This window comes from Ambystoma mexicanum, chromosome 8 (genome assembly GCF_040938575.1).
Source record: "Ambystoma mexicanum isolate Mex_15411 chromosome 8, UKY_AmexF1_1, whole genome shotgun sequence".
Taxonomy (NCBI): Eukaryota; Metazoa; Chordata; class Amphibia; order Caudata; family Ambystomatidae; genus Ambystoma; species Ambystoma mexicanum.
In genome coordinates, this window is record NC_090929.1 from 261,600,905 (window position 1) to 261,745,083 (window position 144,179).

The following is a 144,179-nucleotide window of genomic DNA, read 5'->3' on the forward strand; positions in this document are numbered from 1 at the left end:
TAGCCCACTGCGGAACTCACCACCCTCTCAAACAATCTCCTATGCCACCCTCCCTTATAACCTACTCGACCCCACCAATAAACTGCCCAGTCCATATCCCTTCTCCTCTCTGAAAGCAGTGTGTCTCACCCTTGCTAGAATGGTAGCCTCATCTCCATCCCCCTCTGACCCTCTCTCACACCCCTACGGCACCAAAACCCACGAAATGCAGAAAACATGACTGGTCCTATACTTCAATTTTCTACTCCTCACCACCTCTTGTTCAGCCCATCCTCCCAGCCTCTCCCTCCCCTACCCACATGCACTCACATTTCCCTTCCCCCACTTTCCACTACCTTTCTCTTGACTTCTCCCCCTGCGCACCCAAACCCTCAGTGCCCTCCAGACTCATTCCAATATCTACCCGCCTAAATCCCCACAGACCAACTAATCAATTCAGCACCCTCCCAACCCCCTTTACCCACCCCTCGTCTCTCTCATATCCAACTCCGTCCACCTACTCTTCACAACCCCCATCGATGTAACCCTCTCACCCATCACTCAAAGTCCACAGACACCAAGCCCCTCCCATATCCCACCTCAACCTGCCTCGACCACCCTGAATGTTCCTACCACTCCCACCACCCTACCTGGCACCCGCATTCCTCACACTCCCACTCCGATGAGCACCACAAAAACCATATCACACAAAGTCACTTGCATCCTTTTTAATGCCCGCTCTGTAGCAAAAAACAGACACAGCATCTTTGACCTCCTATCCTCTGACAAGCCCGACCTCATTTTTATTACTGAAACCTGGTATTCCTACGACTATGCCCATGTAGCACATGAAGCCTTCCCCCATAGCTACTTGCTCATCTCCCAGAACAGACCCTCCAGAGGTGGCAGAGTGACAGTCCTCTTCAATCCTCATTTCTCCATCTCACTCGTCGAATCCCAGATATGCATTCCCTCATGTGAATACCTTAAAGTCAAACTCTTGCTACCACCAACTTTCTTCCACAGCTTCCTACTCATCTACAGACCCCCTGGATATGACAGACACTTTGTCAACAACCTCTGTGATTCAATAGCTACCATTCAAATAAATCATCCTTCTCTTACTCTCCTAGGAGACTTCAATATCTGGTTCAATATCCCCAACAACCCCATGACTCATCCGCTGGTTGACAGTCTTTATGCGCTCAACCTCTCCCATCATACGACTGGTCCAACCCACTTAGGTGGGCACACCCTTGATGCAATTTGCAGCTCCCATGACGTGGTTGATATATCCCGTCCCAAACCACTCATCTCGGCTACCACTATGCCTTCCCTTTCTTTATCTAGACTCCTGCCCTCCTCCCTACAGCTCTCCACTGCCCCCCGGGATCTCAAATGCTGGAACAAAGTCAAGATCCTTCCTGACCTAGCCAAAGCCCTGCTTCTTCATACCCTTGCAATGCCCCTGCCCCGATAGACCCTTAACCATCGACTCATTCGACTCATGGCTTAATGACTCACACATTCCTCTCACCCCCTTGCACCTGGTTCCACACACAATGGACAATTCCCTAAATTCATGCACCACCTGAGGAATGCCGAAAAACAAAATAACTCTCTTGATCGCAAATGGCGAGCAGCTAAAACCGATCTCAGCAGAACCATGTTCGCCCTGCACCACCATAACTACAAAGCTGAAATCAGAAAGGCCAAAAAAAGCCTATTACAATTAACAAATTCTCAACTGTGGCAACCGCAGCAAAAAACTCCACATGATCATATCAGAATTTGTCAAACCCACTTCCACCTCTACCAAATCCACCCCCACACAATCACTCTGCGACTCCCTCTCCCTACACTTCTACAACACCGCTCTTGACCAGACGACATCTCTTAACACCAAACTATCCTTCCTCCCCCCTCCTATCGCGCCCCCCTGATCCCATTGACCCATTGCCCTGAAAAAGCAAAGAAATATCGAGGCTGAGTACCACAAATGAAATACACCAATCACGGGCTGAAAAGATTCACATATCATTTGTTACTGTACAGTTTACAAAGCAAAACAGATAGCTATCTGGCTCCCAACACCTTGCAGTGTGTACCAGCCGACAAAGAAAGGTGAGAGAGAGCTGAACATCTAAACACTGGTGTATTTATACATTTCCTACAATATTGTCAAGCCTCTCTTCATGTTAATAAGTTGTGGTCTAGAGTTTGTGCCTAGTTCACATACAGGTTTTACAATATTATGCAAAGGATTAAGTTTGTATTTCCATGAAGACACAATAGTGATGTATGTTCTCGGATCCCGCAGTAAGCCTTGTTTCAAGTATCTTCACAATGTAGTTCAGCTAAAACATACGCTTGAGGTTTGTTCTTCATTGTCCCAATGTATATAAAAGGATGAGGCTTGTGAGCGCAGACAACACTCGAATGGCAGTTCATATGAAGCACAAGTTCTCTTTGCTCAGTTTAAACAGTCGGCTCTCGGACAACCTAAACATTAACAGAACTCAAAGGTCGGAAGGCTTGGCTGCAAGTCAAAAACATAGTCCACCATTTTAGAATTTAGAACTCGAGTGAAAATCAAAGTGGCAGATGATTCTTAAAATGGCGGCGAAGTTAACCCAAAAATCAGAACTTTGCAATGCCGTTTTTCGTGTCGCGCGAATAGGCTTAGGCCAATATAAATACTATGGAGGCACTATATAATTACTGTTTAACAAACCCTCCTTTCGGCCTAAACCAAGAGCTTTACTAAAAATGTTTGCTTTACTCGTAACTCCACGTTTCAATGTCCATACATCCCGAATCACATTCATCAGATATATCGATTGCCATCAAATCTTTGACAGTAATATCCTCCATTACAAAAACATTAGTCATCTTCTCTGGTGCGTGTATTTTTGGTCCTAATGTTCCTACAGCTTGCGCACAACATACTCCTAACATCAAACATATGGCAGGAAGACATTGTGGGAAACAACAACAGAACAACAGAATACCAAGGATTACCATTAAGGCTGAATAGAGTTTCCATCCCCAAGACTGCAAAAAGCCGCAGAACCAAGCACTAAGATCCCAGTTTTCCTCGGGAACATGTACTTCTGTACTTAGGACATGCAGATTTTGTATTGCCTTCAATATGGTAGGGGAGGAGTCAGGTAAGAAAACGCAACAAGCCGATCCCACCAATTTACATACTCCACCACGCTCAGCCAGGATGACGTCTAACACCATCCGGTTCAGTAGAGCCACTAATCTAATTGCTTTCTGTTCTAACGTCATGTTGTAGAGTATATCGGTGGTCCCGTTGATGGTTGTTACTCACCACTCCGAATAGGTCGAAGATGCGGAGAACACGACCTTGGAGATGTTGGTAGTATAGAATTCCGAATTCAACCTTCCATCCCAGCTCCCCTGAGTACAAGACTCAGGCTTCCTCAAAGAGGGGCTCTTTTCCACAATGTACCTCTCTGCTGTTTCAGTTAGAACAGACAGAGATGTCAATTGAATAAAAGAGCGGGGAGAACACACACCGCCAATACCAATGCTGCAAAAGAATACCAAGATATTAGACAGTGTTGATGTGTTGATGTTAAACAAGTGATTAGAACGGGTAAATATGAGAGGACAACTACCTATATGGATATTGGAGTGGAATTGCGTTTCCCCGGGATAATCTACAAAGAATAACACGAATGAGTGGAATAAATCTAAATCAGTATTGTTTCCCACTTTAGCTATAGAATTGATAACAACTGACCTGAGTAAAGGTAAATGGAGTAGGAGGAGTCCAGGATTGTAAGAGGAGTTAAGGATTCTGAAGACAACGACAGGAGAAAATAACAAACAGGGAAGTTAGTATAGGTAAGTAACCCCGAACGGCACGAGGGACGCACTAGGGTCGGGTTGGTGCAGTTCAGGAAAGCGTTCATATGCACTGAAGAGAAATCTCACAGGAAAGTCACTCAATGTCCCAGAATCCAACAGGAAACAATGTCCATGGAAGACAAGAGATATGTACCTGAGTACACGAGTATAGTTGAGTAGCTGTTGAGATGATCCGGATGTAAACAGCAAAATTGATGTGCAGAGCGGCAACCAGGGAAGAACCGCAAGACACAGAAGAAAGCCGTATCCAGCAACGTTCCGAGTCCAACAACCAGACGATCACAACAAGAACAAGGGAGGAGACGAGGCAGTCCAAAATTCAGGCAAAAGGTCAAAACCAGGAGTTCAGATAAGGATTCGTGTAGGGAGACACGAAGAGGAAACGGATGAAACCGCGTGTAGCTGGTAACGCTAATTAGCAGCAACGAGCCCCTTGGAAGACGGTGGTTTTATAGTCGTAAGAGGGGCGTGGCTTGCTGTACGTCTTCCACATACAAGGCGTGTCAGGTTACCTGGAGTGCGTCGACGTTTGTACAGACGCCATGGTAGCTTGTACCTGGACCACAGAGGAGCCTGTAAAGAAGTTGTACTCTGCAAGGATGCCGGCGGGGAAGTCTGAAGTGTAACAATGGTGCTCTCCAATACTCTTGCCAGTCTCCTAATATCCTTGGAATTCATGATCTGTCTTCAAAATGGCACACAGGATTTTGCTACATCACCCATGACTTGTGAAGGAGTATCACCATTCTCGTCCCGCCTTGGATGATCCCTAGAGACCTCAGAGGTGCTAGCTACAAATCACCCTGGTAGCAAAAAACCCAAATAACAAGTACCCTGCCAATCCCTAGGTAGCCAAGGATAAGCTTCATTGCCACAAACAAAATAAACAGGATCACCTACATACAAAGGTCTGTCCTCACTAGTCAAATTCACAATATTGGTACAACCCTCAAAAGTACCCATTGACTGAGAACCATTCCTTTGTATGCAGAAGGAAACAGAGTTGGGGCTGTGATTGATAGTGTCGGAAGGAGGCGTGGCATCCCGGTTGCCTGCGGGATCCATCTTGAAAGAAATGAGTGATTGAAAAGGTCTAAAAACTGTATCGGAAGGCCTAATAGAAGTAACATTAAGCTTGTTCCTATTTGCGAAAGGGAACATCCCAGGGGCATCAGGACTTGTTTTTCAAACTCATTCAAATTAGTCCCATCAAAGTTCCCTGAGATGCTGTCATTCCAACAACCAAAGTATAGATCCCTCTGAGAGGCATAGCATGCAGTAGTTAGAGGCAAAGGATGAATATACCAGCCCAACCCTTTTTTCCCATGTTGTGGCAGATGTGAACAGATCCAGCAATTAGTTCTGTTCAAAAATCACATGGGTCGCATTCATGATTAACAAAAGCGTATTGTTGTGATAACTCTGTCTGTGTTGGGAATCCCTAGAAGATAGAGTGTGCAGATGCCTAAAAGGAGAAGACATAGTAGAAACACTCTCAGTGGGTATCAAAGTTTCAAGTGGACACACCCCCTCAATGTTCCAAAACTCAAGAGCAATTACTACTATCAGACCAGTTAACATAATTATAAGTAAACAGTACGTCCTCACAGACCATGACTTTCTCTGTCCAATGTCTTTGTTAGCCACACAATCGATCGCTTGCTCCATACGAGTAGAGATAGCGACAGGCAATCTTCCTCAAAGCTCTTTCCAGAAAGTTTATGTGATAGACTCCTTTAGTGTGTTTGTTGGTGATCTCCTGACCACGTGACTTTTCTTGATTGAAGATAGCTTTTGCCGGTCCCAGCCACTTTCTTATCTTTCAGCGAGAGAGTGGCAAAGTACGAGCTCAACAGTCATTTTCTGTGGGCACAGCCGTGCCGTGCTGTAAGTCTAGTGCCGTGGACGCAGATCGTACCTTAAAACTCCAGGCACTGCGTGATCTGCGAACAGTGTTTTGTTGCTTCCTGATGGAAGTGGTGAAACAGAGGCAAAATTGCTCAAGGGTGCATAAAGATCCGAAGAAGAATTCAAAGACAAAGCAGCAGTCTCGCTAGGCCCCACAGGCTCTGGAAGAGTCTGTGAAATACCCTTGATGTTGTTCAAGACAGATTGATCACCAGAAGCAGAGCAAGTAGTTTCCTTCTTTTCTTCTCCATCGTGTGGCAAAGGAAAAGGTATCCTCTTCATGTGTGTGGCATGCATCCAATGTTTTCTGCCAGCTACTCGTACAGCAGTCTGTGTGGCTAACAGAACCTGAAAAGGTCCTCTCCAACGCGGTGCGAGACTGGATGCTCTCTCAAATGACTTCGTGAGCACCCATTCACTGGTTCGAATTCTGTAACCTGGCCCCTCGTATTTAACTGGGAGGGGTTCTCGCACCTGCCGATAAATCAAATACAAGTTTTGAGTTAACTGGTCACAGTTTTCAGCAAGAAGCAAATGCTCCACATCTTTCAACACTTTGGGTCTTGGTATGTTCCAAATGTTAGCTGGCCTCTGCATTGCTATCTCATATGGGGAGAGTCCAGTTCTAGTCTGTGGGGTTGTCCGCATGGACAGTAGAGCTATAGCTAAGTCATCTGGCCATTTCAAATTAATGCTGGCACAGAGCTTTGCAAGCTTATTCTTCAACATACCATTATGGCGTTCTACGAGTCCAGCACTCTGAGAGTGTCTAGCCGAATGGAACGGTATTACCCAAATTGCTCGAACACAATTGTTCGAATTACCGAATTGACCGAAAGTCAAGGGTCCGAATTGACCTTTGCACAATTGACCACATATATATATATATATATATATATATATATATATATATATATATATATATATATTGGTTTGGTTATATATATATATGTATATATATATATTTATATATATAATGGGGGGTTTCCCCCGCATATATGTAACAATTGACCTTCACAATTTGGTCAATTGTGCAAATGTCAATTGTAATTCGAACAATTGTAGTTCGAACAATACATATACATCCAATGGAACCATTTATTGATCTGTAATCATGTGCATACTTGCAAGATCACAGCAGTGATAACATGTGGACCATTATCTGACCAGATGACCCTCGGCAAACCAAACCTAGGAAAATATTCCTTAAGCATGGTTTTCGCCATTGTCATTGCTGTAGCATCTTTCACAGGGAAGGCTTCAACCCACTTGTTAAAGGCACAAATGACTACCAAGACATATTTGTAGATATAGCAGCGCTCCATCTCGGTAAAGTCGAAATGAAATACTTCAAAAGGCACAGAGGGCGGACAAAAATGACCCCTCAGTGTCGTCGTACCCTTCCCCACATTATGCTGTAGCAAACCATACAATTCTGGACAAAACGCTCAGCAGTTTTTGAAATGTTGACATTTACCCAGACAAGTTCTAGTAATTTACAGATTTTCCTAGCACATATGTGAGTGGGACCATGAGCCATTGTAACCATGGCAATGACATATGCATCAGGTAGCATCCATCTTCCTTTTGCAATGTCTACCCAACATCCTTCCTGGTCCAAACTTGCTAAACCCTCAGCCCAGTGTTTAAGTTCTTCTGGAGTGGTATCAGCTTGAATATTCTTTATTGAGTCAATGTTACGCTCACCTGGCTCCCACAGAGGCGTCGATCTGAACAGGACAGCTACGGTCTCCAACAATGTGACGCGTAGGGCCGAGATGACAGACTGGACTGGCCCACCTAACTTCGTCTGCTTGGCCCGTAGGAATATTCTTCTGCAAATGGATAAAGGTAATTAACCACCCATGGAGTTGAGCATAAATCCCCCCATCCCCGCTGTTCTCCCCACAGATCACCTTTGATGTCCCCTCTTATAGTCTCACCTGATGGTTTGAAAAGATGAGCTCTCCGTCCTGCATTGAGCGGAGGGGCGCATTGATAACCAGTTGCTTAACTGGCTCGAAGGAATTGGTGAGTTCCAGAACAATATTGACTCCGAGATTCCCGGCAAGACGCCGTTAGTATGAAGTTCGTAAGAGTTCAAATGCCTGACTTTCACTCTTGTCCAATTCCTTGAAAGTTGCAGCTTGACCCTAGTGAAGAGTTCCTCGTGGCAACCGGTAGTATTCTGATAAGGATTTGTATTTTCCAACACAGTTTGATAAAATAATGTCAATATGTAACCTGTTGCTTTCTCCCTTATTCAGGCGCTGAGAGAAAGTATGAAGTCTCGGGGAATAATACCTCTGGCGGTAAAATCAGGTAAGTCTATTGTGGTGAGGAGGGTTCCCCTTGTTAGTCCCTTTGTTTCACCTGGCTGTCCTTTTGTTTCCCCTTAGGGGCCGGGGTTCGGCGAAGATGCAGTGGAAGCTGCGCCGACCCGTGAAGAGGAATAGTACCCCCGGTGGTAAAATCAGGTAAGTCTATGGGGGGGTAATTAATATTCCTCTGTGTATTCCCTTGGCTCACCTTGCTGTTCTTGTCTTCTCCTTAGGTGCCGGAGTGTGGCGGGAACATGCAGGAGGATGTGGTGGAATGTGAAGATGCTGCGAAGGCCGGTGAGTTCAGCGTGGCGCTGCAGCAGGCGAGGCGACGCGCATCAATAACTTCTTACTTCCAGCTCAAAGGCGCGATGGATCGGGAATTCAGGTAAGGATCAAAGGTATTGCTCTTGTTCTAACCTTTTCTCCTTCTTTCTCGCTTTTTCTAGGAGCTCCAAACTGGACGGGGGCGTGGCAGAAGGCTGGATGCAGACTTGCAGGCACGGTGAGCGTTACGCTGCTGGATGCAGAATAACGCGAAGCGTGTGCTGCTCTTCAGGTGTGGTTTAAATAGCCTCCAAAGTAGTCCCATGTAAGTATTCCTCCCCAGCCCTGCCCGAGTAAAAAATAGTCCCTAAGTAAAGTAGTCCCTTCCAAGCCTCCTTTGGCTTGGTGCTCTTGCAGCATGGTCTGCATCAAGTAAGTTTGCAGCATGGTCTGCATCAGGTAAGTTTTAATCTATGAGCTTGAAGCCTATGGCGCCAGGACTGACTCTCCATATGAGTCTGGCACCATAGGCGCCAGGACTGGACCCAAATAGCCCCTAGCAGGGGTTGTTGGGCTTGCTTGGGATAACTTGATGCCTGCTTCCGGGGTTGCTGGACTTGGTCTAGGTCCCCGGGGGTAGGCATCATGACAGTCAATCCCTTCATCTACTGTACAGGTATTTATGGTTTCTTTTGTGACATACATTTCTGAATATAAATCAGTAGCAGTCTGTTTAGCTATCCTGTCAGCAAAAGCGTTTCCTCTCCCTACATCATCTACTACTTTTTGATGTGCGGCGCACTTCATGATTGCTAGTTGAGTAGGAAGCGGAAGTGCTGAGAGTAGCTGAACTATCAAGGTGCCATGTTGGATATTTGTTCCGGTGAGGTCAAGAAACCTCATTCTGCCCATAGTCTACCAAAGTTGTGAACCACCCCAAAGGCATACTGGCTATCGGTAAATATATTTACTCTAAGCCCTTAGGAAAGTTCAGAAGCTCTAGTCAGTGCAATAATCTCTGTGGCCTGCATGGAGTTATGCGAAATTCTCTTGGTTTCCACGATCGTGCGTATTGTAGTGATATCATAAGCAGCAGTGGATGTACCATCCGGAAGTTTGAAGCAGGAGCCATCGCAAAACAGCTCCTCTTATGCATCACTCAGAGGTGTATCATTTAAATCAATCCTGCCTTTAGTTTCTTGCTCTGTGGTATAAAGTCAGTCATGTGACACTTTGTCACTGCAAGCAATATCTTGCTGAAGAGGTATCAATTCAGCTGGATTCAATACGCAACACCTCTTAGTTTGGATATGCGGTGCAAATAGGATCAGTTTGTATCTTGTTAATCTTCGGAAGTAAGGTGTTGCGTTTGCATTCTGTTTAATAGAACGTCTACAGAGTGAGGTACCATCACGGTTAAAGTGTGGCCTAAAACCATACCCTCACTTTGTTTTACAGATGCAGCAGCGACAGCTCTCAAACATTTTGGCAAAGCGCATGCAATAGGATAAAGTGTGGAGGAAACATGCTGCATGGTCTATTCTTCCCCCCATGTTCCTGCGTTAACACAGCCAAAGCACATCCATCACGTTCATGCACATACAACTCAAAGGCCTTATCATAATTTGGTGTGCCCAAAACCGGTGCTGAACACAGTGCAGTCTTGAGCAGATCAAAAGCTTTCTGGTGTTCCAAGTTCCACGGCAGTGGCAAAGAAATGCCCTTTTTTGTCAATGCCAACATTGGTTTTATCACTAGTGAAAAGTTTGGGATCCACTGTCTACAGTAGGAAGCCATTCCTATCAAGGCTCTGACTTCCTTCTGTGTATTTGGGACAGACATGCTAGAAATGCTTTTTCTTCATTCAGGCGTCAATCTTCTTCCATCCTTTGACAGGAGATAGTCGACAAAACTGAAACTTTTTCAATGAAGCTTTATGCCTGTGCTTTGCTAGATGAATAACCAATAACACAGTGCCTTTCTTGCAAGTACTTTCTCAGTCTGCAGCTAAGAGAAGGTTGTCGATGTATTGCAACAATGTACAAGAAGAAGGCAACTCAAGTGTATCGAGCTGCTCTTTCAAAGCCCTACTATAAATGCCCAGAATCTCCGTGTACCCTTGTGGTGCACGGGTGAATGTAAACGGTCGTCCCCCTAGGGTGAACGTGAACAAATATATACTATCCACGTGTATGGGAATGCTAAAGAAGGCATTCTTAAGATCAACCACACTGAAATGAGTAGCGGAAGCTGGAATCATTGTTAGTATCATCGTTACATCAGGCACAATTGGAAATTGTGGAGCAACAATCTTATTGATAGCGCGCAAATCGATAAAGAAACGGAACAGAATCGCATGGGCTATAAAACCTGGCCCCTCGTATTTAACTGGGAGGGGTTCTCGCACCTGCCGATAAATCAAATACAAGTTTTGAGTTAACTGGTCACAGTTTTCAGCAAGAAGCAAATGCTCCACATCTTTCAACACTTTGGGTCTTGGTATGTTCCAAATGTTAGCTGGCCTCTGCATTGCTATCTCATATGGGGAGAGTCCAGTTCTAGTCTGTGGGGTTGTCCGCATGGACAGTAGAGCTATAGCTAAGTCATCTGGCCATTTCAAATTAATGCTGGCACAGAGCTTTGCAAGCTTATTCTTCAACATACCATTATGGCGTTCTACGAGTCCAGCACTCTGAGAGTGTCTAGCCGAATGGAACGGTATTACCCAAATTGTTCGAACACAATTGTTCGAATTACCGAATTGACCGAAAGTCAAGGGTCCGAATTGACCAAACTTCCTGCAATTTCTTCAATTACTCCATGATGTACAAAGTCGGAAACTATACACTTCAAAGCTTGCTCACCATCAACTGAAATCTTATATTGTGAAATGCGTGGCAACTTAACTCCTGGTTTCAAAATGTTTTAACAGGCTTAATTTGCAAAATGCCAACATCATTATTGTCAACCGCCCATAAACACGCTGGAACTGCACTAAATTCTGGCGGCAAAGGTCTAGTCAAAAACTGTGAGACGGAAGATTGCTCGGGTGAAATCTGCAAACGCACTCCAACCGAAGAACAATGAATTACCTCATTTAATTCCTTCAACAGATTCAACCCCAACAAATTCTCTCCACAGTTTGTTGTCAGAAGAAACAGACAGTGATCCGTTAATGGCCCCAGTGAAATTGGCACTGGCAGAGAAACCGGACTAACCACTGGCGTGCCAGAAAACCCTACAGAAACGTTATTCTGCCCTGACATTGCAATGTCTGGAACGCGCAAATGATCAATGTGACACTTCTGTGCTCCTTTGTCTATCAAAAATACATGCTTCCTATTCCCCACCATCCACCGCAACGTAGGGACCTTCTTATTAACGGGAATAGGCGTTGGTTCCAGCCCCTGCTTGGGGATTGTTAAGATGGATTTCTGAACTCTGTCCTGGAGGGGCCGAGGTTCAGAAGGCCAGCCTAGTTTCTTGGAACAGGGTAACCTCTGGACAAGCCAGACCAATCAAGGTAGCGATCGCGGCAGTCAAGACTAGGTCTCAAGAGGGGTGAGGGTGATTGAAAGCCCGCAATGAGCACACAAAGCAAGGGCACTTACAAATTACTCCAAGCACGTGTTATATTAAAAATATAGACACATTTATTACAAGGCCTTTGTAATATTGACCATAGCAAAGAATCACCATAAAACTCAAGTAAACCAACACATCACCATCAAATACAATATATATACAATTACCAACGAGTCGAAAGAGTTAGAATCACGAAATATGCAGACCACCTAGATGGGGAGGAAAACAGGCAGTGCAAGTAATCGTTTAGACCCAGTTCACCTTCAGTGGCCACCTAACTAGAAGGAAGTCCGAGCCCTACGAAGAGTGGAGCCTTGTGCTCAAAAGTACCTGCACACACTGGTGCCAATGGGCCAAGGGGAGTCTCTTCAAGGAAGTCAGGCAGTTCAGAGTGGTGAACAAAGAAGGGCAAACAGATCTCCGCTACTCAAGCGCGGCCTCCACTTGCGGGCAGAAGCAGAGCGCGAGTGCGAAAAAGGTGTGCTGTTTAACACAGCAAGGAAAAGCTACGGGCTACTGCAGGAGGGCGACCAGTTCCTAGCGTTGCTACTCACCGGTCCCCGATGCAGGCAGTCCCAGGCTTCTCCGCGTCAGTTTCAGTGCTGGCAGGTTCAGATACGAGCAGGGGACATCTCAGCATTGTGTAGATTCCGCGGCAGCAGAAGTTAGAGTTGAGGATGTCCCAAACGTAGTGAACCCACACAGATTGTTACCACAGCAGGGCAACAAAGCGGCTGTGTGTATTTCAGCCCAATGTACGCTTCTCACTTCAGACCTGGGAATGCCAAGTGTATGAATCGTGTGAGAGTGTACCGCAGCAACCTGACGGCGGTTACAGAGAAAGATTCCTGGGTAAGCTGGCCAGTCCACTGGATGGCCCAGAGACGCTTCCGAAGGCTTACGTGCAGGAGATGATGAAGATGCTGAGAATAGTTGTTCCCACTATTCCAAAGGGTCGAAGTACCAGTACAGGCCTTCTCGTTCGATCAGCGGCAGAATGGTTTCACCGAGCGACAGCAGTGCAGAGGAGCAGTCCTTCAGCGGGTCACCAGCGATTCCTCAGTTCAGCCTCTTAGTTGCAGGATACTTGGCTCCTGTATCCGTCGTTCGTGAGAACTCAGGAGATTGACATGGTAGTGGTGTTTCCAGCCTCCTCTTATCCAGAGTTCCCTTCGTGCCAAAACGGAGAGGACCCAATGGGAGATCTGCTCACAAAACACTCACACCATACGTGGACCTATCAGGGACCACGGTGGTCCCAGGCATTCAAGACACACTAGACTCTCTGGCACCCAGGATGTGTATTGGGACCAGACATCGCAGCCTACATCCTGGAGGCACACACAAGGACTGTAGAAGCCTGCGAAAGCACCTGTGTTTCGTGGGAAAGTACATGCCTAAATAAGGAAGGCCCCGGGTCGGCTCGACCTGGGGAAGTTGAAGGGGGCAAGACGGTCAGCGGGCAGGACAAAGAGCCTCGTGGTCTGGCCATTTTGGGAGCCAGGCCACCATTTTGGGCTAAGCGCGAGAAACGCGCTTAAACAGGCAAAAGGAGCTCAAAACACAAAGAAACGATCGCTGCCACCAGTCCCGTCCGTGATTCACTTGCACCGTTCGTTAACAATCCAAAGAGAGTGTCTAGGGCCTGTAGAGTGACTAGAGACCCAAGAGAGCAGTAACTTAGCTTACAGTGCCCTCTTGTGTCATGTTGCGCGAAAGCTGCAACATGATAAAAGAAATACGGAAAACAACGTTTCCCGGTACTGACTGTCTTAAGGGCATGTCAGTTTCCCCGTAAGAATGGAGCGAAACCCCAGAGGAGTGCGGTGGAAGGCTGAGCTTCTCTGGCAAAGTCTAGATCAGGGTGAAAACAACAGCAAAAAGTTTAGGGGTTGCCACATGGAAGGAAAATTACCCACAATAAAGAAATCTTTCCTAACGAAACAATATATCCTCAAAGACAAGATCTTCAGAAAGATAGGCAGTTGAAGGATTATCAAAAATATTTCTTCTATCTACGCTAGGTTGATGATTGTCTTGCAAGAATGAGTGAGAATTGTGAGCGTACTGGCTTCTACCATGACCCCCTACCCCAGGGCGGCCTCTGGATCATCTACCCATGACACCATAGGTGTTATTCAACCTTTGCTGAAGGATCGGGCATTGTACTCGCCAATGACCCTCTTGTCTGCAATAAGCACATTGGTTCGCATGTACAGGATGCAACGGTGCATTACTTTGCGGAACAAATTGACCTCGAAACTGTGTGCTCTCATCTCTAGGCCCTCTGATCATCTGTTGCAATAATACCTTGTTTTTTAGATCTCCCCTTTTCTTTTCAATCCTTTCTTTTTCATTATTGATTCTATTCTCGTAATACTGAGCCATATGCAATACTTCGGACAGTGATTTAGCTTGCCAAGCACTCTCGGAAGTCATCATTTGTGACTGGATATCAGGCACCAATCCACGCACAAACCTATCCACAAACAATCTTTTCCCTGATTCAGTGCTTAAATCCTGTCCGCTAAAATCTGAGAATACTTGTTCAAGCCGATTAAAGAATTTGGTAGCACCTTCAGATTTTCCTTGGGTACAAGCAGTGAGTTTGTCCCAAACAATCCTTCTCTCGGGAATCAAAGTTTTTAACTTTGTTACTATTCTATCTGGCAAAGTCAGTATCACTTGCGGTGGTCTTTCACCATCTTTCCTTTCTCCATCTAACCTAACCAAGGTAACCCACGTGTCACCTAACCCTGCTGGATCATCTACAGTCCTAATCTGTTTCCATAAATCAGCAGGTAGGATCATGGGAAACAACAAATCTATATCACCCAAAGTGAAAACTGAACGATGCAGGACAGATTATATTTCTTTGTAAAACCCTGTTGGATGTTTCCTAATGTCTGGAATCAACTGTCTAACAGTATTCACTTCCTGTCTGGAGAACGGGACATGAACAAATTGCGATGCATAGTGAGCTTCAATATCGACGGCTGCTGCACCTGTTGCAACATTAGCCGGAATCTCAACTTTAGGAACGAATGTCGGAGGAACCTTTCTCATAGGCAACCCTGAACGTTTAATAAGCAACAGAACCAAATCGAGCACTAAAGTGGTGAAAGCAGTATCAGATGCAAAAGCACTCTTATAAATATTCAATAATCCTGCGGAAAAACAAATATTTTTCTTTATACATTCATCCTGTAGGTGTTCTACCATTACCTGTAACACTTTCCTCTGCATTTCTGGAGTATACTGACTATATGTATCATATATTTCTATGGGAGATATCGACATAACTGAAATCCATCTAAGTGCATCCCTCGTGCAAATTTGCGTCTCTTCACTCGTTGACTTACAACGAGGAAGGAACCGTTTCTGCACGTAAAAAATGTCCAAACTATCACCAACTATTTCATCATTCTGTAACTGCTCTTACTCCCTTCTGAACTCAAAAACCCTCTCGACATGCTCATGTACTTTCTCCGCAGTATCCCTTGAATAGGCTAAAACATTCAAATCCCTAAACCCTTGTGGGACATCCGTGTCCATCAATCTATTCCACATTACGGCCAAGTGTATCCCCATCCCCTCAATAAAGACATTCTGATCGGGAATACTTTCTAGGTTAAGGAGTGTAGCTAAGACAGTAGATTTTTCACATTTCTCTATACATTGCTTAGCCCATGCATTCAAATCTCTCCTCTTCTCTTTGGAAACTATGTTCCAAGTCACAACTTTTGATTCAACACTCGCCCCTTCATCAGCTACAAGTGGAGCAGAACTGCTTGGGAAAGAGAGAGTAAACAGATCCTGTACAACAGGTAGTGGAGACACTAACGCTGGCAACAAAGACGGATTTACTTGAACAGTAACAGTTGATAAAAGTGAAGGTACAGGCGGAGGAATAACAACAGGAAGAGAAGCAATAAATGACGGTGGAGGAGCAATAGGAAGAACAGGAATTGCTACGGGAGGAGGAGTGACAGCGGGAAGAGGTAAGACACCAGGAAGAGGTATATACGGAGGTGGTGCAGTGGTACCAGGCCTACAATAATTTAAGAGTTTATCAATTGGTTCATCTGAGACATGAAAATCTTTAGACGGATATATTTTCTGCATACCAAGTTGAAAAGCCCTATCCATGTTTCTAACAGACTCTGACTGTTTTTGTTGATCATACAATAATGTGTTTTCTGAGTTTGACATATGACGACGTGCATGCTTCTCTTTACTCTTAAGTTGCTGCATAGCTTCTTTTTTCCAATTTTGTATTACATCAAATGCTGCAGGTCTAGCTTTTTTCTTTAACAATATGGATTCTAAATACTCTATTCGGGCAATCTCAAAACTACCATTGACTGGCCACTCAAGTTTGGAAGCAGGTCTAATTTGTCTGTGAATACCATACTACCAATGCCTTATTTACAGTACATAGTACATGTCGGCGATCCCTCCTGTGGTGGCGGTCGGCCAAATTCCAAAGATTGTCTATCTCTGCGGAATAATACCCTGAAACAGGCAGACAATTTCCCAGGCATGTCAGAAGTCTGGTGCTACCTGGCGTCGTGTGTGCTCATGAGTACAAAACTACAACCAAATATCAGGATACTTAGGAATAAGGGCACGACTCTCCTGATTCAAAGGACAAAGGAGGTCTGATTGGATTACAAAGGACAACGGACCCTCGTGGTTGGTGATTTTGGCACAACTGCCCACCTCGATATATGGATCCTCGTCAAGATGCCATCTTGGACCGTGTGCTCACCGTCCAGGGATCAGATTGTGTAGTACTGTTGAGGTGTCGAGTCTCATCCAAAAGGGGCCCCATTTTCTCACCGTCCGATCCCGGTCCGATAGACGCGTCTACTCTTCATCGAGGTGGCATCAATCTTGAGGGTCCATATTTGGGCACCATCTGAAAGAACAAAGAAATATCGAGTCTGAGTAACCAATCACGGGCTAAAAAGATTCACAGATCTTTTATTACTGTACAGTTTACAAAGCAAAACAGATAGCTATCTGGCTCCCAACACCTCGCTGTGTGTACCAGCCGACAAAGAGAGGTGAGAGAGAGCTGAACACTGGTGTATTTATACATTTCCTACAATATTGTCCAGCCTCTCTTCATGTTGATAATTCGTGGTCTAGATTTTGTGCCTAGTTCAAATACAGATTTTACAATATTATGCGAAGGATTACATAAATTGGTATTTCCATGAAGACACAATAGTGATGTATGTTCTTGGATCCTGCGGTAAGCCTTGTTTCAAGTATCTTCACAATGTAGTTCAGCTAAAATATACACTTGAGGTTTGTTCTTCATTGTCCCAATGTTTATACAAGGATGAGGCTTGTGAGTGCAAACACTCGAATGGCAGTTCATATGAAGCACAAGATCTCTTTGCTCAGTTTAAACAGTCGGCTCTCAGACAACCTAAACATTAACAGAACTCAAAGGTCGGAAGGCTTGGCTGCAAGTTGAAAACATAGTGCACCATTTTAGAACGTAGAACTTGAGTGAAAATCAACATGGCAGATGAATCTTAAAATGGCGGCAAAGTTAACCCAAAAATCAGAACTTTGCAACGTGGTTTTCCGTGTAGCGCGAATAGGCTTAGGCCAATATAAATACTAAGGAGGCACTATATAATTACTGTTTAACATCCCAATTTCCCTATGTTCGACTCCTTCAAACCCATCTCCAGAGACGGAGCAGTGAGGAGGTGAACATGCAAGAGCCATACTAAATGACTCCCTCACCTCTGGCATCTTCCCTGATGCCTTCAAAATAGCACATGTCAAGCCACTTCTAAAAAAGGCATCCCTTGACCCTCTTGACCCCAAGTATTACAGACCGATCTCCAACACCAGATTTTTTGCAAAACTCTTTGACCGGACTGCATACTCCCAGCTCAATTGCTTTGTAGAATCCAACTGTCTCCTCGGCCCCACACAATCAGGTTTCAGACCACGACATGGAACAGAAACCACTCTGATATCGGTCTGGGATGATCTCAAGGTCACTGCAGACTCTGAATTCTCCCTGATCTCCCTGCAGCTTTTGACACAGTTAACCACTCAATCCTTCTTGGCTGCCTTCACTTCCTAGGAATCCTTGGCACTGCTCCCAAATGGATTGACTCCTTCCTCATCAACATGAAACAAATAACCCTTCTCTGCCCTTTTGTCTCAACTGCTCGCTCGGTGAACACTGAAGTACCCCAAGGCGCATGCCTATCTGCTCTCCTGTTCAACCTCTATATGACCACTCTACCAGGAATAATCTGCATGTACAACATCTCCTGTTACAACTACGCTGATGATATCCACATTATTCTAAGAATTCCCAAGTCAGGCAACCCCCTTCCCGACCTTGAAGCCTGTCTCCGCGATATTGACCGATGGATGGCCATAAACCACCTTGTTTTGAACCCAGATGAAACTGAAATCATGGTGTGCGGCAATACAGTCCTTCTTCCACTTCCGCTCCCATGCCCCCCTTCTCTATGCCCTCCCCCACCCCTCCGATATAGTAAAAAACCTAGGCTGCACTATGGACTCAGGCCTAACCCTCTCCAGCCAGATCAACAATGGGCCTCATTCCGACTCAGGCGTTAAGGGGTTTACGGCGCCGTAAATGGCGCCGACCCTTAACGCCTAATTACAAGGTTCCCTTTGCGGGATGGCTGTTTAACGGCTGCTTTTTGCAGCCGTTAAAAGACATGACGCAAAGGGACCTTGGCGATAATTACGGCACCGTAATTTACGGTGCCGTGATTATCGCCTTTCCCCATTCCCATTATGCCCTATAGGGCAAAAATGGGAATGGGGAAGGGGCCATTGGTGAATGGGGAATTACCGCTCCACTCCCCTTGGAATGGGGCGGTAATTCCGCCATCCACCATGGCGGAATTGCAACCTTAGCGGCATGGACCATGGTGCTAATAGCACCATGGTCCTCCGCCAAGGTTGTAATGAGGGCCAATGTGTCAAAATGCTGTCACTACCACTTCAAACAACTCAGTCGCATCTTTCCCTCCCTCTCCTACCTGAACAGACTTTCTGCAGTTATTTCTAGTGTGATGTCGAGACTGGACTATGCAGACTCCCAATACCTAGGAGCTCCAATATACCAACTCAACAAACCACAAAGAGCCCAGAACAATGCTGCAAACTGCTCCTTGCACTGGGTTTAAGAGACCACATCTCAACAGCACTCCAAACCCTACACTTGCTCCCAGTCAGACGAATGGCCACCTTCAATAGCCTATGCATCACTCACCGAGAAGTGCACAAGACCGGCCCATTGTACCTACAAAAAAAGATAAAACCGTACTGCCCATCCCGCACCCTAAGACCAAGCACTGCACTCCTTCTATTGATTCCAACCTCTACGTATGTCAGGATCGGAGGATCTGCCTTCTCAATCTTGGCCCCAACTCTGTGGAACTCGCTCGCATCACATATTCAACACACCCATTACTATTTGTCATTCCTCAAAGCCCTAAAAACGTGTCTCTTTCTGTAATGTCGACTACCCGAAAGCGATTGAACCTTGGATCCCGATGACTAATGCTCAATGAGGTCCGAGCAATGATGCCAATGAATACGCTTATTAAGTCACTATTAAGCAAGCACACGCTTGAAATCTGGAATAGTGAACTACTTAGATCATAACTCCACCCAAACACCCACCTCTCATATCATCATGCTTACTCTCTACACCATCCCCAATTAAGAGTGCAGCTACACCCCTCAATCAATTTCGACCTCGCTGCTCAACCACATTAGCATTTGCCTTGCAAACAACGTTAATGTTTGGGACAATGTACAAATACATTAAGGAACCTTCTAGCCCAAATGAATGTACAGCACACAGACCCAACCTATGGATGGTACTCCCATTTCAAGTGAAAACAAAACATCAATGTAAAGTCCCTTATTTGTGTCACAATATGTAAAGCAAGTGACCCACCTCTGCCTCTGCCTCACAAACATAATCATCTAAAACATACAACACCACACACACACACACCGTGGATGGGATTTAAAAAGGATTGGAGCCAGCCTGCACACGGATATTGAAAGGGGCTATTTGAATGTATGAGCCCTTTAATGACATCATCTGGATTCACTTGCCACCCATAAGGCCGCTAAATCAAGATCACCTTTGGGTTGATTGTCAGCATTCACTTCTCACTCCACCAGGTTGTGTCCCTCCAATACTGCAGCTAGACAACCTCAACAGGGCTGCCTAGATTGGATATTCATGCCATCAATAGTACTTGGGGTGATTTCTGCATTTCCTACCCTGCTCCCCACACTCTACAGTGCAGATTTGGGCCTCAGCATTAACTGATGAAACTATGTTTCTCCTCTCCCTGCCCCCTCGCACTTGCAAGATCTGAATGACACTGGGCCTAGTTAGATCGCTGTTTTGTCCTCCACCTGTCTACCCTTCCTTGTCTTGTCACGCCTAGAAACACTTTTCTACAGGCCCGTTATAAATGACTTACCAAATCATATCATATGTTGCACACGCACACTGCATTCGATTGCCACCATTACAACAGATAATTCCTTTGTATTTGTAGTTTCTTTTATTAAAGGGGAGGGGGACATGTGATTTCTAACTGTACTGCACTGAGAAATTTGTTGTAAAGCAGTGCCTAAGGTGCAAAATATATAGGGCATTCATTGCAGGTTGTACAATATGCATCGCAGCTCACACTGACTCACATATACAATGACAGGCTGCAGGGATGTCAGCAGATGCTGACTCCTCCCACCACCATGTACATACCAACTCTGAGAAAGAAGACAGTTCCTCAAAGGACATTATGATGTGAGTGGAGGTAATGCACAAACCAGTGATATCACTGCCTCACAAGTTGTCATACAGACCACTCACTCACAATATCTCGATGGCACAAATAAATGGAAGCAAAAGACATTAAATAGGGGATAGCAAAGGGGCAATGCGCCTGTCTTAGAAGCAAGACCATGCAGAGCTTCAAATCCCTGATCCACGCTTAGAAACCAAACTCAGGAACGGTATTAGGTGTGTTATAAAAAAAACTATTAAATACAATTAAGTTAAATAATCATTAGATTGGCAATGTATTTAAAAAGCATCCAGAAAAACAAACATTTAAAGAATAGGGGCCTTCTCTTCTCTTAAGGGCACAATCCTAGTTGCTGAAACAAGTGTCCTTTGCCTGCTGATATCCTATTCAGTGCCTTGTCTGCAGGAAGTGAGGAGGGATACAGGAGCTTTATGAGCCCTTGTAAAATCCAAGATGATGATACTCCTCAGTGGATTTAACTCCACCCACTTCCATTATCTGCCTACTTCAATAAAATCCCACCAATTAATACCCTGGTGTACGACAGACATTGTCATAACAGTGCTGTCTTAGAAGTATCGGTTTGCAGGGGAGCCTCTGTGAAGAGTTCCTGGTCCCTGGAGAAAGGTGTCAGCCCTTCTGAGTGGCAGGAAAAAAAGGCTTCCTTAGCTGGACCCAAAATGGTTATTGTGGCTACACCCAGACAAGACTGCTATTGCACACCAGGCCATGTCATGTATGACTCACTGCTGCCCCAGAGGACAATAATATGACATCCCATGCTTATGGATATATATTTGTGTAATCACAGTGGCCACTGTGTCTTAAGCAGACATCACTAGTATTTAGATATTAATAAATGCTATAAGGCTGTGGGGTACACACTTTTTGAAGCTGAGGTGCAAATGGTTAAAAGAAAACACCTTGTCCTGTTGGAACTTAGAGTTTCAGCAGCTCTGTTCAGGAATGCACCTATGCCCATTAAACCTGCCTTGCTGCTACTACAGGGAACCTACATGGGATGCCGTGTGGCAGTCATAGCAAGGTGCATGTACACATTATTCTTTTTGGCATCAAGCATTATGAAAATAGGGTCTGATTACCAAACTATGCTTTCAGAAACAGAACAACTAGCATACTTCTTAAATAAAACATAAACAAGTTCGGGCTATTTCACCCCCAGAGACGACAATCGCCTGCAGGATTTAACCCATACATCTCAATAAAAAAAACAACAACACTCTAAGAACATTAAAGTACAATGGGCCATTGTTTCTGATGTGTGTATGTGAATCATCTTTACTTACATGGTTTAACAATAGCATCTGTTACTTTCTCATGTATTGCTTCTTCCTTTATGGCACCATTACTCCTAGATCCCCACTGAAGCACACATCCTAATGCTCCCATTGCTCATTATTCTCTGCCCACATGTCTGCAGCCATACATTTTCACTTTGTAGACACACCATCATTAGCTGGCGCATCAGAAGTTTTACCACTCTCTCCTAATTCCACTTGCATCTATCTTCCATAAGCACTGACATTGCAGACACTACCTTCATGGAAGCGGAACATTTAGAGGAAGTTGTATGCATTATTCCATCCTGGACTTCAATTGCTCTCGCTCCCTTCGTTTCATCATAGTTTGCTGGTGGTCTGAGCCCCTGCAGCCATTTATTTCTATTTCAAGTAAATTCACAATGATGTGTATTGTATACACTTCATAAACCACCATTGCCTAAGTCACGTGCAATATAAATGCCCCTCGCCTGTTCAAATGGAGCAACACCTGTTACAGAGTGTTCCTGCATATGAAAAAACCACACAGTCCATGCCCCTCCACCATGTCCGATTAATATGACTAATAGATGCAATCTTTGTTTGTTTATTTATTTATAAAGCAAAGGTTTGGTCTTTTCATAGCTGAAGAGGAAGTGCATTCCAGTATAAGGCGGCTTGGACCGGGAAGCTATTCCTCCCTGCTCTATTCAGGTTGAATCTGGTAATTGTCTACACCAAGATTGGGCAGCTCTCATGGGGCGCGATTAAGATTTTATGATTATTTTTTCTTGGAGGTATAGTGGGTGGCATTGTTCAGACATTTGTGGGTGATAGAAAATAGTTTGAATAGAATCCTATCTTTAACGGAGAGCCATTTAGTTGTTCTTCTAGCCGCAGAGATGTGTTCTCTCTTCGAAATGCTTAATGCGTATCTCAGCGCATTGTTTTGTAGGATTTGTAGTTTGTTGGTGGTCTGTTTAGTTGAGTTTCGACATGATTAAAGCTCTTGCTAGGGTGATACAGCTATCGGTGGATAGGTATGGTTTGCAGGCGTGGATCAGCTTGCATGTTTATGCAGTAGCAGAGGACGTGGCATTGACTTGCTTACCCATGTTCAGGATAGAGACTAAGTAGAAGCCTAAAGTTTTGGCCTCTTTAGCCACTATGATGGTAATACCATAAATGCTGTGTACTGCGCATCAGGTTTGTTGAGGTAGGCTGGGGCACCTAGGATTAGGATCTCTGTCTTGTCCTTATTCTTGTCCTTATTCTTGTCTTAATCCATGTCTGAATGACTCGGTAAGTTTTGTATAGGAAGGCTAGATCTAGGTCATAGTCGCCTGAAAGGGGAAGTCGTTCCTTGGTATCATCTGCATAGTTGGTGTAGATGATACCCAGATGGTCAGTTTGTCAAATAGAGATTTAGTGAATATATTGTACATGGTGGGGGGCACACAAAAGCCCTGAGCACTGCATGTAATCGGGGAGGGGTCAGTGGCTGAAGACTGAGAGAAGACCCTCATTAATCTCATTGACCTTTGAGAACATGGTGAACACTATACTCATGGCCAATGCCTTTTGAATAATAAACTGAGATTGTTATGGTGGATACCACACATCATAAATAAATCTTGCATCTGTTCAGAGCAGAAATGCACTGCAATATCAGTAGCAATGGATTCAGGCATCCCCACTTTCCTGAACATCAACTGTAAAAAGTGTGGCCACTCTGCCAGTTGTGGGGGTGTCCTTAAAATGCACTTCCGACTACTTACTAAACTAATTAATTACATCCATTGCATACTCCTTGTGGACTGGCAACCTCCTCATTGGACCAACAATGACCAGAACTACTTTGGGCCAGACACCAGTGGGCAGGTATTTCTGGACTTCCATACCTTATAACTGCACACTGTACATTTACCAGCTTTTTAACAGCACTGTCCATGGTGTTTCCCAGAATGTGCTCATTAAAATTTTCTTTGTGTTTGAGATGCCCATACGTCCTGCGTGTATAGCTTCTATCACAATTCACCTCCTCCTTGTGGATGGTGCTGTAACATCTCCTCTGAAACAAATTTTCTTTCGGTTCTATGTGATTTTTCCACTTTTTGAAGGTAGCACATACATTTCTTTTATTTATTTTGGTCGATTTTGTGTGCCCCTCAGAACGGAGAAATAGCACATGCCTGGGGAGTTTAAAAACACCAGCCTCCCAGGCAAACTGTTCTCCTATCACCTGCGCCCTCTGCCCCTCCTGGGCTGACAGGCTTTCTTATAACTTGTAGGGTTTCAGCCACCGAGCCTCCTTTGCTTCCTTGCCCACCTGCCCCCACACTGCCTCCATTCACCTGATGTATTCACATTGAATCCCCCACCAGACATGCAAACACACATTTACATTTAGCCCCTGCCCCTCATACTCCCCAATGAAAAACATTTTCTGTTTTTACACACACACATACACTCACCTGGAACTCCCGCAACTCCTCTTCTGGGTCCCGCCGTTTCTATCACTCATTTGTGTTGCAGGTGTTGACAGTCCAATTTAGAAAGGAGCGATCTTGGAGCAGTCTTCCCAAATCCGTAATTTGTTCAACTGATTTAAATGAGTTGGTTTATTCACTTACTGCCCTTCTTTCACCAACAATTAATTGTGAACCTGACAGAATAGATGTGATCCTTGATCGGTAAAGCTGATTTTGAGCAAATCACTGACAATGACCATCATACTTTTTGCAAATGTTATGTTTCTTGACACCTTGCATTCATGCTTCTTCTGTAAAGTTCGCCCAGCTACATGCACTGGCTATTCCATCATTGATATGGAATGCACTTGCACACTCACGTACATTCTCACAACTTGTAATCAAAATTTTCTGTTGTTAAATGCAGATGACAATGCTACAGCACATAACACTTCTCAATGACAATCCACAAATACATTTTCCATACTGAACTATACCTAAAAGTCATTTGTACCCAAGACATCTCATGCCCACGAATTGTCTCACTTACATCCAGACCACGAAGACAAGCACACACTTGAAGCACAGTCCCAAAAAGACAGAATTCATCCTACTCTGCCACACAGCTAAACCTGATACCAATCAAGGGTGGCTAAATAACTTGATGGCTTCACACCTCACCCGGCCATCAGGTGTACTCTAGATAGTGCTATCTCCTTCTAAAAACATATCACAAACAAACCATAGCAAAGCCAACAGTTTTGGATGTTGTGTGAGCATGGGATAGGCATTGGTCAATTGCTGAAATAATGGTACTCCCTGGCCTTAAAATGTCAACAATTGGAAAATGGTGGATTACCTGGTGATATGATTTCAGTAACTGGCAAATGCTTATCCAATACCTATACACAATCCAAAACTGTTTGCTTCAGCAATACTTGTTTTACTAGAACTTCAGTGCAAGCAACATCAATACATTAAGGGCGTGATTCACATCAGAATTTTATAATGGCACATTCCCATTTAAAAATGTTCTGTGAATCAGGCCCTCAGTGTCTGAAGGCAATCTTGGTTAAGATATGTATTGCACAAGTATCACATTCATGGCTCCAATTAAACCATGATCTCTTGCATACTACATAGAAACAAATTGAAATGGAAGGCCAATGTTTGATGTTATTGTTTGAGAAAGCTAGCACAAAGAGATCCCACAATAATGTTTTGGGGGAGGAGGGGCAGGTAGTGGGCATGAATGGCCATAGGGATATGCATGGCCATGGCCATTGTTAGGGATTTAGGCAGAGGGCTATTACATAATTTGGTGGTATTTTAGTATTGTGGTAAAAATAGAGGTAAATAGTGATAAAATAGTGGTAACATATAGTAATGTGGTGGCACAGCGTGTATATGGTGATGCCCTATATAACGTGCCAAAGCTCCCCTATGATCCTTGTGTTCTATTTAGGGTTAACACATATAGCGAACTTAGCACCTAAAGGAACGTTACAGTGCTAATTATTATTTCATTCCAGTCACTTATTTGCAAAACTGGACTACTGTCTTTGACATATCTGCTCAGCTGACAGCATGCATAGCTGAAACATCGCACATACAATTTGGCTATATATGAACCCACAGTGAACAAATGACACAACCCGGGAATCTTGAATAATGCATGAAGACACGCAGTAACTTTTAAAATGTGAATTTATGATTGAACTTACCGATTGAAAAACAGCAACATTGAATAGCGACACAAAAGAGACATGGGAACATAATTCAGCAAAATAAATAAACAGCAAGAGAGAAATTTTCCTGTGAACTAATTTCCCTGACATAATGTAAGTTTCACCCACTTCGACCTTGGGCCGTACACATTTGCCAAGAGCTACGGTTAGCATGAAATACAATTTCCCCAAAAAACATTTAAAATGTGCTGAATACTTTTACATAAAAATAACATTTCCCTAGCTATCTCAGAACACATTCGCACACGTGTGCCTCAATTCACAAATATACTCACATCAAACAAATATGAGCAAGGTTCTTTTTTGTCCTGCCAGCATGCAGTAGTATCACGACTCCCGTGCTCAGGCACTGCAAATATAAGGCCACAACCTCCCTCCGAACCAACTTCTCAGTCAGCTGCCTGGGGAATCTTGCCTCACTGCACTGCACAGCTTTGCTATGCTGACGGCTGCACTTCTGGTCTCCTATGGACAGGAAACGACTGACCCACCTCTTCTGCCTCCTAAATTTATAGATTGACTGTGTCACTCAAACTAAATCCTGCCCTTCCTCCTGACGTCTCACATCACCCCAGCTGATTTTTCTAGAATCATGGCACTTGTTCTCTCCGAACACCATCTCCCAAGTATATTTGTATCCATTGCTTCCTGGAGCACAATAACTCCTTCTAAATGAAACCACAGCCCATGCATTTTGCTTGCATGTTTAAACTTCTACTGAAAAACAAACAGAATCTGTCATCCAGACCATTTTGCACTGCTTTGTTAAAGGGTACATTAATTACTGGGTAGTGTTATTTGCTGGGAAAGTGTTAGTTGATTAATTTATGTTAACATATGTACTCAGTGCAAACTGGACAGATTGCCCATTCACAATAAAATGGATCAATTTAGCCTGCATAATGGGCATTTTTATTTGCTGTATTTCATACACAGTGTCACTACAGCATTCAGTTTACTGCCTCCACTGACCTCCACTGAAAATGTCCTGTTCCATACTACAGCAGTTAATGGTATTGTAATTAACATGACCACACCCACACGTTTTACTTCCCTTCTCACATCATCTCACTCTTACATGTACTCCACTGCAAGAGGTGTGGCTTACAGGTAGTGTTTTAATCCCACCTAACAGCAAAAATGAAAGATCCCCAAACAACCTGGTACCAACTACATCATTCTTTTGCACCTGAGGACTTAGCAGAACCACAAACCTGCCCCTGGTAATCTTCCACATTGATGGGGGAAACACTGTCCTCACCAACATTCTAACAATGCACTTGGTCCCACGTAGGGCCCCTTGATATGCACTGGCATGGCTCATAACAGGAAACAAAACATTGAACAACATTCCTCCCATCCCAAGGGAGCTGGACTGGCTTCCCCTCACAGCTAGAATACGTTTTAAGACTGTCTGCATTACGTATGGTTTCCCTATACTGCTGACACACCTGTATACCTCGCTGAAATACTCTGTAGCTCAGGTGTCATGCCCCTACAGTTCCAGGCCTTCACTTGCTTGAGATGACAATACCATGTAAGGAGAAAGAAGGAAACATGCCTTATCTTGCTGTGCCCCTGCCTACTGGAAAACTCTCCTGGTGGCAATACAGACACCGCCAACACTCTTGCATTTTGTCTCAAGGCTTTACCCTTAAGTCTCTAGGCTCCTTGCATTCTTTTTTTATTTATTTCATTTTCTTCATGATTCTATGTAAAGAAAGGAACAGGAAACACAATGCATTTTTGGCACAAAAATGCTTACAAAACATGTTACCGTTAATTTACAGAGCAAAGGACTAGTGTCCTAAAAAATGGGTGAGAGGATGTGGATATAAGCCTAGATGATGCAGCAGAGGTAGAAACAGCAACCAGGGACAAGGGCAGTATTGCAGAATATAGGAACAGGAAAGTGGAAGAAGTTCTACATTTTATGATGAAGGAATAAGTGCCATGTGGTTCTCATAGAGAGTTTGGGGAAGAGGAGAACAGGGAGATGAAGTGGCATAGAATATTATGCAAGAGGTTCTTTAGAAAGAGGTACAGCTAGGAGGTTCTATTTAAATTCAGCTGGAATGGGAGTAGTGCAGAGAGGGAGAGAAAGAACATTCCAGAGTAAGGAAGCAAGAGAAAGGGAGTGGAAACAAGAGGAAGCACAAGGAGCATGAAAGGTGTCAATGAGGTGAGCCAAGGATGATTGTACGAAGAGATAGGGAGAGCAGGGAGTGAGGTGAGCTGATAGTTAGGGTGGAACAAGTCTGTGTATACATTTGAAGATGATAAGAATGAGTTTATACTTTGCCCCCTGTCTTATAGATAACCTGCCTGAATGACAAAAGGATGGGGAGATGGAGATGAAGTAGTGAAGGTTGAAGAGTGTATGGACAGCAAAGTTGAGGACTTTGTCGAGAGGTGAAAAAGCATAGTTGGGAAGGCCATAGAGTAGACTGGCACAGTAGTCAGATCGAGAGAGTACTAAAGAAGAGCTTACGTGCTTAGCGGTATTGATGGGAAGAAATTGTCCTTTTTTTCCTGATTTTTAGGACATTATGTCTAGTCGCAGTGGCAGATTTGAAGATGAAGAGCGAGAAGTTGGTCAAAAATGACTCCAAGTTTGAGAGCGGAAGTAGGGTAGGGAAGGTAGTCAGAGGAAAAAATTGAATGGAGGATCTCTCTTGACTTTGTTGAGAGGTAAAAAACATAGTTGGGAAGGCCATAGAGTAGACTAGCAAAGTAGTCAGATCAAGAGAGAAATAAAGAGGAGTTTAGGTGCTTAGTAGTATTGAAGGGAAGAAAATATTGTTGTATTTCTGATTTTGAGGACATCATGTCTGGTCGAGCGGGCAGATTTGAAGATGAAGAGCAAGACGTTGTGAAGTGGGTCAAATATAACTCCAAGTTTGAGAGCTGAAGCAGGGTAGGGAAGGTTGTCAGGGGAAACAATAGAAGAGAGGGAGAGGACACAAGAGCCTCTTTTGATGGGAAGTAGAGAACACCAGTCTTACTAGACTTGAGCATGAGCAAGTGAGATGCCATCCAGTATTTAATGGCAGATCCAGTATGTAATGGCAGAGAGACAGTTAGACATGTTTGACCATAGCTTATCAGATAAGGAGAGAAAGGAGAAGAACATCTGGGTGTCATCAGTAAAAAGTTTATAGGAAAAGCCATAGAAGGAGATCAAGGTGCCAAGAGCAGAGGCATAGAGAGTGAAGAGAAGTGAACCCCAAACTAACCCTTGGGGTACACCAACAGTAAGGGGGATGAGTGGGGAGGTAAAGCTGTTCCAGGACATCTGCAAGTGTGTCGAGACTAGAAATGAAGCAAACCAGGCAAGGACCTTGTCCTTGGGAAAGATGGTGTTGAGAGAAGGGCAGAATGGTTGGCAGTATCGAAGGCAGCAGAGAGGTGGAGAAGAATAAAAATAGATGAAGATGAACGGTTAGCGAGAGGAGCGGAAGAGATGTACTTGCTGACATTGAGGAGAGCTGTCTCAATAGTTCATAGGTTGGAAGACAGATTAAAGCAGATCCTAGAGGTTGTTTGTGTCATGGAACTCAATGAGACAGTTGAAAACTACACACTGTAGTGAGCTAGAAGAGAGACAGGATGAACGTTGCAGGCCAGGTAGGATCTAAGCTAGGTTTAAGGATAGGGATGACATTGGCCAACTTGTAGGATGTTGGAAAAATGGCACTGTCAAGATAGGAGGTGAAGAGGGAAGTATGTTATGGAACAACACTGGAGCTATGAGTTTCACTATGTGTGGGGAAAGAGGGTTGATGGGGGCACATGAAGGGTTAACACTGAGGAAAAGGTCAAGAATCTGATCAGGGTTAGTGGGGGCAAAGGAACACATTCTTGCCGGCGGGCAGGGTAGAGTTGGTGGAGAAACAGAATCAGGTGGGGATTAAGAAGGTAATTTGCTAAGGTATTTTGATTATGGAAAATTTCTGAAGCAAAGTATAGAGCGAGATTGTTAGCAAAAGGAGTAGAGGAGATGGAGGACAGTTAAAGAGCTGAGAGAATTGAGTTGAAATATTTTTGGAGGCGCCTAGGTTTCAGCGGATTATGACAAAATGGGAGAGAGATTGAAGTGACATTTGACAGAGTTGAGTGCAGAGGAGTAGTTTTGTACAGCAGTCAGGTAGAGTTGGAGGTTCAAGGAGTGTCTATATCTTTGTCAAGTGTGAAGGGTTTTCCTCATTGTTGTTTTCAGGGTGCAGATGGTAGGTGTAATACAATGCCATGGAGGAGATTGTGTAGGAGTGAATGTAGTAAGAATGAAGAGAGAGGAGAAAGGGGCATTTAGAGAAGTGTTAAAGTTACTGAAGGCTGTATCAGTGAATACAACAGTGTATTTTGCAATGGAGGAGAGAGATTGCTGTCTGTCAGAGAGGTAGATAGGGAATTTGGAGGAGGGAAACCTGTGCTCATCAATTGAAGTGGCAGATGGAGAGAGTAGGGTTGAAGTATGAATGGAGATTGAGGCAAAGACAATGTAATGAGTAGAAGGAAAAGGAGTGTTGAAGATGTAAAGTCAGATAGTTAAGAGGAGGTGAGAATATGGTCAAGGGACTTACCATTTGAATGGCTTTCAGAGATGGGACAAAAGTGAGCGAGTATTTAAGGAGAAGAGAGCAAGCAAAAGTCAATGGAGAGGAGAGAGAGGGAAATGTTAAAGTCGCCACTGACAATGATGAGATGGTGGGAAGGATGGAAGTCAATTAGTTGGTAGAGGTGGTCAATAAATTAACCAGTGGGGCAAGGTGGCCGATAGAGAGATATAATATATATATCATAGAGAACAGTGATTGGTCTATTCCAGTAGTGCAGGGATATTGGGTGAAGGTGTAGGATGGGTCAAATAGGGCAACACGGGTTTTAGATTCTGAGGGATAAATCCAGGTTTCTGTAAGGATAATGAGGTCAAGAGGTCAAGAGTGGGAGAATGGGAAAGAAGGAAGTCAAGGGTAAAATAATTTGTGTTACAGACAGAATATGCATTCCAAAGAGCAATATAAAGATAATGGGATGTAGAAGAATACTGATACTGAGTCTGTGAAGTTGAGAAGTGCTGAGAGTAGAATCAAGAAGAGGAATTGTGATGAAAGTTAGGGTTGGATGTTTTGTGAATGGACAGAGGAGTTGAGCAAGAAATGTGTGGCATTGACGACGAGATGATAAAGATGGAGAGACAGGGTGAAATGGTTTTGAGCAGAGGAGAATGCAGAGTAAAGTAGAAGAGAAAGTAAGAAATAGCAAAAGCAATGCATGATGAGGGCAGGGGTGAACAAAGATGTAATTGGTAATAGGACATAACAAATCAATAGCTCAGAGCGGAAGAGGCAGTGAGGCTGGAGGAAAGGCTGGAGGTTGGACCTTAGCTCCTTTCCCTTTGCTGGGTCGCCCTCAGCTGAGTCCTCCCGAAGTAAGGAGTCAAGTACTGGATGTGTTGAGGGTAATTCGATGGTGGGAACAGAAGGTGGGACCACCAGCCTTTGGCTACAGAGCTGGGCAGGCCTGGAGAGGGAGCCTTGACCCGGTCGTCGTGTTCATCACTTGATGGTGGTGCAGGTGGCTGAGGGTAGTGGCCTGAATGGAGGATGCCACGTTCATGCTAGCAGCAGGAGCCAATGGAGGAGCTACATTCCCACATTACTTCCCATCCGAATGGCCTGACCGACCCATGCCACATATTGAAACCACCCTCCTTGCCGCATATTATCCTCAATGAGATGTACTGTGCCCCATTACTTCCGATCGACGTTTGTGCTATAAAAAATGAATAAATGTAAATTCAAAGAACAAATACTCTTTCCAAACACATGTTTCAATTGATACACATACCTGTGTAACCTGACATCGGCCTGGTTAAATAATGTGACAATCTGTTCTGTGTGTTGTTAATGTACTTGACAGCTGTTTGTGAGCAGCTCTTAACTCAAACTCGCCCACTTAATCCCCGACCTCAGACAAAGTGGCAAAATTGCTCCACCGCCCACACACAGGCATGGCCTCCCTTTCTATGACTAAATAATTGCATCCGGCTTGTCGCAAAAACACTCTAAAAGAAGAGGCAATATTGTATTCCTGTCATAATGCCTCTCTGATAACACCACACCGAAGCATGTGACCATGCAGCGTTAACTGTGATAATACGTATAATTCTGGGTTCACATGATTACAGGTTGGGGCATTCAAAGCCTTTTGAATTTCTGGCAGATTTGTCTTATTCTTACACCCACTAACAGTTCTCTCTTCTTTAAATCAGCCAGGTATGGCGTCTCATAGCACTGGCAAACTTCATGATTTTTTAGTAATACTCACATAGCCCTGTCATTGTTTGCAACCTCACCTTTTTGATAAACGTGTGGCTTCTTCAGTAGCCCATAACTAATTATGATCAGGGTGCACTTCACTATCTGAGATGCTATTGGCCAGTTAATTAACCACATTCATGACAAATTTGCATTTTTCTCTCTTCATTGGCAATCCACTCTATTGCAACATGGAAAGGACTGCACAGAACACATTTATGCTCTTGACATTTTCTAGTATGTACAAACACATTATCCTGGGAGCACATCAAATATCTCTCACCCTAAAAAAGTGTATGCATGACTCACTGGAACAAAACATTCATCTGAAGATAGTCCCAATGGCAAGTGAAAAAACAATGATTTATAGTGTGATAAATGTGGTGTCATCCCTAGAGCCTTCAAGCAAGGGAAGCTGGTGATATGCATATCGTACATTTACTATTTTACTGAAATATTATGTAACGGATTACCATTTCTCACTATATTAGTGCTGAGACTGTGCAGGTCTACTCACATTCATAACTCACCTCATTTCCTAGAGTGCCAACCCAATGGGGTTGCCCCAAGTTGGATTCTTCTCCTCTTCAACAATACCATATTCACACATTTCCTTTAAAATACTATTTAAACGTGTATGTTTCAGAAGAGGTACACGTCTCACTTCAAGCATTCAACTGACCTTTTTATTTCATATTGTTGAATACATGGAAATCTGTTAACTATACCCATGCCAGGGATGATATATGAAATGTATCATGTAACCACGGAATCAAACATCACATGTAAAGCAGTTTTGTGCTGCCATCCAAGTAATGCTGGAGCCTTTAGAATGTACACCCTGCCAGATCATATACTGCAATTACGGGCATGATTCAAAGAGCGTTTTCCAATGGGGTTGCACCATAATAAAACAATTCTGTGGGCCTCATTACAACTCAGGCGTTAAGGGTTAACACCACCGTTAACCCTTAACGCCTGATTCTGATTTTAACGCCTGCTTTTAGCAGGCGTTAAAATCCATGGCGCTAACCTGCCATGGTGCTAATTACGCCGCCGTAATTTACGGCGGCGTAATTAGCGCCTTCCCCACTCCCATTATGCCCTATGGGGCAAAAATGGGAATGGGGAAGGGAAAATGGGAAATGGGGATTTACCGCCCCACTCACCTTGGAATGGGGCGGTAAATCTGCCATCCACCATGGTGTAAACTGAGTTTACACCATGGTGGTAAAGTTGGTGCACTTAGCACCAAGGTTGTAATGAGGCCCTGTGTCTCAGGCCCTAAGTGTCATAATAACACACACCCTCAGTGGTATTGCTGGTACACCAACCAATATTTACAGTATATCTGTGAGTTTTATCTTACCAAATTTATTTTTGAGGAGATCATGTAAATTCGCACTTCCACTATGCTATGTTGGGAGCAGTGATCGAAGTGAGCGGCAACAGTCGGGAGCGGTGTTCCACTACTTTGTTTCAGTTTATCATTCTTCTACTTTTTACTGCCATATTCACCATTCTATACAGAGGATGTGTCCATTCATGTCCCTGTGCAAGTGTAGCATTTTACTAGGAGCCTTAGTTACTAGCCCCTTAGCCTGTTGCAATGACCCAGTTGCAAGATCTTGTCACATGCTACACTATGCTTCCACTTACCCTTTACCCTGTTGACACCACAGTTCCACTATTTTTTTTGTTGGTAGACTTCTACCACTGGGTAGGAGGGATTGTGACAAAGGGCCCATCCTTGTTCTGAGGGTGAGGGATTTGGTGACTAAGTGGGCCAGGCTCATCCACCCACTAAATCAAGTCGGACCGGTGGGTGGGGCAGGGCAGATCTCGCTCTGTCAGAATGGCCTACCTAATATAATGGGCGCTTTTTAAGACCAAGTTCAATCAGTGCAGCAGCTGGGACACATGCAAGAAATGCTCACGGTTGACCTTTCTGTGAAGAGAGAATCAAGAGTGTGCATACCCCACCAACGTTTGCAAGTCCCTCACATAAACAAGCTTGTTTGTTTTCCTCAGGACCCACAAAGCAGAAAAGTCCACTAGGATCAGCAAGGAACTCGGCACAAATCCGGGACCAATATTTTTCCTGGCCCTGATTTTACCATGATATATGGATCCATGTAGGGAAGGGAGAAGCCTGGAGAGTTGGCTGATTATTTTATGTATTTATTTATTTATTTATTGTATAATGCGCTTAATACCAGCGAGTGGTTTCTAAGAGCAGGATCGGGATTCAAACCTATGCTGTTCCACGTTGCTTTGCTTCCAAGTCAAAGGCACTGCCCCTGCCCCATCCTTCATCGCCAGCATATTTAATATAAATATATCAATCCATGAATTACCCAACCCACCAAAAGGCAATGGAGGATGGGAGACTCCAGGCAGGTACCAGATCCTATAAAAGAGGTTATGTTTGGCAAAGTTGTGTAGGAATTGGAAGAGAGTGGAGGTGAAGAGAAGGAGTCAGCTGGAGCTATAAAAGAATCTGTTGTGGGGGTGTGTTGAAGAGGGGAGGGTTGGTGTCTGCAAGAGAGGAACAGGAGGTGATTTGAAGGAGAACAAAGAGGTGGGTTTGGTAGCAGGATGGTGTAGGCAAACAACAGCAGAATAAAGACATTGGGAAGAGGGAGACCTAAGAGTTTGGGCAGAGAACAACACATTCGAACACAATAGGATTTGGAGGGGGAATCATGTTGGAACACTCAGTGGAGTGGAAAAGAGGAGTACTACAAGAACAGGAGGTGCTGGTGACAGAACAGGACCCGGAAGCCAAGGAAGAGGTTTTGCGTGAACTGAGATACTCTGACAAGGGCATATTAAGGGGGAAAGATAAAAGAGATGATCACCCTCAGCAAGTGGGAGGAAAAAGGAAAGAAGTCACAATAGAGGCTGGAGAAGGTGGAGACAAAAGGGAAGGCCTGAACAGACAGATACAGGGCTGCAGGTACACGAGCCTTCGAGCAGACCACAAGAGTATGGAGGAGGTGCATGCATATGATGGAGCATTGTGGAGTTGACAAGAATTGTGGGTAAGGAATAAGGAAGCTGTGAAGACAAGGAGACAGGAGAGGAAGAACCTCTGAGGTGGTTCAGCACCATTGCAGGGTATTATTATTAATCCTTACTTAGCTTCATGAAAGAATCCAGATATAAACAATACTTTGAGAAACAACTCCCTGTGGGAATGATACAACTGCCTAGATCATATTTCCCAGTTGGTGTCTGATTGATAGCAGCATGGCGCTAATTGTTTGTTCCTGAGTGTAAACATATTCTTATAACGTCGCTACTCTGTTTTCCCCTTTCAATGTTCAACCTTCTTTTTTTCATATGTTTGAACTTGGCAAACTGGCCTCACACTGCACATAATGTGTCCCATGCTGGGAAACATTTTGGATGAGCCATGTGTGCCTATCTACCACAGTGGAAGCACTCCTCTTTTTGGACTTTTTAATTATTGACTTTCAAACATGAGATGAACCACTTTGCATGAACTGGTCCATTCCTTTTACACATGCAATTGTTTGATCGAGTTTTTGGGTTGCCATCATAGTTCATACATAAGCATTCCCTAATTGACAATGTAGATGCATCATCAATTGAAATCAGAAATGGTAAGACATTGCACTGAGCGTGTTTACATATTGTTCCATGACTTTTCACAATGCTGTTCTTTAGTGAACGTTTGTGCATTTCCATCTACACATTAGTTTAGGGGGCATACCGCATCACGGATCTAGCCACAGTTAATTCAATAGCATCGACGTCTTCTTTTGGTAGTGTATTGGTGGTTTCGCTCTGACCCCAAGAAATGCATTAGGATGGCAATCTTTTGGGAAGCAGGATAGTGTGAGGACTCAATAGCATCCCAATAAGTCATGAACTCCTTTTTCCAGGGATGTCATGGAAGGATTTTAACAGGTCAGGGTCAAATACTTAGGTCAAAATGTTGTATTATGATCTTTCTGTCAAACCAATATAGTAATCCCAGGTAAATAAATAATTTCTGTCTGCTGTGTCTCCATTGATTGGAAAATGCTCGAAGGATTGAAGTCAGCCATTTCATTTGGAACATCTTTACATGGAGCGGGAACTGAGGCCCAATGCTGTAATTGTCCAGCAAATTGGTAGGCTTTAAAGAGGAATGACGTAGATCACTGCCTGTGCGCATCAGAGCAATGGATTTTGGTCGGCTCTGTGCATTAGCACATTATGAATGAAGTATAGGCTCTTATTGTCTCTCACTTTGCAGATGTGCGCATGCTCTGTTACACAATGGTTCCAAAGCACTGTGTTGTGGACGGGTGTATTAAGATTTAGTAACATGCCCCACGAGGGCAATCGTTCCTGCTTGTTTGTCCCATGAGTTTAGTTTTTTTCCAATGCCACAATTCAACTGGCCTTTAGGTGCCCCACCGTTTTGCTTCAGGTGCACTCTCTGTGCAACCCCTACCCTACTTGTAGTTGCTGGAAGTGCACAATGTCAAAATGGTTGCCATGCCTTAAAAGCGATCACCCAAAGGCCGGCCGTCTAATGATCACAGTCAGTCATTGTTCCAGCATTGCTTAGCAATATTCAAGGGCAGAGCACAGACCAGCCACGGAAATGTGCTGCCCTGAGTAAGTGGGCAGGATGCTCGTTGTTCCCTGGATGGGCACCTTACTCATTGATTTTGCCCTAAGTGGGACCTGGTGTATCCCGACATGAAACACGATTAAGATGGGTTTTATTCCCACAAAAGCACCAAAAAAAGCATCCTGCCTCCACAGTATTTGGAGCATCTGTTGCTGGGACACCCAAGAACCCCACTCTAGAACGGTATGGAGGTTTACATAAATGCAAAAGGTACTGATGTGAGGAAGAACACTACACATCCCCTTGCACTTGCTATTTCACCTCAAAGACCTGCCTCTTTTACTCATGTTTTCTCTTCTGCTTGCAATTGATCCCATCCTCTTACAACCTCACAAGCTGTCTTCCCTCTACTCTGGTTTGGCATTAATGCCCACCTCCTTATGTGTATGAGCTTTCAACTGCACCAGCTCCTTATTTAATAGCAATGTTAACATCACAAAACATCACAACATTTCATTTCCCTAAATTCACCTAATTCCTTTTGCATCACTTGACCATAAAATGTCATCTGCTTGCCTCCACACATGGAATGAGTGGTAGATTTCAAGAAGGGGCCCAGTAACTTGATTCCATTGTCCCACATGGATTTCATGTTGAATTCTCGTGTTAAGCAAGGCATGAGAGCATTAGTTGCAAGCTTCAATCCAACTGTGTACCTTTTCCCAAGTGCTGAATGTTGCAAGGCCTTTCTGGCAAACCATACCCTCTAGTAGACATGGCTATCCATATCTGTGTCTTACTGTAGACCTTCACATTTTTGGCTGATGAAACATGTTTATGTTTTTTGTCAAGAACCTGGGGAAAATGACTTCACAATGCTGTGTTTATCATTCTGATAACAGCAAGAATGACGAGTATAAGGGGATTGAGAAGGTGTAAACAATGCCATTTTGACTGCTGTGAGGAAGCATATCAAGCTATGAGTTGTGACTGCGATTAGTGGGGCGCAACCAGATATTCTGGATCCCTTAATTCCTCTGGCTTGGTGGAGTGGGGACCCAAGGGTTTCCGTGACCCAGCCCCTAAAAGTGCTTAAGATGGCCATATTTGTATCAAGGCAAAAAAAAATCAGACTGTTTGTGTACTATATTTGATGGATCCCATGAAAGGGCAGGGTGCACTACAATTCTTTTTATGTTGTGCAGAAAGCATATCAAGTAAAAAGCCTGCTCCCTTTTCCCTCCAGTGAAAACATATTTTAGATAATACCAATGGGGGCTAAACACTTTTGTTCCATTCCATATTATCTAAGCAGCACGATTGGTGTTGCATTTATTGTTCTGCTTTTTTGCACAAGTGCATAGATCTGCTAATCTGGTCCCGGATGCCCCAGGAACCTCCTCATTTCCCCATGCAGCAGTCTATTTGTACAGAGTGTAGACGTAATTGGAAATCCGGGACTTAAACTCAGGAACAGATCTCATCTGTGCCAGCACCTTTCGTAGATGTTACTCTAAACACCAAGCTCTCTCCCTACATTGCACTCCAATCAGTGAGTCCTCTGTGCAATCTTTCTCCTTCCACCCCACAAACTACTCCCAGTAGGGGTCATTATATTTTGGCTCGGGAGCTGCTTGCAACAGTTACCGCGCTGACCGCTGCTTCTACAGCCCATGAAAAGGGCTGATGAAATGGAGGGATTATTGCAAATCTTCTCGCGTTCTGCCCAGGCCCCACGAGCCTTCACTAAATCCGCCTGCATTGCATCTCCTTTGTGATCTAGACGGAGGCGGAGAACCGACACTGTGTAAATCGCGGGTGATAGGAATGAGAACCGCAGACAGAACACAGCAGAACAAAGGGGAAAAACACTTCAGAGGCGCTGTGAAGATTGAGACCGCCCCGAACGTGCACCTCAGGGGCTCCGATGTACGGGACTGTGGGCGGGAAGGAAAATCAATGCAGATTAGCGTGGCCTCTGCACGCATGCGCAGGAAAAAGGCCTACCCGTTCACATCTACGTCCCGCGCTGCCAGGGATTTCTGAGCAATTGAGTCTGCCGGCGAGAAGAAGGGAAAAGAACGAGCAGACATTAGCCTCCGATAGCATTTCCTGCTGATCCTGACACTGGCCACTAGGCTGACAGATGGCGGACACTCCAATAATACCAGTGAGGAGGAGGATGCTCTGCCAATTCAGTCATGTGCTTCTCGAAGTAGTAGGCGCATGGCAAGTGCCCCTTGTTATGGTGCCCTTGTATGGCAGTGAAAGCTCTTAACAAGCATTTCGGGACATAGTAGGGTGTGATGTTGCTGTGTTGGCGTCGCAGCAGCCCCTAAGCATACAGCTGCGGTGGATTCAGGGGTGCTGCATTTTAATGGGGCAGATGAGCGGGGGAGAGCGTAACCTAATGGTGCAAGCTTTGATCATGAGGAGAAGCATCACAGGAAGTGACATGACAGGTAGAAGGTGCCTGCAGAAGTTGCACTACCCAATCCTTGATTTTTAATGGCACTCAGCTTTCCAAGAACGGTGATGTGTAGAAATGTTTAAATACAGCAAAACAACTTGCTCTGGGCCCCATCACATATTGCACATTTGTGGCAGGATCAAGACTGATTCGCATCATGTATTATATCATATATTCGCATTAATATTATTATTATTCATTATTATTATTATTTGGCTTGCCCCCCTTCCATAATGTGCCAGACTGCTAATAAATTATGGCATGGCATGGAGGGATATTTTTTCTCTGTGAAAGATAGTGAGCTAAAGACTCTGGGTAAGTCTCTCGTAACAGGACTAATGTCTGGCATAGACACTCCCAGGACCCCCCTTGTCAATTTGCATATTCAAGTAACTTTGGGTCTCACCCTAAGTCACTAGGGGAATCCAGACGTGGACCCTTTGCTCACTATTCTTAGAGAGGCACAGTTCCTCCCTACTGATGAGGTTCAACCAGACCGAAACACGTGTCTGGGGATGCTGCATTTCGGTGCTGGACTGCCCCAGGGCAGGACTAAGACTGATATGTTTGGGATATTTCTTCTCTGTGAAAGATAGTGAGCTAAAGACTATGGGTAAGTCTCTCGTAACCAGGACTAATGTCTGGCAGAGAGACTCCCAGGACTCCCCTTGTCAATTTGCTCGGAGAAATTGTATTTGTTATGATTAATTCAAACTATAAAAAAAACAACATGAATTCAAAGTCATGCACCCATCATTTTCATAGTGAAAGAGGTTGTCTAAATGGCAGACATTGGGCCATACAAAACCCGGCTGCATTACATTGCATTACTTTTATTCCACCTTACTTTTCGGATATACCTTCTCTTATTGTTCTCCTATCCTTAACTTGGTGAACGCAGAGAATATAATATGATTATAATCTTTTGATGCACCTCAGTTGGTATATGCACCTGCTGCAAGGAATTGGTGTACACGCTGCAGGTCACGGTTTTGTATCCTGGATGAGCCATAGTAGCATTTAATCCACATGTGGCTGATGAAATAAGTAACTCTGAATTGGCTCATGCCCAGACGTCTGGGGATGGCAGGGACACAGCAAAACATGCTTTATTACTTAAGCCCACTTACAGAGTGATAGCTTGATTTATCATCATCATTTAGTGCACCTAATACCTTTAGTAGCATTATTCACATAAACAAAACTATTTTATCATAAAAGTAAACACCTCTGGCTGAACTGCAATTCGTCTTTCCTGTGAAAGCAGTAGTATTCACCTTTGTTTGGTACAGCCCCACACATCCCACTTATGCATTGACCTTTCACAATGGGCCTCTTCTGGTATAGGTTTCACATGGAAGATGGGTAGTCCTGTTTAATCTGTTTCCAACACAGCACAGTAGCCAGACCTCGGAAAGTGCAGTGCCTTGGTAAAACTAACTAGAACTGCCAATGTACCCCGTATTTCTCATTTACTGGAGAAAATCCCAGACAAAACCTTATCCTCTTATCAGATCCGCTATGCTTTTTTTGCCTCCTCAGTGTCTTCATGACCAATTCATGGCCATTCTCTGATGATGGCAGACAATTGTGGCCCAAGCTTCATGCACACAATCGATGCCCCACTCACACTCCTGTGCAGCGGACCAGGCTCTAGTGATGAATAGGGCTGTCTTTATTTACACTTGGAGCAGAACATCTGCACCAGTCTTCTCCACAGTATGTATTCTGTTAAAAGTCAGAGACTCTGCCTCTCAACAGACAGAGACTAATCACTAGCTGTGAGCAGGAAAACAAAGAGCCGCTTCACACTCCAGAGTCCAAAGGCACTGAACCAAGCCAAGCGCATGCTGATGTAAAGCCATTCTTGCAGAAAATGAAATATATAGTTTCAAGCTTACAAACTCAGAGACTGCCCCAGTTCAACTCGGTTATTTAGTATTCCAATGTTCCACCTCATCTTCTAACTTACTCAAAGTTAATTATCAGCCATGTCAAGCCAGGTTTCACATCTTAAAGGTCAAACCTGACATGTCAATTCATAACACAAACTCCTATAACATCTAATGCCCCAAATACATTATGCATCACACTCAAAAGGCCAACCAGTGCTTCACTAACGCCCACATCACAAAGTGAAGAAAGACCAAGCCATTTCTTTCTTGGCGTATTAGTTTGAAATCAATGATCCACCCCCAACAGACTAGCACTCACTCTGCACGGCTGACGTGTCCTCTACCAACCCACACATTAGAAGTGTGAGGCCTGTAAATGCTAGGGTAGGCCTCATACACAGTGCTTTTAAAAGGGACAGAAAGGAAGAGTGGAAAGGCACCACTCACAAAACAATATTTGGAGTGGGGCATAAGATGCATCTATTGCGGACCAAGAATCACAAGTATGTAAGGGTCCATTAAAAGGGGTGTGGCCTATGTACATAAAGCATGGCCAAAAGTACACAATTAAAACTTTATACCGGGTGTAAAAGGGATCAAAATGTGTTTAGGAATGTGTCTTAAATGTGGGATAATTACTGGTGAAAAAATCTATTAAAAAATAAAAAAGTCTTCTAACCAGAATAGTTGTTTGTAGGTTCCCACCCCAGTATGAAAATACATGCTTCTTTTGTATTCATCCATTTCATGAACTCTTTCTGATGGAAACCATACACTATAATGACATGTTGTAAAAATCAAGAAATGTATTCTCCATAATGGATATTCGGCAACATATAAAACCCAACGCCAGTATCTCTTTCAGAAAAGCTAAATCTATACAATCAGAATTATCACCCAGTCATTTTCAATCACGTGTTACCTCCACTTCCTCTGGATGGCTTACAAACAGACCTACTGATTTTAGAAAATGTGTAAATTGTAAAGGCTGCAGATTTGGTATGACATGACACAATTGTTTGCGGCCAAATTGACTGTGGTCAATTCCGACGCGAAGACAATTTTGCAGTGACCAAATTAGGCCAAATTTAAATGCCCCACTGCCCAAGAACACTCCGCCACCCACCCCCCTACTTAGCTTTCTCACGTCTGCTTTGTGGTTTCTGACCCTGCGGCATCGGATCCGTCCCTCCTACACAGGTCAGATCTGACGCTACAGGGTCTGCTCTCCTTTTTTTTTCCTCCCATCCCTCGTCCCCAAACCTGCAGAAGTGGGGGAGACCCCCGCTATCTCATCACTCCAAACCTGTGTAGCGTGGGACACCCCCGCAACCCACGCACCACATGCTTGGTAGTGATTAACCAAACTAATAGTTTACAAATGATAAAATGGTACTGGCCGAATTCGGCCAGATTTACCATACGATCATTTGTGAATGATCAATTTGGGTACTACCAGTGATAACAGTAGAGGTGACATAACAGCCTTTCATTCTAGAACACATAATGGGAAATCACAACAAGGACCATAAGTAAAATGAGCGAAAAGGCTTTTCAAGATTATACATTGTTGAAAGGGCAACAAATACGTACATGGGTGCATGCTGGTCCATTGTCTGCAATCTATGGCCACTGAGCTTCCTGGGCACTCTGGTTTGCGGACGTCTTAGAACATTATACTTTATTTAGAAATCTTACTATACCCATTGGGCTTATCCATGATCCCCGAAACATATTCTCATGGACGTCAATACCTTCATCTTTTTTGCTATACCTAGTGATGCCTCCATCTTCCCCTAGTCAATAGAAAGAAAATTATGGGTGACTTAAGAAGGATGCAAACAAACTTTGAGGCCATTGGTGCATTTTCCTAAGCTCAATATGTGGGGAAGATAAAGTGCAACTGACACGTAGGTTGTGGGGATTCTCCTTGGATGCCTGGTATTTCAAGAGTGAAACGTGGTGGTGCAATCAAAGTCTACACCCCAACAAGGCGAGCAAAATAGTAACACGCTACAATGAAACAGAGAGCAGCATACTGTGTAATTAGGGAATGACTTCACAACATATGTGTCCAAATAGGTTTGTACACAGACTTTATGCAGAGAAAAAAAACATTTTTTTTTTTAGATGATGTATACAGAATACCTTTGGGCAGGGACTTCGGAAGAAGTCTCTAAATGTTCCAGGTGTACACAATCCAATGTCATAGATAAGAATGTTATCCAACAGATAAAGTTAACAAGCATTGCCAATGTCAACAGTTTGAGCATTTGTGTATGCAAGGTAAAGGCACTTGCCAGGCACATCCGTAGTGGTATTAACTACCCATTGTTGGTAGCAGGTGCAAAATGGTGCGAGTACCTGGGCATCTAACAGCAATGCCTGGCAAAAGCTTAAAACATATGCACAAGCACATGCTTGTTTTCCACAGGTCTTCAGTGCAGAGTGCTTATAAATCGAGTGTCTGAAGGCAGGCCTGGTTGGTATTGTGATTACACCAGAAGTAGGTTCACAACTATAATTAAGTCATTAACTCTCAGAAGACGGCTTTGATCAAACACTGGCAGCCACTATAAATGCAACAACTAATGGCAAGGCATGATTAATGTGAGTTCAAATAGTTCCAATGAGGAGATGCTTTGGATGGGCAGAGGCAGGAATGGGCGGGAATGTCCATAGGGATTAGCATGGCAATGAGCAGACAGTGGATGTGCACGTAACCAAACAAAACCTACAGACTCTATGTCCCTCCTCATATGTCATTCCTCCCAAACTGTACTCCACTGGAATAGTTTTGGCTTATAGGTGTCACAAGCGGCATCTAATAGCCCAAACTACAAACGTGATTAGAGTCAAGAACAGTTTTTAAATCTTCTGGCATCAGCACAAGTAGTAGTTGCGTGCAGCTCGCACCCAATATTACTTTGGGGGCCAATGTAATCCTATTTCCCAAGTCAAGAAAAAAGATCATTCTTATAGGATAAAGGGTCTATCCAGCTCATGCTTAAACAAAAAGGAAACAGGGTTTTCAGATTGCAGCCCCTGGAAAGGGGAACAACTCAAGGACGCTTGGCAATGAGGTTGGATAAACTTGATGATGGGGAGTAGTGCAGCCAATTCAGTAGCAGCAGAGCAGTTTTCGGTGGCCCTGCAATGCAACCATGACCCACCATTTTCATCAGAAGGTAAGCCTGGGATTCTTCAATCTGAAAAAACGTTGTTAAAGGGACTTTATGGTTAAGTTGCACTAATAAAAACCTATGAAACTCAATGAAAAAAATGTTGTTAAAGGGACGTTATGGTTACAAGTAAAACCCCAGAAATTTGCTAGATATGGTAAACTAGGCAACCATAACTCGCGCCACCACCGTGCACTGCTAAGACTAACAGCCAAGATATGAAAGATGACATTACAAATGCCACTGATGAAATCACTAATGACATCACATATCGGGCCCCTTGTTTTTGTTTACTGATACGATTAGGCTAGTTGTTTTGTTTTTAATAACAATGAGAAGTTCCAAAATGTAAAAGGTGCTATATATATATATATACACATTGGGGGTCATTCTGAGCTTGGAGGTAAGTACAGGGCTTCACCGGCACGGAATAAAGAACGAGTCCGATCTGGTCACAGACCGCTAATTGCGGCGCATTACGACATCGCAGGCACAAGCTTTGCGCCATACCGGTAAAGTACCTAGTTGCATACCGCAAAAGAGCCAGTAAAACCCCCCATTGGCATGATGCGTGCCGTCCTTAACAATACCGCCATGGAATCAGCGATGTCCATAAATAACGATGGCCATAAATTACGGCTACCGTAAATTACGGCCACCGTTAAATAACGGAACCAGAAATATCGTCATCGCACAGAACAGGAAGGAGCGCGGTGGCCATCTTTAAAAACACAATCCATTGCCATCCTCATCAGGCAGCACCCTTGGGAGCATTCTGACCCCTGGAAAAGGCAATCACAGGAATGCCAAAAGCTCCAAAGAAGATGGCAGACCGGCTCCGCAAGCAGCGATTTAGCCCAGATGAGTTGCAGGCCTTGGTAGACACACTGCAGGAGCACGCTGACAACGTGTTCAGCGGGGTCATGCTCCGAGAGCCGGTGCTCTGCAAAAAGAACATCTGGGCACTAGTCGCCCAAAGGGTGAGCGCAGTTGGCACCAACCCCGCACACCCAAGGACTGCCACAAGCGGTGAGATGACCTGCGGTTGAGGGTGCGGAGCATCCACTCTGCCAACCGCAGGCAGGCACTGCAGACCAGAGGGGGCCCAAGTTCCCCAATGAAGTTGTTGGCATGGGAGGAGACATGTGCTGCACTGATTGGAATGGAATGCATAGAGGGTGTCGGCAAAATGGAGTGTGGGGCACCATCGTCCGCCGATGGAGGTGAGTGACCATAGTCTACACTGCCAATGCAAATTACATGATACATACACTCCCAAGGGCTGTACAAGGCACCTTGTTATGGTGCCCACCCCCCATCCAAATCATGCTGACCCAACTGCCACCCAAGCTACTCCCAAGTGCAAGGCATAATGCACATCTCACACAGTGCACAAACTGGCACATCCCATGATGCACACTGTGCAGCTGGGTGGCCAGTGTGCGAGTCAGACTGCAGAATACCATGCCTGGATGAGTGACTCCGACACCTACGTACATATCATACACATGATTATAAAGTAGTGCTGTTGCATACCCAAAAGGCCACAAACCCCAAATGATTGAAATGTGAATGTATCCATTAATGTTATTAGCGTCTCAAACAATCACTCATGCCGTCCCTCTCTTCTACCCCCACAGGCAGTGACCATGAGAGCGGGGAGCCTGAGACCAGCTGTCCCTCCACCTCCTGGGGCAAAAGCAGGGTCCGCCACATACCAGCACAGAAGGACACACCCACCCCGGCTCCTCAAAGGCCCATGGAGGGTGCACCACCCCCATCCTCCCTGCATCGACGCAAGGTACATCGACCAGCCCACGGTCAGAGGAGGCCAGCATCACTGTGGAGGTGGCAGCCACGACCCCCCTTGAAACTGTGGACAGCCCCTTGTCCATCTGTGGAGCGTCAGAGGAGGAATCAGACCCCACCGTCCACACTCCAGAGCCCTGCAATTACCCCCAGGTGTCGTGCAGCGACTCAGGGGAGCCTGACACACCTGGCAGATGTGCACGTGGTGAAGCACAGGAAGACGCCAATCCCGTGCCCAGGCCCCCAGTCGAAGCCCTGTCAGGGCATGTAAGCCCAATCCCCTGCAGGGATGACACCACGTCAAATGATGCACGGTGTGCGGCATTGCTCACTGCACTCATTACTGAGCTGATGGAAGACAACCGCCAGAGCAGGGTGGAGTGGATTGATGAACTAAGGGCAATGCGTCAGGTGGTAACGGAAAGTACAAACCGCCTTTGCGAAGTACTTGGACGCATTGGAGATGCCCTTGAGGCTGCGCGTCCCACTCAGCCACCTCAGCAAGAGGACCCCCCCTCTTCCAGTCGCTCAACCCCGGCAAGCCCACTGCGATGTTCTCTACGCACACAGTGCCGCCAGGAAATGCCTCCTCCGGGCCCCGTGAGCATGGAGTAGTCAGCATAGCTGCCACATGTGGCCTTGATGGACACAATGGGACTACTGTTGGGGAGTTGGGGCGTGGGGGGTTGTGGGTGAGAGTGTTTTGGCAAGTTGAGGGGAAGTGGGGTGGTGGGTGAGGGTGTTTTGGGGAATTGGGGGTTGGTGGGTGAGGTTGGTGGAGGGTATGTTTACACTTATGCAGTTCAATTTTCAATACACCGTTTGTGTCACAAAGTTACACCTGTGTGGACATTCATTGAGCATGTGCATCATGATATCTGACAGTGCATGGTGTACAAGTATTCCCACACCCAGTGCCCTATGTGCCCATGTCATGCCACCTTCTGCTGACTTGTGTTTTGGTTTTTATGTCCAATCAATGTTTGTCACACGACATGTCCCTCCTGTGCACCGGCACCATGATGCTGTCCTGCCCCTTCCTCCTCTTCCGACACTCCATCTTCATCTGGTGTCAGCAGTCCCATGTCAGGGGACAGGGTCACGTTCCAAGGGATGAACATTTTGTTCAGCATTACACAAGCCATGGGGGTCTTGCACACCGACGCATTGCAGTAGATGGGTGCCCCACCCGACCTGCTTAGGCAACTCATATGTGCCTACTACAAGCCATGTGCCATCTTCATCTCCACACACGCACGGGTATGGGCAGTATTGTAGGCCTCCTCGGGCCTGTTCTGTGGGTTCCTGACTGGAATCCTGTGCCATGGTCACAAGGGACAGCCACCATCACCTGCATGTGTAGGCAATGAAGGTAAGTGTTTGGACTGTCATGGTGGAGAAGTGAACTTTTATTACATGGCAGCAGGTTGTTAATGGCCATACGCACATGTCCTTGGATGCATTTACCCCATTCATAGCCCCGATATGTGTCCTGTGCAATGGAATGATGTAGGGGGGAGCATCTTCGCCATGGTCTATGAACTATGGCACGCACATCTTGTAGAACAAGCATCGTTTATACATGCAGCAGTATTGGGGTAAGATCCTTGAAGTGCTGTGTACTCTGAGATTCGGTAGTTGAATGTGTTGGCTGTAGTGAGTAGCATATTCATCATACAGCACTGATCCGTACCATGGAGACTTCCACCACTCCTATGGGTGTACCGAACCGGTGATGCGGTCTGGTATCCCTGCTGGCCTCAGTTCAATCCACTCCCGGGGATGACTCTCCGGTGTGGTGATATGCTGGAGGCAGCTACATAATGCATATGCAGTGTGTCTTCCTATCTGCCCTTATGGTGTGTGATGGCTGCCAACGAGTGGTGCATGTGTTGTGGCCTTGTCACATGTTGGTCATGTAGTATTAGGTGTGTGCCTTACTACATCACTGTGGGTATCTGTACTCATGTGTCATTACACTGGCTCTTTGGCATGGTGTTTGGTAGGGTGCACATCGTGCACTGGTGTCAACATTTCATCCTGGTTTGCTTATGCAGGCACCCACCTCATGACACTGATGCACTGGCATGACACAGTCAGACAACTCACCAAGCAGCCAGGGTAGCGTGGGGTTCAGCTGGGCCATTGAGTCATGTGTTGGTCCTGGATGTCGGGCCCACCCATGTGCGATGATCTTGCTTGCGTTGCATACCGTCTGCACGTTGGTGGAGTGGTATTGCTTGCGGTTGCGATACGCCACCTCCATGCCATACAGGTCCGCCTACTCCATGTGGGTGCAGTCAAGGGCACCTATGCAATTTGGCATGCCTGCCAATGCATGGGAGGCAACTTTTGTGTCGCATATCTCCTGGGTAGTTCATGGTAGAGATTTGTAGTCCCTTGTGTGCTTGCAGAGGTGATCCAGCACTTGGTTCTGTGTCCGTGAAATGAACGGTTGTGATATGCCATGCTTGGGCCCCACTGTGTGCTGATAGGTGGCTGTGGCATGGTGGTGGGGCACATGCACCACCTTCAGTTGAGGGGGGATAGCGGTGTGCATTTCGTTGATGCTCACTATATCGTCATTTCTCAGGCCAACTATGGTGGTGATGGTGTCACAGTCAAGCTGGTACAGGGTGTAGATCTGCTCAGGGGTAGTTTGAGGGACCGGAGCTGATGCGTGGGAATGGGGGCTGCTGGGGTGGTAATGGGGGCTGCACTGCTGCTGCATGCTAGGCCTGTCACACCCTCCTTCTCCTCCTGTGCCTCCTTGTGGTGGGGCCTGGTGTTGTTATTGTAGTTGTGCCCTTGCAAGCAGGGCCTCCTGCTTCATGTACTGCTACCACTATTATCATCTTGATGTGGGAGGGTGTGTGGTGTGTGGGTGTCGACCTTTTCTGCTGTGACAGACTCCATTGGCTACACCTGTGCTTATTGTGTGGACCTGTGGCTCTGGGAACTACTGCTCAGGGTTCTTTACACCTTCTATGAGATGCCTGTATGTACTCCATGCCGGTAAGGTACTTAACAGGCTTGAGGAGGCCATTATTTACGTGTGCACGTTCCTTGTGATCAGCTCCGGTTTATGCCATGCCGCTAATTCCGGCATGGTGTGTCACGCGTGCGACCCAAGATCGCTATTTACTGCATCATACTTTACGGTGCCGTAAATAGCGGTCTGGTTGGTCGGAATAGGCCGTAGCGGTAAAGGATGCTGTTAATCACTTAACAGCATCCTTTGTCCCTTACCTCCATGCTCGGAATGACCCCCATTAACCTTTTTATATGTTGTTAAAGCACTTTCCTTAAAGTTTAATCTAAGCTCATAGTGCAAATACATGGGGCAATAAGCATGCCTCAAACACACAATTTGTGTACATGAGGATTAACTCTAATGCTATTGTAATTTTTTGGTGCTGTTCTTTCTTTCTTCCTCACTTTATTTTCCCTGTATGTGACACCAATTTGTATTTTTTCTACTAACACAAGTGTGTGGTAAGTTTTCAATTATTAACCATGTATTCCATGTTTAACATTACTCAAAACCCTCATAAGGTAACATTTATTATTTTACTACTGGAAATTACCAGATCAAAAATATTGTACTTATATGGTGCATGCTGCACCCGGTGTCTATATGTATGTATGATTAGGTTCATCTGCTAATAACAACACTAGAATATATTGATTTGTTTACATAAGTACATTCTTTAATACATTAGTTCATGATTGGTCTCCTAATCACCTCTAACATCTTATTTCCAACATTATAATCGCAAACCCTTGTAGGAACAGTTTAGTCAAATGAATTTAATATGTGATGTCATCATTGATGTCATCAATCCCATTTGTGATGTCTTCTTTGATGTCCTGTATGTTAGTCTTAGCAGTGCACGGTAGTGGCACAAGTTATGGTTGCTTAGTTTACCATAACTGACAAATTTTGTATTTTTTTCTTGGTTTACTTGTAAACATAACGTCCCTTTGACAACGTTTTTCATTGAATTTCATGGGTTTTCATTAGTGCAACTTAATCATAACGTCCCTTTAACAACGTTTTTTCAGTATATTTCATAGGGTTTTACCAGTGCACAATAATTTCCTACAACTTACTAAAATCATACTTATTTTTGTTTTATTTAATTGAATTTGTATATCGCACATCGGCCCGGGGGCATCGTGGCGCTGTTGCAATATGCTCACTTGGTACAGGAATAAATTACATCATGTACCTACCGCAATATAGCAACATTCTTATCCACTTTACAAAGTTTCACCTTACAATTCTGCCATTCCCCAACTCTAGCATCATTTTTAACACTTCTATACACTTTTTGCAACTTTTTCTGTGTTCGTCGATGTCCGCTAACGTCTGACGTCATCGCAGACTTTTCACACAGTGTCACATGACCATGCGCGTGGGGCATGATGACGTATTCGCAAATGGGCCTGCACTTTACAAATGGGTCTGTGCTTCGTGAACAGTTTGGAACTGCATTTTCTGCTGATCTAGGAACTGTCAAGCTCAAAAGGTTCCCTTGCACAACTCCTACACCTATTCTTAATCATTATCCATTAACAATCTAGTACAGAGCACATACTTAGAAGAATATTAGCAAAACTGCTATTTATCTTAAAAATGGCATCAGCTATTACCATCCCTCCTCTCCAAGAGACATGACGACCACCACCAGCTGGAGCCCCTACACAACAACAAAAAATGCAGTACTTCCAAAGACAATGAAGAGGACCAAGAAGATGACGTAGAGGAAGTGCCATGCTCTAGCCCTCAGAGAGAATCATTTGTGTGGTAGTTCCTTACCACTGTTGGGAATGTACCAAAGGCTAAAGCTACCAAAGTAAAATGTACTGAGTTTACTCAGTTGCGGACTACCTGGACAGTATTCCTCCAATAACCACAATTCTCTCAGAAAGGCTGTTTCTTTCTTAGCAAGTAGTAGGCTGTCTTCCTCCACCTCATCTTCCTCAACTAATACTGTAACCACACTGCCTACTTCTGTGGGACACACAATCCCACGAGCTACCTTGCAAGTGATATGGATGTGGATCCATATATTTTGAAGACAACAGTATTCTGTATGTACTGGAATGAACCACTCTGCAGGAGTGCAGGGGGGAGCAATGTCAAAGTGCATTTGAAGCTGTAATCAAGGAGCATGAGAAACACTGCCCCCTACCTTAGTTGTAACGCACACACAACATCTTCGCCTGTCCACTTGCCCCTCCATGTTAGTAGTTGGTGCCTCTTCCCTCATTACCCTTGCCATCTTACTTTCTGATCTCGCCTGCAAAAAAAAATAGTTAATTAAAAACAGGTTCCTTTAGAAACAACCGTTCACTGTAAAAAAATAACTAAAAAATAATCTTATAGACTATATCTATTTCAGATTTCTCAATAAAGAAGATAGACTCAATAAGATCCTGCAACATTTCCATTAGCATTTTGTGTTGTGCTAATAGGAATAATGTGGGGTTCATCTCCTGTTCGAGGGGCTGGAACGGGGGATAATGGCCCAGCAGCCCAAGTTAGAGGCCCAAATGTTGCAAGGGCGGATATTAAGGGCTCCAGGACGTTATCCCCATTCCAGCCCCTTCAACAGAGGATGAAGGTCATTAGCACCCCAGGTTGACAAAACTGTAAACCCGGGTGCTAATAAAAAGGATTTTCCTTCATACAGCAGGACAAACGAATGTGGCAGCAGCACCTACCGCCACCGAAATGAGATAAGTAGGGAACGTGGGGGTGAAAAAATAAATGTGACGGAGGATGTAGTGGAAGATTGCGGCGGGGTGAGCCGGCCATCAGGCAGGTTGGAACACGGGCTTGTACTGATGGTTCAAGCATGCGTTCCTAGCCCGCTGATTGGCTGGCTCCCCCGCCCAGGGTGCTAATAGACAATTGTTTACTTGAGATAAATATAAAAGGACAGAAACTATTTTCTGACCCATTACTTTTCTCTACAATACAATAAGGACCATAATCAATCAACCTTTATAACTATCCACGGTCTCCACCGTCCGCTTTCAAGGCCATGGATCATTAAAAGACCCGGATGGCATGTGTAGACCATTGCACAGGGCAGCCCGTCTACCCTTTTTAATTTTTATATTTGTAACACTCCCTCCATGCCTGCTTACAAACAGTCGCTCATCCATCCACCAATCACTTCGATAAACTGTACATATAACCCTATGACCATACTAAGCTTCCACACACTGACTGCCACGTAACAATCTTCTACAAATCTTTTGCATCTGCATTTCCTTTACTTATACACATAAATTGTCACAATACTCCTATAAATGCACATATGCATTGTGCAGTGAGGGAAGTGCATAAATAAAAGGGACAGTACGAATGTGCGAGTGCTCATGAGAACCCAGGAGGGAAACGCCAAGGGATGGCGAGGTGGACGCCACTGGCTAACTACTGGAGCAGAAGAGTCCCATGGGTGGTATGCATCTTAACCAAAACATACCTTTATCAAAGATTATTTTGACAATTTTTTAAGTTTGTATGTGTCAAAATGTTTCATGGTGTTTCATCACTGTATATAGGTTATTAATAATTCCTCTTCTCATATATATGAATGAACTATAAACCTCCTTTAAGAATCATATTTTTTGCTACGCATATTTATGTCTGTCGTTATCAGCAGTAAATGCTGGGTATGGAAATCATTGGTCAATTGCCTATGGCAGAAAGCTCCACCATGACCCCAGCCAAACCAAATCGCCCCTATTATTCACTGCACATACCATGCATCCTAGCTCAATGTCCACTAGCCCTAATAATGTAACCAATGGCCAGTGCTCATGGCTTACAACCATGGCCAGTCTCCAAATCCATGGGGCATGGGCTTCAGCTATGCTGCATCCCCAATAAGCAAATCAGCATAAACATTTGCATTTGCCAAGGGCCAGGCCCACTACCCACACACCAAATGTATATCACAAGTTTTTCTACTTACATTATCACACTTTTGAAAAATAAAGCACAAGACATATTTCCAAAAACATGTTTTCATGTCCTTGCTAATGCTCATCACATAAGTTTGTTGTAATCTAGTCCACCATTTCAGGCTGTAACCACAAGCAGAATATTTGTTCCCATTCAAGCCTACCGCTTCGGCCATGCCGCATGCCACAATAAGCAAATTACAGTACACATTTCTCCCTGCTGAAGGCCAGACCCTTTGCCCAGACACCAATGTCTTATCACTGTGCTGTGTACTTACATTTTGCACTTTTGAAAATAATAAAAAACACTGGACATATGTGCAAAACCGTGCTTTCAAGTTCTTGATGACCCTCCTCGTGCAAATTGCTGCAATCCCATCCAGCACTTCAACCTGTACCCACGAGCAGATTTTTTTTCCCCATTCAAACCTTTCCCAATTTCAAAAAATGTTACCACATAGTCGGTCCCTGGTGGCCCTGCCCACTTTAACCCCATTGTTGGTCCCTCGAGGTCATGGCGAGTAGCCAGATGTTCCGGACAATCTGGCCACTGGCCATGGCCACAGGCTATACCTCAGTCACCAAAGGTATGTCACAATTATTTGTACCTACATAATGACACTTTTCAAAAAATAAAACACGGACAAATTTGCAAAACCTTGCTTTCAGGTCCTTTCCAATTCTTGTTACACGAGTTTGCTGAAAATCCGTGCATGTTTTATTTTTTCAAAAGTGTCAAAATGAATGTAGATACAATAGTCATATAACTTAGTCCCCGCTTGACAAAATCAATTCAGACTTTGCACACACATTCAAGGTTGGCTCTATAATATTTCTGAAAACATTTGTCCACATTCGTCAAACAGCACCACAGTTATAAGCCATCTAAAAATGTTGAGACCTCCCTTCTAATTGTTCCCCCTCTTGACAAAATCCCACCAGACTTTGCAAGAACATTCATATCTAGGTCTACAATCTTGTTGCAAACTGATGTGTGGATTTGTCAAATGGCACAACATTTATAATCCTTTAAAGTATTCTGGGACCCTGCTCTAATTGTTTTACCTCTTGACAAAACAGCATCAAACTTTGCAGAACCATTCAGAGTGACAAATAGAATGCACAAATAAGCATAGATGCCCAGAATATCTCCGATGTTCGTGAACACCACAGGACTGCCCCAAACTGTTTGCAGACATCAGAGAAGAAATACGCCCTTTTTTGGGGCTTTTTATGGCCTTATCCCATCCCAACCTCATGACCCCTCACTTCCCCAGAGATTGTTTAATTAGTTTGACAAGTGCAATGTGGTGTTTTTAAAATGGTTTCACTGTTATGTTCGTGGACAATGGGCACTGTTCGCTTATCCAACATGGCGGGTGTTCCCCAAAAATATGACACACCTCACTTTTTCACCATCCAATCAGCAGGCGCGTCCAATGTCTGCACACCTCACTCTGACCTCTGAACCAATCGGATGACTTTCCAAGGACTGAACAGGGAAGTGAGTCCACGGACCAAACCCAGATATCACCATTTTCTTTTACCTACTTGTTGGTGGTTTTATAAAAATGCTGGACGGATTTAGACCAAATTTACCAAAGCGTGCTTTCGGGGCCAAGCCGCCGCTCCTGCCACAAATTTGGTGAAAATCTGTCCAACAGTTTGGGCTATAGGCATGAGCATTTTATTTCCCATTGTTTTTTCCCATTGCGTCTATGGGAAAGAACACACATTTTGGGACTCCCCCCTCAAACTTTGCCCGGGTGTTGAATTTGAAGGGCTAGCACTTCTTGAATCAGCATACTCTTCTTGTCTTCATTGAAATTCACTTAAAAATATATTTCCCATCAATATTCTTTAGGCAATCATTTACATATGTCAGCATCTGTTCTTCACAGCCAATAGGCCTAAAGGAAAACAAGCATTCCTCCATTCTTACTGTGTTGCAGAGTTAGATGGAACCCACTTAGTTTGTCAAGCTGAGTGCCCTGCAATGTAAGATGACAATCCTGGTTTATGTATGATTCTGCAATACAACATCATTGCTGCAACGTTGTTTATGAACTGGCTTCGTCATTTAAACCTTGAAAAGGGATTAGCCATAGGAGATGTGTTTATATCTCACCTCCTCAAATGTTTTTTTAGTTGTGTTACATTTAATTGTATTGCTTTTATGTATCTGTTAACAAGTTCAATAGGACATTTGCAATATTGGGTCAAAGGTTATGTGTGTTTTGGGCAGCAATTAGCCCCACTGCTTGGTAGCTGAGCGGTTCAGCTGACTCACTTGAGAAGTGGAGGTATCCATACACGGAGTGCACATGATTTCAGCCCTTTGACAAAAAGTACTGTTTTGATTTGTTTACACAAAATAATAATAATTACCTGCATTTTAAAGGACAGATGGTCTATTTCTGGAACCACCAACAGTAGACTATTTGGTTCTTTCTCAACCTTGCCCACCTCTCCGCTGCCAGGCATTATGATATGTCTGCATGTGTGTTCACCCATTACCTTTTTGACTACTAGTATTATAAGACTGCACATGTATTCCATGTTCAATTATATCACACAAGTACAACCCACAGCTACACAACATGATGTTCCTGTTTCCATGATCAGGTGTGATACAGGTACTTTATAGAACATTGCTATGCTGGCAAACAAACACCAAGAGAAAACCCACAACTCTTATCATGCATCCCCATTAAATATGCTGGGTAGCAGTGGCAAAGGGAATTGTATTTAAACATTTGGTGAGCGAACGGCCAATGATAATTCAATATGCACTGCCTGGACGCAGTTGCAGAATAGGGGAATTATATATCAGAATGAGTGCAGCTTGAATGCAGATGAAAGATTAAAAAAGGCCAACTGAAATCAATAAAGATTACTAAATATCAGGTGGTACATTGTGATACTAGAATATCAAGTAAATTGGAGACAGTGTTTGCAACCCACAGCTTTCAATATGGTTAGGCTACACATGTCATCATCTCTGCCCTTTTACCTTGTTGGATAGGGATGATGGGTATTGTAGTCAAAACATTTGGAAACGCATTACAGAATAATGGCATTGTATATCAGAATGAGTGTTCACAGTCAGATGTGAAATCCAAAATATTTCACATCAGTTAGTATTATTAAACTTTACTAAACATGTGATGTACATTGCTGTGCTAATATATGATTCCAAGAAATGATAGGGCAACAAGGTGTGGTTCTTGAAATGTTTTAGACTTCAACTTCCATCGTTCCTCCCGGTTGTCACAATATTTCACTAACAGTTGCAGAATTGCTTATCAGAATGAGTGCAGGTCGTGGGCAGATGAGGCAGCTGAAAAGGACATGCCAGTGTGGTCAAAATGCAAGTTCAGCATGGTAAAAAGGTGCAATCTTATTAGCTTCGGAAGTAGCCTACTAAAATCTGAGGGGGCTTTGTTGATAGCAATACAATTCTATGCACTAGGCTGGAGAATGCGCTAAATAATTGTGTTTCAAGCAAATGACATATAGATGATAAAGATGGGTTAAAGGTAAGTATACGTGGCTTCACATTAGACGGAGGCACTCTAAACAGGCCTCAGATCATGCTTTTCACTAGAAACAAATTCACATTGTATTAACTTGCTTAGTAGCTGCAGAGGCTGGCAGCACATTGCAAATTACACATTCCCAGGATCATATGGTAAGACATTAATAGCTTGTGATACTTCGGAGGTGAGGGAGCTAAGCTCCTGGGTGCTGAAGAAAGGCAGTGGGCACAGAATGATTTCATAATTCGGCAAATTAATTTATGAAACTGGTCTACTGGAGGTTTTGAAGTGACCCATAGTGGTTTCAAATTGGCCTTGGCACATGTAAGCATGAGAAAAGAGTTGAAAAGTTCTTAAAATGCAACATTAAAATGGCAATTTTTCTGTGGTTCAAGGCTCCTCCAGTGTCATGATCGACTATATTCTCAGTAGAAATGGATGGAGATGACCGGGGCAGATGAATAAAGATCTGCTGGTCCTCTTAAATGTCTCAATGTGTTGATACTATTGATGTGGGTATTGTGGGTTTGACTGTGACATCACAGAGGTGGTTGAGGGTCGTGAGATCTGCAGAACCTAACCACAGCAGGTTAATGCATGCCTTTGCATGAGGGAATGACGTAGCTCTACCAATCAGGTCCACATGGGGGACTATCTCAATTTTGCAATATGTTTTGATGCTAATTAGTTTGTATGGTTATAAAACCGTTTGTCTTAAGGGCGTATTTCAACAGCGTCTTTCATGAAGCACTGTGGCGCCATCTGTGTGAATTTTGCTTTTGTATTACTTTTGTGATTTGATTGGTGAGTTCTGAGGCAACCCACAATACATTTTGGTGGCCCATACGGGGAGACCATCTTTCCCGACTAGACGTGGGAATTCCAGCCGTGTTGCCGGATTAGTGCGGGATAGCGTTTGCAGACCAGTCCTAAGAGTTCTCCACTGAGGAAGCCGTACAAACACAGAGTTTGCAAAGGTCTTCTTGGTCAAACACTCACTGTGGTCAGAGGGGGGTGCTGGCATTTAAAGGAAGACTCTGGGGTTGAGAAGACTGAAGAACCTCTGAATAAGTATACGCGATTGTACCCATGCATGAACGCACTGGGGGAGGGATTATTTTGATGGTGCATAGGACAAACCCTCAAAAGGTGGAGGGCGATTGGCCATAGTAGTGGTAGATTATATGGTCCACTTACCTGATAGGGAGTGAGTGGGTGGTGGCACAGCTGTGTTACAGCAGAAGGCCACGTAGTAAGTGGTGGGCCTTGTTAGATGCGAGTTGCATGTAGTGCAGGCAATTGGTATAGTTGCACAATTCTTTATTTACGGGTTAAGAAGTATGGCAGTTGTGAAGAGAAAGCAAAAGGGCATATGCATTGGTGTTTTGTTGAAAAGTAGTAGTTTGTTGGGATAAAATTAAGTTATTCTGTTTTATGTTTATTGTGGCTCCAGAAATCGCAGAAGAGCAAGTTGAACAGAGGGAGCAGCAACCGAGCCTCAGGCCCAATAACATAGGGCATAATTGTTAAGGCGGTGGGCTTGTGGAGAGGGCCATTTATGTATCAAATGAAAATAACAGGACTGGCCCGTGGAGAGGGCGAATGAGTTAAACAGTAAGTATAAGAATGAGAGAGTGAGTGGGTGGGTGTGGGTGACTAAGGTGGTAACATTTTTTGGAGATATAAGTAAGAGGGGACAAGCAAAAACGGGGGGAGAAAGTACTCTAATACATTGGGAAAAGGGCATAATGATGTGAGCTTTTTTGATGGACTCACTCATTTGTTCAAAAAATCGCTCCAATATTGCGATAAAATATTGAAATATCACTTTGAGCGGCTTAACGACACAGGAGTGAGCGAAGGAGGGAACATTTCAAAAGGATATAATTGACAGTATGTATTCTTATCTGTTAGCAACATATAAAGGTGCATAGCTTAAAAAGAGCCATGACATCTTGGGTCTCTGGAAACGTTATGAAGAGACTAAAGAGGAGAAAAAGAAGGGAGAAGGGGAAGAGGAGAAAATGATTGCTCCACCCCCTCCTTATGGATCATTTCCATTATTAAAGCTAGCTGAAGGATATACAAATCCTAGTGGAGCATCTCCAGATAAGGAGAAGACAAAGAAAAATAGGGCAGAGCCAGAACATAATTTGAAGGATAAGAAAGAAAAAGAGAATAGAAAATATTTAGTGGAAATGAAGGAATGCACACAACAGCAACTGGACTCAATGTTTAGAGAAGTGGAACAAATAGTGGAGAGGAACAATGGGAAAAAAGGGAAGGAACAGGGAAAGGGAGAGGACCATCAGCGATGGACAGACGGCAGTATGCATACAATTTAAAATTAATAATTGGGGATAGGACATGGAAGAGGACGAGCGAGATACGACTGAAGGAGATAATACTGCATCGGTCTGGGAGGACAGCAGTGACAATGACAGTGGGGATGATGACATTGACCCTTGTTATATGACATGTGAGGAAGGATGGGGAAAGAAGGGGAAGAAGAAGAAGAAAGAGAGGAGCAAAATGGGAACTGGGGAGATAGGCTTTGAAACGGGAAAGCAAAGATTTCAGTAGCAAAGCGACCACAACGGGGGGTTAAGGATGGAACACAAACTCAGTTGCACCTTCTACAGAAGGCAGAGGGGAAAGTACATTATGTACCTTACCAGACAATGGACAGGGATAATTTGGTCTACAGTTTACCTTCACTAATGGCAGGGGCCAGCAAGTGGATATATGATTCGAGAAGGAGACAGCAGGGATACCACTGGTCATAGGGGACATTAAGAGTTTATTAGCAGTTTTGTTACAGGAGTGAAGTGACAAGATTTGGCAACAAGCAGGATATGCCAAGAAGAGATTAAGCACTAAGATACATGACAGGGCACCTTTCAACAATCATCAAGCACACGTGTGGAAAGCTCTGATAGAGCTGTATCCAGATACGTCAGATATGGGATCAATATTAGCACATAAAATTAAACCAGAAGAAGAATCTACTGAATACATATGAATTATGCAAGAGATGTGAACACAAGAGAATAAACAGTCATGGGATGATAAGCTACCTTAATTCTATCACATTCTAGTAAGGGGGTCCAACATATGTGCAGTGTTCCCTAAATAAAGTAGTAGGGATAAAAGCAAAAGGATAGCACGAGATGCATGCAGCAATTGTACATCATTGTAAAAGAGAACGTGGTAAAAGTGGAAAACAAATGAGTGCAGAAAAAACTGGCCAAAACAATCATGCAAGGGGCACAAATCACAGGACCAGTTAGTATTCCACCCACACAAGAGGAGGGGGGGGGCTTCCAGTAGCAGTAGTAGCAAACCAAGAGCGATATACACAAGCACCATATACCCCACAATAGGGGGGGCACAACAGATGCAACAGCAGCCCAGATTTACACATGTGGGAATAAATACATACATGGGGCAATATCAAACAGGGAGAGAATATTATCCAAGGGGAAGGGGATTTGGATATAGGGGTATCGGTCCCTGGTTCAGAGGACAGTGTTTTGTTTGCAGCAATTGTACTCACTATGCTCGAACATGCCCACTCATTCAGCAAACATGAAAGCAAAGAGGAGTGCAGCAACAGCAGCCATATATGCAGACATCCGCACAACCTCAGCAGATGCAAATGATACCACAGTAAGGTTGTATGAACACAGGGACAAGTACCAGCACAAGGGTGAATGATAGCTGTAATGCAGGATACTGTAAGCATACTGCAAGCACCAGCACAAACACACTCAGAGGAGAAGGTGACAATGTTGGGACAAAATTAGGTATCTCATTACACCGGGGTCACAATGGTGGGTGGAAATCCATTCACATCCTTATTCAACACATTGTCCCAATAGGGGTTCCCATGGGAAGTGTTAGTGTGTCCAGTCCTAGCAGTAACTGATGACCCTGAATAGGAACCCAAGGTAACACTTCAAATATGACATAGGGGCTTTTCCTTTCTGATAGATAATGGATCAACTAGATCTGGTATAAAAGAAGGAGGGTTCCTACTATCCAACAAAACAATTGGACATGCAATTCTTTTCAGACCATCCAAGAGGTTACTCTAACAAAAGATCTACCACTGACAATAGGGATGCAACATATTGTGGCACTATTATTGTACCCAAAAGACACACCTATTAACTTATTAGGAAGAGATTTGTTAAGTAAGTTGAATGACACTATGCCATATTTTCAGAGTAAGGGATGGTGTGCAGTACACATGGCATGTACCCATCTAGGGTGGTAGTACTGATACAAGAATACTATGCACACAACACACTGAGAGGTATACCCTGGCACACAGATATGTTCCTAAATGGAGTGCAAGTCCTGCTAGGCTGGGTCCCAGGGATACAGGGAAAGGTTTTTCTGACTGTCAAATGAATATGTATTCAGACCACGGTGCCCTTCAGCAATCATACTGGGCGCACACACACTGCTATACCTAAAGGAGGTAGTAGTGAGACAGATATGATTATAGTGTGTGCTACAGATGACAATAACATGGAGTGGCGATCAATACTGTGCGTAGATCCCACACTAACACTGACAGGAGTAACAGACACATAGTTGTTTGCTACAAAAGATGAAGAGGAGGAGGAGATAGTGTTCCAGTTGAGCATGCCCTGTCCAGTATATAAATAGGAAAGAGCAGTGCCCCAGATTACACAATTGGCGAAAAAAGAGACACAATACATGCAGGAGGATTTGAAAAAGTTCCAGAGAATTTATGGACGAAAAGACCCCATGATGTAGGACTACTGAAGGTGTCAGGAGCAGTGCGTATTAAGATCTGAAGCAAAATACTGTTTCACAAGAAGCAGACAAAGGCACATATGAAACACTGCATGCCTTTTGGCAGCAAGGTATCATACAGGAATCTGCATCACCATGTAATCTAGCGAGTTATCCAATTAGTTTTGTTTGCTGCACGCCTTGCACTTTAGCGTTTCGACTATTTTAGCAAATGTATATATTGTATTAATTTTAAAAATTTGTTGATTGTTTATTTTACCTCCTTTTTGCTGCATTGTATATTGTCCTTACTTCACTACAAAGGGAAATACAAGTCCCGATATTTCTGTAGTGCTTGACGCGCATTTTATCAGTCCCCTTGTGTGTTAGTGCCGGCACATTAGGGACTATCGTTTAGTGCCAGTTTGTGTCTGCTGTGTCTGCTCGCCTGCCGTGACATTTCCTGCCCTATCACCTCTTTCCTTTACCATGTCATCAATTTACAATGCATTATTGTCTTACGTAATGCTGTCTCACTTGTGTATATTCATGACACTGCATCGCATCACAGAAGCCTTATATATCTTTAAAATATGGTACAACATCTGCAGTAATAACCCCGAAAAGGCCTACTTTCCCCCATGCCGATATATCTTGTATACCTATGCCGTACTCCTGAGATGTGGGAAACTCATTATTTACCCAGATTATGGATAGTTTGTCTAGTGCTGCTTCTCCAAATTTTCCACCATTTTAAAAACTGGTTACACTATAGATGTCGCTTCTACAATTGGCATCATGGAGTCAGTCCCTATTCCTCCTGACCTAACGAGTTCAAACCCAGGTAATGCTGTCTCCCTAGCCTCACCGGGTTCCAAGTTAATTAGCACCACACTTTCCACTTCTGATTCTTGGCAAAGTATTTCCAAATCTAGTCCCAATTCTCAGCATACTATTATGCACCTATCCTTATTGAACACACACTCTCTTTAAAGCACAATACCAAGGCCCCTGATCATATCCTGGAGACAGGTTGTGATTTCACTCCATCCTTAGCATTATTAGCTATTCCCTATGACTTCACAATTCTTAGCGCAGATTGCCTCGATCGTAGAGGTGGAGGAGTGTCTGCTGTCATGAATAGCTGCTTCACCTCTCATGTGAACCCTCACACCCCTCTAGATGGATGTGAAATCCTTCTATCAAAATTAAGCTTAACGGGAATAGTTAGTTCCTTGACTATTGCCATTATATATCGCCCACCATCGGACACACTGCTTTTTGAATATACGAAAAAGGTAGCAGGCGCCCCTCTCTCGAATGTACACGGCATGATAACCTGTTCAGTGGTTTTTAACCACTTACAGAGTTCGCAGCCATCTGATTTTTGCTCACTGTACTTTTCAAAGGTGGGAAATATTCATTTGCATATCAGTCTTTGTCCCGCCCACATGGGCAGTCCAGCACCAAAATGCTATGACAATTCCCTTCTGAACAAGAGTACCAACAGCAACCCCATACACGTGTTTCAGCCTTGTTGGGCCTCATCAGTGAGGTGAAGCTGTGCCTCTCTGAGCACAGTGAGCAACTTATGAATATGTTTAATTCAGTTACCAAGCCTGGCACCAGGTGATTGTTCTCGCCAATTTCAATTTATGGGAAAATGATGACAATGATAAACAAGCAGCCTCTCTACTATCTGTGTTGAATTCCTTTGATTTTAATAAGATACTCTCCATCCCCAGGTCACACTATTGTTTGTGTCCTGGCACTTTGTGTTCCTGTACTAGAGACTAACATCTGTCACTTTTGTTGGGAGCACCAGGAACCATGGGTTGTCGCGCCTACCATCTCAGTTTTTAGGGTGCACTTGCAGCCAGTTGGTGGAAACTCAAAAAGGCCCGTGCTCGTGGTGCCTAGTGTGTGTATCAAGAGAGACTTGTTTTAGTTTCCACTCATTCGGCACGTGTGCTGTTTAGTATACTAAGGTTTAATCCTTCGCTTTTCATTTTAGGTGCATGAAGAATGTAGCTCCACAAAACTTTTGGTTTTCATTTTTTCAAAAGTTTATTCTCCTGAGTCCCTCCATTGATGGTATAACAAGTGGTGCTGACATGCATTTCGATCTAAAAAGGTCCTTTTCTAGGCTACCAATTTAGTTTTTTGTACATACCAATGGATAAATGCATGGTGAGTATAGGGACCCCAGGTTGGGCATCCACCATTTGTGATTACATTGACAGGGTGTACTTTGTTAAAACACATTATGTGAGTGTAAGGACATGTCATGATGCCTACCCCCGGGGACCCAGACCAAGTCCAGCAACCCCGGAAGCAGGCATCAAGTTACCACAAGCAAGCCCAACAACCCCCGCTAGGGGCTATTTGGGTGCAGACCTGGCGCCTAAGGCGCCAGGCTCATATGGAGAGTCAGTCCTGGCACCACAGGCGCCAGGCTCATAGATTAAAACTTACCTGATACAGACCATGCTGCAAACTTACCTGATGCAGACCATGCTGCTGAGCTCCAAGCCAAACGAGGCCTGGAAGGGACTATTTTACCTAGGGACTATTTTTTTACTCGGGTGGGGCTGGTGAGGAATACTTACCTGGGACTACTTTGGAGGCTATTTAAACTATGCCCGAAGAGCAGCACACGCTTCGCGTTATTCTGCATCCAGCAGCGTAACGCTCACCGTGCCTGCAAGTCTGCATCCAGTCTTCTGCCACGCCCGCCTCGAGTTTGGAGCTCCTAGAAAAAGGGAGAAAGAAGCAAAAAAGGTTAGAACAAGAGCAATACCTTTGATCCTTACCTGAATTCCCGATCCATCGCGCCTTCAAGCTGGAAGAAAGAATTTATTTTATGCGCGCCGCCTCGCCTGCTGCAGCGCCGCGCTGAACACACCGGCCTTTGCCGCATCTTCACATTTCACTGCATCTTCCTGCATGTTCCCGCCGCACTCCGGCACCTAAGGAGAAGACAAGAACAGCAAGGTGAGCCAAGGGAATACACAGAGGAATACCCCCTATAGACTTACCTGATTTTACCACCGGGGGTATTATTCTTCTTCACGGGTCGGCACAGTTTCCACTGCATCCTAGCCGAACCCCGGCCCGTAAAGGGAAACAAAAGGACAGCAAGTTGAAACAAGGGACTAACAAGGGGAACCCTCCTCACCACAAAAGACTTATCTGATTTTACCGTCGAAGGCATTATTCCCCAAGACTTCATACTTTCTCTCAACACTTCAATAAGGGAGAAAGCAACAGGTTACATATAGACATTATTTTTTCGAACTGTGTTGGATAATACAAATCCTTATCAGAACATTACTGGTTGCCACAAGGAACTCTTCAGTAGTGTCAAGCTGCAACCTGCAAGGAATCGGACAAGAGCCAGTGAAGTAACTGGTTATCTATGCGCCCCTGCGCTCAATGCAGGATGGAGAGCTCATCTTTTCAAATCATCAGGTGAGAGACTATAAGAGGGGACATCCAAGGTGATCAGTGGGGAGAACAGTGGGGTGGGGGGGATTTACGCTCAACTCCACAGGTGTTTAATTCCCTTTCTCCATTTGTAGAAGAATATTCCTATGGGCCAAGCAAACGAAGCTAGGTGGGCCAGTCCAGTCCGTCATCTCGGCCCTACGCGTCACATTGGTGGAGGTCGCAGCAGTCCAGTCCAGATCGACGCCTCTGTGGGAGCCAGGTGAGCGTAACAGGCCATTCCCAGTGAGGTGACATAGTGTCCAATATGACATTGTGTTTATACAGGGTTTCATATTCATATATTCAGTTGCAGATTGATACATACATGCGAGTGTAATATTTATAAATCGTAATTTGGAAATCACAGTAATTTGTGAACAAAAGGGAGAGAAAGAGAGAAGAAGATTTATGCGAGACTGTTAGAAATGTCCCAGAATTTCATTGTTTATAGGTTAGCAGCGTCTTAATGGGTAGGTCTCACCTGGTGGGTGATTATGAAGGTCTGTTTTCATATATGCTTACTGCAAGCGTGTCAGGTTTGCCCAGTTGGTCCTGGGTTGTTGGATTTGTGAGGGCTGTAGTCCGCCCTGTTGTATAGTATTGAGAGGTCAGTGCCTATGAAGGCAGACCCTCATAATCACCCACCAGGTGAGACCTACCCATTAAGACGCTGCCATCTATGGCGGCCATCTTTTGGGAACGTTGACCACATCAATGTTTTAACACTATGCATCTATGCCAGTAGTTCACTAATTGGTATAATACCTAAATGTACTGCAATTTATTGCAAACTTCCACTGGATTTATTTTTGATTTTTATACTAACGTTCGAGTAGCATTACTCGAGTGTTGATCGCTATGGTTTAATTGACCTTCCTAATTCAGTGTGACTATTAGGTGCAGTATCATGTGCTTAGAAGTTTTTTGAAAGTGTGGTTAACTATACAGAAGTGCAGTATATTATATATATGTAAAGAGTATTTTACCAATATTAAATGCAGATCATATACATTCAAATGTACGATTAAGCCAAATATATTCTCCAAATACTATATACTATACGGTGATCAAGGAAGCCGATAAAGACGGAAATATAGTAATTATGAATAGGGAAGACTACATAACTATGGGCAACAACCACAAGAGAAGGACAACCCCTTGGATTGGGAAAAGATTTCGAACACTTTCACAGCGGCTGAACGAAATGAACAACCGTATTTGCACAGTACCTTAAAACGAGAGGAAGCTATAGCTGAGGCAGACGTTCCTGGTAATTCCAGCAGGCTCACAGTTCCTGAAGTGACTGTCAGACTGACACAAAGTAGGAAGACTGGAGGGTCCTGCACCACCAAGGGAAGAAACCAGCAGCAGAGCAAAGCAACAAATAAAAGGTGCGCTCCTTAAAACCCAAGCAGAGTCCGACCTTCCTGGCTATCCGGCCCACTGTAGCTCTGTACAGTCGAATTCGACCAGAGGAGGGGTCGTGGCTTGAAGTTTGGGCGAACTTGTTGGTCCCACCAGCTTAAGGGAAGAAGATTCCTGGAGGATCTTCTCTGTCGTTGGAGTTCGAGGATTCGGACCTGCAGCAGGACTTCACCTGGCTGTTCAGTCGTGGTAGGGGTCCTCTTCCGTCAGCTCCTCATCAGTTCTTTCGTTCCAGTGGTGACTCTGCCTTTCCAGTTCCAGAGACCTGCTTTTTATGCAGTTTTCCCCCATTCACACAGTCTGGCTGTCAATCACGCAGCGGGGTGGCTGTCCTGGCAAGGACCGTCACCCAGCCAATCAAACAGGAGAGCGACTTGGGTTACCAAGGGAACCCATGGCAGGGGTCATAAGACCCCTCCCTCACATCCTGTATACTTAGACTTTCAGGCGCCTTAAGGAGGACTTTTGTACAGAAGCCCGCAAAAAGACGGTGAACAAAGGAACCAAACCTGGTTTGGTGCGCAGAGTAAAACATGAGAAAGACTTTTACAAAAAGAAATGGCATTTAAACCCAGCTGGAGCAGAAATAAAATATATTTGGTCAAGCCGGTTTTTGTTCGAGGCTATTAAAATAGCCTAAAACAATACCATGGTTATTTTAAGATAACCGCAGTAGAGAAAATAGGGTATTTACCACTATTTACTACTGGGTAAAGGGAGCAAAACAGTGCTCCAAGAATACTGGGTCTGTGATTTAAAGAGACTACATAAAGTTAATGGCAACTTTACATTTTTCTGGGAGACAGTAGTCAGTCCCAGAAAAATGGAGTCAGTGGGAAGTCTTAAAGACAACCCTGTGTCACTGCACTGACGGTGCTGTGTAACACACAAAATAAATGATGCTAATGGAGTAGGTGAGGCTCCAGAGGCCAAGATCACACACATGGTAAAAACACACAAAGCAAAACACATGTAAGAGTGGGAAAAAGGCTCACACTCCTACCAGGTGAACAAAAATAAACCCTAGAAATCCAGCAAACCTGCTGAGGGACTCAGTAGGTAAGGCAAATTAGCCATTTATGAGAATTCTCCCTAACAGCCATGTTGCTGGTAAGGAACATGTACAGGCCTTATTTCAGTTTAAACCCTGCTCAGAGCAACAAATGTGTAAAGTTGTAGCGGGTGTGAAACCCACGTATTGCCAAGGGGACAGTTGTCCGTCTAGTATCTTTAAAGCCTGCATGGATACCGCCTTGTTAATTTCTTTTTCACCAAAGCAAATGTACCTTGGGTCATTAAATAGGCATGGACCACCCCTGTTTTGAAACAGAGCCCACTTGACCCCAACATAGCAAATAATTATAACCCCCTTACTAACGTACCATTCCTACTGAAGATTTTGGATCGCATCGCCTATAGTCAATTGCACAACAATTTGGAAAGCAACAATCTTTTGAACCCTAAACAGTCTGGATTTAGGTACAAACACAGGATGGAGGTCATGCTTTTGGACCTGCAATCTAACATTGCCAGTATTGTAGATCATGGAAAGCCAGCACTAATGTTGCTTGACTTATCTGCCGCGTTCGACTTGGTGGACATTTCTCGTCTTGTCACCAGAACGGCAGAATAGGATCACTGTTCTCCTGCTGCATCCAAATGGATTTTGTCTTTCTTAGGACCTAGAAATGCTAGAGTGGCCTTAGACAATGCAAGCTCTACTCCCACACCTGTGACCTGTGGAGTAATTATGGGATCATGTATCTCACCCACATTGTTTAATATAAACATCCTGCTTCGCCTTGCACTTCTTGATGACCTGGGTGTCCAATAGACCAACTATGCTGATGACACCCAGGTCATAATTGTGTTGTGCGGTTGCTATACCGAAGACACTTTGTCCATCAATCTATGAAGCAATTCAGGAGTGGATGGTGATTAATTATCTGGCATTGAATGCTGACAAGAAAGAACTTCTAATTATAGCATCAGGTAAAAAAATCTAAACACTTGGCCCGCACTATGAACATTTTGTCATAGCCGGTATTAAAATCAAAGTATCGAAATCCGTAAAGACACATGGTGTTACTTTTGATGCCTAGTTATCCATGAAGCATCATGTGGGCCAAGTGAGACCAGGCTGTGGATATACAACCAAACTGTTAAATTTTATTTGTCCCAATATATCGCTAAAAGACAGAGGACTTCTGGCCACAGCACTGATTAATTCTCATCTTGATCACAGCAATAGCCTTCTGGCAGGCACTTCCAGAGCTAATCGCAACATGCTCAAAGTTGTTCAAAATCGTTCTGTCAGAGACATCTTTGGTCTCTTCAAAAGAGATCACGTTACTGAGGCCAGACGGGTGATCCACTGGCTCCCTGTCAAACATCGGTTCACTCATAAGATCCTGTCATTGACCTACACATGTTGCAATAATGATTCCCCACAATATCTAATTTATCAGTTTATGCCTTTTTTGCCTGGCTGCTCTCTTAGTTCTTATGATCCTACAAAACCTGTACAGCTGAGATTTAAACTCACTAGATTTGGCGGCTTGATGATCAATGTTCAAGCACCAACGGCCTGGAAGAAGCTGCCCCTTCATCTCAGGCAGGCAAATTTGTGTTCTGATTTAAAAAAAAAAAGGTGCTAAGACTCTCCTTTTCAATCTTGCTCCTGACTAGCTCATATAGCAGTCCTGTTCTGCCCTGTCTTACCTACATTTTTGTTGTTGTGTCTTCTTTGTTTCCTTGTGCACTTTGAAGCCAATAGGTGATTTAGCGTGTTACAAAAATTATAAATAAATAATATAAATCAATTAAAAAATCAAAGGGTGGGGCGTGGAGATTCATACAGGATATCTGCCCTCTTAACCATGTCATCGAAGCAGAATTTCTGCTTGTTTCAAATCCGGTGACAATTTTATGCAACATCCCAGCAGAGGCATACTTCTGTCATGGTCATGAAGTCAGGGGAACAGGCATGCAGTAGTTGCATGCACAGGAGACCTGAGTGGACACTGTCCTGGCGCCTTTGGCGCCAGGCTCATTAATAAAAGTAAACAAGAACATCAATTTAACACCAACAAGCTTTTATTATGGACATAGCACTTCAGATGCATTAACCTTGAACATTCCATCCATTAAGCAGGATGCATTAACCTTGAACATTCCATCCATTAAGCAGCCCCAAGTGTATTCTTGGGTGTGGCTGCTAATGGATTGCCTTTGCACGTGCTCACTCTCTTGGAGTGGCAGGGTGTGGCTGGTAAAACAGCCCTAATGGGCGGTGCCCACAATCTCAGCTATATAAGCTTCCCTCATCCTCAAAACAGACGCTTTGCATTATTCTGCACTTGAAGGCAGTGTAACGCCACCGTCGCCTGAGGTCAGACTTACCTTTGAAGATCCTGCTTCCTGGACATGCTGCTTCCTGCCAGCATACTTACCAACTGGGGGAAACTGTTCTTACCTGTATATCTCTTCAGTGAACCAAGTATTTATCTTTACACTTTCCGGAACTCTGAAATCTTCATCTTGGCACCGCAGCACGACATACTCCATCGTCGACAGCAGCGCCTGCAAGGAAAAATAGAAAACAAGGTTAGACATTGAAAAAGAGTCAGTTTAAGGTTGCGCTTTGCCATACTTAACACTTTTCCTTAAACCATCACTTACCTGCTGTCGAACATTGCAGTAGCATCCATCTTCCATTTGGCCGTGTCTCATGTGTCACAGCTGCATTGAGGCCGCATTTCCATCTAAAGGAAGAAAACAGAAAAGAGACATTATTGCGCGTATAAATAGGAGCAACATATAAAGACATTAAACAGAACAAACAGCATCACAAGAGCTCAAGAAAGACTTACCAATCATAAAGAAACGCATAGTCGCAGCTGGACTGGACTAATCCTTATCAGGGATCAGTGAAGGAACTAGATCCCATTCGACTCGCCCCTGCCAGAAGTAGCAGGACGGAGAGCTTATCTTCCATACTTCACAAGTGAACTTTATGGGCCGGCATATGCTCACAGAAACGGTACTTTGGAGTGAAGAGTTCAAGATGTACAACAATCACATATTGCCGTATTCACACACTCTTATCTCCACGCAGGAGCAGTATCACCACATACCACCACTCACAGCTTTTCTACTCAGGGAGAGGATTGAAGGGGGTGATTCAAGTTCAGGAAGGGCTGCAACCGTGCCCCAACACCTCCGCAGAGACCAAGTTAGCATAACAGCTGCTTCACAGTAGTGGATTTGAAGAATGTTTTTTTTCTCCTTTGCCCTGCATCCAGACTCCAGGTATCTTATCACGTTCATGTAAGTTGGGAAGAGATTCAAACACACAAGAATGCCCCTGGGGTACTGTGAGAATATTTAACAGAGTAATACAAATGGATTAGAGCAATTTGCAAGTAGCAAGTATGGTGATACAATAAGTGGATGACCTTTCATTGTGTAGCACACCAGAAAATGAGTGCAGAAAGGACTCAGTGACACCCCTAACATTGCTAGCTGACAAGGGGAACAAAGTAATGGGTTATTGTTAAATAACCCATTACTAGGTTACAAAGGTTACTGCATTACAAAGGGGTAATTACTTTGGGTTAAAAAAGTTACTGAATTACAAAGGGGTAATGCAGTATTGTCGAACAGACGTGGTTTACTTGGGGCAGATTGTATCAGCAGATGGGAGAAGAATAACCACCAGAATGGGTTGAAGCAATACATAAACACCCTGACCTAAGACAGTGAAAGAATAGTTCCTGGGTCTATGCAATTACTGCAGAATATGGGTCTTTGATTACTGCACATTCACCAGACTACTCCTCCATGCATTTAAGGAAGCTCAGAAAAAAAACAAACATAAAATGGACAGCTAAGATTAATGAAATTGTGATGAGCTCAAAAATGAGGTGGAAAATGCATCTGCATTAGCCACGCCTTATTACAGAGAGAAGTTTAATTTGTGTTCTCACTCAGACAGTAAAGCAATGACAAATGTACTAACACAAATGAAGGGAAAGCGACATACACCACTGGCAAATAACAGTGGGTCTCTAGACCCAGTGATGCAGGGACACTTTACTTGATAGCAGGAACAGGCTGCTGTGTATTTGCAATTGAGAAGGTATCAATAATAATATTGAGGTTCACAGTAATTTTGTAGGTGGAATATGTATTGTCTTCAGTACTAGAAATGTGCAAATCAACATTGACAACTCAGAGAACATCATGTTATGAAATTATATTGACAAACCCTGCGATAGAAATTGTAAGATGCAGGATGGTAAACCCAGAAGAATTCATTGCAGAAACATTAGAGGAAGGAGGATTGTCTGGCATGAATGGACAGGCACGAAGGGAACCTCTTGGTAAAAGACGATGTAATTGATAGGGGCATGATTTTTATTGATAGGTCTTCAAGTATCGTTCCATATTCAGGGCAGAGGCATTCTGGTTCAGCAGTACTAGGACAAATAAAATGAATACACAAGGAAGGGGAAGTCACAGTTTCCTCCCAAACATGACTTCCAGCACACTACTCTGCACAAGCAGCAGAATTGGTGGCATGTATTGAGGCCCTAAACTTGTCTGAAGGTCAAGTGGTAATCACTTTGTCTGATTCTGCATGTGTAACATCTACAGTACATTCAGGACTAGCAAGATTTGAATGGAGAGGTTCAAGAGAAGTGATGGGTCACAGGTACAACATGCAGCACTTTGAGTAAATTATTCGAAATGCTACCGCTCCCAGTAGAATCAGACATAATCAAGTGCAAAGCCCATACTGGGGGACACAATTTTATCTCGTTAGGTAACAAAAGAGTAGACAGAGCAGCAAAAGAAGCAGCATATTTGGCAGAAGGGGCACAAGTGCTGTTCCCTGGTAAGAAGGAAAAAAACGCCACTTAGTGCATTGATAAAAACAACTAAATGACAAGATTCACTGCCAGAGCACTTTAATGCAACACCTGTAGTGAAGACAATAGAATTACAGGGAGAAGCACGAAATGATGAAAAAGAGCTTTGGAGGAACATGGTGTGCTCTCTATCTCCAACCAATTTTATTTGGTGGCAAGGCAGCACCGGCCAAGAATTGTTGAATGTGGCTCTGGAACAACTTCACTACCCTGCCCAAGTATCGAAAGAGCATGTGGCTGCAGGAATAAGTGAGGATTGGTTCATGCCAAATCTATATGAATATGTGTCTGAATTTGTGACCAATTGCATGACATGTCAAAAATTGTATATGGTCACAATTTGAAAGTGGTACGAGGAAATGTACCATGCCCGGAAGGGCCTATCTGGCACTTGCATATAGACTATGTCAACATGCAAGATAAATGCACCTCTTGTAGATATATGCTTACTGTGGTAAGTCTGTTTTTACGTTGGCTTGAGGCTAGTCCCTGTACCCATAATTACGCCTGCTCAGCGGCAAGATTTTTAGTTAGGGAGGTATTCCCAAGGTGGAGGAACCAGGACGAAATTCACTCTGACAATGGTCAACATTTTGCAAATGATGTTATTGGGGAAATAACTGTCCTTAGAGGAAAACGGCACCGACTGTGTACCATTTGCCTCCCACAGGCCAGTGGTGTGGCTGAGAGAATGAATGGCTTACTAAAAGAGTGATTGGCTAAACTAACACTGACACTAGGTAAGACATGGCTGAATTGCTTTCCTCTTGCTCTCTTTGTTTTGTGAAATTTGCCTGGAGGAGACCATCACCTCACTCCTCATGAAATTGGTCGGAGAATGCATGTGGCTATCTCTCTGGTACATGCAATTTCTGATGCTAACACTTCTTCTAACATTCTGGGGAAGGAGTTCCATATGTACCTTATACAATTTACAAGATCGTGTTCCTATATATCCCAACAGACAAACCCAAGGACACAGACAGAGCAAGCAGGTGAAATTAACAGTTTCAAGCAGGCAAGGGAATTTCCACAAGCATCACTTCTCTATCCCGGTGTCATTGTCTGTTAGGACCTTCCCTGACTCTTCTCACCTGGGTCTTCTTTAGAGCTGTCTGGTATTGCTATCTTTGGATTTCTTCTGCCATTCTTGGTGGTCTCTCTGTCTTCTTCTTTCTTCTTGGCCTTCCTTTCTTTCTTTTGCTTGTGGAGGTAGGGGCGAGCTCCATCCGAGGCCACCTTGACCATGATAGGGACAACGTCCAGAGGGCTCCCAGAGGAGACAGCCCCCAAACAGGGAAAATTCCTACGTAGGCAGAAAGAAACCTGTGTTGCGAAAGGTGTGCTTGATATCTTGAAGAGGAGGCTTGTGAGGCTGGATTTACAGGACTAACCTCTGCTGCTGAGAACTTCGGGAGAGTGCAGCCAACAGAGAGCAGAAACCTAGTAATCACCAAGGCTAAGCATGAATGGACAGGCAAACCCGGCCGGTTGGAAATACAGGGGTAAACAATGCACTGTCCGTCTAGTAGAGATACAGGGACGTGAAGCAAATCTAAATACAGGTAGGATAGGGAAGCAGATAGGTCTGGCCCCGTTGCAGGGAAGAGGGAAACAAAATCTGTGCACCGGCTATGGGTGCAAACACTGAAGGTAAGCATGAGAGTTGCATGGGAAGAGAGCGAAAGATTAAGAGAAAGAGAGATAGAGAAATAGAGTGAGAGAGAGAGAGAGAGAGAGAGAAAGAAAGAGGGTGTGAGGGAGAGAGAGAGAGAGCATGCTAGCTCCGTAATTCTGGAAAGGAGAAATATGCGGGTTCCAACATGGAGAATGCAAGCAACTCGCAGAAGAAGAGGTGGACAGCACCGTCCCACGTAGCTGGTAAGAGAGAGGCAGAACCGGCATGACAGGAAAAAGAACCCTGCGGAGCAGAGTAAGATCGAGCGGGCTCCGAGATGAACAGAGAAGTGAAGTCGGAATCGGCATTGCAAAACTGAGAGGGTAGCAAAGAACAAACAAGAAACTAAAAATAGGGTCCAGGAGGACAAGAAAAGTAGAGAGGAAGGGGCAGCGTAAAGGGATACCTGCCCAGGGGTGGAGTACTGAAAAAGAACTACAACCAAGTGACTCGTCAGAAACGATCAGATAGAAGCAAGTTGCAACGTAACCATCAGGGGGGCGTGGCCTGGCTATAAACAGTCGGCTCGGGCAAAGACTACACCGACTACACCCATGAAGTGAGGTGGCTCAATGGAGCCTCCATCTCTGCCACACCTTCCACGGCTGCAGCGTGACACCTGGAGACAAAGTGTTTATACGAAACCACATCAAAATGTGGAAAGAAGAACGTTTTACTGGTCCACACACAGTGACATATTAAAACACCAATGGCTGTCAAGGTCCATGGTTGTTGAGGATGTGTCCATCTCAACAATGTGTGCAGGGACAAGAGCACCGGCTCCCCTGGAGATGAGAGCAGAACACAATGTGATGGGAAGTATACATCAGCTCTCAACTTTTTTCTCAGCAATAATGTTTTTATAGAAGACCAACAAGTGAAGAAGGAGAGGATGTTTTGTAGGACAATGTTATTAGAAACAGACAGCAAAAAAAACAGCAAAAAATGTATATTGTATGGAGCGTAAATAATATTAACATGCATTAGTATAGGATTAATATTATTATTATGTTTTTTCCTTAAAGAAAGAAGTGGTATACGTTCAAGCATTAGTTTGAATAGAGCAAAATGCAATGTGTTCAATGAAAATGAATTCATCATAACACTAAAAGGGGACAGGAGATAACACTGGCAAGGTATGGTATGATGAAATGTTAGGTGTGGGGAGAGAAAGGGCGAAAGGCACATGTAACAGCTGTTCACTCATCCCACACGTAATATAGCAGCAAAGCTCTTTTTACCTAAGGCTGTATCAGGAAGCAGGATGCCTAATGCACCTAGTTTTTTGCAAATGTAGGGGTCTATTCCAAGGAACAAGTGTTTCTGTCCAATGGGTGGTTGAAGGGGAAGAGGTTTACGCAGATAATTAAGTGCAAATTGACAGGATGCCCGAAATAAGAGAAACCAAAAAGATGATATTAGAATACATAACAGAAGACTCTAAAAGGGTGTAGCAAATAATTACTGAATAGAAACAACTGCAGTGTGTAGATAGTATCTCCTGGTGTCACACACGACCATAAATGAGAATAAAAGGGGCAGTGTGGTATGGTGGCCAATAGGAGAGGGGAATAATGCAATGTCGTGCAGATGGTTTTATGGGATTTTAACAAAATGTGGTGTCCAAAGTAACAATAGCTGAAAAACAGTTTGGGGGGAAGTATGTGCATGCATTGACTTGGATAGGTGAAACTCATCAACCAGTTTACATAAAGAGCTTTACCTAAGTCCCTTTGTGTTTCAGGACCACTGGGGCCATCCATTTGGGAACTAACAATGTCTGTGCTAAGTTGATGAGGAGTGACAGCTGTCATAATGGACCTGTGGTGGGCATCTGTAACAAAGGCCTACGTCCAGCTTCCTAACAACACAAAAGAGAGGTGGAGGGAAAGAAGGGCCCACTACTAACCAACACATTAGGGTTAGGTGGGTATCAATCTCCAATTTGAATCGGTAACACAGCAGAAAACCAAAGTACTTGTAAGGGGGACTGCCTCTTATTGCTTTAAATAATAAGGCAGTACAACAATTTATTGAAAAAATATAAATATGCAATTTGTATTAATGTACATGGAAAAACATATTAATCCAAATAAATAGTAGACAACAGTGTTAGACTAAAACAAAGAGAGTAGTATGGTTGGTATACAGGGCTCACCCTATGTGCCACCCTCTAATGTCAATGGAGTCAATGGAAAGTGTTGTATGCTTTGTTAAAAACTGGGTTTTACATACAACATTTCACTCACTCTCACCAAAACCATTTCATACACATACTCTCAACACAATTCATCCAACATGTTTCTTTCCAACAAGCAACAAAAGTGAACAATAAGTAAAGGGAAATTTGTCAGGGAATTGTCCAGGGTAGTCAAATATTCCAATAAGTGGAGCTTACTGCTCCACTGTAAGGAGCAGTAAGCATTAACAAAACTGCTTCACAACAAATAAGCAGCCCATCTAATGGCTGCTTGTATTTTACACTTCTGACAGTCAGCAAAAATGCGAAAAGCAAAAGAGCACACTATCACCAAATGCTGATAATGTTAAGTTGATTATGTGTCAACGGCGCAACACCTTGTGTTTCCACGTGTTACCTAAAAAAGGAAAGCGAAAAGAGGACAATAAGGAACATTGTCCATAAGTCTAGCCAATTGCTGTTATAATTAATTAACAGATTCGGGTTTATTACATGATCCCAGCGTGGCTAAGGTAAGTGTTTGTAAATTAACACTAGGGCAAGCTCAAGAAGCTTTAAGAGAATTAGAACAAAAGACAACTACTAGGATACTGGTCCTAGCCACGTGTATCTCTAGCGGGTTTTCATGGGATAGTTATCGGAAGACTCGCAACATTGTGATGTCATTTATCACTAGGGCACTTGCTACCGTCACTAGCGTATGATGATGACATATTGCTGGGGTTCCCCAAAGAGAAACGCTTACCATCCAGTAGGTAATAGAAGGAGCTAACTCGGCTGGTGAACGGAGGTTCCGGGTATTTGGAGACGTGTAACACAACCTCTCTTCTAGGCAGAGGCTAAGGGCATCACTGCAGCCTCAGTTGCAGGGATTTATAAATGGGGAGAGAGCACAACAAAAAGGGGGGATTGTTGTCTTTCTTGGCTCTTTCAACTAGATTTTGGCAGTTGTGAGGGAAAAAGAGGAGAAAGAAATGGCACGAGGGAGTGAGGCAATGACACTAGTTTTTTAGACTGTCGGCCACCTTTCCGAATCAATAATTACCTTGAGTTATGCCCTCAAGAATCGGATACGGCTATCAAGTCCTATCCTCTTTGTGCTTTCCGTGCTGTTAAATGCGCAGTGGCAGCAGGCGTAGCCAATCCGGCTGGCGGGTTTGAAAATGTTAACTGTAGCTCTGTAACAAACATTTCCAGCTCTCAACCATGTAGTGACTCAAGGGGGGTACAGACTCTGAAAGGTGCCTTCAAAGACCGTAAGCAGCGGTCTAGGGTTTCCTGCTACAGAAGCTCGAGTGGAAACTCTGCCTACATCCGCTTGTGCAGTAAATCCGGGAGACAGATTCTGTGCACGTTGCGTTGCTACTCTCGTAGTAGTACAGCCACGCTTCGTAAGTGCGCCTAGTGATTACTTTACAAGGATTACTCGCAAACTGTTATTCTTCTTAACGCTTTCTCTTTCCATTCCGTCCACTCCAGAACTGCCGTCATTATTGTATTGCAAACCTTTCCTCCATTCCTTGGCGATCGCCACTCTCTGTGAGCCATCCACAGATGCCGCGGTAAGCTCAGGCTCCTCCCACTTCATACTCGACCTAGCATCTTGTCAGAATTCTCCTTCTTCCTTTTCAACCCCCTATCTTTTACTTCTTGCAGAATCAGACCGCAATCATTACTTGGGCATGCAATGCAGAATCAATGCGTGACTAGAATCACATATTCTTTGGGTCCGGGAACGTGTCTTAAACCCCGGTAGGAACTCTTGGTTTATTCTGAAAGGGTTATTCGGATCCCTCCTTCCGGATCATTATTTACCTTTTATCCGCAATCCCTCTTTTCTTTCATTCAGTCCTTTCCTCCGTCCTCTCTCCATGCTTGGACGTCACAGTTTAGCAACAGCATTAAAGGGGTAAGGGGAGGAGTAACGGGGGTGTAGATGTCTGTTAAAGGGAGCTGGGAAAACCAACTATCACGGCTATCTCCTTTCTCTCTCACTCAGTTTTCCACAAGACCCAGTGCCCGTTATCGGCTAGAAGAAAGGAAGAAATCATCAGCAATATACTAAACTCTTCAGTCCTGATCCAGAGAAGACTGCTTCCAGGATTCCACGAACCCTAGCAGCTCTCCTCAGGGTTTCTATCCCTTCAGGGTTTCCCTGGGATTCTCACTGGGCCCGAGCCTTGGGCTGGGACTCAGAGGGAGACTCAGGTAAATTCCATTGTCCTCAAAGACGGATAGAAAGACAACCAAACCTGCTGAGGGCTTCTATAAAGATACAGGTAGGACATTTCTATGTGTCTCTCGGCTTCTGGATGAAAAGTTTGATTCCTAGTATAACAGGTAGTGCTTCCTCCTGATTGGAGTGGGTTTTGTGCGATTTTTATACTGCACAGCCCTGCCCTGGTGGTGCCTCGAACGCAACAACAATATGGGGCTTTCATTAAAGGAGCAGTCAGTCGTGCTGAAGGAAAAAAGTAGTGCAGCAAGACAAGGAGCAAACAATGCAAGGAGTACTAAAGAGAAAGAGGAGAGCAAATAACGTTTGGTCCTAGAAGAGTGCAGAAGGCTTGGCAGCAATTCCTGCTGAGTTACAACTGTTTTCCAAGGTTACTACTTTTGTTTGTATTTTTACTGCTCTTTTTACTGATCCCAGGTGTTCAAACTGCAGCTAATGCCAAGTGCCTACCACTAACCAGGTGCCCTGAATGTTAATGGGGTAAATTATAAAAAATAAGCCCAATAACAAACTAACCAAGGGTGAAAATGTTGATGATGAAGTTGACTGGATTACAATACCACCCGGAGATATAGAGAACTATGATGCCTATTGGATTTTTTATGATAAGGATGGGCATGAGTGTGTGCTGATAGAGGTATCATTGGAAGACTTGGAAGAAGATGGAGGTGATATGAGTAGACTAAAAGAGTATGGATCCGAAAAAGAGAGCTGCAGATCATACAGTAAGAAATTAATTTGACACAGGTAGTATAGATCAGTGGGAACGCGCTCATCTTGGAAGCAAGATAACGCAGTGCAAAACAGGTTTGAATCCCAGGTTTGTGCTTAGAAACATCTTCTGTATTAAGTATGTTATAAATAACCAATTATTATAAATATAATAATTATAATTATAAAATTATGAATAGCTATTGATACTTTTGAGGTCAGGGAGCTAAGCTCATGGGTGCCGAAGAAATTAATTTATGAAACTGGTCTTCTGGTGGTTTTGAAGTGTCCCATAGCAGTTTCAAATGGCTCCTTGGCACATGTGAGCCTGAGAAATGGTTTGAAGAGTTCTTAATATGCAACATAAGAATTGTAATTTTTTAGTAGTTCAAGCCTCATCCAGTGTCATGATCGACTATATTCTCATGAGAAATGGATGGAGATGACCTTTGGTAAATGAATAAAGATCTTCTGGTCATCTGAAATGTCTCAATGTTTTGGCACTATTGATGAGGGAATTGTGGGTTGGACTGTGACATCACAGAGGTGGTCGACGGCGGTGTGGTGAGTTTTGCAGGACCCAACCACGGCGGGGTAATGTATGCCTTTCCATAAGGGAATGACATAGCTCTACCAATCAGCTCCACATGGAGGACAATCTCAATGTTGCAATATGTTTTGATGCTAATTAGTTTATATGGTTATTAAAACATTTTTCTTAGGAGCGTATTTCGACAGCGTATTTTGACAGCGTCTTTCATGCAGCACTGTTCTGCTGTCTGTGTCAATTCTGTTTTCCCAGCTGCGCCTGGGCCCAGAATAAATTGTGTAACTTCTTGCCTCCTTTAAGGATTACTTTTGTATTTTATTGGTGAGTTCTGAGGCAAGCCCCAATACACTAGTGTGCATGGGAACTGTAGTACAATAAGTGTGCTGTGCCAAATGATGGAGTACAATTCCATCCCACACCAAGTAGGGCATGGCATGTTAATGTCAGAGCTCCATGTGCCATGTCCCTCACACCTAAAATACTTATTTACAGTAAAGAAAAATGCCACTGTGGACAGCACACATTTTATCATCACAGTTTCAGAATTAGGGCATCACTTATCAGAATGAATTTCGCTTGCAGGCAAATGGGTGCTTCTTTTTGTAAGCCCAACAGGAATGACATGTCTCATATAGCCAGGTGCACATGCAAAATCGTTTGGTACATTCCATTTGTAGGCTTTCTAATTCTGCAGTTTATAGAAGGGCAGGGAATACATTTGCTACAAAGGGGCAAACCCCCTCTAGTGTTGAGTACACTATCGCTGTGCCTTGCATTGCACCGAAATGCACTGGAACTAAACATGTTTTACAGTTTATGTGTTGGCTAAATGACTGGAGAAAGCATGCCATCTGTATTCAAAGAAATCCAAAATAAATAATCACTGTATAATATCATTTACCTTAGCTCACTGGGTACCACCCACGTGGGAATGGCTCAGCGTGTAAATGCACCAAACCCAACGAAGAAAGAACATAATTAGAAGTGGGACTGCACTCCCTATGAAATCAAGACAACGGTAAATATAACCCACGCATATTGGTTTATGTTATAATCTATTTCAGGTTTTTGTTTTATTAACAAACTTTGAGAGCCATCAAGATACCCATCGCTGAACGTTGGAGCTGTATGTGGAGTGCAAATACTTCAGCTCTGAAACTTAATCATGACATTGGCGCAGGGTATGGGAAGAAGAGTTATGTTGGTCTCTTATTGTTTTGCAGCCCACTCCAAATGTGGAAAGAAAGGTTCTTCTCTTTGTGCAGCATCTCATTTTCAAAACCAAATCATACATTACTTAGGCAATATGACCCGAGGGGGGGGCATAGTTAGAACGGAGTCCCGTGGGCATTACCTGACTGGTAATGCCCCCACCCTCCGAAGATCACATTGCCTTTAGTACCCCAGCAGGTCATACTAATGGCCGCCAGGGATCGGGGAGAAGGGACTGCATGTAGTCCCTTCTCCATGTCCATGTTGGTCACTCCAGGATGCCGCGGTGATAAGCAGAGGGACGTCAGGAAATGGTCTGGAGTGGTGCGCGAGGGCCGGCACAGCGTGAGCAGCCTTACCATTAGGTAAGGCTCTCAAAAGCACCAATCGGGGCATTTGTTTTTGTTCATTGTTTTGCGTGCCGGGTACTAATGGTCTAAACGAAGACATGAGTGGGCTCTGATTATTTCATTATTAGTATTTACTACTGTTGCCGTACATTGAAACCAGTATTTATATACTGCATTCTTGTAACGCTTATGTCTGTTTTTCTTCCTGTTTGCATGTTTGAAATTATTCTTGCATGTTCAGCTGCATATTGATATTGCATTCATATATGTGTGACCACTTGTTTTTCCAATTCAATATGGATTTCTAATTTCCCTTTGTGTATGATGGTTGCACCCAATACCATATATTCGAAAAGGCTAGTATTTCTCGGTCCATGTTTGGTGTGTGCAAAGAAACACAAAAGTTCCATTCCTTTTCCCCACTCTGGCTCTTACTTCTAATATAGGTATGTTCATGTGCACATTCTCACAAGAGTGACTAACTCCTTTAGTTAGTCCAATTCTATATTTTCATTTGGTTAAGTAATGAAAATGGTTCGAATTTTTTGTAGATCATTTCAAACGTTTCCTGTGAGTCCTTGACCACTTTTTCTAATGCCATCACACCGTTGCAGTCATATTTAATTACAACTTAGAACTTTGAAAACTGGTGGGTAAGATTATCTATCTCCTTTTATATTTGGCTTTCCTTCGTAATACATCATTTATTTTCAGATTGGAATCCCTTCATACAACCCTAGATCATTATTGAAGGAGACTGCTTGTAATCACTCGATAGAGAGGTGAGCTAATTTACTCTCAAGGTCTCTGTTCTATTCAGCTTTTACGATTCCGACATAACCACATGGATACTTAACGTCCTGCATAAATCTATATCACCCAACTGCATTGGATATTATGAGAAAGTAATGTCTTCATACCTCGCCTTCTTTAAAATACCTCAACTCAGAAGTGTTACAAAATATTCCCCCCCCACTTTCTTCTTAATTTGGTGTGTGCTATTCAGGAATCAACCCTGCAATTGTTTCCCCAAGATTTTAATATGTCTGCCATTGGACTCCCCTGAAGAAGGGACCTCAGAGACCAGTTCTCAAACACGTTGTGTTTTTATGCGGCTTAAAAGAAACTATGAATCATATTTTCTCAATAGCGAGATTATAAATATTAGTGCCCGGTAGAAGTACGATTATGTTTTCCATTGGTGCATTTATATATTGTGATTTGTGACTTTTTTATATTGTTTATGTATTATTGTATATGTTCATACATTGTTTGTTCATACCTTTATAGGCCCTGTAATATTTAGCTTGTCTAACATCTCTTGTGATATAATCATTAAATGAAATGTATGTAGACCCCATTTCCTAGTTTATCAATTGTTAACAACTTAGTATAGGCTCTCTTTAAATGCTATACTACCCTTAGATCTTTCTAGCACACTTGCTCAACAAGGACCCTTGATGATTTAGTTATATGACTCCTGTTACGCCTTTGTTACGTTTTTCAGTCTGGTTGCCTTTCATTTGTCCATTAAGTGGGAGATTAAAGGCCAGAAGAGAGACAAAGGAGGCCGGGAGAAGAATGACCACGGAAGCTCTGGTAAGGAAGCTATTGAAAACTGGAGGAGAGGTTATGGTGATAGGGATAGAAAGGTGCAGGAATGGGTAGAGAAAGATGTAGGTAGCTTGGCCGTGAAAGCCTCTTAAACGAAACGGGGGAGAACAAGTAATAGGTGGATTGTGAAATACACACACAGGAAGCTGGGAAGGGAAAGAACCAGAAGGCTGAGGAGAAAGACCCAGCAGGGGAAATAAAGACCCAGAAGGTTTATACCAAGCAATCAGGGGAGTGGGAGAACCAGGAATCTGGATAGAGTGAGACCAAGGAGGGTTGAGAGAGAGAGAGAGAGAGAGAGAGAGAGAGAGAGAGAGAGAGAGAGAGAGAGAGAGAGAGGGACCAAGGACGCTGGGGTAGAGAGATCCATTGGTTTCGAGAGACTGTGACCCAAGATGTGGAGGAAAGAGAGCCAAGGAGGCTGGGTAGTGAGAAACCCAGGAGGCTTGAGAGAGAGAGAGATGAACCCAGGAGGCGGGAAAGAGAGAACACAATGAGGCATGTTAGATAGCGATTGTGAGGAATTGCCATCTGTCAAGGGTGTAGCAGCCCTGCCTTCTTTGATTGAATACAATGATGTGGGTTATTCCATCTCTGATAGGGTAATCTGCTAATCAGATTCCCCTTTCTTAAACTCCATGGCAAAAGCATAATGTACATCTGTGCTCTGCTGCATCAGTACCCTGATCTGCAGTGCCTGCTCTCCAGTGACACATGGCAGGGTCATAGGTCACAGTTGCCCATTTGACAGCTGCCGTGACACCTACTTCTCTGCAGAGCATGGACTGCATTTAAGATGCACAATCCTGTTCCAAAAACTATTGAGTATCCTGTCCTGGTGACACGCTAAACTGTACATATAAACTATAGCTTAGATTCAAGGCACCAGGATCACTCCTTCCAACCAGAGCCAAATTTTCACTCCAACCAAAGCAGCGTCACTTGTCAAATCTACCCATGGGTTACCACCGGTCTTGAACCCCCTCATCCTAAAACTGATTCTGGTGAGTGATCCAAACAACATTGCTTAAACGCTGACTTTGTCCTTCTCAGAGCAACCGCATTTGACCCAACTAGATGCCAGCTCAACACTTGGATCAGCACAACTCGCTGCACCTGATCTTGGCTCGAGCTGCACAACTGAGCAATGTTGCTGATACACCAAGAACCATAACCAAGTATTATTGACTGCTAATTGAACTCTTCTGGTCCATTTATGGCCCTTACAGAGTGGTTGGGTCACTGTGACCCCTGTTGCACACAACAGTGCATACTTTTAAAGAATATGCTGGCTTTTTCTTGCCTTTGACACCTGATTCATTAAGCAGAATGCTGCATCTTGCAATGAGTGTTCTTTCCTCGGGGGTAGGTATTGTGTAGTGCTTTCTATTTAGCTATTCTTGCATATGGTGTGCTTATTTAAAACAATATTTACATTCACACCACTGTTGTGTATGGCCTTCCTTCTGCCCACCTTACCACAAAAGGTGAAGGAGGTCTATCTCTAAACTGTGTCTGATTTACCTTTATGATTGTGTTGTCTTGTGGTTTGTAGAAGTGTGAGGATTGAGTAGGTGCTAAAGCTGCTAATCATCCTTGCAGTCATGTACAGCATAGGTAAATTCCTCACCACGAGAAAGATATATTGGGGGAATAGAGAGGCCAAGGAAGAGCTGGGAAAAGAGAGAATCAGGGGTCTGGGAAGAGGAAACCTCAGAAAGCTGGAGACAGAGAGAGAGACAGACAGAGAGAGAGGAGGACAGAGAGAAAGAGAGAGATATAAGCAGAGAGAGCGAAAGAGGGATAGTGTGATGGAGAGAGAGTGGGAGAGGGAGAGAGAAGAGAGACAGAGATAGAGAGACCCAATATGTTACTAAGAGAGGACATGTGGAGGCTGGGGAGAGAAGACCCAAGAAATTGGACGAGAGAGTGTAAGGTCAACTTTGATTATAGAGGTGTTTAATCAGGAAATGGTCTAGAAGGGTGTTAGGCGGAAACCTGTGCAGTTCCCTCTGGGACCACTGCAAAAGATCTAGGACTACAGGTGTTGCGATGAACCCACTTGGTAGCAGTCTGTACCACACAGATTCAATTGGTAGCTGTGGCTGAGCAGTCAGACTTCTCTCAAGAAAAGTTGGTCAGTATAGGGAGTATACAAGATAGGGCAATTCTTCGCAGCAAAACGAGTAAACACGCAACCAGGCTTTAGTATAAAGATAGTAAGTTATTTATTAATAACAGAACGTCTACGAAAAATACTAAAGTGAACCACGGCAAACAAATCAAAATACAATTACTCTGCAGAATGGAATAAAGCTCGACCCCCCGAAACACAATATCGACAACTCTAGGTTTTTACGGTACCACTTATTTGCAGACAGAGGTGTATACCCCAACCTAGATGACACTCGAATATTTTTGTGAGGAAGGGAGAGAAGAGAAAGGCAGGTAATGAAGTCAACACGGTTCGTACTGAAGCGGGTAAAAATGCAAGGCAAGAAGGCATTAATCACACTAGATCATACAGTTCGGCGGCCAGGCCCACTCGGTGAGAGGCAAGGTACGATGTCCTGGAAAGTCTCTACGGATGATGCACTCAAGTCTTGTTTAGCAAATTGGTTAGCGACAGGTTGAACCAGTTCAGAACAAAGAGTGAATAAAGCTTGGAGGCAACCCAACGGAACGGAGAGGAATCAGATACCTCACACGAACCGATCGAAAAGGGAAGCCAGGCGGTTACGGTACCTTGTTGTGGAAGACAGCTCCGACGGGGGCAGTTGTTCCTGGTGGTGGATGCACGTCGGGTCTAGGCCAAGAGAAGAGATGCTCTCGCCGTCGAAGAGAAGATGTCCGGTGCACCACCAGGGAAGAAACCAGCCGCGGAGTGCTTCGTCACAAGGCACCACCTTTCGATCACGGTGCAGGAGTAGTGGCTATCCGGTTGCCGGGTGCTCTGCACGGGCAATTCGACCACTGCGTCCTGGGCGACCAAAAAGCACAAAGAAGAAGAAGACTGGTTGTCCCCACCAGCCAGGGAAAGAGCCTCTCCGGCAGGGAGATCTCTTCTGTCGTCGGGAGATTGTGAGACGATTCCGCAGGGCTTCACCGGAGGTGTTGTCGTGCGGGTCGGCTCAGCGTTACCCTCGTCGGATTCTTTAGGTCCAGTGGCGACTTCCTGAAGATCCAGTCCCAAAGCCCTGCTTTTATGCAGACGTCCCCCATTCATTCAGCCTAGCTTGTCAATCAACACATGCTAAGTGGTGAGCGGGAAGGCTCACCACCTGGGCCAATCATTTCAGAGTGCGACCTGAGTTGGCAAGGCAACTCGGTCCAGGGTGTCTAAACCCCCTCCCACACCCCTGAGGTAACCCAGACAGAATGGCACCACTTTGGAGGGTCTCTGTCCAGAGGCCTGCCAAAAGTGGAACAAAGGGCTCAACCTTTGGTTTAGGAGTCACAGAGAAAAACACAGACGCCATTTTACAACCCGAGTTCTGGCAGAAAATACCACTCGATAAACCTATTTAAGATAAGTAGATCGGTGGTACGTTGGAGATTAACGAGAAACAGTATTAATCTTCAACAATGGGACGGATCCCATAGGGTTATGCCCGGGGTCGAACATAACAAGTAGTTTCCACTGCCACCAGCCAAAACTCGACGAGGAGGGACGGGACAGTGCCCCCCTCGGGTAACAGATCCAGGAGTAATCGAATTACCCCTACTAGCACGTCCACAATAAGATGGTTGGTACTAGTTCTGTTAGCAAATTTAGGTCTAGTAAAGCCAATGGTGACTTTACATGCCCGGGGAGACGGTAGTCAGTCCCCGGGTATGGAGTCTATGGTGGGGGGACCAGCTAGGGTGCCCCCGTGTCACGACACGTAAGGTGCGGAGTGACACACATAGAAAACTTATGAGACCCTATGGAGTAAAAGACCCCATAGCCCATCGAACACATTGCCAATTCAAAGGAATTCCACACGTACATGTCCAAGAGTGAGAGGAAAAGGGTCACACTCTTGGCAGGATGGGAAAAACAAACTCCAGAAATCCAGCAAAGCTGCTGGGGGACTCACTAGGTTAGGAAATTCAGCCTAAACAGAGAATTCTCCCTAACACTCGCCCCCCCCAGACTAAGGGACAGGAGGATTTAATCCACTCCTGGATGAATCTCATACCTCTAGTCGATGATATACATCCTAGAGAGACCATCAGCATTTTGGTGGTGACACCCTGACCTGTGCTCAATGGTGAAATCGAACCCTTGCAGGCAAATCGACCATCTCAGTAGTTTTGGGTTTTCCCCTTTCATTTGCATTAACCATCTCAAGGGTTGGTGGTCAGTCTGAATAACAAAAGTAGAACCATACAAGTACGGCCTAAACTTCTTCAGAGCCCACACGATAGCAAAGCATTCTCTTTCGATTGTTGCCCACCTTGTTTCAGGATCCTTCAGCTTGCGGCTGATGTAGCAAACGGGGTGCTCCCTACCTTTCCCATCCAGTTGACTGAGTACGGCACCTATCCCTACATTGGAAGCGTCTGTCTGCACAATGAAGTGTTGGCGGTAATCAGGAGCTCTGAGTACTGGGGCTTGGCAAAGAGCCTTTTTCAGGTTTTCAAAAGCCTGATTGCACTCCTCGTTCCACTTAACCTTTTTAGGGAATTTGGGCGAGGAGATGACATTCAGTGGAGAAGCTATGGTCCCATAGTTCTCTATGAAATTCCTGTAATACCCGGTGAGGCCTAGGAAGGCTCTCACCTGAGTCTGAGTAGTCGGTGTTGTCCAATTTTGCACAGCTTCAATCTTACTGAGCAAAGGCCTTATTTCTCCACCGCCTACCTCATGCCCAAGGTAGACTACCTTACTCTGTCCAATTTGGCATTTACTCGCCTTTATGGTCAGATTGGCTCGTCCAAGAGCCTGCAAAACATCTCTCAGGTGGGTTACATGTTCGTCCCAGGAATTGCTGAACACTGCTATGTCATCCAAGTATGCCATGCAGAAGTCCTCCATCCCGGTTAGAACCTGGTTTACCATCCGTTGAAACGTAGCAGGTGCATTTTTTAGTCCGGGGGTAGAAAATGCAGTTTTCTCCTTGGCATGGTTGGTCAGGGCTATTTGCCAATAGCCTGACGTCAAGTCAAATGTGCTGAGGAACTTGGCGGCGCCAAGTTTATCCACCAACTCATCTGTTCTTGGCAAAGGATGGGCATCAGTCGTGGTGACTGCGTTAAGAGCTCTATAATCCACGCAGAATCTAAGTTCTTTAGATCCGGCCTTTGGTACTAACACAACTGGGCTAGACCATGGACTAGTAGAGGGCTCTATTACCCCGAGATCAAGCATCTTGCTGACCTCACCTTTGATGTGGGTTCGTACGTTTTCTGACATGCGATATCTTCTGCTTTTGACAGGCAGACAGTCACCAGTGAGTATCTCGTGCTGGCCCCAAGGGGTCAAGCCTGGTGAGAGCGAGAACAGAGAGGCAAACTGATTCAACATAGACTTGCACTCTTCTTGTTGCTCGGGTGTCAGATTGGAGGAGAGATTTACTCCTTCAATGTTTTCATCTAAAGGTAAGCCTCTGAGGAGATCCGGAAGAGTTTCACTCTCTTCTTCTTCCTCGGCTGATGCTAGAAGCAACGCTCCTACGTCAGGTCGGGAGACATACGCTTTAAGTCGGTTGGTGTGAAAGACTGTTGGAGCCTCCTTGGGGTTGCCCAAGTCCACCAGATAGTTAACCTCACCGAGCTTACCCACTACTCGGTAGGGTCCCATCCATTTATCTTGCAAGGCCCTCTGCCTTGTGGGGATCATAACAAGAACAAGCTGGTTTTGAGCGAACTCAACCATGTTAGCCTTTTGATCGTGCCAGTGCTTGACCAATGCTTGTCCAGCTTTCAAGTTATCGCTTGCTTCTGTCATCAGGTGCGACATTCTCCTCCGGAGACCTATCATGTAGTCAGTCACTCTGACTGGCTTGGGGGAAGGAGCACTCTCCAACCCCTCCTTAATCAGGGCCAATGGACCTCTGACGGGATGACCATAGAGCAGTTCGAAGGGAGAGTAGCCTACTCCCTCCTGAGGGACTTCTCTATAAGCAAAAAGAAGGCATGGCAATAGAAGGTCCCACTTACGCTTAAGGGGTTCTTCTAGAGCACCTATCATGCTCTTCATGGTTCGGTTGAACCGTTCTACCAACCCATTGGTTTGGGGGTGGTACGCCGTTGAGAACTTGTAAGTTACCCCGCAGTTTTTCCACATGGCTTTCATGTAGTGGGACATAAAATTTGACCCCCTGTCAGAGATAACTTCCTTAGGAAATCCGACCCTAGTAAAAATACCAAGGAGGGCCTTAGCCACAGCCGGAGCTGTAACAGTCCTCATAGGAATTGCCTCAGGATACCTAGTAGCATGGTCTACCACAACAAGTATAAACCTGTTGCCTGAGGAGGTTGGAGGATCAAGGGGACCAACGATATCAATCCCTACTCTCTCAAATGGGACTCCCACAACGGGAAGAGGCACTAACGGTGCCACATTCTTGGACCCAACCTTACCAGAGATCTGGCAGGTATGGCAGCTTCTGCAGTGTTTTTCTACTTCGGCCCCCATTTTTGGCCAATAGAAGTAGAGTGAGAGCCTTTCCTTAGTCTTCTTGAAACTCAAGTGACCAGCCAAAGGAATCTCGTGGGCTAACTGCAAGAACTGTGGTCTATTCTCTTGGGGTACTACAAGGCGTTTGTAGTCTCCAGGTGTAGACTCGGTCGGTTCACTATAGAAGAGGCCATCTTCCCAGTGCAACCTATGTTTCCCAGGCTCTTGCCCTTCAGCCTGAGTTACTGCCTGACGGCGAAGACCTTCCAGAGTTGGACATTCTCTCTGTCCCTTACTGAAGTCTGCCCTGCTGGGTCCACCTTCTGCCAGTAACGACTGCAGCTCAGGATGGTCAACAGGATCCAGATCTCCAATGAGTTCCTGGCCTTCCATTAGCTCTTCTTCAGAGTCTAATTCTACCATACAGGGTTGTACTTCCCCCTCAGCCTCAGCTGGAGGTGGAGTTACGGGTGTGACGTTGGACAACCGCGGGGAAGTCCGTGTCGGCTGCATCGGAATGTGGGCTGTTGGTTTCGGTTTAGAAGTTTTAGGTTTCCCTTTGACTTCGGTGTTCCTAGAGACAGCGGCCGCCATTTCCAATGGAGCAGGAGTGATTTCCTTCTTCATCATCTCCCCAAGAGTACCGCGCAGGGTCCTCTCTCTTGCAGGTCTGGTTAGCTCCTGTAACCGTTTACTAGGAGGTCTGGGAGTATGCGATACAACTCCGAGAGTTTTCAAATCGTTACCCAACAGTACGCGTCCTGGTACCTCACTCTGTATGCTGACAGGTATCTTTACAGTCATGTCGTTACACTGGATGAGAACTGGTAATTGGGGAAGCATCTGCACAGGCCCTCCAGCTAACTTGGTGAGGCGTTTGGGTGCCTTAGCAACATCCTCAGCCTGAAAAAACGATTTATCCACCACAGTTATGCTGGCCCCAGTGTCCCTAATGGCAGGCGTCTCCTGACCATTCACCTGGACACTGTCCTTATAATACTCTTTAGTATTATCGGGGATAGAATTATAGACATCTAAATTCTGTTGTTCCCACAACCCCAGAGATACTAAAGAAACGCTGGCTGAGACTCCAATGGGTTCGTCAGCTAGCAGTAGAAAGTTTCCACTTGCCATTTGGACTTCCTCCTCTGGAGCGAAGGCTAAGGAGACAAGCTGGACCCCTGAAGGTTTACCCTTACATCTGGGATCTCCTTTCACGTGGTCAGTCGAGCCACAAACAAAGCATTTCCCGAATGCTTTCTGGAATGGTGGCTTGTTCTGACCTCCTTCTGGTTTGGCACCAGAAGACACACTATTCTGCTGTGGTTTTCCCGGTGGCTTACCCTTCTGGTTTTGTTTGGGGCCCTCTTTGGAATGTGAGTTATTCGAATTCTCCTTTGAGTCTTTTTTAGGCTGTTTTCCTTCGTCCTTTTTCTGAGTTACCCCAGAATCCTTGTGAGTAGCCCTGTTGGCAACCCACAAGTCAGCAGCCTTAGCTAGAGCCCTGGAATCTAATTCCTTCGAATCAGCCAAGTGCTGTCTGAGCTCAGGAGAACAGGCATCATAAATCGACTCCAACATAAAAAGATTTCGCATACCCTCGTAAGTGTCAACTTTGTAACCCTTAATCCATCCCTCTAAGTTTTTCAACCCTTCACTCACCCAGGTAGCCCAAGGGGTACCATCATGCTTTTTGAGGGTTCTAAACCTCTTAAGATACTGGGAAGGGGTCTTCCCGAATCTAGCTATCAAAGCTAGTTTCACACTTTCGTAATCCGTCTTATCCACCTCCCCCAATTCCATTACCACATCAGTCGCAACAGGAGGAAGCCTAGAGAACAACCAGGGAAGCAACGCATTCCCGGTGATGTCCTGGAGCCCATGATTGTATTCAAACAGTTTCAACCAATCCAACACATCCAATCTCGGTTCGTACATACCCACTAATTCCTTCGGCATCCGGGGTCTTTTGGGACTGGAGCTCCTAGAGGAACCAGAGGAGAGAGAAGCATTTTCCATAGACAACTTTTTCATTTGTAACTCATGATTAAGCTCTATTTCTCTGAGTCTTAACTCAGCTTGCTTCTGCTCAGCCTGGGCATTCATCCGTCTGAACTCGAGCTCTTGGTTTCGTTCAGATTGAGCCAGAAACCGTTTGTATTCTAATTCGAGCTTCATTTTTTCAAGTTCAAAATAAGCAGGGTTACTTGTGGGACCTGGTATTGGCCCCGTAGGCACAGTTGGTAAGGCAAGTAGAGGAACAGGTGAGACAGTTTCGTTAGCCTCGCCGTCCTCGTCAGCCTCTTCATCGCTATCATCAGAATTACGATTCAGATCAACACCATTACTGTTATCTACAGTTGCTGGAGAGTTTGGTTCCTCTGAACCAGTACCCAGACTTTGGTTCGCCAGCAATCTCTCTATTAGTTCTAACTTCTTGCCTTTTACAGGAAGATTCTCTTGTCTACAGAGAGCTCGCAGACTCTCAGTATTTTTATCCGACAAAGACTCTTGGCTGTAAATTTCCATTTTAGACATGTTTTTTGAAAGTTGCTTTCGTAAAGTTTTGTGGTTAGTCGTCCTACAGCGTCGAAAAACACTCTAAACTGTATACTCGATACTAATCCCACCGCTGCCACCAGTGTTAGGCGGAAACCTGTGCAGTTCCCTCTGGGACCACTGCAAAAGATTTAGGACTACAGGTGTTGCGATGAACCCACTTGGTAGCAGTCTGTACCACACAGATTCAATTGGTAGCTGTGGCTGAGCAGTCAGACTTCTCTCAAGAAAAGTTGGTCAGTATAGGGAGTATACAAGATAGGGCAATTCTTCGCAGCAAAACGAGTAAACACGCAACCAGGCTTTAGTATAAAGATAGTAAGTTATTTATTAATAACAGAACGTCTACGAAAAATACTAAAGTGAACCACGGCAAACAAATCAAAATACAATTACTCTGCAGAATGGAATAAAGCTCGACCCCCCGAAACACAATATCGACAACTCTAGGTTTTTACGGTACCTCTTATTTGCAGACAGAGGTGTATACCCCAACCTAGATGACACTCGAATATTTTTGTGAGGAAGGGAGAGAAGAGAAAGGCAGGTAATGAAGTCAACACGGTTCGTACTGAAGCGGGTAAAAATGCAAGGCAAGAAGGCATTAATCACACTAGATCATACAGTTCGGCGGCCAGGCCCACTCGGTGAGAGGCAAGGTACGATGTCCTGGAAAGTCTCTACGGATGATGCACTCAAGTCTTGTTTAGCAAATTGGTTAGCGACAGGTTGAACCAGTTCAGAACAAAGAGTGAATAAAGCTTGGAGGCAACCCAACGGAACGGAGAGGAATCAGATACCTCACACGAACCGATCGAAAAGGGAAGACAGGCGGTTACGGTACCTTGTTGTGGAAGACAGCTCCGACGGGGGCAGTTGTTCCTGGTGGTGGATGCACGTCGGGTCTAGGCCAAGAGAAGAGATGCTCTCGCCGTCGAAGAGAAGATGTCCGGTGCACCACCAGGGAAGAAACCAGCCGCGGAGTGCTTCGTCACAAGGCACCACCTTTCGATCACGGTGCAGGAGTAGTGGCTATCCGGTTGCCGGGTGCTCTGCACGGGCAATTCGACCACTGCGTCCTGGGCGACCAAAAAGCACAAAGAAGAAGAAGACTGGTTGTCCCCACCAGCCAGGGAAAGAGCCTCTCCGGCAGGGAGATCTCTTCTGTCGTCGGGAGATTGTGAGACGATTCCGCAGGGCTTCACCGGAGGTGTTGTCGTGCGGGTCGGCTCAGCGTTACCCTCGTCAGATTCTTTAGGTCCAGTGGCGACTTCCTGAAGATCCAGTCCCAAAGCCCTGCTTTAATGCAGACGTCCCCCATTCATTCAGCCTAGCTTGTCAATCAACACATGCTAAGTGGTGAGCGGGAAGGCTCACCACCTGGGCCAATCATTTCAGAGTGCGACCTGAGTTGGCAAGGCAACTCGGTCCAGGGTGTCTAAACCCCCTCCCACACCCCTGAGGTAACCCAGACAGAATGGCACCACTTTGGAGGGTCTCTGTCCAGAGGCCCGCCAAAAGTGGAACAAAGGGCTCAACCTTTGGTTTAGGAGTCACAGAGAAAAACACAGACGCCATTTTACAACCCGAGTTCTGGCAGAAAATACCACTCGATAAACCTATTTAAGATAAGTAGATCGGTGGTACGTTGGAGATTAACGAGAAACAGTATTAATCTTCAACAATGGGACGGATCCCATAGGGTTATGCCCGGGGTCGAACATAACAAGTAGTTTCCACTGCCACCAGCCAAAACTCGACGAGGAGGGACGGGACAGTGCCCCCCTCGGGTAACAGATCCAGGAGTAATCGAATTACCCCTACTAGCACGTCCACAATAAGATGGTTGGTACTAGTTCTGTTAGCAAATTTAGGTCTAGTAAAGCCAATGGTGACTTTACATGCCCGGGGAGACGGTAGTCAGTCCCCGGGTATGGAGTCTATGGTGGGGGGACCAGCTAGGGTGCCCCCGTGTCACGACACGTAAGGTGCGGAGTGACACACATAGAAAACTTATGAGACCCTATGGAGTAAAAGACCCCATAGCCCATCGAACACATTGCCAATTCAAAGGAATTCCACACGTACATGTCCAAGAGTGAGAGGAAAAGGGTCACACTCTTGGCAGGATGGGAAAAACAAACTCCAGAAATCCAGCAAAGCTGCTGGGGGACTCACTAGGTTAGGAAATTCAGCCTAAACAGAGAATTCTCCCTAACAAAGGTGATAAGGTGGGTAGAGAAGTTAAGGAGGAGGTGGTGAGAGAAGCTAAATATGAGATGGTTGGAGGACCAATAAGGCTAAGGTGAAGAAGCCATCTCTTAATGCGTAGGTAACTAAAGAGAAAGTGATTGACATTTAGGAGATGATTTAAGAGAACAGTGATCATAGTGGAAAGTTGAAGAAGCGACTCACCAGGAGTAGACAAGAGTAGGAGAAGGAATATCAAAGGGAGGATAGAAGAGTAGAAGAATGAAAGAAGATGCAATGAGAGACCTAGTAGGGTTGGAGGACTGAGCCTTAGGCAACACATTGAAGATGTGCAGGAAAGAATAAGAATAAAGATAGAAAGATGGAAGGAACATGCTCACACAGGCATGAATTTGTGGTGGAATGTTGAGGAGGGTAGAGATATTGAGTTGGGATAGATCTAGGAGAATGAGGATGTTGTAAGATGTAAGAATGCAGATGATCTTTTAAATGTGTGTGTTATGATGACCACTTAGTCTTGGACTTGAGACCAGAGTGGAGGTTTCTCCACCTACACTAGCTGCACAAGAACATTGCCACAGATATTTACAGGCACCAAATCTTTTCTATGGACTGAAACGGCAAGATCATGAAAGACAATACACGCAGCATTTATTGATTTAAAGATGGCCTTCGATGCGATTTCATGCCACAAACTATGGTCAAAACTCAGAGCATGGAACTGTCCATCGAACATCCTTGAACCAATCATTCTCCTCTATTCAGAAACAACCATAAAAGTGAGATTATCAAAACAGGGAGCCACCACCAACGCAATTTCAACAGTAAATGGCTTAAAGCAAGGCTGCCCCTTGGCAGCAACTCTCTACAACCTGTTCACGGCGGACATTGAGGAACACCTAAGATCCAACAAAACTAATCCACCAAAAATAAACTCTACACCAGTCCCTGTGATGGCATATGCAGATGATATTGTTTTGTTGGACGAAAAAAACCAACTGGACTACAAGCATCTCTGACAGCCCTGAGTAGCTATATGGACAAAAATGAACTAGCGATCAACATTGGGAAAACCAAAACAATGACCTTAACCAAATCATCCACAAAAAAAAACACACAAGTCGAGATTTAACATCAATGGGAACCAAATAGAAAACGTGACAACTTTCAAATATCTTGGTGTCCTAATTAACCAATCAAAATCGGAGGAGGAATGGATTGACAAAATCGAACAAACCGCACAAACTCTAGCAAGACAAGGATGTATACTTCACAGGAAATACGGGCAGTTTTCATTCAAAACTATCATTGCCTACTACAGACAGAAGTACATCCCGATACTAACATATGGAACAGAAGCAATGCTGAACGCCCACACAATAAACTGGATGAAATTTGAAACAATTTTCTGGCGTAAAATTCTCCACTTACCACAGTCATATCCTATGACAAGAATCCGCTTTGAAATGGCAACGCAGTCAATTGAATCCATTGTACTATGGAAAAGACTAGACATCTTCCGAAAAATACTCACCGACCAAAAAACCCCAGCTATCCAAATCCTCCGAGCCCAGGCTAATACCTTCAACAACATGGTATTACAAAAATGGAAACATTCAATGAGGAAGGAAATGGAAAACAAAGACATCACAGAAGAACAGCTAACTCTCCGCCCACAACATTCAAAAATAAAAGTTCTTCAGAACGACTGGATAAGAACTATTCAAAAGAAGAATGTCTACAAATAGAATCGTCAATGCACAAAAGACAACAGGAAAATCCATGAACTACCACAATACATTCAAATCTTTCCAGATCAGAGCATTAGAACAGCATTCTTAAGAGTGCGTCTGAACCTTCTACCCACAAATTCATACCTATCAACAACAAGACAGATCGATGTCACAAACAACTACTGTCGATTTTGCAAGAATCAAGCGATCCCAGAAACTATATTCCATCTCGTTATGGAATGTCAAGCACTTTCTTCTCAACGTAAACAATTTGGAGCATTCTTCCAACTCTCAGAACAACAAATGAACACTCAAGAAAGATGGGCCGCCCTACTTAGTGGACATAACAATAAATACACTTATACAATCACTCTTTTCCTAAGCACCATTTTGGAACTGAAGAAAAGATTACCTTGAGATCAATTATAAATCATTAGTTCTTACCATTCACAGATCACAAAGAATGATGAAAAAGTTAACAAATAAACTAAATCATCAAAAAAAAAAAAATGAAAGACTATTTTCTTGGAAATCATGTATTTTTTATTTGGGACACTGAACATATACCCTACATTTGATGTGTGTTATGTTAAACCATCAGGAAGGACCAGGGCTTGGCCTTAATAAGAAATGAACACGTCTTTACTTTGGAATTTCTGGACCTTACTGTAAAGACTGGAGGGGGGGGTTCTGTACTTCTTCACTATATATAGTAGGGTAAAGGCACAGGACACCCCAGCAAGGCTCTCAATTTGGTAAAATGCGGTGAGCAGCCAGGCTTAAGCTTTCAGGAGTTGTTGCAGGCAGGTTCTTAAGTATGGTGTTTCTCAACAAAGGACTATCTTAGGTGATAACCCAGCATCTTCAGCTAAAATAAGGTTACTACCTCTGCCATAAATATAGATATAAATAATAACATTTTGTACATGAAATACAAAGAATGGCAATGTGGTACCACACAATACTTAAATCCAATAATAGATGCACTAGCTGCGTACAGATTTAAATAGCCATGTGGATTCTTAAGTGAGGTGTAACAGCAAAGAATATGGAAGAAAGGCAGGTTAGTGGTGAACAGTGGCAGAATACTTTTTTTGACTAGATAGATAATTCTGAGTGAGGATCCCCCCACCTGGGCAACCTGAACGGGAAACGTTAGGGAGTAACTTATCTTGTCTTTTACAGCTCAGTCCAATAATGTTCAATAACCATCTGCTTTCTTTAAAAGGTTCTACCACCGGTGGCACTTTTGAGCAGCCCAAGATGGCTGCCTAGCTTTGCAGCTCCGTGCGGCTTTGGCACTGATCCATCCATATCTGCGGTCTGCCACGCTTATTACTTTAATCGCTTCGCCGAGCAGCTAACTACACTGCTGGGTGTGCATCCTGCAAGTTTGGGCCTGATCCGACATCCAGAGGCCCAGCGGTGGCACCTATGGCGGCGGCGGGCAGTGTGTGTTCCCTGGTCCTAGCGCCCGCCTGACTTCCGGCTTCCCCTGCCTCGCTTGCCTGGCTCCTCTCTCCAACTCCCGTGCTGTGGCCGCCGAAGAGCCACCCCAGAATTCCCTCTTCCTGAGGCATCTGTTGGGGAGGGGTGCCCGACCATACTGCAGCGATTCGACTCTGCCTGCCGTGGGGGTCCCACATCAGGCTGATGGCTGCGTTGCCCGGGCCGCTGCGAGGGCCTGTGCCGGAGAGCGGCTGGCCCCCCCTGCACTGTGAGCCCGCGCCCATTTACTGGGAACGACACCCTACCCGTGGGCTGGGGCCTGGCTGCCTCCCAGGCGGGACGACCCTGCTGCCCGTTTCGTCCCCGCGGCAGACCAGGTGAGGAGCGGGAGGGTGCACAGAGTGTTCCCTTCGGCTGCTGCCTGCAACTACGGGTGTCCCGGGGCAATACCGGCCTCACTGGCCCAGCCGCCATCCTGTATCATTGACATCTACCCCCCCGGGATGGTCCAGATGATCCTCTTACTTCTCCGCTTGGTGGATGAGAAATTGAAATATACATCTATGTAGGCTCGCTCTGCCTGTCAAGACCACCTGCCTGCTGGCTCTAAGTGACCTCGGTCCACGCGGTGGCCCCCCGCCCATGCATGGCCTCTCACCGCATTGCCTGATAGTCTTTAATCTCTTTGAGGCCAATACCCTCCATACTACCATCTGTTCCTCCAGAGGGCCCCTACTACACCTAGGCTTCCTCTAGCAATGTCGAGCCGATCCAAGGGAGCTGCCAAGGGGGGTACTATGGACAAATTTGCTAAAGCGGTCCCGAGGGCTGAGGCGGGCCACATGTCATCTCTACAAGAGGAGCCCGAGTCGGATCCACATCCTGGGATTGCTGGGCCAGACCTTACTACACTGATGGAGTCAATGGCCAAAAACTTTGCGTCTTTTCATGAAAAGTTGGACGACATCAACGCAAATGTTGCCTTACTAAAAACTTGCGTTGACCAGGCGGGGTCCAGGATTACTGAAGCCGAAAATAGAATCTCTACCAATGAGGATGAAATACACACACTCCAAGACACGGTGGCCTCTCTGTCCTGAGATATGAAGAGTGTAAAGGCAAAATGTGATGATTTGGAATCTCGCTCCCGCAGAAACAACCTGCGCATTATTGGGGTTCCCGAGAATGCCCTCAAAGGGCGGATGGAAGACGCGGTAGAAAAACTACTTAAAGACCTGCTGGATAACCCGGCCCTCTCACCATACTTCAGTGTGGTGCGGGCTCACCGGGCCCTACCACCACAACCTAAGCTGGGCGATATCCCCAGGCCCATCATCGCCAAAATTCTTAATTACCGTGACAAGGACCTCATTCTCCGTCTGTCGCGTGAGAAGGGAGACCTACTCCTTGAGGCCCACACCATTAGAATTTTCCAAGACTTCTCAATAGTGGTACAGCAAGAGAGGCGTCAGTTCCTCGGCGTCAAGAAACTGCTTAGGGAGCGCAATGTCCCATATGCCATACTGTTCCTGGCACGACTCAAACTCATCCGCAATGGCAAATTATACTTCTTCACTGTCCCAGACGAAGCAGTGAAATTAATTGAGTCACAAATACCACTTCATAACCCAGGAGGCGATTGTGCCAATGACAATTGACTATGAGCTGCCTAGCTCGAGGAGCCTCATCCTACCCGCTGATCCTTGAGGTGTAATGTGTTGATGGTAAAGTAGTATTGCTCACTCAGCAAACATGGCTCCCGACCTAGCCCGACGTGGCCTAACCCATCTAGTAATCCTTGATTCCGAATGTGACGATGGCAATGTTGTACTGCAAGCTCAGTGAACTCGGCCCCTATCACATGCATCTGGGCTATGACTCAGCCCTTGTACTATGGACATTGATCCCCTTTTCCCTTCTAGGGCGTGGAGCTGGCCATGAGCCCTAAATATTTCTTCAGTGCCATCTTGCCTTTGACAACCTACTGGCTTTAGGGGCCTGACATAGGGTCAGTTTACCACAGAAACCTCTCTGTGACAGCTCACGCTGTCCTACATGACGTTCAAACTGCCGACTGCATGGCAACAGCACACCTCACTGCAATTGCAATGCTTATGTTATGTTGGGTGTTATTGCTTGTTGGCCCCTGTTGGGCCCTGAAAAGGGCATATCCCCGTTGGATCTTGCCCACCGACCTCTACTTCCCAGTAAGTGTCGGCTCAATTGGTGTCACCTGCATCTGGGGTGGGGGGATCTGCACTGCAAGTTGGTGGTGGGCAGTGAGGGTGGTGGGAGATAATGTTGGGGATTGGGGAAACGTTATTGCAAAAGGCAGAGGCAGACTGGCAGACCACATGACATCGGGGCGCCCACATAGGGGCGTATCCCGCCCTACATGTAATCCACGCCGACAGTGGTGTGATGTTCTCTAATCTCTTAAAATGCCTACAACAGTGATGTCCTGGGACATTCGGGGCTTAAGTAACTACACCAAGGCTCATAAAATCATGTCCTATGCTAACAGATATGGCTGCAATATATTACTGTTACAGGAAACGCACTCCACGGGACTCTGACTAAGTGTATGGCACCATTGTGGGGACCCACAGATATTCCACCTCATACTAAACTCGGGCCAGGGGGTTGTTGACAGTGATTCACAAAACACTTAAGTTTTCACTCCACAAGAGCTATATAGACCTGGAGGGAAGATACATCATATTGCACTGCGCAATAGCCAACAGAGAATACTTATTGGTGAATACCTATGGCCCTAACGTGGACTCCCCCGACTTTGTCGACCAGGTGGTATCTATATTGCTGGGCTATGTAGGGGTGCAGATCATCTGGGGGGGGGGCATGAATTTCATATTAGACATCACACTGGACAGATCAGGTACAGCTCCCAGACCACGCAGGTACGCAGACTCCTAGCGCACAGCACAACACTTGATATTCGAGACGTGTGGCTGGCACTGCAGCCACAAACACGTGAGTACACTCACTACTCCTCAGTACATGACAGCTCATCCAGAATTGACATGTTCCTTCTGTCAAGCACGATGATGGGGAGAGTGGTGGAAACACAAATACTTGCTTGCACCCTATCGGATCACTCACCGATCTTGTTATCCCTAGAACTGGGAGCATCTGCCCCTACCATCCACAAATGGCGATTCAAGTCTCCCGCCCTACAGGATATCATATTCAAGGCAGACATTCTTGCCAATATCCATTCCTATTTTGAGCTCAATACACCACAGTCCACCTCCTTGGGAGTCTGATCGGATGCTTTCAAAGCCTTTATCAGGGGAATGTCCATATCTAGGGAGGCGGGAGTCCTTAAAACTATAAGAGCAGCCCTTGGCCACTCCGAAGCCAATCTACGCGAACTAGAGAGGGCGCACCCGACGTCTGTTGACCCCGCTACTCTTTCCCAAATTAGCAAAGAACTCCAATTCTTTAATGAACAAGCCATTAGGGAAGTCCAATACTTTACCCGTCCACAAGCTGTGCGGAAATATGGAGAAGGGGATAGACCTGGCAAAACACTGCCCGCCTTGGCTAGGGGAGAGTGGGGCCAAGCTCAGATCACTTGCATTAAGGATAGCCAGGGGGCAGTACGGTGGTCCGATTAGCAGATCCTGGAAGTCTTCACAGACTTCTACTCGGAACTATATTCTCAACCCCCCGAGCACAGTGACTCCCATATGCGAGTCCTCCTCGAGCAGATACCCATGACCTATATCTCCCGCACAACCAAAGCCTAACTAGACTCCCCCATCCTACTGGATGAAAAAGTCGAGGCCATGTCTTAGCTCCCTAAGGGAAAGGCGCAGGGTCCTGATGGGCTGACGGCAGAATTCTGCCAGGAGCACGTGGCTATACTAGCCCTCAAATTACTTGAAGTATGGAACAAGTCACTCTGGCTAGGGTCCCTTCCCCCAACATTGCGCGAGGCTGTCATAACGGTCCTACTCAAACCTGGTAAGCCCAACGATGAGTGCGGATCATAGAGGCCCCTCTCTTTAATGAATTTGGACACTAAAATCTTTGCCAAAGTAATTGCCAATTGCTTCCTCCCAGTCATGTCATTTATGGTCCATGACGACCAGTCAGGCTTCGTGCCTGGGAGATCCACATCCCATAACATTAGAAGGTTGCTTAATGTCATGTCGTTCATACTAGATGCCCAGAAGTCATTCAACATGGTGTCCTAGAAGTATATGTGGCTGGTATTGGAAACCATGGGCATAGGGCCTAATATGATTGCATATATTAAGTTATTGTACACCTCCCCGGTGGCCAGGGTTCGTGTTAACTCCCAGACGTCGGGCCTAATCCCTCTCTTCAGAGGCAGCTGAAAGGGTTGCCCGTTCTCCCCGATCCTGTTCGCCCTGGCAAAAGAGCCAATGGCGGACTATGTCAGGGAGCGACACTCATGTAAAGGGATACGGCTGAAAGACACCCCTGAAATGATTCCGCTCTATGCAGATGACATGCTATTGTTCATAAGAGACCCTGCTGTCCATCTTGACCCAATCTTACGTGATATCACCCGTATAGGCACACACTCCGGGTTCACTATAAATTATACTAAATCCAAGATCTTCCCCCTCACCAGCTCTACGTTACAGCCCACTACTGAATACCCGCTCTGCTGGTCCCCTGCTGGTCCCCTGATGGGATCAAGTATCTGGGAGTCCAAGTGTCCCTGTCCAAAGATACATTACTAGCAGAAAACTACCTAGCCGCGGTAGAGCAAGCCGAAGCCAAAATAGTGTGCTGGCGCACCTTTCCACTGTCACTAGCTGGGAGTCTCTCACTGGTGAATATGATATTACTCCACAAGTTGCTGTACGTATTCAGTAATGCACCTATCTGGCCCGGTAAGAGATACTTTACAAACCTACACAAGCTGTGCGCTCAATTCTTGTGGCACTCTGGGGCTGTGCATAAAAAATGGTCCGACATGACACTCCCCTATGATAGAGGGTTTTCACTGATATGCTGCGGTACTGGATTGCAGCACAGGCACAATTCGCTTCCTACTGGTATCCTAGGCCCCCACCTCGTCCCCATGTCAAGCTGGAAACTCTGGTGGCAGCAAGCACCAATGTAATGTCCTTAATTCTACATCAGCAGTATGAACCAGACTCGCCTATTGACCCGGTCCGAACCACTGTGCAAGCCTGGGGTCGGATATTTGAGATTTGTCCCGAACAACACCCATACTACAAGTGGCTCCCCACCTGGTGATTTCCCAGGCTGGAACCCACATACGATACCGCCCTGGTGCGACACTGGGAGGGCCTGGGGTACCTCGCTCTAACTGATTTGTACCCAGATGGGCAGTTCATAATGCCACAAACGTGGAGGCCGGGTCACTCGGGTTCCGCTATGGAAATTCTGCAGTTTTACAGACTCTGCGCCGCCTTCCGGAATGCATGGCCTGACTTCCCCAATGAACCCACGGACTCCCCTGTGATTGCCTACATCGCCAAGTAGGGCGCCGCCCGTGGGGTGGTTTCCTCACTATACAAGCTCTTACTGACCGCTGCCCCCCCAGCCCTCCAAGGCCCAGGACGACTGGGCGTCCGTGCTGGAGTTGGAACTCACTGACCATCTGTGGGAGAAGATGTGCTCTCACACCAACAGGATTTCCCTGAACTTTCACTGTCGAACCATACAGTATGATTTACTGAACAGGCTATACTACACCCCGTGCATGATCTCTGGGTTTGCGCGTTCTGACCCACGGCTCTGTCCTCACTGCGGTGCGGAGGGTGCTGGCCATCTACACATGTTCTGGGACTGCCCAGGGCTAGCCACATTCTGCGGCAAGATCCTGGCAACGCTATCTGAAATCACTGATTCTGAGGTTGATCCCGACCCGTTGGGAATTCTGTTTGGGGTGTGGCAGACCGAGGGGGCTAAAAGTATGGCTAAGTTCCTGAATGTAAGCTGTGTGGTGGCTAAGAAATGTGTTTTACAAAATTGGAAGAGCTCCAACCCCCCTTTATTCCAGAAATGGTTAAATCTTCTCACGTGGTCCCGAAATTGTGAAGAAGAGTTCCTTGGTATGATCCCAACTCCCTCCCGCTCCAAAAATATATGGTCCGCCTTCAGCAGTTAACTGAACAGTTTGGACGATACCTCCACTGTGAACGATTCCCCCCAACCTTCTCCTTTAAGTGCTGTAGAATTTGATGCTCCGTAATATCTCATTCCCCAACTGCTGTAGTCTCAATGTTGTTGTATACTTCTGTAACCATCTACACATTTACCACATTTTTTGACTGCTCTGATGTATGTGAATGTTATATGCCTTTGCCAACAAAAATAAAGGTTTACACAAAAAAAAAGCTTCTACCACCCTAATGTACCTGAGAAGCCACAGTAGAACATGATCCAAGAGGACTCTGGGACCCCTGGATGACACCTGAGGCTAGAATATGCTCTTCCTCACCCCAGTAAGTTTGGTGCCTTGGCAGGTGAAGTGGCCACATTTCTTGGTTTCACTCCATGATTCCCTCCGAGGATTGAACCCCTTTGGAAGAAGGAGCCACTGTGAGTTGAGACCAACAAGAAAAATTGAACCAAAGTCTTTCTGAAGTGCAGCAGTTTGGCTCTTCATAGCACTCTTCTGATTTCTCTGGCTGCAGAGGTCCTGTGAAGATGAAACTTGCCGTGGGATCCTTAAAGGTTTGACAGGTGAGAGTAAGACCAATGGGACCCTCTGATGACTTCTGGCGGTGACGGGTGCATAGGTCACTTTTGATGTTAGCTTTCGGAATATCGTGGTTTTGCAACTTTCGGTTCTTCTGTGTTGCAGCCGGAGCATGAACATCTGGATGGCTTCTGGAAACCTGGACTCGACCACTGGAGTAGACCTCAGACTCTCACCAAGTCTGGACTGGTTGTAGATCAAAGGATCGACAGTAAGAGGGTCGAGAGGTTAAAGGATTGACCCCAAAGGGTCGACAGGTCAAAGGATCGATTTTTTTTTTTTTCACATTTTTTTCCCACACTTTTTTTCCCTAAACGAAAACCCCAAAAAATATATATAATTTTTAAAAAAAAATGGATCCCTTTACCTCTCGACCCTTTGGTGTCGATCCTTTGACCTGTCGACCCTTTGGATTCGATCCTTTGACTAGACACCGTCTGGACCCTTAGAGCATCTTTATTAGCTTCTGGTGGTTGGAAATCCATTGGTTTACCTTCAACTGCACCCAGGGACTCTGGATTCTTGCCGGTGGGAGAAAGTGGTCACTGGTGACAGCAAGGATTTCCTTTCAAATGTTCTTAGGCAGTTTCTAAATTTTGCAGCTCCTGGTGTCCAGCAGCACTATGCACCGGTCCCCCCTCTTCTGGCCAGTAAACAGCTATGGTTTCCAGCGGTCACAAAACGCACCTCCAGACCCTGGGCGACTTCAGTAGACTTCTTCAACTCGAGATGTCCGGGTACTCCTCCTCAGGACTTCGAAGACCCCTTCTCCGGATGGCAGGCACACAGGACTGGCTTCCAGGATACTTCAATGAAGAGCAGCAGGTTACACAATGTTCCTTCATAGCTAGGAGAGCTGCCAGACACAGTTAGACCGCCCTCCCTGGAACCGCAGCATGCACACTGTCACTCCAAAACAAATTGTTTCCTCTCTCTTCTCTCTCTCTTCACTTTATTACCTAAAAAGGCACCCGCCCTCCCGTCAAACCGATCTCCTACTCTGACAATATCAAACTGGACTCGATCATTAAACACATGATGGGCAGGGTTTTGAACACATCCTTCTCTCCGTCTTTGTTGGCAGAATGAGATTTACTGGAGCTGTCCTGAACATGTTTTCCTCCTACCTTTCTGGGAGCCCATCAGATCGTCCAGGTGAACATGTTGCATTTTAACTGAACCCTGTCACCTGTGAAGTCTCCCAAGTTTCCATTCTTTCACTGTTCATCTCTAAATGTATACAGTGCCTCTGGGCACCCTGTTCAAAGCTCCTGATATAGCCATCCACCAATCAGAGGACGATACTCAGTTGTACACAAGGGTAAAATACCCAAAGGACATAATTAATTTCTGCAAGTAGCAACCATCATCCAGTCCTGAATGTTGACTTTCTACTTCAAACATAATCCCTCCAAGACAAATATCCCCCAACAAAACAACTTGTCAAACAATGGCTCCATGATATGCACATAGAAGTATTTATGATATGATATATTTTATTCATATCGCGCTCATACACAGGTGTTTTCAGAGCGCGACAAGGCAAGGGAGGGGAGCAGGGGAGAACAAAACCAACTGTCTTACTATGCCCAGTGACATTGAGAACGTGCATGTGCATGGGAGGACCACAGCTCTCACATTCAGCAAAATCCTTAGGTTTCACCATCTGCAGCAGTCTGTCTTCCATAAACACATAGCCAAGAAGGCCCAAACTGCCTAGCTCCAAATCTCCAACCAATCACAAAATCAAACTCTTCATCCCTCCTCAGAACTTCTGGAAAGTAGTGCCCTCGTGGTCTCACATTTCAATGCAGGAAAGACCCTCCTGCCGGGGCTCCAAATTGCTCATTTGTCTCCACTAAAAGCAGGCATCACACCACTGCATCTCTCATTACAGGTGTGCAGCAATTTGACTAATCACCCCATCCTACACGCACCAGACTGGTATCCTTTCCAAATCAGGTTACTCTTCAAGACTGCATTTATCATCTGCAAAGTAGGTACGAATGGCACATCATAATGACTGGCACACACTCCTCGTGCAGTAAATTGACCAACCACCTAAAATTACAGTTCGCTGGCCCACACTCTTTCTCTTGTCACTCACGCACCCACCCACTGAAACTCGATCACTGTAGTGGCTTCAAATCCTTCCACAATTTCCAATTGCACAAAGCTTTCAAAATGTGGCCTTTCCAACAATACCTTAACGAGGACTAATCCCGATGGAGGCACATACCTCAACTCACACCACTGTGATACTGTTAATAGAGGTCAGCCCAAACGAGGTCAGCCACATCCTGATCAGCTCTCCTGTGCTTTTGAGCTACGTTCATCCTTTAAAACAGAATACAAATAAATACAATGATGTGCTTGAAAGGACATGCCTGCCACACTCTCCTCCCCTCCTTACAATTTGTGTTGTAGCCTAGGCAAGCAGGTGGGGGGGTTCAGCCTCTGCTGAATGACAAATAACCGCCTGTTAGTGTAAAGATCAATTAGGGCCTCAAATAGCTTAGTTAGTGAATGGCTGATTTGGAAAGTAAACAGAGTGATATGTGCAAATGTTGTTGTAAAGTACACTGCATAGTATTTAAAAGCATCATCAAGTGAAATAAATGTGTCAATAATTGCACATAAAAACAGATAGCTATGGGTGCGGAGCGCTATATAAATAAATAAACAAACAAACAATCCCAAGCCAGTAAACATTACAGTTATAGTTAAATCGGCACTGCAGAACTTGTAAAGTAGCTCCCATAGATCACCATTACTTAAAATCTTGCTGCATACAGCCTGATGGTGTCCAGTCAAAGGGTCGAATACATTGTTTTGAAATGCAATAGTTTTGAAACAAAAGGACCGAGAAAAAAAAAATGGAATGCCCATTTTTACATTTTGTTTTTGGCTTTCGCATAGGAAAAAAAATGTTTTTTAACCCAAAAATGGGCTCCCCCGCCCCCCACCAAAACAAAGTGCATTCAATTTTTTTTTTTCGGTCCTTTTGAGTCGGAAATATTGCATTCGAAACAATTGTATTCGACCCTTTCACCATAAACCCATCCAAAGCTCGTCAGCCATGATTTTTCAGTTCTGTGGTTCTTGAACGATGACGAAATCTACACATCTCCCTCCATTTTACATTCTTAATATAAATGCTCAGATTCCACAGTGTTTCCTCTCTTTAACTTTACTCCATCCCCAGATATCATTGTACTATTCACTGTATGCGAGTGGTAGCTGGTAACATTTCAAAGAGGTAGGGAAACAGTAAAACAGTCCAGTGTCCACAGAGACTGATATGTTCACACCAGTAGTGATTATATATGCTTGATGGGCTAAATTCCCACCGTGAGTTCCAAAGGCTGCGAAGCACATACACATGTCTTTGCCCAGCTCTACACTAGTGAGTGATGTTACTGCTGGCCACTTGTTAAAATGTGTAAGACAGCGTTCTCCAGAGATCTGCCTAGAGTCCCGGGCTCTGGAGCCCTTGGCTCTCCATATGTGTTGGATTATAAATTTCAGAAGCCATAGCCAGCATAGTCAATGATGAGGGGTCATGGGAGTCATAGACCAAAATCTCATTGGAGCCAGAGGTTGCATATATTTTGCATAGACACACGTTTGCGGCCCATGAGATTTTTCCTGCTTGTTTCAGCAGGTCCCAAGCCTCAGTCCAATGGTCTGAATAGCCGATGGCCTCGCAAGAACGAGCTGTAATGATTTCAGAGGGTGGGGTAGCTTTGAATTTGACTTTGTGAGAGGGTAGTTCGTCACGCAGCACTATATTTAGGAGGTGAATTGAGGAGAAGGACAGAGACAAGAAAGCAGCTAAGAGGAGGCGAGGCAGAGAGTGGAACAGACATGCAAGATTATGATGTCAAACACTTGCATGGTAGCAAGCGGCTCGAGCAGGCACGCGCTGGATCAATTAGATGGTGAAAAGGAAGGAGAGGATTAAAGGCACAGCTTTGTCAGAAGGCGCATTTTATCCACCTCAGTGTCATCCCATCTCTCTTTATTGTTGATGTTCTGAGACATTTATGCCCTGAGCACAGAGGGATGAACAGTCATCGGCAGCATGGTGAGAGGAAGATATTGCTCACAAATGTTCTCCTCATATGAATATAATGTAATCAAATCTCAGAGAAAAACTCTTTAGTTAACAGGCAGGCCCACACAATGGCATAATTACTGCATACCTTACAGAAAATGTGTGAAAAGTGTTTAGTACCTCCAATCCTAATTCTGTCTGGACGAGAATTCCAGTGCTTAGCAGTCATAAAAATACAAGTGCAAGCAAATCAATGAGCAGGTTGATGTTAATGTGTACGGAATACATGTCAAAACGATGTCATAGAAGGCACACCATGTTTTACCATTATTTGAAGGGTTTCATATAGAAGTGAGAGGTACTATACAAAGCCGTGAGAGGGTGAGCAGTTTCAAAATGATTGCCGATATTCCAAGGAGACATGTAATGTACATAGGGTCGGAGATATATGTGCATGTCTGGCGGTATTAGTGACAGCACAAGTTGCAGTGTTGTGTGGAATGTTGCACAGTGAGCTTCAGAGCTTCAGAGGGCACTGGGCAGAGCTCTCTTAACATCATACGATGATAATTGATGGAACTAAGGATTCAATTGATATGAGGTAATATGGAAAGAGTGTAGTCAAAAATGACTCACAAAGTTTACACTTCCTGTTGGGCATTGATTGGGGATCCTAACATACATATTTCTGGAGTGATGTGGTAGCTTTTTACATGGATTGAGTAGTAGAGACAAGAAGAACCTCTGTTTTATCTGAAATTAACCCTAGCTCATTATTATTATTATTATTTTTATGATTGTTTTGTATTTAGCATATTAGAAAAAAAGAAAAAAAACGACAGTATAACAATAACATAATATACAATTAAACCAGTCATTACTCATCACATGAAACACTAAGCAGAAATGCAAGAAGCTCACCATTGAACGTGCTTTAACAAAAGCAATATCACTTTGAGATTTTACTTCATATATCAACATTTCTGCAAGCTTGGGAAGGATCCGCTCCCATATGTGTAGAGCAGCTGCCACAATAACCTATGATTTTGCAGAGAAAATGGTGGCCCAAAATTAGTCAGCGCAAAAACACTCAGGCATGGAGCAAATGTTGCCATACCTCTTTATATAAAATTCATTAAGACAGGGCAGCCTGTGAGTATATGTGAGCGGGCAGCTCACACAGATTTTCTCATAACTCAAACGAGGCTGAGACTCTTAAGCACTTGCTCACACTGTGTCCGTCTTTGTTCTCAAAGAGAATATCCTTTCTGCAACCCCTGTTTCAAGGCCATTCTAACTTAACCTGTGATTCCGTGTGGTTCTTTAATGGAGACCGTATAAGTGTTGGTATTGCTGCTGTTAAATATTTTCTGTCTGTAGATTTGGTTTAGCATTGTTCCTAATTTTTTCCCTGACCTTATTTGGATTTAGTCAAAAGTCACTTATAGTTCATGATGTGATGATGGCTGGTAAATTTCTGTTGGAAATATGAGGAAAACGTTTCACCATCTTCTCTTCTTGAATAATTTTTGGACTCTATGATCTAAAGTAATTTTAAGATTGGAAATTATGTACTGATATGTATTGTAATAATATGTTTTAATTTGCTTTTATTCATCAGTTTTAAGTGCTTGTATCTGTTCTTCCTCTCTTAATCTTCGTTCATCAGTGTCTTTCTTCCATTTTTACTTTTGTTTAATTTTGTTTTCTTTTTTTGTCTCTTCTTTGATAATCTATGATTTTAATAGAAATTGTAATACATTGAAAGGTTGTTTTTTTTTCAACCATAACATTTCTAATATTCCGAACCGGCCCCTTACAGAAGCGCCCCATTCATTGCTCACGTGGAATTTTGCCCCAGGTGCCGGTATACTCTAACACTGGTATAAAGTTTAGACGAACGGATAGTATAAATCGCTTAAAGCAGTGATACAGATTTCAAGGTTGCATAGGACAAAATCCCTGCATGATGTAGTGTGAGTATGGTCTCTTTGTCAATAGGCTATCGATCGAAGACATGCACTCCCAGTCTAGGGATTTCATGTTTAGTTTATGAAAGAAATGACCAATGTCCGCTGTGTTGCTGTATTTTTGGCCATTAGCATCCACGTGAATTTGCACTGTGTTAACCAAATCCGATTGAGCAATGTTGCCAGTCCTGCAGCATGGACGTTCTGCAAACAATGCTAACAAGGAACCAGGGTTTCACCAGTCAGAAGTATTTTTTGCCAAAAATGGACAACAGGCCATCTTCCACAAGGTCAACAAAGGGGACATCCCAGTTCCAGCCGGAGGTCTTCTACAGGGACTGAAGAGGGGAGACCACGAAGGGATCGCAGTAGCTTGCCCTCAATGTTACTTAACTAGGAAATATGCTTACCAGTGATAGTTTCTAAGCCATATAAAAACATGGAGTAATGGTCTTTTTATAGACCTTCAGGTAACCTTCAATGGAACCACCTCCTACATTATTAATAAAACTGTTAATAACTTGCCACTTGTGAGTGACTTTTAAGCGAGACATTGGTCCAATAGTGTAGTGCAGTGAGAGCACTCAAGAAGGGTAGACCCAGGTACATGTAGTGATCTACAATGTCAATCTTCACCCTCCCCCTCATGTGCCAGCTGAAGGTGGAGGGACGCCACCTTCTTCCATGTATCTGCATGATCCTTGTTTTGCTCTGGTTTACTCTAAGCCAATTCACAGTAGCGTACTGTAGCCCGAGTGGAGTCCGGTCCAGCAATACTGTGTTGTATGCATATGATATCCAGCAGAGACTGACACCATCTATGCTAGGAGGAGAATTGCGGCACTTGTCCAGGGTGGTATTCATATCGACCATATAAAGGTTAAACAAGAGGGGGCATGCACTCACCCCTGCCTGAGTCATTTGTTCATGGCCATGAACCATCTTGGGAAAGCCTAACTGTTACATAGGTGCCAGTGTAGAGCAGCTTTATGTAGTATAACGGGTGAGGGTTAATGCCCCAATGTTCTAATTTACCCCAAAATCGGGGACATGAAACAGAGTTGTCTATGACTCAGAGGTATAACACTCTGTAAGCACTGCGCTGGACATAAGCAGATAAAACCTGAAATGCCCACATAGCATGTATCATGCAGCATCCCTTCTAAAGCCTAGTTGTTCTGGATTTAGTCGTTTTTCATTCTCGCCCCAACTACTGAGAAGCTGCAGCAATATGGTTGAAAATATGTTGCTGCTCTACTCCAGCATTGCAAGTAATGGTAGGTTACTAGGCTCTACATAAGTGCTCTTTTTATGTACCAAAACGAGTATAGACCATCGCCAGCTGTTTGGGATTGTGCCACTATGTATGATCTTGGAAAACATGACTACTAACAGATTTTCCCAGTAGGGCAGGCTCCGCTTCAATACAATGTTGCCCATTGTATCCAAGTCGGGGGCACCAGAGGAATAAAGTTTAGCTATGATGTTTAGTATGTCGGTCACATAAACATAAAGATTCCTCCTTCGATCAGGCGGCTCCTCTAGGACAGACTGATCCCTGACCAATTCAGAGTCCCACTATAATTCCTTGACTCAAGAGGTCCATACTTGCTCTGCAATTCCCCAAAGCTCCTTGGGGGATTGGGCAGAAAGATGACTGCGATAAAGATGGCAAAATGTTCTAGCATTGTGTGTTCTAATTAGAGCAAACACCATTTTCCAGTTAGAAGAGAACGTGCTATACTTATGCAACCACAGCCAGTTTGTGCATTGTGCGTGCAGCGCCCCAATTAGGAATTTCTTAGTGGAGAAGGTGGTGATAGTATGTCTCTTAATCACAGGTATGGCATTGAGGAGTGTTAGGGAGAATTTTCAAGAATGTGCTAATTTCCCTTACCTTTTGAGACCCACAGCACCTTTGCTGGATTTCTAGGATTTCGATTTTTACCTGGAAAGAGTGTTAGCCTTTGTTCCCACTCTTTCATGTGTTTTGATGTGTGTTTTACTTTTGAGTTCTTTGGATATGGAGTTTTTGGACAAAGTCCTTAGGAATCATATTTTGCTTGTGTTTCACACAGCACCTTCAGTGCAGTGGCACAGGGGTGTCTTTCAGACTCCCCAAGGATTACATACCTTCTCTGGGACTGACTGCCGTCTCTCAGAGCATGTGAAATTAAATTGACTTTACTAGTCCTTTTAAATTTATAGACCCAGCACATACTATCTTCCTATAGAGTGCTGGAGGGTTTGCCTAGCATCCCCTGTGTCTAAACACTCATGTAACAGTCAAATGTTACCCTTTCCTCTTAAAATGGCTGCTGGCAGTGGTTTTAGAACAAACTACCATTTTTATCGACCGCGAACACCGGTAGCTAAAAATCGGGCAAGTCATGTTTTTCAATATAGCGCCCCAGAACCCTCTGTAAAAACAGACTCTGGTCATCTTTTTTTGCTGTTTCTATAAGGAAAGGTCCTTCTTGTGTTTAACTCTGTGTGCCAAACCAGTTTGTTCAATGCCCTTTGGCGGGCTTTAGTGCTGAAGCCCTCCTCTGGCGCCTGAGTGTCTGGGGTGGACAGGATGTGATGGAGGTGCCCGAAACTCCCTGTGCTGAGTCTCCTAGGAGACCTGAATGCACTCTGGCGCGTGATTTGGTGGCTGACTGTCCGGCAAGGACAGCCAACCTGCTGGATAGTGGCAGCTAAGCTGGAATGAATGGGAGAAAACTGTTTAAAAGCAGGTCTCTGGGACTTGGAAGGCAGAGTTGACGACTGGAACGAAAGAACCGATGATGAGCTGAAGGAAGACGACTGCTGCAACTCCTGGACCGTTGGTTTTCCCGGTGAGGCCCTGATGCAGGTCCGAATTGCCTGAAACTCCATTGACAGAGAAGCTCCTTCAAGGACGGCTTATTCCATTGAGCTGGTTGGAACAACCAACTCGTAAGCAACCTGGACACTGTCTCCTTACAGGTCAAATTTTCAGAGTGCTGTTGTAAACCAGATATCCAGTGAGAAGGATACCAGTTTGTGGACTTTAAGGCACTCACAAAATAAACCAACGCTTAGCCAAGATTGTGGCCTCTTCCCTGGGCAGTGCAGGAACCTCCCGACGTCCTCCTTCTTGTCCCCACGACTGAAGCTCAGGAACAGCAAGATCTGCAGGAACTGCCAGAAACAACTGCCTCAGCTACAGCTTTTCTTCATCAATAAGGTACTGTGCAAACGCGGTGTGGAAATCCTTTCTGCCATGGTGAAAATGTGTGAAACTTTCCCAACTTTGGAGTCTTGTTCGCTCCTAAACCGACATATAACTCTTTTTCTGGCAAACTACTTCCTCGGATATTGGCAAAGACTTAACCGTTTACTACCAGAACTATGCTATCCTATCCAAGACTCTGAACCATTGACTTTGGCCTAGGCCTATTGAATTGAATTACCAGTTGTAGGGAACTGAAATATTTGCCCTGCCTATGAAAGTAATTGTTTTTTAATTCTTTTTAACCTTTGTCTTTCTACCCGCTTTTGAAAGTTCCTCATTGTTCTGTTCCTGTTGACCAGAATGATGAAGATCTTCTCCCCTTCTGCTTCTGCTGAGCCCTCTACTGTCCCATGCGGGGTCCCGCAAGGGTCCTGTGTTTCCCCCACATTATAAAATGTATTTACAAAGCCACTCTTTGATATTGTGGACTCTCTGGTTGTCACCTACACAAATTATGCAGATGACACCCAGATATTGATCCCTATCACTGGTGACTCCTGGACCGACTCAAAAGCGCTCAGTGATGTCTATTCAGTAATTCAAGCCTGGATGGGGCATCATGGGCTTTGCTTGAATGATGATAAGACCGAGCTCTTATCTTAGACTCACACACCAGACTAAATAAACTTAACGTAGTATTCCAATCATTCATCATTGATGGGAACACCATCAAGGTGTCTAATGATACTAAAACCCTCGGTATCGATCTAGATTCTACCATATCACATAATCGATATGATATGATATGGCATTTGTAACACGCCTACACACAAGTGTTTCAAGGCGCGACGAGGCAGGAAGGGGGGAACATGGGGAGACAGACAAACGATCCTACTAGGCCAGGTGTCATTCAGATCGTGCAAGTGTATGGGTAGGGGGGATGGGAAAAGTGCAAGGGGGAAAGGGAGAGGGGAAAGTGCAGTACAAAGTGATTAGTAAAATGCAAGATAAATAATAAGGGCCAGCGTGTGGCAAGTGCAGGATAAGTGCAGACAAATGTTGGGAAGGGGGGCTGTAGGGATACAGAGACAGTCCCGTAGTGCAGAGGTTGCCAGGGAGGCAGTGCAGGGGAGAGTGGCTGGGCCAAGGGCCGAGATTGGCGAGTGGCCCAGTTGCTGATTCAGTACGGTTTCAGTGTTTTAGCAGGGGAGAGGGGGAGAGAAAGCAGAAGCAAAGAGGAAGGTTTTGAGGTGCTTCCGGAACCGGAGATGGTTCTCCTCAAGTTTCAGGGAGGCAGGAAGGCTGTTCCAGAGGGAGGCCCCTGCTGCGGAGAGAGATCTCCCCCCAACTCATTGCTTGGAGAAGCGACTGACCCTGAGGGAGTTGGAGGCAGATGAGCGAAGAGCTCGAGAAGGAAGATATTTAGGAGGAGAGAGTTGAAGGTATTTTGGCCCAAGGCCTCAGAAGGCCTTATGGACAATGCAGAGGGTTTTGAACGTAATCCTCGCAGCCACAGGGAGCCAGTGTAGCGATTTCAGTCCTGGAGAGATACGTTCCCTGGGCTTGAGGCCAAGGACAAGTCTCGCAGTCCTGTTCTGGATGAGTTGCAGCGGGCGGAGAGTAGAGGCAGGCAGATTTAGATAGAGGCTGTTACAGTAGTCCAGCTTTGAGAGAACCAGGGCTCTGGAGACAGTGAGCTTCTGGGGGATGGAGAGGAAAGGAAGGATACCTCTGAGGAGGTGCAGCTGGTAGTGTGACTTCTTAGAAACGTCAGAAATGTGAGGAGAGAAGGAGAGTGTGGAGTCGAAGATGACCCCGAGGTTTTTTGCCTTGCAGGTAGGAGCAGGAAGAGGGCCAAGAGAGGCCTGCCAGAGAGCTGCAGGGAAGGAGGGGGTGGGTGTGCCGATGAGTAGAATCTCAGTCTTACTGGCATTAAGGCAGAGGTCGTTGGTGGCACACCATTCCTGGATAGCAGAAAGACAGTCAGAGATGAGGGAAGGAGAAGAGGAGGCCGAGGGTAGCCTGAAAATGAGCTGGGTATCATCCGCATAGAACTGAAAGTTGGGGCAGAGAGCAGCGATGCGGTGGGCAAGAAGTGCCAGATACTGGTTGAACAGCCAGGGAGAGAGGTTAGAACTCTGGGGGACACCACAGGTAGAGAAAAAGATGTCAGAGAGGAAAGACCCCAGTTGGACCTGGGAGGGTCGATTTGAGAGGAAAGAGGTCGGCCAAGCCAGAGCCTGACCAGTGATACCCAGGTTATCACGGAGACAGTTAAGCAGGATGGTATGGTTGACAGTATCAAAGGCAGAAGAGAGATCAAGCAAGATGAGAACACATGGAATGTTAGAGTCAAGGTTCGAGAGTAGATCCTCACAGATGTTCAGCAGAGCAGTTTCCGTGCTTCTGGCGGCTCTGAAGCCAGACTGATGGTCATGAAGGCTACCAACAGTTTCAGCATGGAGATTAGGCTGGGAGATGGCCAGTTTCTCCAGGAGCTTGCCCAGGAAGGGAGTGATAGAGATTGGGCGATAGTTAGCTTGGCAGGAAGGGTCAGAAGAGGGTTTCTTAAGAAAGGGGTGCACAAGGGAGTGCTTGAGAGGGGATGCAAAGACTCCAGAGGTGAAGGAGTGATTGCAGAAGTCAGCAAGGGCAGGAGCCAAGGAGTCGATGTGGTCCTTGATAGTTTTGGAGGAACAGGGGTGGACCTGTTTTGACGAGACTTTCATAGATCAGACTTGTCTCGAAACCTCGTCAGCAGAAAAAAGGGGAAAGGCAGAGAAGGAGAGAGGAGGGGTGGCTGCAGAGGGGCCAGAGGACGGGCAGGGAATAGAGGGGGGGGAGGTGATAGGAGGAGAGTGAGGACAGGATGTCCTGAGTTTTCCAAATGAAGTGGGAGGCCAGTGCCGTACAGAGGGCCTGGGAGGGGACAGGAGAGGTAGATACTGCAGCAGGATTGGCCAGCACCTTGCAGATTTTAAAGAGTTTGGCCGAATTGTTAGATGCCGCAGTGATGCAGGCTTTCTTCTTGGTGAGAACGGATAGCCGGTATTGCCTTTGGAGCAGGCGACAGGCCAGTTTGTCAGAGGATGAACATGAAGCACGCCATTTCCTCTCTGCCACCCTGCACTTGCGTTTAAGGGTGACGAGATCAGAGTCATACCAGGAGTTACATTTGGATTTGGGCTTCAGGCGGATTCTCATGACAGGGGCATGGATATCAAGAGTATCAGATATAGCAGAGTGGAGAGAGGAGAGGGCTGTGTCAGGATGGGATTCAGCCGAGGGGGGAGGAGAGGGAGAGAAGGTGGCAGCGAAAGCCTCAACTGACACACGCTTCATGGGTCAGATGACCGAGAAGGAAGGTGGCAGTGATGAGGGTGGCTTTGCCTGTGGGGTAGGGAGGGTGAGGTGGGAAGAAAGGAGAAAGTGATCACTCCAGGAGAGAGGAGTGGAGAGAGGGACAGAGAGGGGAAGGTCAGAAGAGATCAGGGCATCCAGAGTGTGCCCTGCAGAATGGGTCAGCCGAGACGGGAGAATAGAGAGTGAGAGAGAGTCGCAGAGGTCGCAAAAGAGTCCAGAGGGGGGACAGGAGCCATCCAGGTGGATGTTGAAGTCACCTAGAATGAGGAGTTGAGTGGTTGAGGACAGGAGTGAGGAGGAGAGGTCCGCCCACTCGGAGAGGAAGGAGGAAATTTGACCAGGTGGCCGATAGACAGTAGCCACGGTGAGGGAATGGCTAGGAGAGAGAGAGAGTCGGCAGACAAGACATTCGAAAGAGGAGTAGGTCTGCGTGGGAATAGCCGTGGCAGGAATCCACTCAGGGAAGATAAGGGCCACACCTCCCCCAGCACGGCTGGGCCTGGGCACAGAGAGGATCTTGTAGCCGTCAGGTAGGAGTGTGTCAAAGCTGGTGACAGAGCTGGCTGTGAACCATGTCTCAGTGAGACCGAGTACGTCAAGGTCCAGTTCCTCAAGAAGGCGGTAGATATCAGAGGAATGTTTGACGGCAGAGCGAGAGTTAAGAGTGGCAATGTGGAGAAGGTTGCCATCTTTAAAGGACTTCCGGGGAGGGGTACAGATCAGCGGCTTGCCCTGCGGAGGTGAAGAAGGAGCAAGGGAGGGGGCAGGGAGGGAGGGTAGAGGCAAGGTAGCCGAGGACAGAGAAGGGGGGACAGCAGGAGAGGGAAGGAAGTTGATGAGGCGTGGGAAGCGTCTATCAAAGAGGTGAAGGTTGGCCTGAGGGCCTTGGACCAAGACGGTCCCATTAGCGTAGACATTAATGATGGCCTTAGAGGAGTGTAAGGAGGACAAGAGGACATCCCAACGGGTGCCAACATTAATGGGAGAAGAGGAGAAAGGAGAGAGCACAGAGACCATATGAAGGGTCCATAGGTCAGGTGAAGGCACGAAAAAGAGAATGAAGTGAGAGTTTCCTTAGATGAGGCACTGGTGTAGGTGTCAGCGATAGGGAGGCCTGGGTTGGAGACCAGGATATCCTTTCTAAACTTTTTCCTACCCGATTTAGTGAGGAGAGCAGGATAGTCAATGGAGAAGCAGTTAGAAAAAATAGGAGAGATAGAGAGCACCATGGGATAGGAGGTGGGGGGAGGACAGGACAAGCGCAAGCAGACAGGAAGAGAGCGACAAGCCCTAGTTTACCACAAAAATCAGGACACAGTGAACACAGTAATGCTGAACAGGTAACCAGTGGAGAGGCCACCTAGGTTTGAAAATCCTGTGAGGGGAGAGAAGATCCCTAGTTTACCACAAAATCAGGACACAGTGAACACAGTAATGCTGAACAGGTACCCAGTGGAGAGGCCACCTAGGTTTGAAAATCCTGCGAGGGGAGAGAAGATCCCTAGTTTACCACAAAATCAGGACACAGTGAACACAGTAATGCTGAACAGGTACCCAGTGGAGAGGCCACCTAGGTTTGAAAATCCTGCGAGGGGAGAGAAGATCCCTAGTTTACCACAAAATCAGGACACAGTGAACACAGTAATGCTGAACAAGTACCCAGTGGAGAGGCCACCTAGGTTTGAAAATCCTGCGAGGGGAGAGAACAAACCCTAGTTTACCGCTATTTGCAGGGCAAGTGAGGTCAGGGCACCATGCAAATGAAGTGAACAGGAGTAGGTGCGGTGGGCCAAGGGTGCAGGTTGAGCTCACAAGGTGGACCAGCGCCAGGCGTCCCCTGCCGACACCTGCAGACACAGTGGGAGCCGCATCTGTAGGAGCCGCCCTTTGCCTGAGGGGCCCTTAGCCGTGGGGGCTGCTGGGCAGGGGGCTGCCCAGGGGGATCAGTATATGGGGGGGGGTGGGCGGGCAGGGAGGCGGGATGGGGAGGGCACCAGGAAGAGGCTGCGACAAACCAATGCAGTGGTTTCTGCAGCAGAATACACATGCAAGCTGATAACGGCATGCAGACCCTTTCTTACATAAAATAACTGCATCATCCTGGCCAGAACACTCATTTTGTCAAAGATTGACTATTGTAATTCTCTCTACCTTGGGACTAGCCAAAGAAACATTAACAAACTTCAGGTTAATCAGCACAATGCCATCAGGGCCGCTCTTAACTTTCCTAGGAATCTACATATCTCAGACACTAGGCAGAGCCTTCACTGGCTACCGGTTGCACACAGAATATCACTGAAAACACTAGTGATCACCCACAAATGCCAAGCTAACCTCACCCCGAATACCTGGCCCACCACTTTACTATACACATTGCCCCACGTCCACTGAGATCTACCCTCACTCACTTGCTGTCCATTCCTAGATTTAAGCTACAAACAGCAGGAGGGGCCAGCTTCCCTGTCCTTGCGGCCAAACTATTGTAAACCCTCCCCAGCCTACTCAGAGAGGGTCCCTCCTTCCCTGCCTTCAAGCAAAAAATAAAAAAATGGCTCATTGAGCAGGATTTAGCGGCATCCCACTCATAAAGCTTGTATGTATATGATTTCTATTTTGCCGACTGTACTGTTGTAACCTGCACTTTATGCTGTAATAGTTGTACCAGCTAATTTCTGTAACATTTGTACTTTGTAAGCAATACTTTGTATGTTGTAACATTTACCCAGCAAGAAATGTGCCCAGATGCCTTTGGGCCAGGCGCGCAAAACAAATAAATAAACTAAACTAAACTGAACGAAAGTTACTGAAGTGCCATTTTGCTCCCACTTCAGGGGAGCCTAACTTGTTCAGAAACTTTATTGGTTGTGTACTGTAGTGTATTAAGATTGTGATATTGAGCTGCTTCTTCTAGTGGAATGTTTTCCAACTGACTGTGTAAATAAATGTATATTCATTCACCAAGAAACCTTGAGTAGTGTTTGTTTGAACTACTGTGATTGCAAGTCCTTTGTGTAACCTCTGGTACTGCTCACATTGCTCTTGAGAGAGATAAGTTTGGCTGCTCAGCCACTGCTACCACATAACTGTGTAGTACGGGCTTGTACTAAAGGTGAGATTTTGCTTACACCTGTAGTCTTAATTGTGTGTAGTGTTCCCAAAGGGTACTGCATGTCATTCTGCCTAACACTGGTGTACAACAGTGATGATAAAGTATAGCTGTTACATTAAGAGTGCTGCTCTTACCTTTGTTCAAATAACCCTCACAAGGCTAAGCACCACTGGAAAAGCAATTGTTTTATCATGTCTGATATGGATAGCTACAGACAGGAGACCCTAGTCATTTTAACAGTTGATCAGCTGAGAGAAATGTGTAAAGCTAAGAACCTTTCTGTTAAAAGCAAAAAAAATGAATTGATAGAAAAGTTGTTGGATTGTCAAAATAAAAGAAATAGGTCTGCTGTCCCTACTTCTGATGAAAATGTGGAAAATGATGATGAGGATTATAATGTTTCAGAGTCACCCTCAAATGTTATTGATGAATTAGAGGAGGCTGAGGAGTCTCAAGATGTAGGCCTCACATTACCCCTGCCTACTCTTAGGCCTCAATCTTTTTCTACAGGTGCCCTACCAGGTCCAATGATGAGTCCAGAGTTTGTTGCTCTTGAAAAGATGAGACTTGAGTTAGAATTCAAAATAATCCAAGCACAAACATGAAGTAAACATCATTAAACTAAGGGAAATGTAATTACAACATGCTCTTGAAATGAAGAAATTGTCCCTTGAGACTGGTTCTCTCCCAGAGTCTTCTAGGTCTTCCAGTCCTAAGAGACCTCACATGCCCAAAGATGCAGTAAGTATGTATGAGGTTAAGCTTGATATTTTGGATTGGCTGGCAACTTTTGAATATAACCATGGTATTCAGAACATTACAGGGAATCAGCTGATTCCTTGGCTTTTTTCTAGGCTACCCTACCCCCAGTTGCATCTGATGTTGTAATGGAGATGGGCGAAGTAGATAGAATAGAGTATGAAAGTGTGAAACTAGAATTAATAGCTAGGTTTGGGAAAACTACTTCCCAGTATCTTAAGATGTTTAGAACCCTCAAAAAGCATGATGGTACCCCTTGGGCTACACGGGTGTGTGAATGTTTGAAAAACTTAGATGGTTGGGTTAAGGGTTACAGAGTTAACACTTAAGAAGGTATGAGGAATCTGTTTATGTTGGTATCTGTTTATGATTCCTGCTCTCCTGAGCTGAGACAGCACTTGGCTGACCCTAAGGAAATTGATCCCAAGAAGTTGGCAAGGGCTGCTGACTTGTGGATTGCCAACAGGGCTACTCACAAGGATTCTGGGGCAACTCAGAAGAAGGATGAGGGAAAGCAGCAGAAGAAAGATAACAACGAGAATTCTAATACCTCATATCCAAAAGAGGGCCACAAACATAACAAGGGTAAGCCACAAGGAAAACTGAATCAGGCTAGTGTAACCCCTGGTGCTAAACCAGAGATGGGTCAGGTCAAACCCCCATTCATGAAGACATTTGGAAAATGTTATGCTTATGGGGCAACTGACCATGTGAAAGGGGATCCCAGATGTAAGGATAAACCTTCAGAGATCCACACTGTCTCCTTAGCCTTCTCCCCATAGGAAGAAGTTCAAATGGCAAGTGGAAACTTTTACCTACTTGCTGAGGCTGAGGAACCCATGAAAGCCTCAGCCAGTGTTTATTTAGTGTCCCCGGGTCTGTGGGAACAGCAGAACTTAGATGTCTACAATTCCATTCCAGACAATATTAAAGAGTATTACAAAGACATCGTTCTTGTGAATGGTCAGGAGACCCTTGCCATCAGAGACATTGGGGCCAGCATTACTGTTGTGGATGAATCTTTTTTCAAGGTAGAACATGTTGCTAAGGCACCCAAATACCACATTAAGCTTGCTGGAGGCCCTGTCCAAATGCTTCCACAGTTACCAGCTCTCGTCCAGTGCAATGACATTACTGTCAAGATACCTGTTAGTGTGCAGAGTGAAGTTCCTGGGAGAGTCCTGTTGGGGAATGACTTAAAAACTCTTGTAGTTGTATCAAGCACCCCCAGGCCTCCCAGCAAAAGGAAAAAGGAACAGACAAGGAAGACCAGAGAGAGTACCTTGGGAGGCTCTCCATGGGAACTTATAGAGGAACATATGACACCCAGTCCACAGTTCTTACTGACTGCAATTTCTAAGAAGAAAAAGGGAAAAGTGAAACCTAAAGCCTCAAGGAAGAAGCCAGCCAGCACTCCTGTGGCACCAACAAGGACATCCCAGAGAGGACTGTCCATAATCAATCTTTGACTCCTCCACCAGCTGGAGCTGAGTGTGAGGAACAACCTAGTGTGGTGGAATCAGCTGCTGAGGAATCAGAGCTGGAAGAGGACCTTGCTCCTGTTGGAGATCTGGATCCTGCAGACCATCCTGAGCTGCAGCCTTTATTGGCGGAAGGTGGAGCCTGCATGGCAGACTTCAGCAGAGGTCAGAGAAAGTGTCCCACTCTTGAAGGTCTTCACCAACAGGCAGCTTCCCAGCTGGAAGGCCAAGAGCCAGGGATGCATAGGTTATGCTGGGAGGATGGCCTCTTCTACAGTGCACCTACTGAATCTATTCCAGGGGACTACAGAAGACTCGTAGTGCCTCTCTCTGGAAAGCAGACAACAGTTCCTACAGTTAGCCCATAAGATTCCTTAGGCTGGTCACTTGAGTTTCAAGAAGACTAAGGAAAGGCTCCCTCTGTATTTCTACTGGCCTAAGTTGGGGTCTGATGTAGATAAATTCTGTAGGAGCTGTCACACTTGTAAGACATCTGGCAAGAGTGAAGCCAAGAATATGGCACCCTTGGTGCATCTCCCAGTGTTGGGAGTCCCTTTTGAGAGGGTAGGACAAGTTGAACATTGTTGGTCCCTTTGACCCTCCAACTTCTTCAGGCAACTGGTTTATCCTGGTTGTAGTAGACCATGCTACTAGGTATCCTGAAGCAATACCTATGAGAACTGTTACAGCTCAGGCTTTTGCTAAGGCCCTACTTGGTATGTTTTACCAGAGTAGGCTTTCCTAAGGAAGTCATCTCTGACAGGGGATCCAATTGTATGTCCCACTACATGCAGGCCATGTGGAAGAACTGTGGAGTGACTTACAAGTTCTCAACTGCCTACCATCCACAGACAAACAGATTGGTAGAGAGGTATAAACGTACAATGAAAAACATAATAGGTGTTTAGAAGAACCCCTTAGAAGAAAGTGGGACCTTCTACTGCCGTGCCTTCTATTTGCTTACAGAGAAGTCCCTCAGGAGGAAGTTGGATTTAGTCCCTTTGAGCTTCTCTATGGCCATCCAGTTAAAGGCCCCTTGGCCCTAATTAAGGAGGGGTTGGAGAGAGCTCCTTCCCTCAAGCCAGTGAGAGTCACTGACTATGTGATAGGTCTCCGGAGGAGAATGTCACACATGATGGAAGAAGCATCAGTTAGCTTGAAAGCAGGTCAGGCTCTGGTGAAGCATTGGCATGACCAGAAGGCCAACATGGTTGAGTTTACTCAAGACAAGTATGTTGTAGCTATGTTCCCTACAAGGCAGAGGGCCTTTCAGGAAAAGTGGATAGAACAATTCAAGGTTGTGGGCAAACTTGGAGAGGTCAACTAACTGGTGGACATAGGCAATCCTAAGGAGGCTCCCAGAGTCTTTAACACCAACCATCAAAAGCTTATGTCTCAAGACCAGAAGTAGGAGCTTTGTTCTAGCATTAGCTCAAGAGGAGGGGGAGAGTGTACCTCTACCTGAACTTCTCAGAGGACAGCCTTTAGATGAGAAGATAGAAGGAGTCAATTGCTCTTCTAATCTAACACTGGAACAACAGGAAGCGTGCAAGTTTCTGTTAAATCAGTGTTCCTGTCTTTGTTCACTATCACCAGGCTTGACCCCTTGGGGCCAGCATGATATTCTCACTGGTGATTGTTTACCTGTTAAAAGCAGAGGTTACAGGATGTCAGATCATGTAAGAACCCACATAAAGGAAGAGGTCAACAAGATGCTTGATCTCGGGGTAATAGAGCCATCTACCAGACCATGGTCTAGTCCAGTTGTACTAGTGCCAAAGGCAGGATCCAAGGAGTTGAGATTCTGTGTGGACTATAGAGCTCTAAATGCAGTCACAAAGACTGATTCCCATGCTTTACCAAGGACAGATGAGCTGGTGGACAAACTTGGTTCAGCGAAGTACCTCAGTACACTTGATCTCACTTCAGCACTAACAGACCATGCCAAGAAGAAAAATGCATTCTCAACCCCAGCAGGCCTCTACCAGTTTAAGGTAATGCCTTTTGGAATAAAGAATGCACCTGCAACAATCCAAAACATGGTTAACCAGGTTCTGAATGGGATGGGGACCTCTGCATGGCATACTTGGATGACATTGCAGTTTTCAGCCCCACTTGGAAAGAACATGTTGATCACTTAGGATATGTTTTGTAGGCTCTTGAGCAGGCCCATCTGACCATAAAGGCAAGTAAGTGTCAAATTGGTCAGAGTAAAGTGGTCTACCTTGGACATGAGGTAGGAGGAGGTGAAATCAGGCCATTGCCTAGTAAGGTACAAGCTGTACAAAACTGGGCCACCCAGACTACTCAAACTCAAGTGAGAGCCTTCCTAGGCCTCACTGGTTACTATAGGAACTTCACAGAGAACTGTTGGTCCATAGATTCTCCCTTGAATGTGGTTTCCTCATCCAACTTTCCTAAAAGGGTCAGGTAGAATGTGGAGTGCACTCAAGCATTTAAGTGTCTTTATAAAGCCCTTTGTCAAGCTCCAGTCTTAAGAGCTCCTGACTACAACAAAACCTTCATTGTGCAAACAGATGGTTCCAATACATATGTAGGTGCAGTTCTGAGTCAGCTGGATGAGAAAGGTAGGGAGCACCCCATTTGATTCATCAGCAGGAAGCTGAAGGAACCTGAAACAAGGTGGGCAACCATTGAAAGAGAATGTTTTGCTATTGTGTGGTCACTGAAGAAGTTTAGGCCATACTTGTATGGATCTACTTTTGTGATTCAGACTGACCACCAACCCTTGAGATGGTTGATGAAAATGAAAGGGGAAAACCCTAAACTACTAAGATGGTCAATGAGCCTGCAAGGGTTTGATTTCACCATTTGAACACAGGTCTGGGTGTCACCTCCAAAATGCTGATGGTCTCTCCAGGATGTTTGACCGACTGGAGTAAGGAGATACATCCAGGAGGGGATTCAATCCTCCTGTGCCTTAGTCTGGGGGGTACGAGTGTTAGGGAGAATTCTCAAGAATGTGCTAATTTCCCTTACCTTTTGAGACCCCAAGTAACTTTGCTGGATTTCTAGGATTTAAAATTTTACTACACAGTAAAGTGGTACTGATGGCTGAGCAGCCAGACTTATCACAAGAGTAAAGTGAGCAGTATCAATAGTTGCACGAAGGACAGCAATTACTATGGTTCAAACACACACTGACTCAAGGTTTCTGAGTAAAAGAATATACATTTATTTACACATCAGTTGTAAAGCAATTCACAAAGTGAAGCAGCAGAAAAATCACACTCTTCATGTACTACACAACCCCCGATTAATTCTGGACAAGTTAGGCTCAAAATGAAGAGTGAGCAAAATGGCACTCCAGCAATTTAAAAGGGAGGGAAAGGCAAGGTCATACAAAATTAAGCAGCACCACAAGTAAGTAGGCAGGGCAATCTAGAAAAGGATTGCTAGCATGAGGATTCAAATCAATAGGCCTGGGCCAATGTTAATGGTACAGAGTCTTTGCAGAGGATCACACAGTTCAGAGTAGTTTGCGTTTAAGTCTTTGCCAAGAGTTCAAAACAAAGCTGGTCGGAAGAAAAGTTACTTAAAAGAGTAGAGAAGGACAAGCCCTCAGATTAGTAAAAGATTTCAAACACTTTCACCGCGGTCGGATGGAATGAACAACTGGGTTAGAACAGTACCTTAAATGAAGAAGAAGGCTGTAGCTGAGGCAGAAGTTCCTGGCAGGTCCTGCAGGCTCATGGTTCCTGAAGCGACTGTCAGACTGACAAGAAGTAGGAAGACTGGAGTGTCCTGCACTGCCCATGGAAGAAATCAGCAGCAGAGCAAAGCAACAAATAAAAAGTGCACTCCTTAAAACCCAAAAAGGGTCCGGTCCTCCTGGCTATCCGGTTCACTGCAGCTGTGCACAGCAAATTCAACCAGGGGGTGGAGGCCTTGCTTGGTGTTTGGTGAACTGATTGGTCCCACCAGCTCAAGGGAAGAAGATTCCTTGCAGATCTTCTCTGTCGTCGAAGTTTGGAATTTTGGACCCGCAGAAGGGCTTCACTGGGAAGTTCAGTCATGGTAGTGGTCCTCTTGTTTCAGCATCTCTTCGGTTCTCTCGATCCAGTGGCGACTCTGCCTTTCAAGCCCCAGAGACCTGCTTTTTATGCAGTTTTCCCCCATTCACACAGCCTGGCTGTCAATCACACAGTCACCACAGCCAATCATACGGAGTGTGACATGGGTCTCCAAGGAGACCCTTTGCAGGGAGTCTCATACCCGACCCTCAAATCCTGTCCCCCTCAGACTTTCAGGTGCCTAAGGAGGGCTTCTGTGTAGAAGCCTACCAAAGGACGATGAACAAAGGAACCACACCTGGTTTGGTGCACAGAGTAAAACACGAGAAAGACCTTTACAAAAAGAAATGGCGAATAAACCCAGCCGGAACCAAATCAAAGTAACTGGGGTCCAGCAGATTTAAGTTTGAGGCTACTAAGTTGGCCTAAAACAGTACCAAGTCTATTTACATAGACCGCAGTAGGAAAAATAGGGTAGCTACCACTGCCACCAGCTAAATCTTAACAAAAGGGGAACAAAATAATGTTACGTGAGAGACAGACAAAAAGGGAAAACTATTAACTCTTTCCAGTACTCTATAGAAGATAGTTTGTACTGGGTCTGTGAATTTAAAAAGACTAATAAAGTCAATGGCAACTTTACATGTTCTGAAAGGCAGTAGTCAGTCCCGGAATATGGAGTTTAAAGTGGGAGGTCCAGAAAAAAGACAACCCTGTGTCACTGCACTAAGGGTGCTGTGTAACACACAGTAAAAAGATAATGCCTATGGAGTAGGTGATGCTCCACAGTCTATGAACACAAAAAAATGTTAAACACACACAGCAAAACACATGCAAGAGTGGGAAAAAAGGCTCACACTCTTACCAGGTGAAAAAAAAATCCTAGAAATCCAGAAAATCTGCTGAGGGACTCAGTAGGTAAGGGATATTAGCCATTCTCGAGAATTCTCCCTAACAGCTTGTGTGCCACACATCACCTTCAGTGCAGCGGCACAGGGCTGCCTTTTAGACTCCCCAAGGTTTAAATACCTTCTCTGGGACTGACTACCATCTCCCAGAGCAAATGAAGTTAAATTGACTTTACTAGTCCTTGTTACCCTTTCCTCTTGAAATGGCTGGTGGCAGTGGTTTTAGAACAAACTACCATGATTTTAACTGACCGCGAACACCGGTAGCTAAAAATCGGGTTAGCCATGTTTTTCAATATGGCGCCCCAGACCCCTCTGTAAAAACAGACTCTGGTCATCTTTTTTTGACGTTTCTTTTAGGAAAGGTCCTTCTTGTGTTTAACTCTACGCGCCAAACCAGGTTTGGTCCCTTTTTTTAATGCCCTTTGACGGGCTTCAGAGCTGAAGCCCTCCTCTGGCGCCTGAGTGTCTGGGGTGGACAGGATGTTAGGGAGGTGCCCGAAACTTCCTGTGCTTAGTCACCTAGGAGACCTGAATGCACTCTGGCGTGATTGGCTGGATGACTGTCCAACAAGGAAATCCACCCTGCTGGGTGATTTGCAGCTAGGCTGGAATGAATGGGAGAAAACTGTTTTAAAGCAGGTCACTGGGACTTGGAAGGCAGAGTCGACCACTGGAATGAAAGAACTGAAGAAGAGCTGAAGGAAGACGACTTCTGCAACTCCTGAACCATTGGTTTGCCCGGTGAAGCCCTGCTGCAGGTCGGAATTGCCTGCAACTCCATCGACAGAGAAGCTCCTTCAAGGACGGCGTATTCCCTTCAGCTGGTTGGAACAACCAACTCGTAAGCCACCTGGACACTGTCTCCATACTGGTTACATTTTTTATCAGAGTGCTGTTGAAAACCGGATAGCCGTGAAAAGGATACCAGTTTGTGGACTTTAAGGCACTCACACCTTAAACCGATGCTTAGCCAAGCTTGTGGCCTCTTCCCAGGGCAGTGCAGGAACCTCCTGACGTCCTCCTTCTTGTCCCCATGACTGAGGCTCTGGAACAGCGAGATCTGCAGGAACTACCAGGAACAACTGCCTCAGCTACAACTTTTCTTCATCAATAAGGTACTGTACACATGACTTGTGGAAATCCTTTCTGCCGTGCTGAAAGTTTGTGAAACTTTCCCAACATTGGAGTCTTGTTTGCTCCTAAACCGACATATAACTCTTTTTCTGACAAGCTACTTCCTCGAACATTGGCAAAGACTTAACCGTTTACTACCAGAACTGTGCTATCCTATCCAATACTCTGAACCATTGACTTTGGCCTAGGCCTATTGAATCAAATTACCAGTTGTAGTGAACTGAAACTATTTGCCCTGTCTATAAAAGTAATTGTGCTTTCATTCTTTTTTTTTTTTGAAATTTCAGTTTTATTGGTTTTACAGGTAAAACAGAGACACCGCTTTATGCAAGCATGCACGCGGAAAAAGAACATGTAACCTGGAAGAAACCATATAGGAGTATGACATGTGATATACTGGTAACAGCAAAAAGAGGACAACACAAACACCAGCCACCCCCTCCCTTTCAGTTGTGTCCAGGATGCGAACAGGGACATTTCTCCTGTTTCATGTTATAGTTCTTTACAGAGTTTGAATGGCAACAGTAGGCACGAGTGTTCGAGAAAAATGAAAACAACATGTTATTTATACAGGCATCAGATAAGTCTATGGGGTCAAACTAAGGCATTACACACACCAATTCTCATGTAATATATTGTGCACGGAAGTCAGCCCATTCGGTTTCCACCGAGGCACCATGTCCGTGTAGAGCAGTGGTTAAACTCACCATTCTGAAAATGTTTCGTGCGACATTCACCCATTCCGTCTTAGTGGGGAGGGATGGTCTTTTCCATACCATTGTGAGGCAACCTCTTGCAGCCAGCAGTAGACGCAAGATCATCTTAGGGGCTTTTAGGATCATTTCGTCTTCCTCAATTAAGTCGAAGAGGACCAGTAGGGGATGCTTCTTTCTATCCTCATCATCTAGATCTTTTATCCAACTGAGGACTTCATTCCAATAAGCCTGGACCTTGTTACAGCCCCACCACATGTGCCAATAATTCGCGTCTTGGCCACAGCCCCTCCAGCATTGCGGGTTGACCCCTTGATACATTTTAGCAAGTCTGAGCGGGTCATACTGCCACCTGTGGAGGAGTTTGAGCGCATGAAGTTTATATTGAAATGATATTGATGATTTGGCCGTCTGCCTACACATGCGCAGCCAAAACTTGTCGTGCAGGGGTCTGTGTAGATCTGTTTCCCATTTGTTCCTCAGTTTGGTTGAGAGGGCTATATTGGTTGTTATCAGGGCGTTATACATGGAGCTTATCAAACCTCTGGAGCCCGTCCAGGTATCCAGAATTTTTTCAAAAGGCGTGAGTTCCCTCTGCAGCTGGTCCTTCCACTTCTCTTGGGACATCACCCCTTTTAGTTTTAGATATTGGAAAACTGATAGAGGATTATATTGAGTGCCTCCTAGAGTTCCTGTATGGTTATGAAAGCCTTATTTCTCCACAATTGGCCTGCCCGCTGTAGGCCGGCCTCATACCAAGACTGGTAGCTTAGTGGTTCAGATATGTCGTTACATATTCCCAGGACCCAAAGATGTCCTAGGGGAGAGGGCCAGGTTGTAATCCCTTTCATATCCTTATTTGGTTTCCAGATTGACCAAATGGTCCTGAGTATCGGGTGATTCTTGATACTGGTTCGCAGTTGGGGTCCAGGAACCCATATCCATTCGCCAACAGTATACGACGAAGATGAAAATTGTCCAGGGCTATCCAATGTGAGTCCGTCTGCTGTCTCAGGTGAGGGATTAGTATTCGCAGCTGAGCCACTCTGTAATATGATTCCAAGTTCGGGAGGCCCAATCCCGCGTCATCCTTCCTGAGACACAGAAGGGATTTGGGGACTCTAGATTTTTTACCTTGCCACAGGAAAGCCAGCAGGGACTTCGTCATTTCAGTGAAGAATTCCTTAGGCATCTTTATTGGGAGCATCTGAAACAGGTATAGGATCTTAGGGAGAATCACCATTTTAATGGCGTTTAGGCGCCCCATCCATGAGATTGTAAGTTTGGCCCAATTTTTCATATCGTTTTGCAAAGTTGGTGACATGGGAGGGAAGATAGCTTGGTACAAAGTATCGAGGTCTCGGGTGACGTTGATGCCCAAGTATCGCAGGGTGGTCAGGCTCACTTTCATTCCTAGTGGGGCGAATCTTTCCACTTCATCGTCTCTGCTCTTGTCAAGCGGGAGCAGGATTGATTTCCCAGTGTAGATTTTCAAGCCTGGCATCTGTCCGTATTCTTCAATAATATTTAGAGCTGCTGGGATAGATTCGAGCGGGTAGGTGAGATGAAGCAATATATCGTCAGCATAGAGACCCAATTTATATTCCTTGTCTCCGACTCTGATCCCGCGAACCCCGGTGTCCAGTCTTAGCCGTTGTGCCAAAGGTTCAAGAGACAGGACAAACAGGATGGCGGACAGCGGGCATCCCTGTCTCGTTCCTCTTTCCAGGGGGAACCATCTAGAATAGCCACCATTGACAGAGACTGATGTTTGAATATAATGCTTTTATAGCAAGGCGGAGCCTAGGACCGAGTCCCACCTCGATAAGTACCTTTTCTAGAAAGTCCCAGTCCACCCTGTCAAAGGCCTTCTCGGCGTCCGGTGACAGGAGGGTGGGGTCCCCCGGCATGCCCCGTGCTTCGTGTATCAGATGGAGTGTTTTCCTCATGGTGTCCGCCGCTTGTCTTTGGATCACAAAGCCAACCTGATCCGGATTCACCAGTCGCGGCAAATGGACTTCTATTCGGGCTGCTATGACCCTTGCGTATATTTTGGCGTCTATATTCAGAAGCGATATGGGACGATATGATTCACATAGTTTTGGGTCTCTGCCTTCTTTTGGAATAACCGTTAGCAGTGCTTGTGAGTCCCTTGATAGCGTCGGCGACTTCTTCTTCACTTACGGGGAGGTCGAGCGCCTCTGATTCAGCGCATGTCAATGATGGTAGTTTGACGTCTTTGAGGTAATCTTCTATGGCGCCTTGCAGGGATGGCGGGTCACAAGTGTACAAGTCTTCATAGAAAAAAGCGAACGCCTCCTGAATCCCTTGGGGTGAGGTTTCGGTGGTGTCTAGGAATGTGCCGTCCATTCTCTCTATTACGTTCACCCACCTCTCGGCTCTCTGTGCGTGTAATCTTGCTGCTAGAAGAGCATCAGCCTTATCACCTTTTTCGTAAAATTTTTGCTTTAAATACTGTAGGGTTTGGGTAGGATTGCCGACTTCCAGTATTTTTAGTTCTTCTCTGAGTTCCTTGGCTTCAATGATGTGTTTCGCTCTTTCATGTGGGTTTGATTGTGCCTGCTTCTCTACTGCGCTCAATTTCTGCCTGATATTTTCTTCGATCAAGGTTCGCTCTCTCTTTTTGCGGGCCCCCTCTCTAATAAGAATACCCCTCCATGTTGCTTTTGCCTCCTCCCATACCAAAGTTCTTGCAATCTCCCCAGTGTCATTGGAGACGAAGAATTGTTTAATTTCGTTTTCGCTGTGTCTTTCCAGAGGGAGTCGGTGCACCTCCATTTTGTGTTTTGGGGGATGTGCATCACCCATCGTATCTATGTCATAACCATATGGTGATCTGACCAGGAGATCGGATATATTTCTGCAGAAAAGGTCTCTCGTAGTAGGTTTTCGGACAGGAACAAGTAATCAATTCGTGTGAGGGTTCCATGGGGAATGGAGCGGAAGGTGAAGCCGCTGTCTGTGGGGTGGAGATGACGCCAACTGTCAGTTAGCCCAAATGTTGAGAGAGCTAATTTCTTATCGGTGTCCTCGCCTGGCCATGGTGGTTTGAGTGCATCTGTTTCACTTTGTCTGTCTAGGGCGGTGTCCATCCACATATTGAAGTCTCCTCCAAGGATCGTTTGTCCTTTTGTCATATTAAACAATTTTTCTATTGCTTTGTGGAGAAACCTCTTTTGGCCCTGGTTGGGAGCATATACCGTGGCCAGAGTGACAGACACGTTCTGTATGAGCCCCGTAATGACTTTGGACCGACATGCGTAGGTTCTTACGAATTAATATCCCCACTCCTGCCTTTTTTGTTATACCGGAGCTCCATAGGGTGTAGCCAATAGGTCTACCTGGGATTGCCTTCTCTTCTCCTCTCGCGTAATGTGTCTCTTGGATGAATAAGATGTCAATCTTGGAGCGCTTAAATTCTCTTGCCACCAAGGAACGCTTCGTAGGGGAGTTTAGGACTTTAACTTTCAGTGTGCATATGCGTAGTTGATCAATGTTATGTGTGGTTGCCATCAGGGCTTACTGATGAAGATTTTGTTACTCTCTGTGCCTGTCGTGTTGACTCTGTGGTCTCTCGTAGCCATGTGGTCGAAGTGTGTTCCTTGCCAAACTGAGTAAGTGCTCTTAGGTCGACACCTGTTTGCAAATGTATCCTGCGTTCTGTAAAAGGAACCTGTAAAAGTCCAACTTTTTTACCCCAAGCCCCCTCCCACCCACCAAGAACAGAGTGGCCCATTGTAGGGTCACCCCTAAACATTCCCTCCCGCGGCATCCGATGCAGTTGGGTTGACATCACCCAACCGTTATCGAACCACCAGTGTGAACCGCTCAACAATCGGTCCTTTCTCAATAAGAACACATCATAACTTAAACTTTTGAGCCCCTCAATCGAGTCATTCGATGCCTGGGAGCAAGAGGCTTCCTCCATTACCGGCCAACAGAATCTCGAAAATGGCCCTTTCCTCCCCGGTGTAGTTGAGATCTTAAACATTTCCCCCCCTTGACCCCAACCTGTACCTCAATTCAATTTGCATGACTCAGCCCTCCAACCTCTTACTTGGGTCCAGCTTGGGAGTCAGCGTAGTAGAAGTGTCACCCAATTAGCTTCCGTCGTTTGAATTGCCTTCTCATAGTGGGTGATCAAAATAGTGGAGAATTCAGTGTTCCATGTCTGATGAGGCGTTCATCCTCCTAAATTTCCTGGAACTCTGCATTCTCCGTCTTCGAGAGCCTTTAGTTTGCCAAGTTTCTTCAACATTCTTCTTTGTTGGGATAGGAGTTCCATCTGCTTGGGGGCCTACTAATTCAGTAACGGCGTTGGAAATGTCTCTTTCCGAGGTCAGTTTCATCTTCGTGCCGTCCCATTCGAATGTTAGTGAGAATGGGTAGCCCCACCGGTATCTGGCACCTTTATCCTTGAGAAATTTGTCAAGCTAATTAGCTCTACCAACCAACGGGTTGTCCTATAATATGTGGTCAAGTATGTGTTTTGAACAAATGTATGTGTTGTTTTAACATTGTGTATTTGAATTGATGATATGTTGTGATAAATATTAAAATATGTATATTTTTTCAACAACTACATGGTAAAGAGCCCTTGTTTTGGAGTAAAAGATGCAAAGGATTAAACATGTATACATCTAGGGTAGCTCACTCGGAGCGGTAAGGGAAGGAAGCTGATTTGTGGGATCCTTTTGATTTTTGTGTTCAATCATCCTCACCCAATCAGCCCCTAAAAAGAGGATCATTGTGGCTCATGAAAATTTGATGTTATAGGACAACCCGTTGGTTGGTACAGCTAATTAGCTTGACAAAATGGAGAATGTGAACATAGTTTCCTTTTCGGAGGATCAGTTCAAGGAATTCTTTGAACTACCGTCGATTCTGGGACAGTCCATCCCGGCAGCAGCCAGTCCCACACCACCTAACACCAATGATTTGGATTTGCTAACTCAAAAAGTTAAAAAATTAATACGCACTGAATTCCATGGCCAGCTAATGGTAGAATATCTAAAAGCAGGGATTATCCCGGAGGGTCTTCAAGTAAAAAATATACCCCAGGTTTTTCTAGATAATCCTAAATTTATGGCAAATTTTAGTGGTGTAGGGAATAAGTGTTCCCGGGATTGGATTATCTTGGTTATATCGACGGCAAATGAGGAAGCAAAAAAACTAAAACTGGATTTAGCAGAATTAGACAAGAAAATAAAGGAAGATTCGGTAATACCAAATGCCAAAGCTCTATTGGAGAAAATAGAAGAGGACATGGGGAAGTTCAAAACATTCACCATGGACAAGAAATTGTGGAAATTTAAAAAGGATGTAAAGTACTATAAGGAAGAGGTGACCTACCCGTATTTAGTTCCAGGTTTTTTTACACAAAGCAATATGAACCAAGGCCAGAATCAAGGTGGGAACAATAGACGTCCATTTAGGAAGTTTGTCACTTTTTCAAACTCGTCTAACAGCAATGACGGGGGGTCTAGTACTGACGTGGGAAACACAGGCAATCCACAACGAGGCCCTTTTCAGAACCGGGGCAGATGAGGGAGGAACTTCCAAACAGGCAACCATGGGATGCGCACACGACAGTGGCAGCCGGGTCCGCCGACTTGGTGATCCCCATTTTCAATTTAAGTCACCATGTCCTCACGCCAGCAGAAATTCGTGTCTTGAGCAAAGGGTTGTCTTTTGTTCCTGTGAATAAAGCTGATCAGTTCACCACGGAAATAGAGATGCAGAACTTTTTTCGTACGATTCGACTGAAGTACTTCTTTAAAGATCATGATGATCAAAGACCCAGAGACAAAAGTGCCTCTGGGCTAAAACCTCCCTCTAATTTTACCCCACTAACTACGATGGTGTCACCAGAAATGATTAGTTTTGAGAACAAAATCATTAGCAAGATGAAAACATTGGTTCAGACTAAAAATAGACCCAAGGATAACTTGTCTAAAGTGGAAAGAACAGCTCTAAAAGATCTAGCTGATAATAGAACGTTTGTGATTAAACCCGCAGACAAGGGTGGAGGAGTGGTCTTGGGAGGTACAGAAATGTACCGGGCCGAAGTAAAAAAACAACTTGAAAGAATTACTTTCTATAAACCTCTACCCTGCGATCCCACACCTAGAATCCGAGATGAAATAGCAAGTCTGATGAGTCACGCAGAAAATGAAGGGTGGATTGACATCGATGAAAAAGCCTTCTTGATACAAGAACATCCTGTTACACCAGCCTTCTATTGTTTACCGAAGATTCACCAACATCACAAGTTCCCCCCAGGGCGACCCATTGTGGCGGCCATTGGGTCTATTTTAGAACCCCTGTCGGTATACACTGATTTCTTTTTGAGGCCATTTGTCAAAACCATGCGCTCGTATATTCAGGACACATCTCAGATGATTAAAATATTAGATACAATAGTTGTGGCGCCCACAGACATCTTAGTGACCTTGGATGTAGAGGCATTGTATACTAGTATTCCTCAGATGAAGTGTGTCAAAATTATGGGTCAGTATTTGGAAAAAAAGGACAGACAAGACGGTACCAACAGCATTCATTTTAGAGTGCATTAGACTTGCTCTAACCAACAATTTCTTCATTGAGGAAGACACATGCTATTTGCAACAACACGGAACGAGCATGGGTTCCAGTTTCGCGCCAGATCTCGCGAATCTGTTCATGGATGACTTGGAAATCCACTCGGTTTACGCGGATCAGAACCCTTTCAAGCATCTTATGAAGACCTGGGTGCGTTACATCGATGACGTTTTCATGTTGTGGGGAGGCACTGAAAGAGAACTTGACTCATTTGTTACCTGGGTTAACAACCAAGAGGAGTGTATCAACTTTACCATGAGTTCCAATCAGAATAAGATCTCCTTTCTGGATCTTGAAATTTTCAAAGATACAGAAAGCAAATTGGCACCACCTTGTTTAGGAGAGCTACAGATAAAAATACCTTGTTACTGTTTGAAAGTTTCCATCTGCAATCTCTGCGACAAAACTTGCCATTCAGGGGTCAGAAGGAACTGTACACATAAGGAAGATTTTGAGACTAATAGTAAAGGACTAACAACTAGATTGAAGGCAAGAGGTAATCCATCATTCATAGTACGCAGATCTATGAAAAGAGTGAAGTGGGAGAATGGAAGAACAGGCTCCCGCCCTTCCCCTCTCGCGCTTGGCCTAGAGGATCACGGCCCAGACACCCGCCACGAGAGGAGTTTGCCTATCTACCGGATGACCAAATACCCTGGTACAGGAACATACGGATGTGCCCATCTACCTGCCCAGCAGCAAGCCCTGTCCATGCCGACACCTGCGGCACGGACCAACTCGACTAAACCTACACGTCGTTAGAGATGCCATGACGACCTAGCCAACGGTCAGCACACCTGTGCAAATATACACACCGGACACTCCCGCACCAATCTACACGAAGAATATACTCAGTGCTATGACGTAGGCGACAGACATACTCACGGACGTACATCTTTATTATTTTCCACATAGGCTCTCAAAATGCAGAAACGCAAGACGCATCATGAACTTATATAAAAAAGGCGTGCTCACACTTCTTCTAAGAGCCATGTACCATAATGAAGAATATAACGGGGACACGATACTGAGGATAAAGCAATATGATACCATAACCTAAAGCGCCCTGCATCACACGGTTCCACCTATGCACCAGGCCCAAGTAGGCCGCAGGCAAAAGCTTCCATGAACATTGAATGAACAAAAACTGGGTTGCTGACCCTGCAAATTGAGCCCGGCGAAGGCACACCGCCAAGGGCACGATGTTGCAATCTCGCACGCTGCAAGCCAACGCCAAGGTCGCACCTGCAAGATAAACCAGGCACACAGTAGGAAAAACAATATTAATTGTGTTGAATTTTGCCTCAAACACGGTCCCACCTCACGTGACAAAGTCAAACCTGACAAGATGCCAAGCCCAGGAGGAAGGAGACGCCTGAATCCCACGTTTCAAGACACAGGCAGATACAATTAAAAGACTCATTGGACATCTGCAGCAGTGGGAGTATTCAACCTCCCAACATATGAATAAATCCTCACATTGTTTACACCTACCCATATTAAAACATTGTTGCAAATGACAGGTGCACCGCGAGCTGGGAACAGCGATAGTCCCAGACTGGGAGGCTCGCGAGCGGACCAATTAGAACATGGGGTTCTTATCACTGACGCCATTCACATTGACGAATCCTCAGAGGTCTTCATGTAACAATTTTCATGTATCAAATTGAAGGGACAGCCCAGGTATACCACCTGACTAACCCTCAGCCACTAACACCGTTCTCTATATGTGCGCTATACTAACCCTACCACTCGAGTAACCAATCCAGAGTGGTGATAGGTTTTTTGCTAAACTTTCCAAGTGACGCAAGTAGCGCGTCATACTAAGGTAAAAAGGGCCTGCTAGCCCCACGATTGTGTGTGTGTCAGGACGGACGCGTACGCTCCTTGACCCATCCCTGCCGTTTTGTCTAATAAACAGCAGAGTCACCTTGCTTCTTGCGTGTGTCTCATACTCTATCTCTTTGCCCGGCCGACCCCGGCAGAATTTCCCCCCGACAAGTTGGAGGCACTGCTGAGATCTGTTTAAGATCTGCTTTTTTATTTTTACTTTTTCCAGGTAATCGCGTTGCGAGGAGGCCCGGCGGCGTGGCCCCCTCTGCCGTTGCCCCCTTCTGAGGACTACAGGACCATCGCGGAGCTGCGAGAAGACCGGACAGCGCAATCCGGATATTGGCCCTCGGGAGCCGGTTGAGAAGTATCCCGCCCGCGGTTGGCGAGTGTCCAGACGTGGTCCAGACGAGGGGAGGTGGCGAGCCGCTTGGAGGGGTGCACGCAGTCGAGCGGCCCCGCATCAAGAGAACTTGGTGAGCATGCCACGCACAACAAGCAATGTGAAATTGTGAGGGAGGGGGGAGGAATTAAATACGGGAGGTGGGAGGTGTTGCACAGGTGCGCGGCGAAGGTTTGACAATTTAGTGTTGGCAATGGAATGAATGGTAGCCGAACGAGTGTGAGAGCAGTCGGCTACGTTACGCGAGGGGGGGCGGAGCACAAAAACATCACGTGCGGCCGCTCGTAGACACTGATTGGCCTAGGTCGCGACTACGTGTAAGGGTGTGTGTGTGTGTGTGGTTTCCTACGATTTGGCATTTATTGATCAATGAGTAGATGAGGATCCCTATTGTTCGAGCAAGAAACTCGATAGGTAGATGACGTTTCCCTGTAGGCGGTAGCTAGTTAGTTGCCCAATACGGAAGATAATTGGCTGGTTAAGCCCTCCTGTCGAGGGGCGTATCACACGCGAGGCGACGCAGCGTGCGCAGTCCGATTATATTATTGATTACCTTGTTCCAGGAGTGACAGGAAGACAGCTGTGAGGTTAACGGGGGTAGATTGCAAGTGTATTTTGAACTTATAGAATATATGAAGAACTTACCAGTAGCTCGAAGAGATCGGTGACGTCACCAGTAGGGCTTTCATAGGATATCCCGAGCACAAGGCATCTTTCTTTCTGAGAGTGGTGGGGATGAGAACTGTGGTAAGGGAGTGGAAACGGAGATAAACGGTAATGAGTTGATCGGGGAAAGGTGAAACGGGGGACGTGGCTGCGCACGGAGAACGCCGGCCACGGCAAGTGTAGAAGGAGGAGGAGGAGCAAGTGAAAATAGGACGACTGTATAAGAATGTCATAAGGGGTACGCAGCCGCAGGGGGCTACGTGCGCCTCGGCCGCAGGGGGCCGTAAGGGTGTCGTGTAAAGGAAGAAAGACAGAAGAAAATATACAAATGTAAATACTGTAATTTTATAATTTTCCTTAGCGGACTATCGCAAGTCCCCAAACTTACGGGGCCAGGTAAGGATATAAGGCTGTATATTGTAAACTGCTAGTGAGATAACCGCTACCAAATAGCGGAAGGGTAACAAGTGGAGCGCTACTGTGTCATACGGGACAGGATCGGGAGGGTGGGGGAACACCCTCACTACCCCACTACAACATATATGTACAACACTGTCACCCCATACGGAGAAACTGATTAAGTATAGCATAGAATGGACCCAGGGGACGGACAACAAAATGATAACACCGTGGCCGCCTAATGGTAGCTTCGATCCATATGCCCAACATTCACTACTAAACCATCTGTATAATACATACAAAGGGAAGAAGTTGGCAAACCACGTGGAGGTGTTCAACTTATGGAGGATGTTCCAAGGGTCCCGACCAGGACCAAATGGAATGTTCACTGTGGAGGAAATACCGGAAGAAAAAGAGATTAAGGAGGAAGGAGAGGATGGGAAAAAGGGGAGTGAAGACCCAAAGAACACGGGGAACGGACAAGAGGGAGGAGAAAAGAATAATACATCAAATGAAATAAAAAAGGAACCGAGCAACGATATACCCCTAGCAAAGGGAGTGAAAACAGAGGGAGGGGGGTTGTACCCTTTAAGGGAGTTAGGAGAAATAGAAAGAGGTCAGTTAAGGGCGGCTGAGGGGTACTCGAACCCGGCATACAGCCCTCCACCATATGTGGCTCATAGGAAGATGCCAGCAGGGGAGGGGAGGACTGGAGAAGAACAAACTGTGGAAATAGGAAATGATGAGTGGGTAGCTGCACAGATACTATTAAAATTACGAGGTTCATTAACAGGAGAAGAGAAGGAGCTAGTAAGGAAAACAGACGAGGATAATACCAGGGAGAGTGAAATGAGGGGGGAAGAGCTGTTACAACAAAAGGAAGAGATTTTGGAGGAACGACTAGCAGAGTTAAGGGATGAGCAGAATGAATTGATCAAACAGCTTGAGAGGGAGGAAAGAGAGAGAGCGAGGAAAAGGAAAGAAGGTAAGAACGAATTGGAAAAAATAAGGTAACGAACTGAGGAGCAAAGGAGAGAAGCTGAAAGGGTAAAAGCAGCAGCAGAAAGGGTATCAAGAGCAGTGCTGCGAGAAAAGAAAAGGGAAGAAGAAGAGAAAGAAAAAGAAATGGCAATGTGGAAGAGGAGATTACTATCAGAAACGACTAAGAAATACGAAGAAGGGAGGGTGATAGAGAGCATATTAGAAAGGCAAAGGGTGAAATGGGAAAGGAAGAAAGAGGATGAAAGAATACTGGAACAGATGAGTAGTGAAGTAATGGAGGAATTAAAAAGGAAAAGGGAGGAAAATGGTAGGGAGATGGAGGAGAGAAATGAAGGAGAAAGAGAAGATAGGAGAAGGGAGAGTGAAGTATGGGAGGATGTATATAGAGACACAGAAGTAGCAACAACATCAGCGCAAAGGGGAGCGGTTGGTAAAGGAGGAAAGGGAGAACCGGACCTGATAGACTTAAAAACAGTAACAATAAAGGGAAAAAAGACAGAGTGGGGGGTGCCGTTTATGACTGACTTTTGTAGTGAGGAAGAAGAAGGAGTGGAGAAAGAAGGAAGAAACAGTGAAAGGGAAAGCCTAGATAAACTATACATCACCCGGACCAACACAGACTCACCATGGATCCGTAGGAGAAAGGATGAGCTGGAGAGAAGTGAGGAGGAAGAGCAAGGAATAGCGGAAAGACAGACACATGAGGCCGCACCGTCCCCATCACGCCCTCTCCCATCGCACCCTACATGCTCAACCACCTCACGCTCGTTACGCACAATAAAACTTGCGCCCTTCACAGACGAACTGACACCCTATGCATGTCGGCTTAGGGACCTCCCTAGACGCAGGCAGGAAAGGCGAATACACATGCCCACATTAAATACAGGAAATGATGGAAGAAGGGGAAAAGATGGAGAAGAAAGAGTTACGAGCAGGGGAAATACGGGTGAAATTGACGATGTAGAGAAAGGGAAGAAGAGGAAGGGTGTGAGGACTCGATTTTATGGAACACAAAGGGTAAAACGAGACATAACTTAATGCCACTTCTGGAGAGGGGAGGGGTTAGGCCACAGTATGTCCCTTGGAAGCATACAGACAAAGAAAATATAAAACACAGGCTCCCATCATTAAGTGGAGGTGCGGGTAAGTGGATATATGAAATGGAAAAACACACCGCAGGACAGAAACTGGCAGTAGGAGATGTGAAGGGCCTTCTAATATCAATATTAGGGGATGCAGCGGATGACATTTGGAAGAGAGCGGGATTCCCTGGGGTAACAATAACAAACACATCGCATGATGGGGCACCATTCGCAAACTGCAGACATGCACTATGGCAGGCACTGAGGGTACAGTACCCAGACAGATCAGACATAGGAGCAATTACCTCCCGCAAGATGCGTGAGAACGAAGACCCTGTTGATTATATCCAGGAAATCCAAGAGAAGTGGCGCATGGAAACTAGAGAACAATGGAACAAAACACCAGCAATATTTTATCATATACTAGTACAAGGGCTCCCAGAAGGAGTTCAGAAACAACTAAAGAAAGTAGTGGGAATGGAAGCAAAAGCATGGCCAGAAATACAACTGACTATAGTGCATCATTGCAGGACATGGCAAGGAAAAATGAAACAAAAGTAAGAGGACAGGAAAACGGAAGAGGCTAAACTAGTACAGAAAAAGCTTACTAAATACACAATGGAAGGGGCACTAATAACTACGCCTACAACAATGACCCAAAGCCCCACACAAGTAGTGGCTGCACAAGATCCCTCCCAAATACCACCTTCACAGACTGTAACACAACAGGTGCCGCCACTCCAACCATACACGACCAACATGGGAGGAGGATACCCAATGCCAGGAGCTGGGTATTATAATTACAAAAGGGGGAGAGGAGGAATTATGAGAGGGAGAGGATACGGATATAATACCCAACAGCAGGTGGGAGGACTTAAAAATTCTGACCCCACAGGGCAACCAGTATACCAGGACAACACAGGGAGCTTTCCATGGCAGAGTAGGGAACCACCGGTGTGTTGGAGTTGTGGATTATTAGGGCACATGTCACGCACGTTTAGAGTAAGACCGGGAACACCATCATGGAGTGAACAGGGACAACCAAGGCCATCACAGGAACAGCAGGGCATGCAGCAACAGCAGACGTTGCAACAGGGAAATGAACAGCAACAACTAATAACACAACAACAGCCACAGACACATTCACTGCCACAACAACAGGTAGCGATAACACAACAACCCCAAGTACAACAAACCCAACTGGGTAGGGTGACGGTCCTGGGACACAACCCTTACACAGGAAATGGGCAATCGTTGTACCCTCAATAGGACAGCCCACAGACGGCCTTGGTGTGTCCCATCCTGTCAGTAACACCTAATAGTGCGGAGGAACCACGCATAGAGGTAACGATAGGTGACAAAAAATTATCATTCCTTGTTGACACCGGGGCGACCCGGTCTTGCATAAGGGAAGGTAAATTTAAGATGTCAGGCGAAGCCATGAACACCCAAGGATTCTCTGGGGCTAGAGGGTTGGTTCCTTTTACTGATAACATTCCCTTATCTATAGGAGATTATGACCTGTCAGTTCCACTTCTTTATTATAGTGCCTCACCAGTAAATACACTGGGGAGAGACATAATGAACAGGTTGAATATGACGATCTCCTTTACTGAGGACGGCATAATTTGCTCTACTCCAGGGATTAACATGCTCACAGCACGACAGATTATGCAAGCATACTGCGGACAGACAGCGATTAGGGCGGAGCCAGTAGATAGCGAACTCTTCCAGTACGGGACAGACATGGCATTTGCATGGATGCCAGGGATAGAAGGAAAAATCTGGAGGAGGCCAGCAGCCTATCTGTTCAGACCAGAAACACCTGTTAATGAACCAGAAGGAAAGGTGGTTCCAGTGGACATTGAGAGCATTATAGCAACAGCTGATTACATTGCTGTACATGCCCAAGACAGAGAAGGAAGAGCATGGAGGGCAGTGATAGCACTAGCAGAAGGATGTAGGCTCACCCAGGTGTCAGATGAGGAGCTGTTCTCAGAAGAAAAGGAGGAAGGTGAAATGGTGTTTATGATGAGTGTGGAAATATGGCTAAGAGTGGCGTACAAACAAGTAGCACAGAAAATTGTGATGGCACTTGAGGCACCCGCGTGCACCCCAGTCCCCTTCTCTAAGGAGGATATGATAAAGGTACCCACATCATTGTGGACTACTAGCCCCTATGACGTGGTGTGCATAAAAAGTATAGGGGGAGTAAGGATAAAATTGAAAAAAGGTGCAATACTCCCCAGAGTGAAACAGTACCCACTATCAAAAGAGGCAGATGAGGGCATATATGAAACCATAACTGCCCTTATAAATAATGGCATATTGGTCCCCTCAGAATCACCATGTAACACGGCTGTATACCCAGTGCGCAAGGCTAAAGGGGGTTCTTGGCGCTTCATACAGGATCTCAGGCCCTTGAACAACATAGTAGAAGCAGAATACCCCATAGCAGCAAACCCGGCCACAATATTGTGTGGCATTCCAGCAGAAGCATCACGATTTACAGTGATCGACCTTAAAAATGCATTCTTCTCAATACCATTGCACCCAGAGTCACAAGATCTGACTAGCTTCACTTACAGAAACACGAAGTGGAAACACACCAGATTGCCACAAGGGTATTGTGAATCACCCTCAATTTACAACAGAGTAATACAGATGGATTTGGGTAACATTGAAGTGGAAAGCACAGTGTTGCAGTATGTCGATGACATAATAATTTGCAGTAAAAATGAAAGGACATGCAGAGAGGACTCATTAAAGATGTTGACAATATTGGCTGAGAAAGGTTACAAGGTAGACATGGAAAAGTTACAGTACTGTCAAGAACAGGTACTTTACATTGGTCAGTTCATATCCCAACATGGAAGAAAGATTGCACCACAAAGAGC